The following is a 144,179-nucleotide window of genomic DNA, read 5'->3' on the forward strand; positions in this document are numbered from 1 at the left end:
AGACACAAAGAAATGGAAAAATGTTCCATGCTCCTGGATTGGAAGAATAAATATTGTGAAAATGTCTATGCTACCTAAAGCAATCTACACATTTAATGCAATTCCTATCAAAGTACCATCCATCTTTTTCAAAGAAATGGAACAAATAATTCTAAAATTTACATGGAACCAGAAAAGACCTCGAATAGCCAAAGGGATATTTAAAAAGAAAGCCAACGTTGGTGGCATCACAATTCCGGACTTCAAGCTCTATTACAAAGCTGTCATCATCAAGACAGCATGGTACTGGCACAAAAACAGACACATAGATCAATGGAACAGAATAGAGAGCCCAGAAATAGACCCTTAACTCTATGGTCAACTAATCTTCAACAAAGCAGGAAAGAATGTCCAATGGAAAAAAGACAGCCTCTTCAATAAATGGTGTTGGGAAAATTGGACAGCCACATGCAGAAAAATGAAATTGGGCCATTTCCTTACACCACACACGAAAATAGACTCAAAATGGATGAAGGACCTCTATGTGCGAAAGGAATCTATCAAAATCCTTGAGGAGAACAAAGGCAGCAACCTCTTCGACCTCACCCGCAGCAACATCTTCCTAGGAACATTGCCAAAGATAAGGGAAGCAAGGGCAAAATGAACTATTGGGATTTCATCAAGATCAAAAGCTTTTGCACAGCAAAGGAAACAGTTAACAAAATCAAAAGAAAACTGACAAAATGGGAGAAGATATTTGCAAACGACATATCAGATAAAGGACTAGTGTCCAGAATCTATAAAGAACTTAGCAAACTCAACACCCAAAGAACAAATAATCCAATCAATAAATGGGCAGAGGACATGAACAGACATTTCTGCAAAGAAGACATCCAGATGGCCAACAGACACATGAAAAAGTGCTCCATATCACTCGGCATCAGGGAAATACAAATCAAAACCACAATGAGATATCACCTCACACCAGTCAGAATGGCTAAAATCAACAAGTCAGGAAATGACAGGTGCTGGCGAGGATTCGGAGAAAGGGGAACCCTCCTACACTGTTGGTGGGAATGCAAGCTGATGTAGCCACTCTGGAAAACAGCATGGAGGTTCCTCAAAATGTTGAAAATAGAACTGCCCTATGACCCAGCAATTGTACTACTGGGTATTTACCCTAAAGATACAAACACAGTGATCCAAAGGGGCTCGTGCACCCGAATGTTTATAGCAGCAATGTCCACAATAGCCAAACTATGGAAAGAACCTAGATGTCCATCAACAGATGAATGGATCAAGAAGATGTGGTATATATACACAATGGAATACTATGCAGCCATCAAAAGAAATGAAATCTTGCCATTTGTGACAACATGGATGGAACTAGAGCGTATCATGCTTAGCGAAATAAGTCAAGCAGAGAAAGACAACTATCATATGATCTCCCTGATATGAGGAAGTGGTGATGCAACATGGGGGCTTAAGTGGGTAGGAGAAGAATCAATGAAACAAGATGGGTTTGGGAGGGAGACAAACCATCACTGACTCTTAATCTTACAAAACAAACTGAGGGTTGCTGGGGGGAGGGGGGTTGGGAGAAGGGGGGTTGGGGTTGGACACTGGGGAGGGTATGTGCTTTGGTGAGTGCTGTGAAGTGTGTAAACCTGGCGATTCACAGACCTGTACCCCTGGGGATAAAAATACATGTGTATAAAAAAATAAAAAATCTAAATAAATAAATAAATAAATAAATAAATAAAATCTGTGGGACACAACAAAGGCAGTCCTGAGAGGAAAATATATAGCGGTACAAGCCTTTCTCAAGAAACAAGAAAGGGCTCAGGTACACAACCTAACCCTACACCTAAAGGAGCTGGAGAAAGAACAAGAAAGAAACCCTAAGCCCAGCAGGAGAAGAGAAATCATAAAGATCAGAGCAGAAATCAATGAAATAGAAACCAAAAAAACAATAGAGCAAATCAACGAAACTAAGAGCTGGTTCTTTGAAAGAATTAAGAAAATTGATAAGCCCCTGGCCCGACTTACCAAAAAGAAAAGAGAAAGGACCCAAATAAATAAAATCATGAATAAAAGAGGAGAGATCACAACTAACACCAAAGAAATACAAACTATTATAAGAACATACTATGAGCAACACTACGCCAACAAATTTGACAATCTGGAAGAAATGGATGCATTCCTAGAAACATATAAACTACCACAACTGAACCAGGAAGAAATAGAAAGCCTGAACAGACCCATAACCAGTAAGGAGATTGAAACAGTCATTAAAAATCTCCAAACCAACAAAAGCCTAGGGCCAGACGGCTTCCCGGGGGAATTCTACCAAACATTTAAAGAAGAACTAATTCCTATTCTCCTGAAACTATTCCAAAAAATAGAAATGGAAGGAAAACTTCCAAACTCATTTTATGAGGCCAGCATCACCTTGATCCCAAAACCAGACAAGGATCCCATCAAAAAAGAGAGCTATAGACCAATATCCTTGATGAACACAGATGCGAAAATTCTCACCAAAATACTAGCCAATAGGATTCAACAGTACATTAAAAGGATTATTCACCACGACCAAGTGGGATTTATTCCAGGGCTGCAAGGTTGGTTCAACATCTGCAAATCAGTCAATGTGATACAACACATCAATAAAAGAAAGAACAAGAACCATATGATACTCTCAATAGATGCTGAAAAAGCATTTGACAAAGTACAGCATCCCTTCCTGATCAAAAATTAGGTCAAATCATGTTTTCTTTCATGAGGTGATTTCCTATCTCACCATGAAATCCAAACCCCTTATCGTGACTGTGACTACCCATTATCAACATGATCTGGCTGCCTCTTTCTAATCACATCCTCTTCTTGTCTTCTCTCCTTTGCTCAAGGTAGACGTGGTTCCCTGCAGTTCTGGTGATGGTCCCTTATTAAAACCTTTGTACTAGGTGTTCCCTACCTTAGAATTAACTCTTCTACCAGATTTCCACATGGCTCACCTCATCATTTCTTTCAAGGCTCTTTTCAAATATTTTCTTACCAGAAAGGGAGTCCTTTCCACCTTATTGTAAAGTGCCACAAAGCTTCCCTATTACTCTCATTATCTATCTGCCTTAGCTTGCTTCATTTTTTTCATTGAACTTATCATCACTTGTATATAGATTTTAAAAATTATTTTATTTTGGATGCCTGGGTGGCTCAGTGGGTTAGGAAGCTGCCTTCGGCTCAGGTCATGATCTCAGGGTCCTGGGCTCAAGCCCCACATCGGGCTCTCTGCTCAGCAGGGAGCCTGCTTCCCTCTCTTTCTCTCTCTCTCTCTCTCTCTCTCTGCCTGCCTCTCCATCTACTTGTGATCTCTCTCTATCAAATAAATAAATAAAATCTTTAAAAAAATTATTTTATTTTGTCTCCCTTCACTAGAAAACAAAAATAAGCAATATAATATCATGATTCAGAAATTGAATTTGTTTTGCTCATTAGTCTATGCCAGTGGTAAAACATATCCCTGGTACTCAAAAAATATTTGATGAGTAGAATTTTAATAGACCATATACAAAATGTATACTTATTTAATAAATTTCAAGTTACAAAAATGATATTTAACATTTAAGTGAGTTTATACTTAAACTCTGTTGATGCTTAATAATTTATATATAAAATAACATACAGGTTAAGAGTAGAAAAAATATGAACATCTGTTTTCAAACTGGAACAATCAGCGTTCAAATTTTGATTCTACCTTTTACTAGTCAACACTTTTTGCAAGTTCCTTATTTTCTTAGAACTTCAGTTTTCTAATGTGTTAAAACTGAGCAGAATATTAATCTTGGTTGTGAAGATTATTCACATCCGTTAGAAGTTTGTATAGAATAGATGGTATTAGCAGCAGCAATAGTAATGATAGTAATAGCTTTTCCATAACTCAAAGAGTATGCAAGTACTTCTTTAGAGACTAAGCATTACAAGGATTTCAAAAAGACATTTAAAATAGGCTTCCCCACAATCCCTGCCTGGACTGAGATCTAAAATAAATGGAAATGGTGTGAACAGGATGGTGCCAAGACTACTGAGGCCACTATAATCCTAAGAATCTCTGAAGACAAGAGCCTCATTCTGGAGTAGCCTAGGAGTTTCACTCTAGATCACCCCCATTCAAAGAACACTCAGGACATCAGCTCATTCTCATTCCAACAGCAATGCCAGAAATCTTTTACCATAGAGAAGATCTAAATCTCAGGGGAGAATGAGAACTGACCCAGTCCTCCAGTGCCTCTCAATAGCCAGGATTATACTCAGTGAACATGAACTGACTGATCAAGTAAATGGAATATAGTGTCTACACATGTGAAATAGTGTCTTTGACATCTACACTCAGGAAATGTTCCTTTCCAATAAACATATTAAAGCAAAAGATGCATGATTCTTCTTAAACTTAGTGCTTACTCCTTTATTTCATTTGTCATTATTTCTCCTTCTTGATCCCTCTTCCTCTCCCTTTAAATTCTCATTCCACCAATGAAAAGCAGAAGGGTACATCCCCATACATGGCCAATTCATATACCTTTAAGAATGTGTTTTTTTTTTCCTCTGTTAGAGAGGTAGGTGTACTGGAAGATAACATATCTTAAATGATGAAAAGTAAGAGATCTTAGCTGATAGTCAAAAAGAAAATGTCCCTTATTTCTGTTGACCTTTTCACTGGAACAAAGTACCAGCCATAGTCAACAAGTGTTGATGTGTTCTAAAGGAAAGTCCAGAGGAGTTCCAAGCAACCTTACAAAACTCCAACTGTTCACGGAAAGAAGGTAGAAACATAGGTGTTGTTGGTTTAGTTTGATTTTTGATGGGACTTGGGTGTATAGGTGGGGAACCAGTCACTGGGCAGAGCTCAAGGAACCATTTCATTGAGTATAAATAACCCTGGCAAGGATCACAATTACTCCCTGAAAGAGCTCACCATGGCTGCCTGCCACCCCAAAGCTAAATACTTTCTTTTTAAAATAAAAAACATATATACAACTGTGATTATAGAATTATGACTTGCATGGTGAGACTTCATCCAGTCATTTTACCTTACTGAGCCAGTCATTGGAAGGCCAAAAATGTTCCAACTCCAAGGCAATGTGTAATACTGCTGTAAGCTTCACAATACCGCCCAGGATTACCCTTGTCCAGGAGCCAGACCAAACTTTACCTGGCCAAAATCTCACAAGAATTAATGGTTTTTAAGAGAAGGTCACTGGCAGGACCTTAGGAAATGAGATCCCAAGACATGGAACTAATTGTCTAACAGAAGAGATTTCACATAGAGAAAGAGCTACTTCCTTGTTTGGCTAGTAGGATATGTGAAGGGAACAGAGCCCAGGAATGCTCAAACGTTTATGAAAGTCCTTTATGTGGTTTGAGTTAGGTGAAAGAGTTTTTGTCTCTGATCACTTAGGATTAAATAAATTTCTACATAAATGTTATTTATGAAATTTCATTCTTTTCTTTCTTCAAAGAGATTCTGTATGTTGACTGAAATCTTGTGCCATGAGAAAATGAACATATGGAAAACTCACTGCAATTTTTTGGATAAAAGGGAGAGCAGGAGCCTCTTTTGCTACTAGGTAACATGTGTGTTTCTTTACTTGTTCATACCATATTCTGTTAGGTACCTAGATTGCAAATAGACACCTGGTTTTTCAATTAGGACATCAAAGTTACTAATTAGATTGCAAGTTCCTTGAAGGCAGCGAACTCATCTTGTGGCTTTCTGTAACTCTTACTTTGCCTCTCAAGATGTATGAGCATACTAAACACCAAGGATATCTTCCATGAAGCAGATTGACCAGTAGGCACATTAGATTAATATATACAAAATCTGAAGTTCTTTTGACATACTGATATACAAAAGAAAGAAGAAAATCTCCTATTTTTTCCCCTCTTTTTCAAAAGAGTCATCTAGAATATGCTCTCTATGCCAGGGGTGGTGGTTGGCCTAGGAGATAGAATATACAAGGATGACACATTTTCTGCCTTGCATAGTGTAGTCTGATGGAGGGTGGAAGGTTGAGGTAGAGAAATAATATATAATTACCGAAATTATAATTAGTTATAAGAAGGACCAGCTTAGAGATATTAAGAAAATGCTGAGAACTTCAACAAGTTTTGCCTGAGGAAAATGAGAAAATCTTCAAAAAGAAGTTATCTTAGATCTTAAAAAATCATAGAGGGTGTGTGCATTCTTAGAAAATACCCTTTTGCCTACTGTTTCCTTTCTTACCAATTCCAGTTCCAATTTTTTAAATTAAAATTACTAAAGGAGAGCAAAGGAAGGCAGCATGTTGCAACATACTTAGGAATTTGTTGGGTCTATCTATAGACCACTAGACACCAAATAGCCCAGGATACTACCATTTTACTGAAACTTCCAATATATTAAAAACTTTAAAATATCAAAAAATGTTCTCAAAATTGTGGAACATTAAAAAAAATTATTAAAGTAATATTTTAATGCAAAAATACTATGTAATATAATTGTAATACTTAAAAGAAAATTGTAAGAGTTATTATAAATATTTTCCATAATATGCTCTTCAAAATTGAGGCTCAATAATGACCACAAGTACAACATTCAATGAAAAATATGTTTATAACCTTATTTGAAGATTATGTGAAAGTCTAAATTTCAAATACCTTCATGAATGTAAGGCATGGGTCACATAGCCCTCTTGATCCATTAATATGATAATTCCAAAATTCAGAGACCTGGTGTGCAGTTTGAAGAAAATTACTTTAAGACAAGGATTCAAGGATATGATACCAAAAAATTCCAGTAGAGAATGAAAATTTACAAAGTCTTGGGTATCCAATGTTATCAACTAATGACTTGGGCCAAGATTATGGTATAATATATATACTGGTAGAGGAGGTACACTGAATAGAGCATACAAGATTAATATATAGTTCACTAGATTGGTAGCACCACAACTTCTTAATATTAACAAAGAGAGTTCAAGTACACAAAAATAATAGGTAAAGTATCAACAATTTAAATATGGTGTCCTATTTGTATACTCAGTTGATTAAAACAATGGAGAAGGAGTGAAATAAATGACATAGTAGGTACTTTACCCAGTGATCCTATAAGACTTCTAATGATCGTATCTCTCCAAGAGTCAGAACAGACCTCATCAAATCTGAGATACCTAAAGACGTATCATCTACTCCTTAAGGAAAAAGGTCCCCATAACTAAACTTATGTCTCATTTGTGATAATCATTATGAATCCTTGCTCTTCTGAGGATAAACCATATGGTCTTAAATATTTGACTTAAAAAAATTTCTTTTTTTTTTCTTTACACCTTCTTCAGTGACTTTTCTAATTTTTTTTAAATTATGTTTTGTTAGTCTCCATACAGTACATTTATTAGTTTTTGATGTAGTGGTTCCATGATTCATTGTTTGTGTATAACACCCAGTGCTCCAAGCAGTACATGCCCTCCTTAATACCCATCACTGGACTAGCCCATCCCCTGCACACCCTCCCCTCTGAAAGCCTCAGTTTGTTTCTTGGAGTCCATAGCCCATCATAGTTTGTCTCCCCCTCCAATTTCCCCCCCTTCATTTTCCCCTTCCTTCTCCTAATGTACTCCATGTTATTTCTTATGTTCTGCAAGTAAATGAAACCATATGATAATTGACTATCTCTGCTTAACTTATTTCACTCAGCTTAATCTCCTCCAGTCCCATCCATATTGATGCAAGAATTGGGTATTCATCTTTTCTAATGGTTGATAATATTTCATTGTATATATGGACCACATCCTCTTTATTCATTCATCTTTTGAAGGGCATCTCGGCTCTTTCCACCGTTTGGCTGTTGTGGACATTGCTGCTATGAACATTGGGATGTATATGACCCTTCTTTTCACTGCATCTGTACCTTTGGGGTAAATACCCAGTAGTGTAATTACTGGGTAATAGAGTAGCTCTATTTTTAATTTTTTGAAGAACCTCCACACTGCTTTCCAAAGTAGCTGCACCAACTTGCACTTCCATCAACAATGTAAGAGCATTCCCCTTCCTCCACAATCTCTCCAACATTTGTTGTTTCTTGCCTTGTCAATTGTTGCCATTCTAACTAGTGTAAGGTGGTATCTTAATGTGGTTTTGATTTTAATTTCCCGGATGGCTAATGATGATGACCATTTTTTCATGTGTCTGTTAAGGATTTGTATATCTTCTTTTGAGAAGTGTCTGTTCATGACTTCTGCATATTTTTTTACTTGATTATTTCTTTTTGGGTGGCACAAAAACAGACACATAGATTAATGGAACAGAATAGAGATCCCAGCTATGGACCCTCAATTCTATGGTCAAATAGTCTTTGATGAAGCAGGAAAAAATATCCAATGGAAAAAAGACAGTCTCTTCAATAAATGGTGCTGGGAAAAATGGACAGCTATATTCAAAAGAATGAAACTCGACCATTCTCATACACCATACACAAAGATAAACTCAAAATGGATGAAAGACCTCAATATGAGAAAGGAATCTGTCAATATCTTGGAGGAGAACATAGGCAGTAACCTCTTCAACACTGGCCACAGCAACTTCTTTCCAGACATGTCTTCCAAAGCAAGGGAAACAAAAGCAAAAATGAACTTTTGGGACTTCATGATAAAAAGCTTCCACATGGTAAAGGAAACATTCAACAAAACAAAGAGGCAATCCATGGGATAGGAGAAGATATTTGCAAATGACTATATAGACAAAGGGCTAATATCCAAGTTCTATAAAGAACTTCTCAAACTCAAGAAAAAAAAAGTATTTCTAACTTACCATTGGTCAGTTCACCAGTCTTTTGCATTAAGAAAATATATGAGTTTTTTTTTCCCTGGGTAAAAATTACCCCAAAACTTGGTGATTTAAGAAAATACACATTTGCTATACTGCAGTTTCTGTGGACCAGGACTCTAGGCATGGTTGAACAAGGTGCCTCTAGCTCAACGCTTCTCACAAGGCTGAAATCAAGGTGTTAGTAGTGGTTGCCATCATTTCAGGGCTACTGGGGAGGATTCACTTCCAGTCTACTTCACTCAGCTGCTGGCAATCATTAGGTCCTCAAAGGTATCAAGTTTTCACCAACTAGGCCTATCCTTTGGACAACTCACAACATGGCAGCTGGTAGGGATGGAGGATGTGGGTGTGTGCCCAAAACTGAAATCACAGTCTTTTTGTAACCTAATCTTTGATAACTTTTGTGGCATTCTATTTATTAGATGTAGTAGCCAGCCTAAGCTTAAGAAGAAGGGATTATACAAGGTCATGAATATCAAGAGGTATGAATCACTGGAGACCATCTTAGAAGCTGTGTACCATAAAGAGGTAGAAGTAAAATTTGAATGGTATTGCAACCCATAAGATTAACACAGGAAGAGACCTTGTGAATCTCTCCATCTGGATGGACTGTCTCCTCCACTTCCCATCCAGAGTTATGTCGTAGTTTGAAATAGAGACTTGTTTCTCTATCATGCCATCTCTAAAAGAATGGAACTTTTCAAAGTCAATCCATGACTGACGCCCTGACCTAAAGGTGACTGACGTGACACCTTGACTGACACCTTCACTGACAAGTCAGTGACACCCTGACTGACACCCTGACATGTGTACAAACAAATTATACTTCTGCATAAAAATAAAGAAAGTAAAATAGGACTAGACTTGTGTTTATCATGTTTCATACCATTTTCTAAAAAGCATGATTTAGACTATTAAATTAGCTTCTGAGGAATGTGCACCACGGTGAAAAAGAAATTTCATTTTTCACAGTTCTTGGCCTGTCTGTATGTATGTCTGGAACCTAAACACTGAGCAATTTCAAATTGTTGCCTCTTATTTCCTCTTTAATAAACATTGAAGAGAATGAAAAGGAAGAATATATTTTCTCAGTTTTATCATGTTTCTCTCTTCACGTCCCTTCCATTACTCCCCTGTCTGCAGATCCATTCACCTCAGTAAAGTTCAAAGATATTGAGCTTCTATTGTTCCATGTAAGGCAGTTTTATGAAAATGACCTTGCTTTCTGTACAAGGTTGTTTTCAGTGGTAACAATGACTTTATTAAGTAATAAATTCCTCAGTGATAACTTGACACCTATGAAGTTTCAACTTTTAAACTTTCACCATAAGCCATCTACCAAAAGGAATTTAGATCCTTTAACAATAGTAAAAGACACTTTTTCACCTGCTTCTAAGTCAAACATAATTTACCACATTTGCAACTTTTTTTTCCGAAAAGAAATAGACTTTTGGATACAACCCAAGTGTAAACAATTTCTGCCAAAAGGATAGTTTTCCACAACATTTTGCTAAATTAAAATACGGTCTGAATGGTCTTGAATGCACATTAAATAGTCTACATTTCCATGTTTTCTAATTCCAAAATCTGAGTTTTATTTGTATGTTAGATATCTGATAGATATTCCACAAATATCTCAAACTCAAGATACCTCAGAATGAACTCCTTCTCCTCCCCCACCAAAATCAACTTGTAGAAGTGGATGTGTTAGTAGTAATTATTTAATCATCCCAACTCAATTTATAGAAGTTCAAAAGGATCCATACAATATAGATGACTTGACCAATGTATCTGGGCTTAGAGACCAGCTGGTGTCTCTACCTTCCTGGACCTTCATTCTTTTGATTCTTCTGTTTTTATCAATGTATCATTAAAGACTCTACTCACCTCAAACCATTAAAGTCAAATTTAACTCCTCCTTTTTCTCCTTACCCAATCGCCTGCCAAGTCTTACTATTAACACCTTGATGCTGCTTTCATTCCCTCTCTCACCATATTCATTTATGTCCTTATATCTTACCCAGAGCTGTTGAACCAGTCTTCTAATTAATTACCTTGACTTCAATCTTCATCCATTCTAGACTACTCCAGGTGACAATTAAAGTGATGTCTTCCTCACACACAGTTTTGGCCATGTTATGGAAGGGTTCTAAAGCCTTGAGTGTCTTTCCACTGTCAACTAGATAAAACATTTTAGTGTTGTGGGGTCTACATAGTCAAATTCCTATAAATATTCTCTACCATATTTTCTATAATTCAGTAACACTGTCTTCTCTAAAAACTATTTCCAGAAAATACCTCATACTCCTTCAATTGTGTTCACATCATTTCTTCTGCCTGGAATAACACTTATTTTCAATGTTGTGAAATCCTGCCCAATTATCCAACTAACATGAGCATTACTTTATCTGAAAATCCCTTGGAATTGTTTCTGCATTACTTGTGGCTCTTATTATATGCTTTCTAGCTTTAGAGGTCTATAACTCCTCCTTTAACCTTTGCTATATTATAAGTTTCCTATGGACAGTGACCACTTATTTTCCAGCTCTGTTCTCCCTATGTGTGGATGATGTGGTTCTTATCCCCAACAGGACTCAATAAAAGTTTATTGGATTAATAAACTTGACCTATCTGTGGAATGAAATCTAAAGTTTTTAAGATAGATGGATGTCCATTTTTTTTCCAAGCACTTCATTATGGATACAGTTATACCTTTAAGATATTACAAATTTGGTTCCAGACCACTGCAATGAACCAAATATCCTAATAATGCAAATGAACATTTTGGTTTCCCAGTGTATATAAAAGTTATGTTTTTGCTATACTAGAGCCTGTTACGTATATAATTGACTTATGTCTAAAAAAGGGGCATATACTTTAATTAAAAAATACTTTATTTCTAAAAAAACAAAAATGCTAGCCATTAGGGTGCCTTGGAGTCTAAGTTGGTTAAGCATCTTCCTTCAGCTTAAGACATGGTCCCAAGGTCCCAAAATTGGGTCCCACATTGGTCTCCCTGCACTGTAGGATGTCTGCCTCTGCCCTCCTCCCACTCATTCTCACAATATCTCTCTCCCTGTTTCTCTTAAATAAATAAAAAAAAATCTTAAAAACAAATGCTAACCATCATCTGAGCTTTCAACAAGTCATAATCTTTTTGCTAATGGAGGGTCTTGCCTTGATGTTGATGGCTGCTGACTCACCAGAGCAGTGGTTGCTGAAGACTGTAGTGGTAATTCTTAAAATAAGACAACAGTGAAGTTTGCCTCAACAGTTGCCTCTTCCTCCCATGGATGATTTCTCTGTAGCATGTGATGCTGTTCGATAGCATTTTTATCCACTGCTGAACTTCTTTCAAATTGGAGTCAAACCTTCCAAACCCTGCTTCTTCTTTATCACATCAGTTTATGAAATATCCTAAATCTTGTGTTTTCATTTCAACAGTCTCTACAGCATCTTCACCAGGAATAGTTTCTGAATCAAAAAACCGCTTTCTTTTCTTATCCATAAGAAGCAACTCTTTATGTGTTGAAATCTTATCATGAGATTGAATCAACTTAGTCACAACTTCAGGCTCCACTTCTAATTCTAGCTCTCTTGCTATTTCACTACAGGTGCAGCTACTTCTTCCACTGATGTCTTGAACCCCTATGCTTCATCCATGAGGGTAAGAATCAACTTCTTCCAAAATACTCTTCATATTGATATTTTGCTCTCTTTCCATGAATCACAGATGCTCTTAATGGCAGATAAAATGGTGAATCTTTTCCAGAAAGTTTTCAATTGACATTGCTCAGATCCCTCAGATGAATCACTGTGTATGGCAGCTTAAAAAACTGAAACAATTCCTTGATTCATGGACTATAGAATCAGTGTTGTGTTAGAAGACATGAAAACACATTAATCTCATAGCACATTTCCATCAGAGCTCCTGGGTGACCAGGTGCATTGAGTAGTAATATTCTGAAAGGAGTTTTTTTTGTTTGTTTGTTTGTTTTTCCTGAGCAGTAATCTCAACCATGGGCTTAAAATATTCAATAAATGATGATGTAATCAAATGGGATATTATTCAACCTTTGTTGTTCTATTTAGAGAGGATAGGCAGAGTAGATTTAGCATCATTCTTGAAGGCCCTAGGATTTTTGGAATGGTAAATGAGCTTTGGCTTCAACTTAAAGTCACCAACTGCATTAGCTCCTAACAAGAGTCTACCTGTCCTTTGAAACTGGCACCAGGCTTCTCCATTCTGGCTCTGACAGTCATTTTTCCAGGAAAAGGCCATTTTGTCTACATTGAAAATCTGTTGTCTAGTGTAGCCACCTTCATGAATTACCTCTGTGAGATCTGGATAACTTGCTACACAGTTTCTACATCAGCTCTTGCTGCTTTACCTGGCACTTTTATGTAATGGAGAAAGCTTCTTTTCTCAAACCTCATGAACCAACCTCTGCTAGATTCCAGCTTTTCTTCTGAAGCTTCTTCACTTCTCTCAGACTTCACAGAATTGAAGGGAATTAGGGTCTTGCTCTGGTTTAGGCTTTGGTCTAAGGGAGTGCTGTGGTTGATTTGATCTTCTCTCCAGACCACTAAAACTTTCTCCATATCTGGGATAATGATGTTTTGCTTTCTTATCATTCATGTGTTCTGAAAAATCACTTTTAATTTTCTTCAAGATTTTTGCTTTTTTTTTAAGATTTTATTTATTTATTTGACAGAGAGAGATTACAAGTAGGCAGAGAGACAGGCAAAGAGAGAGGGGGAGGCAGGCTCCCTGCCAAGCAGAGAGCCCAATGTGGGGCTCGATCCCAGGACCCTGAGATCATGACCTGAGCCAAAGCCAGAGGCTTAACTCACTGAGCTGTCGCCCTCGGCCCGCAAGAACGACAATCAGCCTGGTATGGTGTTAATGCTTCATCTGTTTATTTCGTCAACTTCCTTAGCTTATATGCAGCAGAGTGACCAATAAGGGGCCAAGCAATGGGGAGAGCCAATGAGAGTCCTGTTACTATGCTGATTAAATTTGAAACAGCCAATGACTATGTCCTCCTTTAGGTGGGCTTCACCAGAACATTCGTTGTTTATTTGCAGCGTATTTTGTTGGCAGTGAGCCAAGCGCCATCTTATAATGGCAGGGATTTTCCCAGCCAGAGGCGGTCCCCAACATCTCCCCCTTTTTTGTTTTATGGCAGAGATCGTGCCTGTCTTATGTCATCAGTAGCAGAAAACATCCTTACCCGTCATCAGACACAAGGTATCGATGATCTCTGTCCTGTCTTAGGTTGGTATGTTTCTCTACTGATCTTACCCGTCTTTGACTACCGATCTAGCATGCTTAGCCATATCTGGGGAGATGTCCCAGCCTCTATTGACATAAGGGCTTGTACTATAGCTCGGCTCTGCTCTCACTGCTGTGTTCTCCATTGGCGAACTTTTCTGAATAGAAGCAGAATGCCAATAGAAGGAGGACAAGAAGACCAATTGTGCCAGCCCATTGTTTGGTGAACTGGAACATATTGCTGAATGTTTGAAATAGCTCTGGGAAGGAAGCTGGTTGCCCACGCGTACTATTTACTCGCGTTATCTCAGCCAGAAGGATTCGTGTGAAATTTTGAAAATCATCAGACCAAGCACCCTGCAAATACTGGGAGAGCTGTTGGGAGGAATTCCTGGCCTTATTAAATTGAGAGAATTTTACAGGGGTAACACAAAGGGCGGGGTAGGGAACGAGGCAACCAACTCTCATAATATCTGCCAGGATGTCTACTTGTTCTTGCAGTAGGTCCACTCATTGATTGAGAATTAATAAACCAGCCTTAAGGTGGGCATTCAACTGCAACTGCGTTTGTAAGGCAGCTACAGTACCCTCAGTTAAAGTATTTAAGGCCTCTGCTGTTGGTACCACAGTGGCCAATGCCATGGCAGCAGCTGTAGCTGCCACAGCGGAGACTGCAACAGCGGCTATTATGGCAGCAGTGATTCCGAAGTCTCTTTTTTGTCGTGAGAGAAGAACTATGGATACATCATCTGTAATAGAAACAGTGACTGGAATGTTAGTGGGTATACGTATGACAACAGCAGAGCGAAAGTTGGTACCGTTCCAGCATTGGGATAAGGAGCAATTGTCATTTGAGCAATTGAGACGATCATCATCAAGATTGCTGCCATTAAAGAGGAGTAAAAGAAAAGGAGGGGCTATGCAAACAGGCGTTAATAGCTGACTCACAGCTCGGCTTATGTCCCCCAAGGCATCCTCTGACCAGAGTCCATATAGCTAATGTTCCGGGCGGCAATGGTTTGCTTTTATCTCTTTTCTTAAGATCCTCTCCTAAATGGTCCCATTGCAGAATATTTAACAAACCCTCATCCAAAAACCAAGGTGCAACAGTTTCCACTGTAGTTAGAAATGCTCTGGTGGTTTTTGATTTCAGAGGTGCACCGTTGGCTTTGACAAGGTCATTTAAAGAACCCTCCAATCTAGATTTTGATAATTCAGAACCCATCTGGCTGCTTAAGTTAATTTCACAAGTGATAAGAAAATCCCGGCTCTATGGCCACCCCACTTCTTGTTGTGGTCTTGTAAAATCCTGGCTCTATGGCCGCCTCGCTTCTTGTTGCGGTCTTGTACAAGATTCGCACCACTTTGATCGTGGTCCCTTCCTTGCTTACCTGTGGTTTTTCTCCTTGCAAGGTTTACTACTCGTTAACAATTCCCGGGTTTCAGCACCATTTGTCGCCCTCAGCCCGCAAGAACGACAATCAGCCTGGTATGGTGTTAATGCTTCATCTGTTTATTTCGTCAACTTCCTTAGCTTATATGCGGCAGGGTGACCAATAAGGGGCCAAGCAATGGGGAGAGCCAATGAGAGTCCTGTTACTATGTTGATTAAATTTGAAACAGCCAATGACTATGTCCTCCTTTAGGCAGGCTTCACCAGAACATTCATTGTTTACTTGCAGCGTATTTTGCTGGCAGTGAGCCAAGCGCTATCTTGTAATGGCGGGGACTTTCCCGGCCGGAGGCAGTCCCCAACACTGAGCTACCCAGGCACCCCAAGACTTTTGCTTTATATTCATGAGTTGGCTAGCTCTTTGGCACAGGGGCCTAGCTTTCTGCCTCTGAGCTTTCAACATGCCCTCCTCACCAAGCTCAATCATTTCTAGCTTTTGATTTAAAGTGAGAGATGTGCAAGTCTTCCTTTCACTTGAACACTTAGAGTCCATTATAGTGTTATTATTTTACCTAATTACAATATTATTGTATTTTAGGGAATAGGAAACCCTAGAAGAGAGAGAGAGAGAGAGAAGTGAATAGCACTTCTTTGGTGGGACAGTCAGGATGCACACATTTATCAATTTTGTCTTCTTATATGGGCATGATTCATGGCGCTACAAAACAATTACAATAGAAACATTAAACATCACAGATCACAAATCACCATAGCAAATATAATGAAAAATTTGAAATAATGAAAGAATTACCAAAATATGGCACAGAAACATGAAGTGAGCAAATGCTGTTGGAAAATGGTGCCAGTAGATAAGTTAGTTGCAGGTTTGCCACAAACCTTCAATTTGTTTTCTAAAAAAAAATGTAATATCTGTAATGCATAATAAAACCAAGTATGTCTTGCTAGAAACTTCCTTTATAGCTCTCTTAAAAGCCTCTTTTGAAGGCAGTTACTCTTCCATTTGCCTCTGTTTTATCCTTGGTTTTACTCAGAAGAAGGTGATAAGGCCAAGGCTTGCAACAGGTGAACAAGGCTGGTGGTATTACAGTCCTAGCATGGTATGTACTTTCCTCCCACTTAATACTGGGATGAAGGTCACATCAGGCATGGCACTGCAGGGAACTTGTTAAGCAATTACCTATTTATGTTCTCTAGATTTTGAAATTGGTTTTACTATCATCCGGCCTTCTACATTTAACAACCTCTAAGAATTTTCCCAGAGCTGTCAATCACAAGCACAGGGCCTCCTGGGTCTAGACTCAACCCTGCCATCCCATCCACTTTTTCAAAGGATTAATTAGTTCTGTTCTGTCCAACTGAATTGTCTCTTCTCACCTCTCAGTGTAAGTAGGGAGTACCCAATCACTAGGTTTTAAATCTCTTATGTTTTTGTCTTTAGTCCACAAATAACATTTCTTTTATCATTCTTTTTCATTTCCCAAACCTCTTAGAAACTTTGGAAGGTGAAACAATAGAAACTGTAACAGATGCATTTTTTAAGATTAAAAAAAATATTTTAAATATTCTTGTTGGAGGCCAAGAATTATATCTTGTCAATAGCATTTCATGGTTGAGTCATTCAGCCAAGCCACAGGCAAACCTTCCCTTATAGGTTTCACCTCATTACATTTGGATTTATTCAAAGTAGAGTAAGTGAGGTTGAACTGTCCAAAATGTTATATGAGCCTAAGAGAAGGAAAGAAAATGCATCTCAGATTAGCACAATTACCCAATTCAAGCATGACCTTTACTTCTATTTCAATGGTACATTATATTGTTAGTCACCTTATAATGCTAAATATATTTCATTGGTTTAAGCTATAAAGCATTACTGGAGATCATCCCACAATGATTATAATGATGCATTATAAATACATAGCTAACTTCAGCTGGGCCTTCAACACTGCTCAACATCTCCGTTCATTTTTAATTTACCACTGTATTGACTTACCTACATATGGCAACTGTTCCAAATGTTTCAGATTCTCTCAGAACACCCGTATTATCTCACTTCCTATATTCAGATGGTTACTTCACTATTTACTATGAGCCTCAAGACTACTTAATATACTCTTAACTATAACTTTACTAATCTCCTCAAATTTTCTTTTCACAGTTAATGCTTTTTCACAAATAGTCAGTTTCCTTTTCTTCTGCTTACCCTTAGGAGTACATTCCCCACTGCCCTGCTTTGAAGTTAGGCATGGCCATGTGAATTGCTTTGGCCAATGGAATGTAAATGGATCTTTTCCAGATGGAAGTTTTAAGTCAATAGTTAATTGACACATCCTCTTTCCCTCAGTCAGAGTTCTTGACACCACTGCAGATTCTGGCTGTTCTGTTTTGCAGATTCTTGATACCTAGGTGGGACAGATCCCCAGTCTATGCATGTGGACACGAATCATGAGCAAGAAATAAGTCTTTGTGGTATTGAGCCTCTGAAATTATTGTAACAAAAACCTGGTATAGGGGAAAATGGTAGAATAAGGATCTCCAAAAGCTTGTTCTTTTACAAAAGTAGTGAATAAACTAGCAAAGGCGATCAAAATCAGCTTTATCAGAACTCTGGCAACTGACCAATGAAGTAAATGCTTAACAACAACAACAACAACAAAATCTGGGTCTCAATAAGGAGGTTTGTGACATTTTTAACTCATCCTTTCCTCTTTCTCTGCTCTCGGCTCAGGGGTAGCCTTGGAGACAATAAGCCACATTTCTAGTACAGGTTTCTGGTACCAGAGGCAGCAGAACAAAACTCATTCTCAAAGAATTATGGCTATTTTGACCTGTCTAGTGGCTCCCTGAAGGACCACCTCAAGAGCTTAACTTTTAGTTTGCCTAACTCAGAAAAATCCCCAGCTGAGGTGACTACTCAGAGGGCATTTGTCAAAACTTTTAAGGGCAAATAAATTGGCAGCTGCCACCTGGGGCGAGGAATAACAAGACAAATAATAAACTGAAAAGCTTCGCAGAAAAGGCTGGATAATGAAATGATTGGTAGAAGAACTCTTAAATAAATGGAAAGCTATTCTGTATTTATGGAATGCAAGACTTAATATGGTTAAGTTAGCAGTGCTCTTCAAATTGATCTATAGATTCTATGCTACCAAATTCTAATTCCTTTTTTTGCTGAAATAGACAAGCTGATTCTAAAATTCATATTGAATTGGAAAGAACCTCAAATAGCCAAAGCAATCTTGAAATAAAAGTACAAATTTGGAGGACTCACACTTCTTGATTTCAAGACTTGATGCAGAGCTATGGTAATCAAAATAGTGTGGGATTGTAAATGGCAGACATATAGACCAATGGAATGGGACTGAGAATGCAGAAAAAAACTCATACATCTATAATCAATTAATTCTTGATAAGTGTGCCAAGACCATTTAATGGGGAAAGAATAATTTCTTCAACATATAGTTTTGGAACAACCGAATAACCACATGCAAAAGAATGATTTTGGACTCTTGCCTCATACAATATATATAGAAATCAACTGAAAATGGATCAAAGATTTAAATGTATTATCTAAAACATAACACTCTTAGAAGAAAACATTGGTGTAAATCTCAAGTTTCTTTAATTTAGCAATGTATTCTTAGATAGGATGCCAAAAGCACAAATGACAGAAGAAAAAACAAGTTGGATTTTGTCAAAATTCAAAGCTTATGTATCAAAGGACACATCCAATAAAGTGAAAAGATAACCCACAGAATGACTGAAAGCATTGCAGATCTCCTATTTGATAAGGGTCTAGTATCCATAAGATAAAGAATTCTTATAACTCAACAACAAAAGACAAACAATTAAAAATGGGTAGAGAGAGTGTGTTTTATCCATACAGTGCATTATTCAGCTATAGGAAGGAATGAAGTGATGATACAAGACATAACATGATGAACCTTGAATACATTATGCTAAGTGAAAGAAGTCCAACACAAAAGGTCACTTATTGCATGATTCCATTTATATGAAATGTCCAACATTAATGTCCAACATTAATCTGGATTAATGTTCTCCAGGAGTTGAGGAAAAGGAAGTTTGAGGAAGTGGTTTCACTTATTTGTGGAGCATAACAAATAGCATGGAGGAAAAGGGGAGTTAGAGAGGAGAAGGGAGTTGGGGGAAATTGGAAGGGGAGGTGAACCATGAGAGACTATGGACTTTGAAAAACAATCTGAGAGGTTTGAAGCGGTGAGGGGTGGGAGGTTGGGGGAACCAGGTGGTGGGTATTAGAGAGGGCACTTATTGCATGGAGCACTGGGTGTGGTGCAAAAACAATGAATACTGTTATGCTGAAAATAAATAAATAAATAAATAAATAAATAAAATTTTTAACAGAGAATCTGATGCTAAATAAATAAATAAATAAATAAATAAAATCTTTAAAAAAAATGGAGATAGGGACTTGAATAGACTTTTTTCAAAAGCAGATAATGTATGACCAATCAGGGCATGAACAAATATACAACATCAACATCATTAATCTTTAGGGAAATGCAAATCAAAATCACAGTGAAAGCTTCACACCCACTAGGAAGGTAATAATAGTAAAAATAATAAAATGGAGAAGAACAAATGTTCATGAGAATGGAGAGAAACTGGAACCCTCTTACACTGCTGGTGGGAATATAAACTTATCCAGCCACTGTGGGAAACAGTTTGGCAATTCTTTTAAACGTTCAACTTAGAATTACCATATGACTCAGCAATTTCACTTGGGTGGAATCCAAGAGAACTGAAAGTAAGAGTTCAAACAGAAACTTGTACATGAATGTTCCTAGCAGAATTTTCACAGTAGCCAAAAAGTGGAAACAATCTAAATATTAATCAACTGGCAAATGAATATACACAATGTGTTTTATCCATACAGTGCATTATTCAGCTATAGGAAGGAATGAAGTGATGATACAAGACATAACATGATGAACCTTGAATACATTATGCTAAGTGAAAGAAGTCCAACACAAAAGGTCACTTATTGCATGATTCCATTTATATGAAATGTCCAACATTAATGTCCAACATTAATCTGGATTAATGTTCTCCAGGAGTTGAGGAAAAGGAAGTTTGAGGAAGTGACTGCTTAGTAGGAATAGGGTTACTTTTTGGCATAATGAAAATGTTCTGGAATTAGACAGTTGTGATGCTTTTACAACATTGTGAATATACTAAGAGCCACTGATTTGTGCCCATTAAAATGGTTGAAATACGGGTTTTACCACAGGAGAAAAAAGCGGTTTAAAAAAACAATAATAATAAAAAACCTTAGGCTATCCTTATACTTTGCCTCTCTATTTTTATCATTCTCTCATCTCAGAAAATACATACACACACACACACACACACACACACACACACACACACGCAATCTTTCTTTCCTTACAGAGCTACTCCATCTGCCAGAACCTTTGTATCATACCTGTTTAATCTGTCCTCTTGTGCCATTAGTCATTACTCATTTCCAAATTCTTTCTTCAACTACTCCCCCTATACCATAAACAACAATGTCTAAGTCTTTTTTACCTTAAAAATAAGAAAAACAAAACAATTCCTTTAGTATTTTTCTCTCAAGTCATTCTTCCATTTGTGTTCCTTTGCTGCACCTAACAAAATATTTAAGGCCAACCCTATGCTCTCTCCTTCTAATTCATTGACTTTCCATTAGTCCTCAAAACTTATCTGGGCTCTAAACCTTTCACTAATCTAATGAAACATTATGAATATATTGGCAAAATCATCCTTCTTACTTTTCAGTCTCTACTGATATAACTGCAGTGTTTGAAACCATACCTCCCTCCTTTCAATTTTCTTTTCTTGGCCCCGGTGACACTATGCTCACCCGTCTCTTTCTTGTCTATCTAAACTGTTCTTCTTAGTCTCTTCTGCTGACCTCTCTTTCTCAACCTTGCTTTAGAGAAAACATTTAGCCAGGTTCTGTCTTTAGCCATGTTCATGGCCATCAACTGCCTTGTGTAAAGGTGATATCATTCTTTAAGGATTAATTAAATTTTACCTTCTCCACGAGGACTTTCCAAACCTCCCAAATTAAATTAATATATTTTTGTACTTCTATCATAGTACTTTTCATGGTATCTTGTCTTATGATAATTATGTCATATACCCCAGTGTATGGTTTTCGATGGGATTGAGTTCTTCATCTCTACATGTCAATTATCACCTAGTATAGTGCCTACAATCTAATAATGTTGGATAAATTGCATTTTTATTTTCCTCATCTCTAAGAAGTGAACAACTACAATGTTAAAGCAGTATCTGACTTAAGTCAATGAACCATATTAGATATATATAAAGGTAAATTTAAGGGATTCCTAATCACTCTTCCACAAAGTGCCTCTATGGATCCCCTGAAAATATAATTCATGCAGATACATACGATTTAGTATCTGATTGATCAACTATGGATTCTATTCCAGTAGTGCTCTTTGAAGATAGGATTATAGACATAATCAAATATGTCAGAAGGTATTTACATTCTCTAAATACTTTAAAACCACTAGCATAGAAGGCAAGGAAATATTTCTGAGAAATCTCATTCAGAGATCTGAACTTGCACAATGTGCCAGTCTTTTTTTTTTTAAGATTTTATTTATTTATTTGACAGAGAGAGAGAGAGATATCATAAGTAGGCAGAGCAGCAGACGGGGGGGGGGGGACAGGCTCCCCACTGCAGAGAGCCCACCACATGGCTCCATCCCAGGGCCCTGAGATCATGACCCAAGCTGAAGGCAGAAGCTTAACCCACTGAGCCAACCACCCAGGTGCCCCAATGTGCCAGTCTTTTAAAACTGTCTTCAGAATTACCTATGATTCATGACTTCAAGCAATATTACTGAGCACCTATTGAGGGAGTTGAAGAAAATAAATACATGAACAAAATCATTTCAGAAAGTGAGTATTGCTATGAAGAATACAAAGTTGAATGAAAGAATAGAAAGTGATAGAACAGAAGATGCATCATGTTTTGTGATGAGGAGATTGTGTGGATGTAACATTTAAACTGAGATTTGAAAGCCTTGGAAGCAAAGATCTAGCAATAGAGTTGTGTTAGTAGAGGGAGCAACAGCTGAAAAGCTTTAAGACAGAAATTTTGTCTTGTCTTGTGCCAGGCCAGGAGACATTATAGCTGGAATATGGTGGGTTTGCGGCACTTGGTGAGGTATAACCCCTAGATGGGGACAGGACTGTATTGTAGGTTACACTATCATGTTGGGCTTTTATTCTCTGAGTAAGAGAAAAGCACTGGAGGAATTTAAATGGGTGACAAATGTGATTTGGTCTGTCTTTTTAAAATTATATTTTGGCTTCTATGTAAATGTGGAATGAATAGATGTAGGGAAGCAGAACACAATGGCAGACCAGAAAGAGATAACGGTGCATTAGGCAATCATAGATGTAAATGCAAGGATTTGGTTGTAAGAAATTTGCACTTATTTTCTGATTTTCCTTTCCCCTACTTCCTCTTTCATTTCTTTCTTGTGTTTGTCTTTCATTAGGCTAAGTAAATAAGAACTTCTGCTCCTAACAAACGCACAGGGACTGCTCCTTTAAACACAAAGACCTAAGAAATTTAAACAAGGATGTAACAAGGGAGCGTGCATGTATTAGATTTCCTTTAGATCTGTCAATCTGTTTTCTTGAGAGAGTGGGCATATGGACTGGAGCTTATTTCCATGACTAGATTACAGCCTCATAGAACAAAGCCCACCTACATATACAATCTCTTTTTCAGTGATTGCATCTTGTTTATAACATACAATTTTTCTTTAATTATGTTAGCTGGATATTTGTCGTTTAGAACAGAAAAATTAAGCAACAAGAAGCATCTAATTTGTTTCAACAACTTTGCTATTTGGCAGATTTCTAAAATCCACATATGCTAATGTTTGTGTTAATTGCTTAATACCAGGATACTTGTCAGAACCAAATACTTTTATAATTAATTATTTAAAACCCATCTAACCCAACAGCATGAATGAAAGCATGAATGGTTTGAAATTTTTCCTGTGATATTTTCATTTTTTCTAATCGTATTTTAGTAATAATTAATTTGGAGAGAAACTGTATAATGACACATTTAAATAGCCTACCAATGTGTAAAATGCTTATTCACTATGATGAAGATAATTTATCAGATAATTAACAAATATATACTAAGCATTTAACATGCTCTAGGACATGTGTCTGAGACATTATAAGATAACTGGAAGAAAACATAACAAATACACATAAGCTTGTTAGCTCTAAAGTATATGATACTTATTATTTCCAGCAATAATATTTTTTCAATGTAAATGAAAATCCATTGTCTAGTTAAAATATACAAAAATTACAATGGGTAAAATTAAATCTGACATTCTTGTGCTCTTACATGCCCTCTACTCAAGTTCTTCTCAGCCAATTCAATAACTGCCTTCAATAAATCAGAACAGAAAGAAATCTTCTGTACTTGGCAATAGAAATGGTTCTGACACTGGCAGACATGATTTTTCTGGGTATGATCCTTCTTCTGCCTCATATTTTATCTGCTTCTTGAAGTTATACATAATATCCCTCTCCACTGTGGTAATAAAGTTGAACCTTTTACTATCAGGATCTTCATGAGGAAGTCTGTAAGCTCATGGTCTTCTAAATACAGAGGCAGGACCATGTTTCCCTTTTTGTTGGCTGCCCAAGATACCATGAAACACATGGGACTAAAGAACAGCATCATAGGTGATAAAGCTAAAAGCAAGAGATGAATCCTTACCCCAAAGTATCCCATTATAAATATCATTACCACCTAGGACAACCTAGAGAAAACCCAGCATGTACCTTTTAGAGAGAACCTTACTGAGGCTCCCCTAAACTCCATGGACAATAAAATGGAGAGGTTGTTTGAGACCTTCAGTAGAGTCTCCATATGCATTGCTTTATGGGCTGTACTGTACCTTTGGTCACACCACCATATTGTCATGCACTGTGGTGGCAGTGTCACTGACATAGTGTCCATATATGAAGCTTATGAATTCGCACATGCCTTGTTGTGTCTGGAATTGACTATCACTTGACAAGCCACCTCAAGCATAAAATAGTTATAGGTTCACTAATCTAGCTGAGAATAGAACTGACATGAGCCTGAAGAGATCCTGAAGAGAAGCTATACTGCTGTGGACTTTCATTAGGAGATGGCTACCATTACTTTTGACTCCTTCAAGAAGAGCTACAAGCTCCTTAATGATCAGTTGATCACTGCTGATAGTGAAAAGCTTGGGTTTCCAAAGGCTTTCTGTCGACCATCCTTTCTTGGTAAGAAATCCTGTGGCATTCATGAGGCTACTTTAAACTCAATAATGAAGTGTGTTGTTGATTTTTTTAAAAATGACCTATATGTCAGAAGAGTACTATCTGGTTATTAACTATGTGCTCTTGCATTGCTAACTGAATATAGAAAGAAATCACAGCCTTGTCCCTCACACAAGGAAAATGAAAATAATTGCTCCATCTTCCAGAAAATGGAAACTAATAAGAATGACTATGAATGAGTCTGGTCCATCCTTTTTCTATCACAGATGATTCTAAATGAACTGCTAACAGATGTGTAGCATTTACTCCATGTCCTTCCAAGTGTAAATATACCCTAGTAAATATATACATTTCATAACCATATGATATTTTTAATGAATTGGCTGCTTTTTGCCTTTAACTCTGTTTACCCCAGGTTTTCTATAATTAGTATTTGCCTATTATATTTTTTAACACATCTACTTTAAGTATTACTGCATCCTAATGCTTTTGTAAATACCATAAAGTTGGATGTTTCTTTATCCAATCTGACAGTCACTTTAACGTGGTGAGTATAAATCATTTATATTTGTTGTGCTTGCTGATATTTTTGGTCTTATTGCTGCTACTCTCTTCTTTTATACTTCAATTTGTTCCACCTTTTGTAGAATTCCTACTTTTATACCTTCTTCCTTCCTTTTTAAATTGTGACTTAAGAGCATCTATATGTTCCACCTTGTGTTCTTTTCATATTCCACCTACCTATTATCTTGTTAGTGTTATCTAGAATGTTAACTGAACTATTATAGAATATGTCTTCATTGTCTTGTGTTTTGCCTTAATTATTTTAAAAATATCTTCAGACTCTTCTAAGACTTATGAGTACTTCATACCTCAACTCCTCTAATATTCATTTCTCTTCCTATTTGAAAACTTCTACCCACAGGGTTTTCAATGTAAGTCATTCTGTTTCATATTTTTGAAACAATTTTTGCTAAAATATGTGTTTTAGACATTTACATGTAAAAAACAATTTTTATAAATATAAAACTATAAATTGAAAATTATTTTTCTTTAATAGTTATTAGATATTGCTCCATTGTCTTCTTACATTCAATGTTTTTATAGGACATTTGGCATCAGTCTGATTTCTTATTTCTTTGTAGGCGAGGCACTTGTTCATTCTACAGCCTTTTAGAATTTTTTTTAATTTTTTGGTCATCTTTTCTCTCTTTCTTTTTCTTTCTTTCTTTCTTTTTTTTTTTCTTTTTTACATTCTTAGATTTTTACCAATATTTGCCTAAGTGCAAGTTTTTCTTTTTTGGCATCTATGAAATTTTTTTATTCTAAATTTGTCTCTTTTCTTATTTTAGAAAATATTTGTACCACTCCATTTTTATTTCTTTCTTTTGATCTCTTATTACCCAGATATTGGTACTTCTGCTGTTGTCTACTATATCTCTTAACTTTTCTTTCTAATTCACAGTTACTTCCTTGTTCCCTACTTTAATCTCAGAGTTTCCCAGGCTTATTCCAATTTACTAATATAGTATTTAGTCACATATTATTCCATTATTTATCTCAATTATTGTGTTCTTATTTATCTATCATATTTTCATAACTAATTTTCCATATGGTTCTTTTTTTATTATTTTTAAATTTTTTTGTTTCATATTTTTAGTATCTCCCTCTATCTCTTTTAGTATGGTTACTATTTTTCTCCACAATTTGTGGTCTTTCCATTCTTCTGCTCCTGCTTTTTTTGGTTTATGTTTTTAAGTCTGGCATTTTCCTTTGAAGTAGTGGTCCTCTTTGGATGTTCTATTATTGTGTGAGCTTATATTCTCCCTGAGAATAAAGTCTCTCTGATATTCCTGATAATATCAGGCTCTTCTTATGGTAGAGCATCCCACAAGCAAAGAATCACATTTGTTACCATCTCACCAAACAACACTTTAGGTCAGGGTTTAATTTTTAAACTTTCAATGAGAAATAATATGGGGAGGAGAAAATACCATTAGATGAGAATTCATATGCCCTATGGACTTAAAAGAGGGGAAATAAAAGAGGCAAACGTCTGTCATTGCTCACCAGTTTATCCAACCACTGATCTTATCAAGGCTTCTGAGCTGCTCTTTGGATATTACAACAATTTAGACCATTGCCTCAGATTTTTGCAGAATGGGGGAAAACAATGATTCTATCAAGGCAGCAGAAGGGTAAAAAACTGAGAAGGCTGCTAACCACTTCTTAGTAACACAGACATTCTCTCCTAAAACAGCTGCCTTTTACCCCACACTGCAGCAATCTCTGCCACATCAGCCAAAATAGCCCTCATTCTCACAAGATTGTCTCATGTTTTTAAACAAATTGAGTTCATGTTTCTCTCTATAGTTTCTTCAGTTTTGATTTGTGAGAAAGTAACTATAACCCTATGATAATTACTATATTGCTAGGAACAGGAAGTTCATCCAAATAAAGATAAAAATGAAACACTATAAATATCCATGAATAGGGCAATGGTTAAATTAGTCATGATATATTTATATTATGGAATACTCTTAATGTGGTAAGAAAAAAAATCAGGTAGATTTAAATGCATTGATAGTGAAAAGAGGTCATGATTTTTAATATAAATGAAACAGAAAATATTTATTTATAATATGTTATTTAATAAAATTTTTGTGTATATATGTGTGCTTATAAGCATAGGAAAAGTCTGAATGGATATATACTTAATGAAAATTGTCAGAGTGAGGTAAAAAATCAGGAGAGACTTTCACTTTCTGCTTTACATATATTTCAAGTGTTTGAATGCTTTCTAAGTATTTATTATATAGCAAATGACAAATCTACAAATAGATGGAAAAGTTTTAACCAGATGGGGCAGAAGACTTACAGGCTGCAACTTTATTCTTCTTATGTGTTCTATATATTGTATATGTCTCCTTTCTGTCTCTTTTCCACAAAAGCAAATACTTCCTTTGTGCTATATCCTGGGAAACTTTCAGTTTTTGATAATATTTCTGAGTAAATAATATATTAATAAATTGTATATCAATAAAAGTATGAATGCCCAAAATAAAACTGGGGCTGTATTATGTAAGATCATAGTTTTCTTCTTCTTCTTTTTTTTTTTTTCAGTATCGTCATTCCAAACTGAAGCTCAGTCTCACTCAACTTTTACCTTCCACATAAGGTAGGGAAACTGTGCCTATCTTATCCATGCACTACTGTGCAAGAATCCCTCTTGATACAACCAGTTTCTTCTTCCTACTCACAACTGCCTTAGAACAAAGTTGGAAGTCCATAAAATTAGACTGTTGCATTTTATCTGGGTATCTTACTTCTGTAAAAAGTTTAGTTCTCTGAATTCCAGAAGGCCTGTGTTCACAGCTATTCATAGAAAAATAACTGCTTTCAGAAATAAAAGCAGAATAATGTTTTATAAAAACATAAATTTGGAAATGTAACAACCAGTTGTCCAAGCATCTACTGAAAGGTGGTCTGTTGTTTCTCCAGCAGTTTTAATGCAGGTGGTGTAGTATCATTTGAAGTTAATAAATTTGTTGGAACTGGGTATACTTATTATTGGTTGGTAATTTTTTCATGATTATAAACCAATGACAACCAATCAAATTTATGAAATCTGAAGGCTTCTTTATACCAGAATGGTGTTTTTAATGATCCATAAAAAATGTGCTGCTCGTTTGCCTAAGGAAAATGCCTATCGAATTCCATAACCTATTGAATTTAGAACACTTGGCAAGATACTATCTTATCATAGCACCCCAAATAGAGGGGAATCTTGTCAGGGATAGTCCTGGACACTGTACTACTCAAACCACATGTGACTGATTATTCTAGTTCATTTACTGTTATATTTTTCTGCTAAAACCTGCTTATTCATTTAAATGCAGTTGGCAATTGGCAATGAATTCAAACAAAAGGAAGCATAAATGAAAATACATCATGTGGAATGACTAAGGCAAAGAGCAGCATGGACTTTAGACTTAGATAGAACTGAGTTTATATCCTAGCTCCATCACCAACTAAACTAAAATTTACTTTACTTCTCTGAGCATCAGCTTCTCGTACGTAAACTGGAGATAACAACGCTTATTCTTTGGAGTGGCAAAAGAATAAATGAAATTATGTTTATAAATGCTTGGCATATCGTAGGCACTCCAAGCATGGGAGTAATTATTATTCTGTCTCTCGCCAACTTTGCCTTTCTTTATGCCTTGCCAACATGTACAAAGACTTAGCCAGCTTTTCCCATACACCCTCCTCTTTAAACCAACCCTCACTTTCCTAGGAGAGACACAGGATGCAAAATTGGTGAAATCAACAACTTGTTTGACATTTATTGGGATTTGACACCTGCAATTCCTAGTGACAGTCCTGATGTTCTGAGAACACTGACCACTGGACAAAGAACAAGCCACTTCCATCCGGCTTAACCTAAAAAGAAGGAAAGTGAGTTGAGACTGTTCTGTTTTTTTCCAGCTGGCTAGTCACCAGCAATTCTTACCTGTTGTGGTGTTAAGTAGGGAAAAGGTAAAATCTTTAAGGTCAACAGGGCTCAATTCCAAAGAAACACAGAAAAGCTAGTTTATTTCTTTCTTTCTTTTTCTTAATTATAGGAGGAAACTTATAAAATAAGGCTTTGTTTCTGCTTCAGTGAACGCAGGCTGATGTACTGCCTGGTTCCAGCTCTGTGATGTTGTGTTTTGTTCACAAGAGCCCTGAGGGAAAGCAGAACTCACGCTTCTTCCTGGGTATACCTTCCTACTCAAAGCAAAAACAACTAATAATTGTGAAATACAAAACTGAAAGATTAATTTAGGAAGGCAGTCTGTTTCTGTACTTAAATTCAGTCCCTGCTTGCTTGAATGTGTGCATGTGTGTATTTGTGTGTGTGTTTGACCACGTTGTTTTAAACAAGTTAAAAAAGAAAATGTAATTTTTCCATATTAATTCCTTTTGTTATTTTCTACAGAAAGATCGAAATAACTATTTCATTGCATGGGAAGTATTATGGAAAGCTTATTACAAAAGCTCTTTTTGCAAAAACAAGAGAATATATTTACTAAATTCGTGGCAAAAAAAAAATTAACTCTAGGGAAAAAAAGGGTTAAATAAATGCATATCCTAATTTTTTTTCATTCACCTACAAAGGAATTTGTAAGAGACAAAACTGTGAACAATTAATAATCAAAGGTCTACTTTCAGAGTTGACTTGGCCCTAAATCCTGGTCTACTTCACTCAGGAACCTCAGGATGCGACCCAACTTAGCTCTGGAATGATGAATGAAGAAGAGAAGTGAATATGTAACTTACCACATTATAAGAAAAGAAAATCATCAGCCTCAGAAAAATAAAATAAAATTCAATATCCATGTAGGATTGAAAACAAACAAACAAAAAACCTCCCAGCAAGCTATGTCCACACACATACAGAAAATTCACTGACAAAGAGTATCGGCAAAAAGCTTCTTACCAACATCACAATTTAATGGTTAAAAGTATGTCCTTGAATATCAGGTACAAACGAAGAATTCCCATTATCTTTTAACATTGTACAGAAGATCCTAACCAGCACAGCCAAACTAGAGAAATAAATAAAATATGGAAGGATTTGAAGGAAATAAAATATTCATTAGTAGATATGGTGGTTGATTTCACAGGAAGTCTCCCAAAAAACCCATGAACAAATTCTTCAAATTAATAAGACAATTTTTAAAAATACCAGATAAAAACAGGTATACAAAAGTCAAATCTATTTCTATATACCACAACCAAGCAGCTGAAAAATGTTTATAATTTTCATAAAGAATATAGCAATACCAAATGCTTACATACTATTTTATGTTAAGGATTGTTCTATGTACCCTATATATGTAATGGGTTTAAAATATGTATGAATTCATTGGCACACCCCCTTTTGTATTCACTTCCCTCAAATGCAAGCTGGCCAGAATGATTCATTCTTTTGAGTGGAATAAGGAAGAAGTAGTGTGATGATTCTGAAATTAGGTCATAAAGAGGATCGCCTCTGCCAAACTCTTCTTCTCTATCATTTGCCCTGGGGAAAGCCAGACACAGCCGTGAAATCCTAAGAACACTTCAGCATCTCTGGGAGAGGCCCACATACAGAGGAACTGAGGTCTCCTGTCAATAGCCTGCACTAACTTGCCAGCCAGTGAGTAATCCAATGTAGCCCCATCATCTTGGTTGCTACATCATCACAGACCTCAAGTCCCTTCTCTCCAGCTAAGCCTATGCACCTTTTTGTCCCATAGACATTATAGGAGATAATACATGCTTATCATTGTTTTAAGCCACTAAATTTTGCAGTAATTTGTACCAAAGCAATAGATAACAATACACATTGTGTGGTCTTCACATGTCTGTAAGAAAGATACTATTCCTATAGTCAATTTACAGATGAAGCAAGAGCCTGAGGTTAAGTAGCATGCTTTAGGTCACACAGTGGAGATGAATAACCAATAGAGAGGGGACTCAAGAACAGCCAATTGGCTCCCAGAGTTTGTTCTTATAATGATGATATTGCACTATATCATATTTTCCTCTCTGAACTCTCAAATATATTTTATATTTTATTTAATCCCCCTTTGCATTAAATACCTCTCGCCTGCAGACTTTCAACCTCCTGATTCAATAGGGCTTAGTTGGAACTTTTCTCTTGCTTGGATCTACTTTCCCATCATCTTTTAAGAATAAAATTTCTTCTTGTCCAAGATCAAGAAAATACTGATTGTTATTTTGCCACCAGATACTGACTTGTTATTCTTGACTAAAATCCAAATTATAAACAAGATACCTCAGAACATGTTTTATTTTATTTTATTTTTTTAAAGATTTTATTTATTTATTTGACAGAGAGAGATCCCAAGTAGGCAGAGAGGCAGGCAGAGAGAGAAAGGAAGAGAAGCAGGCTCCCTGCTGAGCAGAGAGCCTGATGCCGGACTCAATCCCAGGACCCGGAGATCATGACCTGAGCCAAAGGCAGCGGCTTAACCCACTGAGCCACCCAGGCACCCAGAACATGTTTTAAATGTATCCCCTTCAATAAGTAATAGTGTCACTTATGTGGCACTTATGTGGCCTCCCTTGATGGGTTGATCAGTTGCCTCACTCCAGATGCTTCTGAAAGTCAGCACAACTAACTAGCCTAACTCTACCTTCCTTGGGACAAAGATCTACTCTTTGTTCAGAGATTGCAATCTATACCCACAATTCTTATCTGTTTCACAAGTAATAAATTTGACTTATTGGCATCAGGTATATATAAAGAGTGGTCTTCTCATTTGATCCTTTTTTTCCAACTTCTTGATTTGCTGGAGAAAACCTTGAAATAAGTCTTTAAGTGAGAATATGTGGGAGATAAACTTTGAGTCATCACATGTCTGAAAATTCCTTCTTCCTGACTGATTTGATTGATAGTTGTTTGCCTGGGAATAGAATTTGAAGTCACCTATCACATTCTTACCCAAATTTTGAAGAGATTGCATCATTGTCTGCTGACATCCAGTGGTTGATGATGATAATTCTGATGCCAGTATGATTCATATGCCTTCAGAAGTGATTTTTTTCATCTCCGAAAAGTTTTGGAATTTTCTCTCTATTTTGATGTTCTGAAGTTTCAGAAGAATTTTTTAGATACCAGTCATCTCATTTTTTAATAACTGTGCTAGCCATTTTGTGCAATCTTAAGACTCACACTATTTGCTTTCATATATGCCATGTTTTTGCATTTTTGTTTACATTCTAGTAAATTTCCTAAACTTTATTTTCTAGTCCTTCTACTTAAAGTTTTAATGTTTATAATGATTAATGGTATGTGTCAACTTGGGTAAGCTATATTAACCAGATATTGGGTCAGAAACTAGTCTAGATGTTTCTGTGAAGTTACTGTTTTAGGTGAGATTAGCATTTAAATCAGTAGACTAGAATAAAGGAGATTTCCCTCTAAATATGGGCGGGGCTCATTCAATCAGTTGAAGACCTTATAAGAAAAAGACTGGGATCACCCAAGGAAAAGGAAATTCTGTCTCCATACTGTCTTTGGAGTCAACTAGTAAGAGCCCTTTTCCCCTGGGTCTCCAGGATGCTGGGCTATACTGAAGATCTTGGATTAGCCAAGTTCCTCCAATTGCGTGAGCCAGTTCTTTAGAATAAATCTTCTCTTGCTCTTTACCCACTCCATATCTCCTCCACTGATGTTTTTCTTTTAGGTTGTATTCTTCTAATATTTCTGTGATAGTTGCCCATTGTATTTATGAAGAGAAAATGAAATTAATTGATACTCATTAATTTTGTATATAAAATACCAAATGTTAATGTACATAATATTTCTGTTGTATTCCCCAAGAGTGCTTAGCTCTCCTTCTCAGAGACAACAGGTATTTAACACAATATCCCCGCCCCCCACATTCTCCCTTTTTCTTCCACAGTACAATCCTGTATAGTTCTCTAAAATGAGGAAGAAAACAGACCCTCCAACTGATCATGGTCATGTACCCTTGAAGTCTTTTGACCCCCTTCTCATGGATTTTGACTTCTTGCAGTTAAAAAGTTGAGAGCAGATTTTAAATTATCAAATGTGTTGTGGCATTTCTTTGAGGCAATGGATACCTCATGGTCTATTTTGTGTGTTAGGAGATACAAGGCCAAAATAAAAGTATTACTGGGACCAAGAGTAAACAATATCCACTTGGTTATTAAATCAAGATAATCACCTCATCCACAGCACTTACACACCATAACATAGAGATAGTCCAGTCCTCTGCTTCACTTTTTTGCCTTGCAATTTTCCCAATGCTGCTCTTTAAAAGATGCCTACTTTCAAATTTTGCCATTGTAATCTTACTGTTTGTCATTATCTGGTCAGACTTAAGGTGACAGAAACTATAAATCAAACTTTATATTTTCTTACTGAAAACACAAGAGCATCATCCAGTGGCAAATCTGTAACTGCGAAATTTTCAATTATATAGAGTAAATGCCAATTCAACATAGATAACTACATATATATGTGTGTATATATATATATATATATATATACATATTATAAATATATATAATATATATTTCCCTGTTTTATTTTCCTAATAAGATTTCTAGGCAAAATTTCAGGGAAATTAGATGGTTGCTTATTTCTCAGCTTCCCTTGAAACTTCCAGGCTCAGTGCTTCTAATATGTCCTACACCTGCTTCCTGAAGACTCATGTCTTCAAAACTTAGGAGATGACAGAGTTAGTGTTTCTTGGTTCTGTTTCTTATAACTAAATTCTTAGAACGAGGTCTCTAAGGGAACCAGGACATGAAGATATGAACTCCTCTAAAGAAGTATTCTTTCTCTAAAAAACCAACTTCTTAGGGGTGTCTGGGTGGCTCAGTCAGTTAAGTTTCTGTCTTCAGCTCAGCACATGTTCTCAGGGTCCTGGGGTCAAGCCCAGAGTTTGGCTCCCTGCTCAGTGGGGAGTCTCTTTGTCCCTTTCCCTCTGCTGTTTCCCCTGCTTCTGGTACTCTCTTTCTCTCAAATAAAGAAATGCAATCTTTATTTAAAAAAAAAAAAGAAAAACTTCTTAGATTTTTCTCTCATTTCCCCAGCCATCAGTACACTTGAAGTCAAACACAAATCTCTTTTTAAACAATATGGTTAGTTTTAAACAGTTAGTGGTCCCAAGCCCTTAGAGTGGTTAAGTATGACTTCCAATCTATTAAAGCATGTGTGTGCACATGAACATTTTAAAATTCTCTATTGTTGAGATATTTGGTATTTTATTTATTTATTTTTAAAAGATTTACTTATGAATTTATTTGACAGAGAGGTTGAGAGTACAAGCAGGGGGGAGCAGGAAAGGGAGAAGCAGGCTACAGGCTGATCAGGGAGCCTGATGCAAGGCTTCATCCCAGGACCCTGGGATCATGACCTGAGTTGAAGGGAGACGCTTAACCATCTGAGCCACCCAGGTCCCCTGAGATAATTGGCATTTTAAAGATTTATCTTGGTATATTTAACACAATTGTAAACAATGTTTTGTAAGTGTTCAACAGTAGATTCTTTTGGAGAACTTAACTTAGCCTGGAAATTATAACATGCTGAAAAATCACCAAACCTTGTAAAAATGTGTACTTCTTCCCCAAATGTTCACTAACCTAAATATAATCTAACAATTTTACTTAAATTCTCTGACTTAAAAGGGAAAAAAAATATGCCAAACCATTTGAAATGCATACAGTTTTCTAAGCCTCACCATCAGATTCCAGTATGCTGGAATGTTTAAAGTCAGTGTACGCAGTGTGGCCCCTTTGGAAGAAGTTTAAAAACTGGGAGCAAGATATTTTTGGCAGTCATTCTGTCTCTTTGAGACTTGCCTTCTGGTTTTCCTTAGTAACTTGGGTGTAGCCTGAAAGAAATGTTAGAACTGTTGAGGATGAAGAGTACAACTGTCTATTCTAGCCATCTAATTAGCTTAACATTTTTTGGAAACAAAAATGGGGCACTGTTTGTAATTTCATGTTTTTAAAAGTTAGTGCACTTATCCAAAGGATTCTAGAACAACAGATTCTTGAGAAGATTTGATGCTTGATCTTCTCTTTCAGTACCCTGATCTTCATCTCTTTAACTATCCTCTGATATATGGTCCAAGAATCAACAATGCCCATGTTTCAGTGAATGTTTGTTTAAAAATATGCCTATGAACTTTGCACAAATCCTTCTCTACAGGCCCATGATACTGGAAAAATCCCGGGTAATTAAATTCATGGATGACATAGGAACCCCATCAACTTCATCTAGATCTTAAGTAATTCTAGTCTTTCCTTGCCTTTCCATTTTCGTTCTTTTGAAAAGCATTTGAGACATTTATTTGCACATACACAAAAATGATACTTCAGCATTTAAGCTGGTGTTCACAATTGCAACGGCAATCTCCCATATGATCCCTATTGCTAATGAAACCCTTGTGTCTCTTAAAGTTACTGGCATGTCATTTCTTTCTGTTGGAGAGTCTAAGAGGTTCAGGCCAGAATAGATATTGTGTGCTATGGAGAGAATATATACTTTCTTCTTCCTAGTTTCCAAGTAAGGAAGAAAAAAACATTAAATAATTTTGACTTTACTAGTTACCGAAAATAAGATAGGATTAATACAATCCCCACATTATCCCCTATGATGCCATTTGGTGCCAAACAGTCATCCTGCCAAGCAGGATGAAGAAGTAGAGGGCTCATGGAATTTCACACGGCTCTGATCCACATCACCATGTACAGGCTCCCTTCCCTCAGAGACATTACTTTTGTAGTTAACCTGACTTGTCCCATTTTCATGGAGTCTCCTGTCTCAATTACTTTGTTATTTTCCCCTCTGTAACAAGCATAACCAAGTATATACTTGTTTATACACTGTGAACTTTGTGCTCTTTTCTAGAAAATTTTGTTCCTTACCACCAGAAATTCAAGAGACTATTTGGGTGCAGTAAAAAGAAGCTAACATATTACTAAGACTTATATAACCCTTTTATGAAGATTCATGAGTTATTTCTTCCACAGTAACAATCACAGCATGTGGCATTAAATATTTTGATTCTTTTCTTCACCATCACGTAAATTATTTTAACACTAATAGCACTTATTTACTTATAATCAGAAACCAATAGAGATTAGTTTAGGAAATGATTCTCTTTAGAAGAAAGTAATAAAAATACTTTAAATGGCAGTATTTTATATTCTTGCATTGTGATCTCCTGTACCTGAGGAAATAGCCCTGCTGGTCACTTCACTAGTATCCACAGACTTACTTTCTCAGTTATTTGCTGGACACCTATTATGTGCTATGCACTATTTTAAAACAGGTACTTTCCTCTATTTCATGAAGTAATTAGCTGAGAAATTGAAAACTGAATAATCAATCCTATGCAAGATAAAAAAGATACATGTAGTCGGTCTTGTATAAGACAAAAGAGATACATAAGGAAGTTCTGAATAAAAAGCTGTACAATGAAGGCCAATATAGTTAATGGAGCTTACTGGTATACATTTTTATACTGAAAATATTTTAATAAAAATATTGGTCTAAAAGAAAATAATTGTTTTCTAAAATTGTTCCAAGCCTATTATTACTAAGGCTACCTAACAAAATTAGAATTCTCCCCCACCTTTTTGGAAATTTGATAAAATGCAGACTTCAGTGAAATATTTCTGGTAATGAAAATGACATGGGCAGTTTTTCAAGTTGCAATGAAGATGATTCAGATTGAAAATAAATATAAGATTTGGGCCAAGATACCCAGGCCAGACTACCCTTTTCCATGTGGGAACAATAGGACATACATGGTAGATTTCAGCTTTCAAAAGACCTCACTAGCTATGTTCTGTTAAGAAAAATATATTTGAGGACACAAAAAAATATGGCAATTGAGCAAGGGTAAAAAGGCCTAAATAAAGGCCCACATGCTTCTGTACTACCACATTCGGATACAGAAATATGAATATAAAGGTGTATAACTGGATGATACCTAATTTTAGTGAATCTTAGTTTAGATTTCTCGGCTTTGGGTGAAATGTCCTGGCCATCTGCAGAACTTGTACTAAAAATTATAGCCAATGTGTACATACTTAATAGCTTTTTAATTTAGGTATTTTACTGACATTTATCATTATATTTTACACATTCTCTGTCAATTATTTCCTTGATTATTTATATTAATGTCTCCTACACATTTATTGGAGGAAGTAAAATTTAAGCTAAAACCTGAACAATGAGTGAAAGGTGGAAAATAGCCAAAGAAAGTAGAAAACGATATCTAGACAAGGGAATGGAATATACGGAAGCCCAGATGAAATAGACCATATTAGACCAAGAACCTGAGATTAGTTCAGTAATGCTGGACTATAGAGTTCAAAAATATGAGAGTGTGACCCTGGATACAACTGGGCATTAAGGGCCAGTATGTAGAGAGATTTATAAGCCAAGTTTCCGTTTTGGCTTTGTTATTATTGTTATTATTATTAAAGTATAGTTGACACACATTGTTACATTAATTTTAGGTGTACATTATAGTGATTCAACAACTTTATATGTTGTGTTGTACTCACCACAAGTGTAGCTGCCATATGTCACCATAAAATAGCATTACAGTACCACTGATTATATTCCCTATGCTGTGCCTTTCATCTCTGTGATTTATCCACTCCATAACTGGAAGCCTGTACCTTCCATGCTCCTTTACTCATTTAGCCCATCTCTCCACCCACCTCCCTTATGGCAACCACCAGTTTGTTCTTTATATTTGTGGATCTGTTTCTGCTTTTCACTTTTGTGCGTGCTTGTTGGTTTGTTTTGATTTTTAGATTCCACATGTAAGTGAAATTAAGTGATTCTTGTCTTTGACTCATTTCACTTAGCATAATATCCTCTAAGTCCATCCACATTGTCTCAAATGACAAGATCTCATTCTTTTGTTATGACTGAGTAGTATTTTGCTGCATACATATACCATATTTTCTTTACCATTCATTTATGGATGGACACTTGGGCTGTTTCCATAACTTGGCTATTGAAAATAATCTTTCCCGCAATAAACATAGAAGCACATATATCTTTTTAAATTAATGTTTCATTTTCTTTGGGTAAATACTCAGTAGCAGAATTACTGCATCATATGACATTTCTATTTTTAATTTTTTGAGGACTCTCCATACTGTTTCCACAGTGACACACCAACTTATATTCCCCTCAACAGTGCATGAGAGTTCCCTTTTTTCCATGTTCTTACCAACACTTATTATTTCTCATCTTTGTGATTCTAGCCCTTCTAACAGGTGTAATGTGATATTTCATTCTGGTTTTGATTTGCATTTCCCTGATGATTAGTGATGTTGAACATCTTTTCAAGTGTCTATTGGCCATCTGTATGTCATCTTTAAAAAATGTCTATTCGTGTTATCTGTGCATTTTAATCAGATAATTGTGTGTGTGTGTGTATGCTCACATATGTGTGTATATGCATATGTGTGTATGTGTGTGTGTGTTGAGTTGTATAAGTTCTTTATATATTTTGGACGTTAACATCTTATCAGATACATCATTTGCAAACATTTTCGCCCACTCAGTAGGTTGCCTCTTCATTTTGTTGATGGTTTCCTTCAGATACATAAATTTTTTTATTTCAGTGTAGTATATATATATATATATATATATATATTTGCTTTTGTTTCCCTTGCCCAAGGAGACATATCTAGAGAAATGTTACTAAGGCTGATATCAAAGAGATGATTGCCTATGTTTTCTTTTAGGATTGTTATGGTTTCAAGTCTTACATTTAGGTCTTTAATCCATTTTGAGTTTATTTTTGTATATAATCTAAGAAAGTGATTCAGTTTCACTTCTGTACCTGTCCAATTTCCCCAGTACAATTTATTGAAAGAGCTTTTTCCTATTGTATATCCTCACCTCCTTTGTCATAGACTGACTATATAAGTATGGGTTTATTTCTGCGCTCTCTTCTGTTTCATTGATCTATGTGTCTGTTTTTGTGTTATTATCATATTATTTTGATGATTATAACTTTGTAGTATATCTTAAAATTTGGGAATGTAATACCTCCAGGTTTTTTCTTCCTCAAGATTTCTTTAGCTATTTGGGGTCTTCTGTGGTTCCATACAAATTTTAGGATTACTTGTTATAGTTCTGTGAAAAATACTATTGGTATCTTGATAGGGATTACAGTGAATCTGTAGATTGCTTTAGGTGTTATGGACATTTTAACATTATTCTTCTGACCCTTGAGCATGGAATGTTTTTCTATTTATTTGTATCACCTTTAATTTTTTTCATTGGTGTTTTATAGTTTTCAGAGTAAATGTAAAAATCAGTTATGAATTTCTTTTTTGAGTGATGTTGGAATGAGGAATACTGAACCTTACTTCACCTTATAAACAATTCGAAACTGGCCAAATATATGAAACGCCTGATTTTAAACTTTGGGTATCAAAGAGCACATGATTTTGAAGACACAAAGAAGGAAAACAAAGAAGATGTACCCTACAAATACTCCAATTTTCTGCCTAGAGGCAATTTCCCCACCACAAATATGGGGGCGGGGAGACAAAAAGAACACAGTAGCCTCGATGAACTGAAGAGATGAATATCACAGTTCAGAAATACTGAGATATTTGGAAACTGTAGAACAGTTTCATAAAGAAGTGAGCTATACATTAAAAAAGCTTGAGAAATGTACATAATAGTTCCCCTTGTGTCTTTTCAGAGTATTAGGCTGGATATAATTATACTAAACTCCACAAAGCCAGGCAAAGAACAACTGAGAATTATAAGCTGAACAATTTCCAGAGTTTAAACAAGGAGAAATTGAACTCTGACATCTGAGTGAAGAGCCCTTGGAGATAAGCTAGGTGTTCAGTGAAGACCCCAGAAGTATGATTTATTGAAAGTAGAGCTGAATTAGCCCTGGAGTCTAAAGTGGGGTCTGAAGTGAATTTTTAAATCCTTAAAAAAATAAAATACTATTCACAGTAGCTTCAGAAATATAAAATATGTCAAGAAATTTTTAACAAATTATATATGTCTTATACACTGGAAACTACAAAGTCTTGTTGAAATTTAAATATCTAAATAAATGAAATATACTATGTTCAAGTATTAGAACATTCAATAATATTAAGATGAGAATCTTCCCAAATTGATATACAGATTCTATGCTATCCCAATTATATCACCAGGGTTTTTTTTAATTAAAAAACTGTTTGTAAATTTATATGAAAATGGAAAGAACTTCATTTTTTTTTTTAAAGTAGCCTCCGTGCCCAACATGGGGCTTGAACTCACAATCCAGAGATCAAGGGACATATACTCTATTGACTGAGCCAGTCACCGTGGGCACCCTGAAAGAAACTTCAGTAGTCAAAACTATTCCAAAACTGTGGAGCTACAATATTCAAGACATTGTGGCATTGGTATAAGATTAGACATATAGATCAATGGAATAGTATAGTAACTTCAAAAATAGATCTAAATTTTTGTGATCACTTATTTTCAACAAAAGTGCCAAAGCAATTCATGGAGAAGCATAGTCTTCTCAATAAGGGACAATCTTCTTAGTATATTGTTTGAACTGTTGGATACTAAAATGATAATCCTTATCTCATACTATCTACAAAAATTAACTCATACTGAATCAGAGATGTAATTGTAGAAAGTAAATCTATAACACTTTTGGAAGAAATGAGAAGAAAATCTTTACAGCACTGAGATAGGCAAAGATTTCAATTGGGGCACAAAAAACACAAACTATAAAAGAAAGTGATAAATTGGGCTTCATCAAATTAAAATTCTACTAATTTTTGCAATACATTGTTGAGGTAGTTAAAGGGAAAGCCACAGCCTTGAGGATCTTATTACATTATATAGAGAGAGTGATGTAGCTATATAGATTAAATATATTCACATTTATATGAATGAATGAATCACATATATATGAATATATATATACACATATGTGTGTGCATATATATATATATATATATATATATATGAAGTAGTTCCCCCTCAAAAGCATTGAAACAATTCAACAACAATTTATGATTGAAAGTTCTCAGCAAACCATGATTTTTTTCCTTAACCTGATGAAAGGCAGTTATAAAAACCCATAGCTACTGTCATACTTACATACTTAATGGTAAAAAACTGAATGCTTTCTCCATAAGATTGGAAATATATACATATCAAAAGCCAGACAAAGAACAGACAAAATTTTATATAGGTATTTCACAAAAGATATGAATATTAGCAACAAGCCCATGAAAATATGTTCAACATAATCATCAGGAAAATTCAAATTAAAAGCACAACAGCATTCCACAGTACACCCATTTTATTATTTAAAAAAGACTAACTATAGCAAGCATTATCAAGGATGTGGAGCAATTAGAACTTTCCTATATTGTTAATGGGAATCTAAAATAGCACAAACACTTTGCAAAACTGTTTTTAAGTTTTTTAATACTATACTTACATAATGATGTACTGTATGGTAACTAACATAATATAATGAAAAAATAAATATTAAAAAATACTATACATACCTTTACTATACACCACAGCAATTCTGCCAGTGATGTTGACTTTCAAATTGAAAATGCACATCTGCACACACTCATACAAAAAAGAGCAGTTTTATTAAACCTCAAAATGAGCACAACACATATGTTCATCATGTAAGAGCACTGATAGAGAAACCACTGATAGATATACACAACAATGTGGATGAAGCTTTAAAACTTAGGCTGAAAAAGGAAAGTAGACACAAAAGCATTATACCATAGAATGAATTTATTTGTGAGAAAGATCTAATCCACGCTCAGGAAGCAGATCAGTTGTTGCCAGAGGTTGGAAGTGGGGGATATTTTCTTGGAAGAGACTCAAGAGAACTAGTCAGGATGGTGGAAATATTCTATATCCTCATTGTTGTGGTAGCTACATAGGTATATATGTTTGTCAGAGTTCACTGAAATGTGTACTTCTAAATGGGTGCCTTTTATTATATGCAAATTATAATTCATGGACTATTTTCTTACACCACACATGAAAATAGATTCAAAATGGATGAAGGACCTCAATGTGAGAAAGGAATCCATCAAAATCCTTGAGGAGAACACAGGCAGCAACCTCTTTGACCTCAACCGAAGCAACTTCTTCCTAGGAACATCGCCAAAGGCAACAGAAGCAAGGGCAAAAATGAACTATTGGGACTTCATCAAGATCAAAAGCTTTTGCAAAGCAAAGAAAACAGTTAACAAAACCAAAAGACAACTGACAGAATGGGAGAAGATATTTTCAAATGACATGTCAGATAAAGGGCTAGTATCCAAAATCTATAAAGAACTTATCAAACTCAACACCCAAAGAACAAATAGTCCAATCAAGAAATGGGCAGAGGACATGAACAGACATTTCTGCAAAGAAGAAATCCAGATGGCCAACAGACATATGAAAAAATGCTCCACTTCACTCAGCATGAGGGAAATACAAATCAAAACCATAATGAGATACCACCTCACACCAGTCAGAATGGCTAAAATTAACAAGTCAAGAAATGACAGATGCTGGCAAGGATGTGGAGAGAGGGGAACCCTCCTACACTGTTGGTGGGAATGCAAGCTGGTGCAACCACTCTGGAAAACAGTGTGGAGGTTCCTCAAAAAACTGAAAATAGAGCTACCCTATGACCCAGCAATTGCACTACTGGGTATATCCTAAAGATACAAATGTGGTGCTCCAAAGGGGCACATGCACCCGAATGTTTATGGTAGCAATGTCCACAATACCCAAACTATGGAAAGAACCTAGATGTCCATCAATAGATGAATGAATAAAGAAGAGGTGGTATATATATAAATACAATGGAATACTATGCAGCCATCAAAAGAAATGAAATCTTGCCATTTGCGATGATGTGGATGGGGTATTATGCTTAGCAAAATAAGTCAATCGTAGAAAGACAACTATCATATAATCTCCCTGATATGAGGAAGTGGAGATGCAACATGGGGAGGTTAAGGGGGTAGGAGAAGAATAAATGAAACAGGACAGGATTGCGAGGGAGACAAACCATAAGTGACTCTTAATCTCACAAAACAGACTGAGGGTTGCTGGGGGGAGGGGGATGGGGTTATGGACATTGGGGAGGGTATGTGCTTTAGTGAGTGCTGTGAAGTGTGTAAAACTGGCGATTCACAGACCTGTACCCCTGGGGATAAAAATATATGTTTATAAAAAATAAAAAATTAAAAAAAAATACATTATATGTTTGTAAAAAAATTAAAAATTAAAAAATAAAGATAAAATTTTTAAAAAAGGGAGGATCCCAAGATGAAGTCATAACTAACAAGAGAAAAGAACAGGTAAAAAAGTGGATAAATTATTTTTAAGATTTGTTTTTATTTATTCATTTGAGAGAGAGAGAGAGCATGTGAGAGCCTGAGCTGGAGGTAGGGTCAGAAAAAAAAAAATAAAATAAAATAAAAAATTTAAAAATTAAAAAATTATAATTCAATAATTTAAATTTCATTTAAATTCAATAAATAAATTTAGTAAATTTAAATAAAAGTAAGTTTAATTCAATAATTAAAGTTGATTAAACAAATCAGTGTGTCATGTTTCCAAACTTACAAGGCATAAAGGTAGAGTATTTCTGCTATTAACTATAATACCTCCATACTAAAAATTGGACAGATTTATATACAAATAAAGTAGAATAAGATTCTCTATTTTGTCCTTGGTATATTTTCTCTTTCTCTGTCATTGTGCTAGAACTTTATTGTTGTGCTAGTACTGTCTTCTGATTTGCTTTGTCTATGTCTTAAGTTAGCCCATTGGAGCAAAGCACAATTTCAACTACACAGATTTCACTAACTCATAGCTATTTCAGCTTGTAACCATCACCAAGAAAAATAAAATAGTTTGGGAACATCAGGAGGAGCAATTTCCTTCATTCTATTGAATGTCTTTGATTAGGACCATGAGATCAAAGAATTATAGCTTACATGGCAGAGTCCATCTTTAGCTTACTTTGAGAAAGACTTTAGTTATTTATTTTTATTTTTTTAAGATTTCATTTATTTATTTATTTATTTGACAGAGAGAAGCCCAGCTAGAGAGGGAACACAAGCGGGGGGAGAGAGAGAAGCAGGCTCAGGGGCCAGATCCCAGGATCCCAGGACCCTGGAATCAATATCTGAGTGAAGGCAGACACTTAATGACTGAGCCACCCAGGTGCCCCAAGACTTTAGTGATTTAAAAGAAAAGGTGGAGGTGCCAGGGTGACTCAGTCTTTAAGTGTCTGCCTTCGGCTCAGGTCATGATCCCAGGGTCCTGGGATCGAGGCCCACATTGGTCTCCCTGCTCAGTGGGAAGCCTGCTTCTCCCTCTCTCACTCCACCTGCTCATGTTTCCTTTCTCTCTTTATTTATTAATCCTTATTATTTATTTATTTATTTATTTATTTATGCTTTTTATTAATAAGTAAATAAAATCTTTAAAAAATTAAAAAATTAAAGAAAAATTAGAACTCTGTCAATCATTTTCTTTTTGCTTCAGTGATATAAAAGTTATTATATTATAATTTATGTAATCATGTCAATAGTTACTTCTCTTTAATCCCAGTGAATGTCACAGTGTTGCCAAGAATGTTTTTGCAATCAGTATATTATGAGATTCATGTGGCTGAGCATGAGCTCCCTCAACACATATATATTGCATATATTATAAATATTTATAATAGCCACTTATACTATCTCTTCTGCTAGCCCTTAATATCATTATACTAAAGTTGGTAAATTCTTCATTTGATCTAGCCTGTATTTCTCTTATTGCTATTTAATTTATTTCTTTAACATTTTATTTATTTATTTGATAGAGAAAGAGAGAGTGGGAACAGAAGCAGGGAGAGAGGTAGAAGTAAAGGGAGAAACAGACTCCCCACTAAACAGGGAGCCCGACACGGGGCTCTATCCCAGGATCCTAGGATCATGACCTGAGCCCAAGGCAGATTCTTACCCAATTGAGCCACCCAGACACCCCTCTTGTTGCTATTTTAAATAATTTTCTTATGTGTATGACCTACTGCAGCTGGAGAACAGCTGGTCAACATCCACCAAGTAATAATGTCATGTTGAGAGACTCATGGTCAGGCCCTTTCTAATTATGCTTTCTCTAAACCAATAATCCTAATTCTTTTAATCTTTTTAATCATGCATCCAATTGCCTACAACTTTTTTAGCCCCAACAACTAGGTGATTGTTCCAACCATGTGTTTAGATCACAGGCTTCCTATCTCCTTTAGCTTTGATTACAGCAAGTTTCTCCAGAGCATATAAATATATTTCCCATGTCTCATGATATAAGATAAAATTCTTCTGAAGTGCACAGAGGGATGCTCTGTCATGCACTCAGCTGTTTCCCTTTTTATTACCTAGAGTCTAACCAATTAATGAATTAAATGAAACACTGTCTACTATATGTTATCTATGGAAACATTCTTTAGTGAGAATGGATATAAACCAATTCCAATTCAAGCTTTTCCCTGAATAGCATTCCTAATATTAAATTACCAGGAGGAGGAATCATCTGTGAAGCATATTATTAAGGAATATAATTTCCTTTAAGAATATATATAAATGTAGTGATCCGAAGGGGCACGTGCACCCGAATGTTTATAGCAGCAATGTCCACAATAGCCAAACTATGGAAAGAACCTAGATGTCCATTAACAGATGAATGGATCAAGAAGATGTGGTATATATACACAATGGAATACTATGCAGCCATCAAAAGAAATGAAATCTTGCCATTTGCGACAACATGGATGGAACTAGAGCGTATCATGCTTAGCGAAATAAGTCAAGTGGAGAAAGACAACTATCATATGATCTCCCTGATATGAGGAAGTGGTGATGCAACATGGGGGCTTAAGTGGGTAGGAGAAGAATAAATGAAACAAGATGGGATTGGGAGGGAGACAAACCATAAGTGACTCTTAATCTCACAAAACAAACTGAGGGTTGCTGGGGGGAGGGGGTTTGGGAGAAGGGGGTGGGATTATGGACATTGGGGAGGGTATGTGCTTTGGTGAGTGCTGTGAAGTGTGTAAACCTGGTGATTCACAGACCTGTACCCCTGGGGATAAAAATATATGTTTATAAAAAATTAAAAATTAAAAAAAATAATTAAAAAAAAAGAATATATTTAACAAAAATAGTTTTTTCATTCACATCCTTAATGGAGATGAGCATCTTTTGAGACACACAAGATCTAATCGGTATTATTAGCTCTTTACCTGAAGTCAGTCACTGTTAAAATGAGTTGGTAAATACTAATTTGCAAAGATGATACTTGTACTGTATAGTCTGTGTTCTCCTATAAGAAAATTCTCCAGGTTCTCTTCAATCCAATAGATATCATACTCTCTCAAGCCTGGATAAAGTCAGCTGTGAGGTTGGGCAATGGGTTCTTTGGAAATCCTTCCCTCTTTTTTGAAAGAGATTCTCCTTTATGAAAATTTTTGAAAAATTTTTTAACATTCTCAGTACTAACTAAATACATAAGCATTAATTTGAATTAAAAATATATTTTGCTTTCCACATGAATTTCACTCATTTGTTAGGTAACTCTGGTTCTAAAAACAGTAAGAGTTGATATTTTGATAACAATTAGAACAAAATGATTCTTAGTAATATAAATATATAATGAAGTTTTAAAACCTAATTAGAACCAGTAATTACATAACTCGTATAGTCTAGACAATGGGATCTTGACTAAGCATGAACAAGTAGGTATTGAAACAGCTCTACAGCTAGAAAACAGTGTTCAAAAATTTTCAGCTGAAGTGATTGCTTAGAATACTTAATGACTAGAGTGAGAATACTACATAAGTGAATGCTTTATAAGTGGTATAGGCTTCATAATTTTGTCATAATAACTTTAGGACAAAAGCAATGCTTTTATTATATGTACTACTAATAATTGAAATCAGTCTCTACATAACTAGGGTAATTTTTAGGACTTAAGACACCCCCTTGGCATTATGGAGGCAAGTTATATAACTGAATAAACCTCTTTCAGTAAAAGTCAGTGGTGTCAGTCTTTATAGTAGACATTAGTGTTAATAATCAATTACCACGACTTTCCATTTTTGACAGGTAATATTTTCCTCTTAGTTTTATAACAGTATAGAATTATACCTGTTTGTAACTCAGGTGTGTGGAAGCCTTATGTATTATAAATGAAATGAATTAAAAAGGAAGTTCTTCTAACTATTGTCTACTAACATTCAGAGACCTTGTGAAATAAAAGGCCAGTATTGTTTCTTTTTTATTTGAAAAGTTTAAACAATAGAGAAAATTAAAGATATCACTAAAATAAACACTCACAAATTCTCAAGCCAGAATTTTCAGTGTTCATACTTCGTCCTTCATATAGTTATTATGACGAATAAAACTTGACTAATAAAATTTAAATTTCTTTCGTTCCCTCTGCCAGTCCCCTTCCCTTTCTCTCTGCTCAGAAGCAAACATTGTCATTAATTTTGTGATTATTCTAAGTTCTGCTTTGATAGTTTGCTATCTTCCATTCACAGAAATTTTCTAAAAACATTTTATTAGTCCATTGTTGTTGGAATTTTGTTGTAAACTATTTTAATTTATGCATTAGCTTGGATAAAATTGACATCTTTATTAAATTTTTCAGTTTATAAATAATAATTCTCCCTCTATGTATTCAGCTTTCCTTTTTATATATATTTTTTTATTTTATTTATTTATTTGTCAGAGACAGAGGGAGAGAGAGCGAGTGAGCACAGGCAGACAGAGAGGCAGGCAGAGGCAGAGGGAGAAACAGGCTCCCCGCCGAGCAAGGAGCCCGATGTGGGACTCGATTCCAGAACCCTAGGATCATGACCTGAGCCGAAGGCAGCTGCTTAACCAACTGAGCCACCCAGGCATCCGTCCTACATAACATTTTATAAATCTTTTGTTAGATTTGTTCATAGTGGTTTTTAGATTTAGTAGGGGTTTTTTTTTTAGATTTTATGGCCAGTAAATATAAGATTATGTTATTGCTACATTTTCTAGATAATTTTAAACTAATACATATGAACACTATTGTGGTATGAGATATCAAAAAATAAATAATAAGTCTAACAAATAGTCATTGTAATAAATCTTGAATCTAAATAGATGGTTGGAACTATCACTATTGATTTTTGTACTTGACCTTGTATGAGCAGTCCTGTAAGTTTTTCCTTAATTTTTAGATTTTCTGAAATTATCATCTGAAAATAATAATTTCACTTTTATTTTTTACAATTCTTAAGCTTTTTACTTTCTTTGTCTTCTTCATTGGTTATAATATCTAGTACTATGTTGAATAGTAGTGAATTTAGTGAGGGCTTAGTGGGGGTTGAAGGTATTTTTCATAAAGATTTGTATCATTAAATGTGATGTTTGATAAAGGTGTTTGGTAGATATCCTTTATGAATTTAAGAAAGTTCTCTTTAATTCCTACTTTATAAGTCACTTTTTAAGTTATGGAGTATTCATTTTTTCTAATTTTATTGCTTTTATTAAAATTACATAAGTTTTCTTCAGTTGATTGTTGTGATAAGTCACATATTTTTTATGTTGTTTTGGTCTCAAATTTCTGGCAGGAGCTTAAATTAGTCAAAATGTGTTTTTTAAACACAATAAAAAATTTTTGACATAGAGTCATCTTTGACATCAGCTTTTTTTCTGTTTTCCCAATTTACCATCTTTAAATCTGCTACTTTTAAATCTTCATGTTCTTTTTCACTTACATGTATTTCTTATAAATAACTTAGTGAATATTATAGTTTCAACCAGTCTTACAGTCTCTGTATATCATTAGGTTCACTGAATCAATAAAAATTTGTTGTGATTAGTGATGTTTGAATTTATTTTGGCCATTTTATTGTTTATTAGGAGCCATTTTTTTAAATCTCTCTTTCTGATTTGTTGACTTGATAAGGTTTTCTCTTTGTTTTTTTTCTGCTGATTTAGAAGTTACAACTTTATTTTTATCATATTAACCTTAAAATTTTAAAACATAATTAGCTTCATTTTTTTTGAAAAAGTAAGAAATTAGTTAATATCGTTATTCTCCTCCTAAATAACACAAAAACAATAACTTTCTGTTTAAGGGCCTCCAAAAACTCTGTCTGAATCTTTTATTCCACATTCCTAAATGCATTTTTAGGTTAATAATGTTTTTAAGCTTGCTTGCCATCTCTTCTTGTAACTCGCTCTTGCAACTCAACCAATTTCTTGTAGCTCTGGGTTAACTCTTTCTTGCTGAAATCATTTTTTTCTTTTTTAGTAATTTTTTTTTTAACAAAGAGACTGTGCATGTAAAAACAATTAGTAGATTTATTTTTAACGGATGTATTATTACATATTAAATTTGTACATTCTAAATGTATAGTTAGATGAGTTTTAGCAGATGTGTAACAAACTCCCCAAAGTAAAAAACATTGCCAGTACCATCACAGAAACTTCCATCACTGCTTTCCATTTCAGTCCTCCCACTGCCTTCCAGAGACGATCGCTAATCTATTTCAATCCTCACAGATTAGTTTTGCTCATTTTTCAATAGCTTTGCCTATTCTTTAATGCCTATTCTTCATACAAATGAAATTATACTATGTATTTGTTTGTGTCTGGCTGCTTTCACCACACATAATGTCCTAAACATTTATCCATGTTTTGTTGCAGGGGAATGAATATACTAACATTTTATATCTGTTCTATTGATGAATATTGGATTGTTTCCAAGTTTTTGCTATAATTAAGAAACCATTTTTGTTGATATATGTTTTCAGTTTTTCTGGATAAATATGTAGTAGGATTGTTATATCTAAAATGTGTGTATGCTTAATTTTACTTTGAAAACTGTTGGAAGTTTTCTAGGAAGGTTATATCACCAGTAAGATTTGAGAGTTGTTCTTCATCTCAAATATATGGCGTTACTAGTTTTTTTTTTTAAGATTTTATTTTTATTATTAATTTGACAGCACAAGCAGGGAGAGTGGCAGGCAGAGGGTGAGGGAGAAGCAGGCTACCTGCTGAGCAAGGAGCCCGATGTGGAAATTGATCCCAGAATCCTGCGATCATGACCTGAGCCAAAAGCAGACACAACAGACTGAGCCACCCAGGTGCCACAACTAGTTTTTTGTTTTTTTTTTTTTTTAATTTGACCATTCTAGTAGGTATTCTAGTGTTATTATGTTTTTAATTTTTACTTCGTGAGTATGAAAAATCTTTTCATGTTCTTACTGGCCGCTTATAAAACATATTTTGTGACATATCTGTCCAAGTCATTTGCCCATATTTTAATTAGGCTTTCTATTTTGGGTTTGTAGGAATTCTTTACATATTCCAGAGTCAAGTCTTTTTTTTTTTTTTTTGACACATGTGTTAAGAATATTTTCTCTCATTCTTGGTTTCATTTCTTATGAGGTACTTTTTGAAGAGCAAGTATTTGTAATCTTGATGTTTAGTTTTTTTCAGTTGTTTCTCTCATCGTTGTTGCTTTTTGCAATCCGCTTAAGAAATCTTTACAAAAAAAAAAAAAAGAAAGAAAGAAATCTTTACCCTAGGGGGCGCCTAGGTGGCTCAGTGGGTTAAGCATCCCACTCTTGATTTCTGCTCAGGTCTTGATCTCAGGGTCCTAAGATGGAGCTCCGCAGCTGGCTCCACACTCGGCAAAGACTCTGCTTGAGATTTCCTCTCTCCCCCTCCCTCTGCCCTTACTCCGCCCCCAATAAATAAATAAATCTTACCAAAAAAATCTTTACCCTATATCAGTTTCCTGTGGCTACTGTAACAAATTTCTATAAATGTGATAGCTTAAAACAACAGAAATGTGTTGTCTCACAGTTCTACATGCCAGAAGTTGGGAATCAAGATATTAGCAGAGCTACAATATATCCAGAGACTCTAGGGAACACTCTTTCTTGTCCCTTACAGCTTCCAGAAGTTCATTTGTCCTATTGCTCCAATCTCTCTACTTTTGAGTCATATTGCCACCTACTTTCCTGTCTCAAAATTCTATTTCTCTCTTATAAAGATAGAGGTAATTGCATTTCCTGCCCACCTGTATAATCCAAGCTAAGCTTCCCCTATTAAGATTCTTAGTCATACAATTTTCCATACTAGGTCATATACACAGGTTCAAGTAATTAGGATATTGCCATAACTATTGGGGACCACCATTCAGCTCAGTGCCTATCCCAAGGTCACAAAAATGAGCTTTTTTTTTTTCCCTTCTAGAAACTCTGTAGCTTTAGCAGTGACATTAGGGTCTGCAAAACATCTTGACTTATTTTTATTGTAAGAAGTGGGGTCATGGTCCACTTTTTTTCTATTTAGTATATAATTGATCCAGACTTTGGGTTGAAAACATTTTCCTTTTCACATTGAATTCAGTTAGCATATTTTAACAATTTTTTTGACCAAAATGAGTGGATCTATTTCTGGACTCTCTATTTATCTTTATATACATTCTACATTGTATTATTACTTACTGTAGCTGTATGGAAGTCTTAAAGGCAAGAGTGTGTGTCTTCCAGCTTTGCTTTTTCTTTTAAAGATACTTAAGCCATTTTGAGTCCTTCATATTTCCATGTAGATTTTACTGTCAGATTGTAGATTTTTACCAAAAATAACAAAATGTGATGAAATTTAGACTGCCATTGATCTATAGATCAATTTCAATCAATGAATTTATAGACAAATTTAAAGAAAATTAACATCTGTAAGTATTGAATCTTCCACTTAATAAACATGATATATCTCTCTATATCAATATTTGAAAATTTCTCTCAGCAATGCATTTATGGTTTTCAAATGCAAGATCTTTGATTTCTTTTTAGAAATTTATTCTTGGGGCACCTGGGTGGCTCAGTGGGTTAAGCATCTATCTTCGGCTCAGGTCATGGTCTCAGGGTCCTGGGATTAATCCCCATATCGGGCTTTCTACTCAGCAGGGAGCCTGCTTCTCCTCTCTCTCTCTGCCCGCTTCTCTGCCTACTTGTGATCTCTCTCACTATCAAAGAAATAAATAAAATCTTTTAAAAAATAAATAAAAATTTATTTTCAAGTATTGTGTATTTTTGATGTCATTATAAATGGCATCATTTTAAAAATTTCACTTTCTATTTTGTTGTTGCTGACATGTAGAAATATAATTTTTTTATATTCACCTTAGACCCTGCTGAATTTACTTATTAGATCTAGCAGAATTTTTTATAGAACCCTTTAGCTTTCTATATAGATAATCATGTTTTCTAAAAGTAAAGTTTTACTTCTTTTTCCCTCAATCTTTATACAGTCTGTCACATTTCCTTGCCTACATTGGCTAAGACCTTCAGTAAAATCTTGAATAGAAATGGTAAGAACAGACTACATTCAGTATTTTAACATAAAGTTAAATTAGGTCTAGATCTTTTTAGATGCTTTTATCAAATTGGAGAATTTTTTCTAATTTGCCTTGAGTTTTTGTTTGTCATAAATGGATGTTGAATAAGGTCTAATGATTTTTTCCTACTTATTGTGATGACCACATGATTTTTCTTTATTCTGATAATGTGATGAATAATAAACCAAACATGCATTCCCAGAATAATCCTTAGTCATTTTTTATTTTCTTATTTATAGATTGCTGAATTAAATTTGTTAATATTTGGATAAGGAATTTTGTGTCTATGTTCAGGAGCGGTTTTAATTTATCATTGTTTTGGGGTTTTTGTTTGTTTGTATGGTGGCTTTGTCATGATTTGATATCAGGGTTATATTAATGTCATAAAATAAGCTGGGAAATGTTCTCTTAATTTCTGCAAGAGTTTGAGTAACACTAATAGTAAGGTTGGTGGGGTGTGGGGTATTTTTATTTTTAAAATCAATTTCTTTACCAGATCATCAGTTTAGTAAGGTATGTTATCAAAGAATTTGTATATATATTATCTGTATCATCAGGTTGGTGGGCTCAATTTTTTTTCACAATAGTTCCTTACAATCTTTCTGATTATTGTAGAGTTTATGATCACATTTCCTGTTTTATTATTGATATTTGTACTGTGTGTTTTTTCCTTATCAGTGTTTTTAGGGTACATCAATTTTAATAATCATTTCAAGAACCTACCTAGCTTTGGGCGCCTGGGTGGCTCAGTGGGTTAAGCCTCTGCCTTTGGCTCAGGTCATGATCTCAAGGTCCTGGTCTCTTGTCTCTGCTTGGCGGGGAGCCTGCTTCCCACCTCTCTCTGCCTGCCTCTCTGCCTACTTGTGATTTCTCTCTGTCAAATAAATACATAAAATCTTTAAAAAAAAAAAAAAAGAAAGAAAGAAAGAAACTACCTAGCTTTAAGGATTTTCTCTTTGTTGTCATATAAATAATTTATACTCTCTATTATTTTTTCCTTCTATTGATATTCTATTTACTTTGCTTAGCTCTTGTCTTTCTAAATATATTATGGATATCACAATATTTGCTGTTGATTCTACTTCAGTCAAATGTTTTTCAAAAAAGTTAGCAAAATTTAAGATAAACACACACATACACCTTTCTTAACCATTTTCAATCCTTTCAAACTTCAGGTTTCCAACTGGCATCATTTCTCTTCAGACTGAAACCTTCTTTTAATATTCCTCGTGATACAGTTGTACTGACATAACAGCAATATTCTGTTTTGTTTATCTGAAAATGCCTTTATTTCCCTTTGAGTTTTGAAGAATTTTTTTGGCTGTATATAGGATTCTGGATTTTTTTTCTTAGCACTTTAAAAATATCATTCCATTATGTCCTATATCACATTGTTTCTACCAAAAAGTGAGTCTTCATAGTTATTGTGGTCGTACTGATATCATACATCATTTTTTTCTTTGATTACTTTTAAGATTTTCTCTACTTTTTTGGTTTATACAGTTTATGATATGCCTTGGTTAGATTGTCTATTAATTTATCCTTTTTGAGATTTTTTTGAGTTTCTTGAATTTGAGCTTATATTTATTATATATTAAAAATAATTGGCTTTTTTTAATTCAAATTCTCTTGGGGTCCTTTCTCTTCTTTTTGTACTTATGGAATTTTGAATAGACATATTTTAGACTATTTGATACTGTCCCATAGGTCACCAATATTTACTTTTTGTCAGTTATTTTCTTTCCTCTGGTTTTATTTTGGTGATAATGTCTACTCACCTGTCTTCAACTTCAGTGATCCATTCTTATGTCATATTAATTCTGATACTAATCACATTTAATGTATTTTCATTTATTATATTATGTTTTTATAATTCTAAAATATCTTGGTACTTTTTTATGGTTTCCATGTCTTTGAGATTTACCATGTGTTCGTTTATTTTATTTTATTTTTTTGGCAAAACCTTGGACATATTTATATCAGCTATTTTAAAGTCCTTGAATACTACTTCTTCAATTTCTGCCATCTGTGGTTCATCTCTGTTGTTGCTTTTACTTTCTTGATTGTGGACTCCATTTTACATTTTATTGCTTTTCCACATGTCTCATAATTTTTTTTTTATTGTAGACAAGGATTATGTTTCCTACAACTAAATCTCTCACAGTTTAATTTTTTTTTCCAATTATATCCTCTCAAGTTGACACCCTATATCTCTCTTATGGTTATTAATTTTATGAATAATCTGTATTTACTGCATTAATTATCTCACCACATCTCTCATTTTACTATCTAGGTTTGACTCTTACCATTTTGATGAATGTTTTCTCATCCTTGGGGTTTCTGTTTCTATAAATGCACCATCATCTTTCTACCACCTGCACTTTAATAACCCCTGGAATCACCTCTGACTCTTCTCTCCCTCTCTTATCTGTCAATTTTACTATATAATCTCCTAAAACTGTCTGTCCTTTCCCATTTCTCAATTAATTTTATTAAAATTAATTTCTCACTAATTTCTTTTAAAGTATTCCTTAAGATTTCCTGAGTGTTTTTCTACTTTTGAATCAATTTTATTCATGGATACCAATTCAGTGTTACTGAAATTCAGTTCTGTTCATCCCATTTACAATGATTTCCTTCTATCTGCAAAAAAATTATAAACTCTGTAGCTATATTTCACATCACCACTTATTCTGGCCAAAGATCATCTATACCAATTTACCACTATTTTAAAACACTGTATACCAAACAAACTGAATTTCTAACTGTTCCCTTACTTCCTGTTTCGGATTTTAGGTATATTTGTTGCTTTGAAGGGAAGTATTTCTATCACCTTGAATCTTAGCTTAAAGAGACTTCTGTGAAATTCTTTTCCCTCTGAAATTCCCTTGACATATACATCCAATTGCTTAATTTTATTTATCACTTATTAATGTGTATTAGAATAATTTCCATGCTTATTTACCTCTCCTACTAGATTGCAACACATAAATACATCTTAAGATCACACTTTGTCTCAATCATATCTCCTAGCATATTGTTTTCATAGGTGCTCAATAAATATATATTGAGTAGAATTACATTATCGAATAAAAATTCCAAAATATATTTTGGGTAGAATCTTTAAAAAGAAGGAAATTGTCATATATTTTTGGAAGTTTTTCACCCAAATAGTAATTAACAAAGTTAAGGTTCTTAAAGGAAGAAACTCTCAGCTAAGTGAAAAACCTGGCTATCTAGAATTTAGTTTAGTGTAACCAAAGTTTTATCCCTGTTTTTAGTTAAATTTGAAATATGCTATTAGATAAAGAATCTCTGGCTCACTAGCAAAGCTATTGTAATCTTATAATACCCAAAACAAAACAAAACAAACAAACAAAAACAAAGCTGTATCTCTGAAAGCTTCCTCTTTGCTTTGCCCTTGTGCCTGGAGTTTTCAAAGAAATACAGATTAAGAGACATAAAATGCTTTGACAACTAAACATAAATCCTGACATGCTTTTTAGCCATTGGGGACTTACTGAAGCAAAACTGATCCACAAAGGACAATGGAAGTGCTTTAGAGATGATCCAGAAGATAATTAAAGGACTGGAAATGAAAACTGGTATTGAGAGATAAATAGAGCTAGAACCATACAACTTGATGGGAAAGGTTCCAAAAGTCATTCCATGCTAGTCTTTTTTTTTTTTTAAGATTTTTTTTTCTTTTTAATTCAAGAGACAGAAAGTGTGAGTGTGAACAGTGGAGAGGGGCAAAGTTAGAGTGAGAAGTAGATCCCCGCTGAGCAGGGTGCCTGATACAGGGCTCAGTCCCAGGACCCCAGATCATGACCTAAGCCAAAGGTAGATGCTTAACCAACTGAGCCACCCAAGCACCCCCATGCCAATCTTTAAATACACTTTACTCAGGGAGGATGGCCGGCACTGTTTTTAAAATCTGACGTGTATAGGACAAGATAAAATGACTTTAAACTAAATTACAGGGGACATAATTTTGTTTGGAATAATTTCTTGTAAGCAATGAGTTTAAGTTATTGAATAAATCTCCTCCTGAAAAAGAAATGAGAACTTCTCCATATTTAGGGGGCTGTATATGCTGCTGCTGGAAGAAACACACTGTGTATTTTGAGAGTTTTCTCAATTATATATTGTCAAAACTTTGAAAGACAGGACTACCTTAGCAAATTCTTCTCTTGGTCATTTCTCATTTACCCTGCCTAAAAAAGCCATCTTTTTTTTTTCACCCCAAAATTCTTTCATTCTTCCTTTTTTGTTTACTTTCCTTTTCTTTCCTTTCCTTCCTTTCTTGTCTTTCTTTCTTTTTATTGGAGTATGATTCACATACAATATTATTATGTTTCAGGTGAAGAGTAAAATGCTAGAACAATTCTGTACATTAGTACTCATCAAGATAGCATACTCTTAATCCCCTTTATCTATTACATCCATCTCCCTACCCACATCCTCTCTGGTAACCACCAATTTGTTGTCTGCATTTGTCTAGGTTCTTTATTTGTTCGTTTGTTCATTTGTTTCCGAAATTCTATGTATGGATGGGATTATTGGTATTTGTCTTTCTCTGACTTACTTCACTTAGCATTATATCCTAGGTCCATCCATATTGTTCCAAATGACAGGAACTTATTCTTTTTTGTATGAGTAATATTCCATAGCATACATCTATACCACTTCTCTATTCATCCATCTACTGATGGATGCTTGGACTGTTTCCATACCTTGGCTATTGTAAATAATGTTGCAGTAAACCTAAGAGTGCATATATAGTTTCAAATTACTGTTTTCATTTTCTTTGGGTAGATAACCAGTAATGGAATTACTGGTTCATATGGTAATTCTCTTTTTAATTTTTTGAGGATCCTCCACATTGTTTTCCATAGTGGCTCCTCCAGTTTGCATTCCCACCAACGGTGCCCGAGGGTTCTTCTTCCTCTACATCCTCAGCAACAGGTTATTTTTTGTCTTTTCAGTAACAGTCATTCTGATAGGTGTAGGGTGATATATCATTGTGGTTTGGATTTGCATTTCCTTGATGATTAGTGATATTAAACATCATTTCATGTGTCTGTTGGCCATCTGTATGTTTTTTTGGGATAATGTCTATTCAGATCCTCTGCCCACTTTTTAGTAGAATTATTTGGGGTTTGTCAGTGTTGAGTTGTAGAAATTCTTTATATAACCTCTCATCAGATATATCATTTCCAAATATCTCCTCCCATTCAGTAGGTTTCCATTTCATTTTGTTGATAATTTTCTTCACTGTGAAAAAGGTTTTTATTTTGATGTAGTCCCAATGGCTTATTTTTGCTTTTGTTTCCTCTACCTGAGGAGACATATCTAGAAAAATTTTTCTATGGCTGATGTCAAAGAAATTACTGCCTATATTTTCTTCTACGAGTTTTATGATTTCAGGTCTCACATTTAGATCTTTAACCATTTTTAGTTTATTTTTGCTTATGGTGTAAGAAAACGATTCAGTTTCCTTCTTTTGCCTGTAGCTGTCCAGTTTTCCCAGCATCATTTATTGAAGAGACCATCTTTTCTCCCATTGTATGTTCCTGCCTCCTTTGTTGTAAATTAATTGACCATATAAACATGGGTTTATTTCTGAAGTCTCTTGTTTTCCATTGATTTATGGGTTCATTTTTGGGCCAGTACCATACTGTTTGGTTACTATAGCTTTGTAGTATATCTTGAAATAAGAGATTGTGGCACCTCCAGCTGTGTTCTTCTTTTTCAAGATTGCTTTGGCTCTTAGGGCTCTTTTGGAGTTGCATACAAATTTTAGTATTTCTTCTAGTCTGTGAAAAATTTTTTTGGTATACTGATAGGGATTGCATTAAATCTATAGATTTCTTTGGGTAGTATGGACATTTTAACAATATCCATTCTCCCAGTCCATTAGCATGAGTTATCTTTTCATTTATTTTTGTCATCTTCAATTGGTTAACTTTGGTTAACTTTATTCCTTGGTTAACTTTATTCCTATGTACTTTATTATTTTTGGTGCAATTAAAAATAGGATTGTTTTCCCAATTTCTCTCTGCTACTTGATTACTAATGTATAATAATGTAACAGATTCATGAATATTAATTTTATATCTTGGGACTTTACTGAATTCATGTATCAGTTACAGTAGATTTTTTTAAATTTAATTTTATTTATTTATTTGACAGACAGAGATCACAAGTAGGCAGAGAGGCAGGCAGAGAGAGAGGAAGGGAAACAGGGTCCCTGCTGAGCAGAGAGCCCGATTCGGGGCTTGATCCCAGGACCCTGGGATCGTGACCTGAGCCAAAGGCAGAGGCTTTTACCCACTGAGCCACCCAGGTGCCCTCTAGTAGATTTTTGATGGAGTCCTTGGGTTTTCTATATATAGTAACATGTCATCTGCAAATAGTTAATATTACTTCTTCCTTACCATTTTAGATGCATTTTATGTATCTTTTCTGAGTGCGGCTAGTACATTCTAATTTTCTGTGATAAAATTTTAATATAGCAATGGAAGACTTCTATAAACTAGGTTTGCCATTAAGGCAGATGAGATTCTAATTTCTGGACAGCCAATCAAAGAAAAAAGATTATCAGCACATAAAGCAATTGGTATAAACTATCACTATTGACTTTTTAATTATTTTTACAAAATCTTTCCTTAAAAATTAATCTTCAATTACTTTTTTGTAAAGAGTTTCATTTAAATGCACATTTTGGGGGAGAGGAGTCAAGATGGCGGAGAAGTAGCAGGCTGAGACTACATCAGCTAGCCGGAGATCAGCTAGATAGCTTATCTAAAGATTGCAAACACCTGAAAATCCATGGGCAGATCGAAGAGAAGAAGAACAGCAATTCTGGAAACAGAAAAACAACCACTTTCTGAAAGGTAGGACCGGCGGAGAAGTGAATCCAAAGCGACGGGAAGATAGACCCCGGGGGGAGGGGCCGGCTCCCGGCAAGCGGCAGAGCAACGGCGCACAAAATCAGGACTTTTAAAAGTCTGTTCCGCTGAGGGACATCGCTCCAGAGGCTAAACCGGGGCGAAGCCCACGCGGGGTCAGCGTGGCCTCAGGTCCGACAGGGTCACAGAAGGATCGGGGGTGTCTGAGTGTCGCAGAGCTTGCGGGTATTGGAACAGGAAAGCCGGCTACAGAGACAGAGCCGACAGTAAGCTCACAGCTCGGTGTTACCTTGAACCAGTCGCAGGCTCGGTGAGCTCAGAGCGTGGCCGGAGGTCAGGCAGACGGGAAATACTGGGCACTGTTCTCTGAGGGCGCACTGAGGAGTGGGGCCCTGGGCTCTCGGATCCTCCGGGCTGGAGACCAGGAGGCCGCCATTTGTATTTCCCGTCCTACGGAACTATACCGGAAAGCGCTCAGGGAACAAAAACTCCTGAAAGCAAACCCGAGGGGATTCTCACCCCGGCCCCTGATAAGGGCGGTGCAATTCCGCTTGGGGCAAAGACACTTGAGAATCACTACAACAGGCCCCTCCCCGAGAAGATCATCAAGAAATCCAGCCTAGACCAAGTTCACCTACCAAGGAGAACAGTTTCAATACCAAGGAGAGCAGCAGAATTCCAAAGGAGGAGAAAGCAAAGCACGGAACTCATGGCTTTTTCCCTGTGATTTTTTTTTAGTCTTGCAGTTAATTTAAATTTTTTCTTTTTCATTTTTTGTTTTTTTTCTCGCCTTCTGGTAAAAATTTTTTTTTAACTTTTACCTTTTTCTTTTTTAACGTTTTTTAACCAGTTATCTAATATATATATTTTTTCTTTTTTATATTTTTCTTATTTGTTTTTTTTTAATTCTTTTCATTTTTTTTTGTTTTTTCTTTTTTTTTTTCTTTCTTCCTTTTTGAACCTCTTTTTATCCCCTTTCTAACCCCTCACGATTTGGGATCTCTTCTAATTTGGTTAAATCATATTTTCCTGGGGTTGTTGCCACCCTTTTAGTATTTTACTTGCTCCTTCATATACTCTTATCTGGACAAAATGACAAGAAGGAAAAATTCAACGCAAAAAAAAGAGTAAGAGGCAGTACCGAAGACTAGGGACCTAATCAATACAGACATTGGTAATATGTCAGAGCTAGAGTTCAGAATGACAATTCTCAAGGTTCTAGCCGGGCTCGAAAAAGGCATGGAAGATATTAGAGAAACCCTCTCGGGAGATATAAAAGCCCTTTCTGGAGAAATAAAAGAACTAAAATCTAACCAAGTTGAAATCAAAAAAGCTATTAATGAGGTGCAATCAAAAATGGAGGCTCTCACTGCTAGGATAAGTGAGGCAGAAGAAAGAATTAGTGATATAGAAGACCAAATGACAGAGAATAAAGAAGCTGAGCAAAAGAGGGACAAATAGCTACTGGAACATGAAGGGAGAATTCGAGAGATAAGTGACACCATAAGACGAAACAACATTAGAATAATTGGGATTCCAGAAGAAGAAGAAAGAGAGAGGGGAGCAGAAGGTATACTGGAGAGAATTATTGGGGAGAATTTCCCCAATATGGCAAAGGGAATGAGCATCAAAATTCAGGAGGTTCAGAGAACACCCCTCAAAATCAATAAGAATAGGCCCACACCCTGTCACCTAATAGTAAAATTTAAAAGTCTCAGTGACAAAGAGAAAATCCTGAAAGCAGCCCGGAAAAAGAAGTCTGTAACATACAATGGTAAAAATATTAGATTGGCAGCTGACTTATCCACAGAGACCTGGCAGGCCAGAAAGAGCTGGCATGATATTTTCAGAGCACTAAACGAGAAAAACATGCAGCCAAGAATACTATATCCAGCTAGGCTATCATTGAAAATAGAAGGAGAGATTAAAAGCTTCCAGGACAAACAAAACCTGAAAGAATTTGCAAACACCAAACCAGCTCTACAGGAAATATTGAAAGGTGTCCTCTAAGCAAAGAGAGAGCCTACAAGTGGTAGATCAGAAAGGAACAGAGACCATATACAGTAACAGTCACCTTACAGGCAATACAACGGCACTAAATTCATATCTCTCAATAGTTACCCTGAATGTTAATGGGCTAAATGCCCCTGTCAAAAGACACAGGGTATCAGAATGGATAAAAAAACAAAACCCATCTATATGTTGCCTCCAAGAAACTCATTTTAAGCCCGAAGACACCTCCAGATTTAAAGTGAGGGGGTGGGAAAGAATTTACCATGCTAATGGACATCAGAAGAAAGCAGGAGTGGCAATCCTTATATCAGATCAATTAGATTTTAAGCCAAAGACTATAATAAGAGATGAGGAAGGGCACTATATCATACTCAAAGGGTCTGTCCAACAAGAAGATCTAACAATTTTAAATATCTATGCCCCCAACGTGGGAGCAGCCAGCTATATAAACCAATTAATAACAAAATCAAAGAAACACATAAACAATAATACAATAATAGTAGGGGACTTTAACACTTCCCTCACTGAAATGGACAGGTCATCCAAGCAAAAGATCAACAAGGAAATAAAGGCCTTAAACGACACGCTGGACCAGATGGACATCACAGATATATTCAGAACATTTCATCCCAAAGCAACAGAATACACATTCTTCTCTAGTGCACATGGAACATTCTCCAGAATAGATCACATCCTCGGTCCTAAATCAGGACTCAACCGGTACCAAAAGATTGGGATCATTCCCTGCATATTTTCAGACCACAATGCTCTAAAGCTAGAACTCAACCACAAAAGGAAATTTGAAAAGAACCCAAATACATGGAGACTAAACAGCATACTTCTAAAGAATGAATGGGTCAACCGGGAAATTAAAGAAGAATTGAAAAAAATCATGGAAACAAATGATAATGAAAATACAACGGTTCAAAATCTGTGGGACACAACAAAGGCACTCCTGAGAGGAAAATATATAGCGGTTCAAGCCTTTCTCAAGAAACAAGAAATGTCTCAGGTACACAACCTAACCCTACACCTAAAGGAGCTGGAGAAAGAACAAGAAAGAAACCCTAAGCCCAGCAGGAGAAGAGAAATCATAAAGATCAGAGCAGAAATCAATGCAATAGAAACAAACAAACAAACAAACAAAAAAGCCACAATAGAACAAATCAACGAAACTAGGAGCTGGTTCTTTGAAAGAATTAATAAAATTGATAAACCCCTGGCCCGACTTATCAAAAAGAAAAGAGAAAGGACCCAAATAAATAAAATCATGAATGAAAGAGGAGAGATCACAGCTAACACCAAAGAAATACAAACTATTATAAGAACATACTATGAGCAACTCTACGCCAATAAATTTGACAATCTGGAAGAAATGGATGCATTCCTAGAAACATATAAACTACCACAACTGAACCAGGAAGAAATAGAAAGCCTGAACAGACCCATAACCAGTAAGGAGATTGAAACAGTCATTAAAAATCTCCAAACAAACAAAAGCCCAGGGCCAGACGGCTTCCCGGGGGAATTCTACCAAACATTTAAAGAAGAACTAATTCCTATTCTCCTGAAACTGTTCCAAAAAATAGAAATGGAAGGAAAACTTCCAAACTCATTTTATGAGGCCAGCATCACCTTGATCCCAAAACCAGACAAGGATCCCATCAAAAAAGAGAGCTATAGACCAATATCCTTGATGAATACAGATGCGAAAATACTCAACAAAATACTAGCCAATAGGATTCAACAGTACATTAAAAGGATTATTCACCACGACCAAGTGGGATTTATTCCAGGGCTGCAAGGTTGGTTCAACATCCGCAAATCAGTCAATGTGATACAACACATCAATAAAAGAAAGAACAAGAACCATATGATACTCTCAATAGATGCTGAAAAAGCATTTGACAAAGTACAGCATCCCTTCCTGATCAAAACTCTTCAAAGTGTAGGGATAGAGGGCACATACCTCAATATCATCAAAGCCATCTATGAAAAACCCACCGCAAATATCATTCTCAATGGAGAAAAACTGAAAGCTTTTCCACTAAGGTCAGGAACACGGCAGGGATGTCCATTATCACCACTGCTATTCAACATAGTACTAGAGGTCCTAGCCTCAGCAATCAGACAACAAAAGGAAATTAAAGGCATCCAAATCGACAAAGAAGAAGTCAAATTATCACTCTTCGCAGATGATATGATACTATATGTGGAAAACCCAAAAGACTCCACTTCAAAACTGCTAGAACTTATACAGGAATTCAGTAAAGTGTCAGGATATAAAATCAATGCACAGAAATCAGTTGCATTTCTCTACACCAACAGCAAGACAGAAGAAAGAGAAATTAAGGAGTCCATCCCATTTACAATTGCACCCAAAACCATAAGATACCTAGGAATAAACCTAACCAAAGAGACACAGAATCTATACTCAGAAAACTATAAAGTACTCATGAAAGAAATTGAGGAAGACACAAAGAAATGGAAAAATGTTCCATGCTCCTGGATTGGAAGAATAAATATTGTGAAAATGTCTATGCTACCTAAAGCAATCTACACATTTCATGCAATTCCTATCAAAGTACCATCCATCTTTTTCAAAGAAATGGAACAAATAATGCTAAAATTTATATGGAACCAGAAAAGACCTCGAATAGCCAAAGGGATATTGAAAAAGAAAGCCAACGTTGGTGGCATCACAATTCCGGACTTCAAGCTCTATTACAAAGCTGTCGTCATCAAGAAAGCATGGTACTGGCACAAAAACAGACACATTGATCAATGGAACAGAATAGAGAGCCCAGAAATAGACCCTCAACTCTATGGTCAACTAATCTTCGACAAAGCAGGAAAGAATGTCCAATGGCAAAAAGACAGCCTCTTCAATAAATGGTGCTGGGAAAATTGGACAGCCACATGCAGAAAAATGAAATTGGACCATTTCCTTACACCACACACAAAAATAGACTCAAAATGGATGAAGGACCTCAATGTGCGAAAGGAATCCATCAAAATCCTTGAGGAGAACACAGGCAGCAACCTCTTCGACCTCAGCCGCAGCAACATCTTCCTAGGAACAACGCCAAAGGCAAGGGAAGCAAGGGCAAAAATGAACTATTGGGATTTCATCAAGATCAAAAGCTTTTGCACAGCAAAGGAAACAGTTAACAAAATCAAAAGACAACTGACAGAATGGGAGAAGATATTTGCAAGCGACATATCAGATAAAGGACTAGAATCTATAAAGAACTTAGCAAACTCAACACCCAAAGAACAAATAATCCAATCAAGAAATGGGCAGAGGACATGAACAGACATTTCTGCAAAGAAGACATCCAGATGGCCAACAGACACATGAGAAAGTGCTCCACATCACTCGGCATCAGGGAAATACAAATCAAAACCACAATGAGATATCACCTCACACCAGTCAGAATGGCTAAAATTAACAAGTCAGGAAATGACAGATGCTGGCGAGGATGCGGAGAAAGGGGAACTCTCCTACACTGTTGGTGGGAATGCAAGCTGGTGCAGCCACTCTGGAAAACAGCATGGAGGTTCCTCAAAATGTTGAAAATAGAACAGCCCTATGACCCAGCAATTGCAGTATTGGGTATTTACCCTAAAGATACAAACGTAGTGATCCAAAGGGGCCCGTGCACCCGAATGTTTATAGCAGCAATGTCCACAATAGCCAAACTATGGAAAGAACCTAGATGTCCATCAACAGATGAATGGATCAAGAAGATGTGGTATATATACACAATGGAATACTATTCAGCCATCAAAAGAAATGAAATCTTGCCATTTGCGACAACATGGATGGAACTAGAGCGTATCATGCTTAGCAAAATAAGTCAAGCAGAGAAGACAACTATCATATGATCTCCCTGATATGAGGAAGTGGTGATGCAACATGGGGGCTTAAGTGGGTAGGAGAAGAATAAATGAAACAAGATGGGATTGGGAGGGAGACAAACCATAAGTGACTCTTAATCTCACAAAACAAACTGAGGGTTGTTGGGGGAAGGGGGTTTGGGAGAAGGGGGTGGGATTATGGACATTGGGGAGGGTATGTGCTTTGGTGAGTGCTGTGAAGTGTGTAAACCTGGTGATTCACAGACCTGTACCCCTGGGGATAAAAATATATGTTTATAAAGAATAAAAAAATTAAATAAATTATAATTTTTAAGAAATAAAAATAAATAAATAAATAAATGCACATTTTGTTCAATCCTGTATAATTTTGAATTATAGAAAAAAGTAGATTTATTAAGTGACTGATTTGTTTTAGAAATCTTTTTCTGAGGTTCAAGGAACAGATTTATTGAATAGCTTTGTAAATAGGTTTAACATTTTGAATTTCTATGCCATCTCAGCTCTCCTTCCACAAATAACAGTAATCTAACTAGATCTCTTAAATAAATTATGCAAACTTATCCATGCCAAACCACACTTATATTGTCCATGACATAGAGAATCTTAGTCTGGCAATATTAGACAGGTTTATATTATAAATAGACATCTAAGTTAATTCTTTTGCCTAGTGTTACTCACTGAATCAGTACAGTGGAGGCCTGATTAGATCCCAGGCCTTTGATTCCCAAGTGAGTATAATGTCTGCTAAATCAAGCTGCCTATAACCTATGAGTATGTCTCTTACAAGTAATTCAACAACATTGAATAAAATCACATAAATGATTATGTAACTAAAACAATCTGAAGGAAACTTCCCTAGGAAGGTTTCAGTTACTTGCCTTTTAACATGTATTGTTCATTCTGAATCAAAACCATGTTAGCTGGAAAAAAAAAAAAAAAAACATGTTATTTGGGCACCTGGCTGGCTCAGTCAATTAAGGATCTGCCTTTGGCTCAGGTCATGATATCAGGATCCTGGGATCCAGCATAGCATCTGCATTGGTTCCCTGCTGGGGGAGCTTCTGCCTCTCCTTCTTTCACTCCCGCTGCTTGTACTCTCCCTTGCTCACTCTCTCTCATTAATAAATAAATAAAATCTTAAAAAAAAAAAAAAAAAAACAGGCTTGCTGTGAAAGTATTATTCCTACAGTTACTGATTTTCAAACATGTCTATTTTGAAATTAGTATTTGTTTAGTAGCAGAAAAAATGTTCATAATAAATTGTGGGGAAAATATATTATACAGCAAAATGTAAATACATTCACACATACATACACATGCACACACACTTTTTGAAAAGTAAGCAAACAAAATGTTAACTATGCCCATCTCTGAGTAGTCACATTTTGAATAGTTTTATCTTTTCTTTTTCTATATCCTTGCCCATTTATATATATATTTTTTAATTCAGACAATAAACATGCATTGCTTTTATGGGGAGGAAAAACCAAAAGTCTTTCAGGTCAATTTTCTTGTGATTTTGATTGGGCACATAAGTTGAAGCAAGTAGTTGAGAACTCCTTAACATTTTATTGATCAAATCTAGGAAAACAATGAGCAGCTAGCATTTGATGTTATTTATGTAGCCTATCTAATTATGAGCATGATCCTAAATATAATTTTACAATGAAATAATGTTTTTAATTTTAAAAATAGTTTGATTCTTAATACCGATCAAATACTCTTGCATACCATGTAAGATCTGCAAAAAACCTTTTTTAGTCAGTGATGTTTTTCTCCCATTTCCTAAGGGGGAACTATGCAATTGGTGCTCTCTTTAATTCCCTTGTTTTGTTTCTGTAAGCTTTTCTGCTGGTATCGTGGAAAGGATTTCTTCAACTCTACATTGTGGGTGGCTATATCCAAAGTATAAATAATTGGCCAGAGGTATGGAGTAGCCTTTCCTGCATTCATGCAAGGGAGGGACTCCTGACCACAACAGAACTTCTTATGTAAAAGACTGCATGCAGAGGAAGAATTAATTTTACAAAAATCAAAGTTTGATATTATCATCTAGCCACAAATTGAGCACCAAAGTCTAATTTGATTATAAAACGAAGGTTCACATATAGCCCAACATCTAACAGAATATACTCAGATTTGAAGCTTGCTTATTGTGTATCTTCATGACCCCCTCTCTGGGGCTGAATTGGATTTGAATTCTTGGTGACAGTCCTCAGTATCTCTCCTGGGGCTGGTCTGGGCCAGTAAATAGTTGTCTGAAGTGTTTATGTATTATTATGGTCAGTAGTTTAATGAAATTTGTACATTTCCAGTAACATTGGCATACATACCCCTCTAGGTCCTTTTCTGTTTGTTAGTTTGTGACTCCAGAATTTCCATTGGGACACCTGGATGGCTCAGTTCTTTAAGCGTCTGCCTTTGGCACTTTGCCCAGGCCTTGGGATCTAGCTCCATGTCAGGATCCCTGTCTGTGGGGAGCCTGCTTCTCTCACTCCTTCTGCCTTCCTCTCCCCCTCCTTGGGCTCTCTCTCTCACTCTCTCATAAATAAATAAATAAATAAATAAATAAATAAATAAATAAAATCTTTTAAAATAAAACAAAAATAAAATAAAATCCCCACTGTTATGTGTGTTAATTTATGGAAATAAATTTTCTGCTTGGAAAAAAATACTCCTGGGAATTAACATCTTAGTGGCTAAAAAACTACCCAAATTTAATATTCAGTGTGTTAGGTAATCTAATTAAAACTACTACAGTTTGGGGGCACCTGGGTGGCTCAATGGGTTAAGCCTCTGCCTTCGGCTCAGGTCATGATCTCAGGGTCCTGGGATCAAGCCCCACATCAGGCTCTCTGCTTGGTGGGGAGCCTGCTTCCTCCTCTCTCTCTTCCTCCCTCTCTGCCTACTTGTGATCTCTCTCTGTGTGTCAAATAAATAAATAAAATCTTTTAAAAAAAAACTACTACAATTTGAAAGAAAGTTTAATTTATGCTAGCACAAAAGCAGCCTACTAGAAAGTGTACAGTCTTGGTTTCCACTCTATAATTACAATTTTTGCTGTATACATGTCATTATTTTGCCTACCAGATGTATAAATAGTGAGTAACTACTCACTATTTCATGAACTATTCAAATGGTTCAGTCAACAATCTTTCAGTAAGAAAAGTTAAATGATGGAACTAACTATAAAAGGAACATAAAACATTTTTTGTTTGTATTATAGTGCTGCTTGAACATATTTTAGGAATAGATGTCTTTCCAAACTCTTTTGGCCTCTAAGTGTATAATCAGTCACCATTAGAATCAAGGCCATCTTCTGTAAATCTAACTAAACTTCCTAATCACTGGTGTTAAGTCCACTTATTGGTACTTGGTTTTCAGTATAAACAATGTCCCACAATTTTATTTAAAGCAGCTTTTCATATTCTTGAAGCAGAGCATCAGTACAGCTCTATTTGAATGGCCCCTACTTTGCCTAAAATCACTGAGGCTGGACAGAAGGATTCTTTGTAACAATTTGTTTAAGAACTCTGACAATTATTAATAATCAATTAGTAAATCAACCCTAGGACTTGTTTTCTCTGGCACCACTTTTATCCTATCACTCTTATTTATCTGATTCAATTGTCATCTCATTAATCATTCTTACTGTTATTTCCTGGATTGTTCTTTGTATCTTTTCCAATTGAGTTCTTCTGAAATTATTATTCTGCTAAGCCACTGTAGCTCAGCTGTGGAGAGATCTTCATATGACAGCAATTTGTAGGTGTCTTGGGTCTTGCTAAGGAAGGCCTAAAATCCCACTGCTCCAAATTCAATTCCATTCTCTTTGAATGTTTCTGAATCGTTCCCTTTGTACGTTGGAAGTGTTGGAGACAGGGGAGGTAAGGGATATATATTTTCCCAATGGATTAGAAATAATAAGGACTGAGTTTGAGGAATTCAGTCTCCCAAGATAACATTGATATGGGCTCTGGTGTCAAGGTTACATCTAGGAATATGAACATCTGGGCCTAACAAGATAGCAGCATGCATTTGGATCATGAATAAACAATGTTTTTCCAACGTGGTTATTGCTGGCTACATCAATAAAGGGCCTGTCAATGATTAGAAAAATCATTCTCTGACACCTATTTGTCATCTATCTGCTCTAGAGATAGCAGATTTAATCCCTTTGGAAAACAATCCCATTTAGGAGTTTTAGTAAAAATGAGGTAAGAAAGCCAATTTCAAGTTGTTCTTCCCAAGACAGTGACGTGTGTGTGCGCACACACACATACCCCTACATCTTTTGTGTAGAGTGCTAGCCTGCTTCTTGGCCTACCCATGAGCCTTGTAGAAGTTGTGAGGAAGGGCTTGATATATATCTGACTGGGCTTGTCATTGTTAGTGCAAATTCCTTCAATTTAAGGTATTCATCTCTCTTCAGGCAGCTTATAAAAACAAATGTTATTCTACATTTATATTAGAAATATATTCTGCTTTTGCAAGGCATTTTCTTCCTTAACTCTGGTCACTTCTGGGAGAGCTCAGAGGACACATATCTTTTTTAAATTTAAATTCAATTAATTAACATACCGTATTATTAGTTTCAGAGGTAGCATTCAGTGCTTCATCTGTCTTATATAATAACCAGTTCTCTTTTTTTTCATGTGCCCTCCTTAATGTCTGTCACCCAGTTATGCCATCTCCCCATGCTCTACCACTCCAACAACCATCACTTTGCTTCCTATGATTAAGAGCCTCTCATGCTTTGATTCCCTCTCTGATTTTGTCTTGTTTTATTATTCCCCTCTCTTCTCCTATGATCCTCTGTTTTATTTCTTAAATTCCACATATAAGTGACATTATATGATAATTGTCTTTCTCTTATTGACCTATTTCATTTACCCTAATACCCTCTACTTCCATTCACATCATTGCAAATGGCAAGATTTCAAATTTTGATGGCTGAGTACTATTCCAGTATATATATATATATATATATATATATATATATATATATATATATACACACACACACACATACCACTTTTCCTTATCTGTTCATCTGCTGATGGACATCAGGGCTCTTTACATAGTTTGGCTATTGTGGACATTGCTGCTATAAATATTGGGTTGCAGGTGCCCCTTGAGGTCACTACACATGTATCTTTGGTGGTGGATACCTAGTAATACAATGCCTGGGTCTTAGGGTAGCTCTATTTTCAACTTTTGAGGAACCTTCATACTGTTTTCCAGAGCAGCTACACCAGCTTGCTTTCCCACCAGAAGTTCAGAGGGTTCCCCTTTCTCAATATCTCCATCAACATCTGTCCTTTTCCAACTTGCTAATTTTAGCCTTTCTGACTGGTGTGAGGTGATTTCTCTTCGTGGTTTTCATTTGTATTTCCCTCATGCCGAGTGATGTTGAATATTTTTTCATGTGTCTGTTGGCCATCTGTATGTCTTCTTTGGAGAAATGTCTGCTCAAGTCTTCTGTTCACTTCTTGATTGGATTATTTGTTCTTTGGGTGTTTAGTTTGATGAGTTCTTTATGGACTTTGGATAGTAGCCTTTTATCTGCTATGTCATTTGCAAATATCTTCTCCCATTCTGTCAGTTGTCTTTTGGTTTTCTCAACTATTTCCTTTGTTGTGCAAAAGCTTTTTATCTTGATGAAGTCCCAATAGTTCATTTTTGCTTTTTTTCCCCTTGCCTTTGAAGACATGTCTAGCCAGAAGTTGCTATGCTGATATCACAGAGGCTGCTGCCTGTGTTCTCTTTAGGATTTTGATGGATTCCTGTCTCACATTTAGGTCTTTCATCTATTTTGAGTCTATTTTTTATATATGGTGTAAGAAAATGATCCATTTTTGTTCTTCTGCATGTGGCTGTCCAATTTTCCCAACACCATTTTTTGAAGACACTGTCTTATTTCCATTGGATGTTCCTTCCTGCTTTATTGAAGACTAGCTGACCATAGAGTTGTGGTTCTCTATTCTGTTCCCTTGATCTAAGTGCCTGTTTTTGTGCCAGCACGATACTGTCTTAATGATTACAACTTTGTAATAGATCTTGAAGTCTGGAATTGTGATGCTACCAGCTTTAGTTTTCTTTTTCAATACTCCTTTGTCTATTTGGGGTCTTTTCTGGTTCCATACACATTTTAGGATTTTTTGTTCCAGCTCTATGGAAAAAAAAAATGATGGTACTTTGATAGAGATTGCACTGAATGTATAGATTGTTCCATAGTTAGCATAGACATTTTAACAATATTTCTTCCACAGTTAGCATAGACATTTTAGCAATATTTGTTCTTCCAATCCATCAGCAGGGAACATTTTCCCATTTCTTTGTGTCTTCCTCAATTTCTTTCATGACTATTCTATAGTTTTCTGAGTACAGCAGATCCTTTGCCTTTTTGGTTACATTTATTCCTAGGTATTCTATGTTTTGTATACAACTGTAAGTGGGATAGATTCCTTAATTTCTCTTTCTGCTATCTCATTACTGTATAGAAATGCAACTGATTTCTGTGCATTGATTTTATATCCTGCCACATTACTAAATTCCTGTATGAGGTCTAGCAATTTTGGAGTAAAGTCTTTTAGGTTTTCCACAGAGAGTATCATGTCATCTGTGAACAGTGAGAGTTTGACTTCTTCCTTGACAATTCAGATGCATTTTATTTCTTTTGTTGTCTGATTGTTGAGGCTAGGACTTCTAATAGTATGTTGAAAAACAGTGGTGAGAGTTGACATCCCTGTTTTGTTCCTGACCTTAGGAAAAAGCTCTCACTTCTTCCCCACTGAGAATGGTATTCACTATGGGCTTTTTGTAATATGGCTTTTATGATATTGAGGTATATTTTCTCTATCCCTACACTGGAAGAGTTTTAATCAAAAAAGGGTGTGGTACTTTGTCAAGCACTTTTTCTGCATCTATTGAGAGGGTCATATGCTTCTTGTCCTTTCTTTTATTAATATAGGGTATTACATTGATTGATCTGCAGACGCTCAACCAACCTTGCAGCCCAGGAATAAATCCCAAATGGTCATGGTGAATAATCCTTTTAATGTACTGTTGGATTCTACTGGCTAGTGTCTTGGTGAGAATTTTGACATCCATGTTCATCATGGATATTTGTCTCTAATTTCCCTTTTTGGTGGGGTCCTTTTTCTGGTTTTGGTATCAAAGTAATGCCGACCTCATAGAAAGAGTTTGGAAGTTTTCCTTCCACTTTCATTTTTTGAAACAGCTCGAGAAGAATAGGTATTAATTCTTCTTTAAATGTTTGTTAGAATTCCTATGGAAAGCTGTTAAGTCTTGGACTCTTGCTTGTTGGGAGATTACTGCTTCAGTTTCTTTGCTGGTTATGGGTCTGTTCAGGTTTCCTATTTCTTCCTCTTTCAGTTTTGGTAGTTTATACATCTCTGGGAATCCATCCATTTCTTCCAGATTGCCTAATTTGTTGGCATACTGTTGCTCATAATATATTTTTATAAATGCTTGTATTTCTGCAGTGTTAGCTATGATTACTCTTCTTTCATTCATGATTTTATCTATTTGTGTCCTTTCTCTTTTCTTTTTGGTAAGTGGCCAGCAGTTCACCGATTTTATTAATTCTTTCAAAAGACCAGCTCCTAGTTTCATTGATCTGTTTCACTGTTCTTTTGCTTTCTATTTCATTGATTTCTGTTCTAATCTTTATTAATCTCTTCTCTTGTTGGAGTTAGGCTTTATTTGCTGTTCTTTCTCCAGCTCCTTTAGGTGTAAGGTTAGGTTGTGTATTTGAGAACTTTCTTGTTTCTTGACAAGGGCTTGCATTGTTATATACTTCCCTCTTAGGACTGTCTTTGATGCATCACAAAGGTTTTGAACAGTTGTGTTTATATATTCCTTTGTTTCCATTAGTTTTTTAATTCTTGAATTTCCTGTTGACCCATTCATTCTTTGTAGGTTGCACATTTGCCTCTGTGTATTTCAGTTCTTTCCAAATTTCCTTTCTGATTGAGTTCAAGTTTCAAAGTATTGTGGCCTGAAAATGTGTAGGAAATGATTCCAGTCTTTTGGTACTGGTTGAGACCTGACTTGTGACCCAGTATGTGATCTATTCTGGAGAGTTCCATGTATACTTGAGAAGAATGTGCATCCCACTGCTTTAGGATGGAATGTTCTGAATATATCTGTGTCATCCATCTGGTCTAGTGTGTTATACAAAGCCCTTGTTTTCTTTTTGATACAAAAACTAAAGTAGTTTTTGATCACTAAACCAGTCCTGCAAGAAATATTAAAGGGTATCCTTTAAGTGAAGAGAGCCCAAAATTAGCATAGACCAGAAAGGAACAGAGAAAAAAAAAAAAAAAAAAAAAAAAAAAAAATATATATATATATATATATATATATATATATATATATATATAGTGGCCTTACAGGCATTACAATGGCACTAAATTAATATCTTTCATAGTTTCTCTGAATGTAAATGAGCCAAATTCCCTAATCAAAAGACACAGGATATCAGCAAAAAAGCAAGATCCATCAGTATGCTATCTGCAAAGGATTCATTTTAGACCTCAAAACACTTCCAGAGTGAAAGTGAGGAGGTGGAATACAATTTATCATGCTAACGGACATCAAAAAAACATCTGGGGTGGCAAACCTTATATGAGACAAATTAGATTTTAAACCAAAGAGCATAATAATAGATGAGGAGGGATACTATTTCACAATGAAAGGGTCTATCCAACAAGAAGGTCTAACAATTGCAGATGTTTATGTCTCTAACTTGGGAGAAGCCAGTTAGATAAACCAATTAATAACAAAATTAAAGAAACACATCAATAACAATACTAGCAGGGAACTTTTACACCCCACTCACTGCAATGGACAGGTAATCTATGACACATATCTTTTAAAGACAAGAAGAGGGGAGGCTAGGTCAGACTTACAGGGCAGAGATTGGAGGCTACTCTAGGAGCTAAGGAAGGGGTACAGGAGGGATTCATCTTAAGTTTCTTCCAAGACCAAGTCCTAACTGATGTAAACGTATCTGGTAGTAGACTCATGATTTCTGTGCTTTCTGTTAACAACTTTGTATATACGAATATGAAGGTGAATTCTCCCTTTCCTTTGCTCTTAGTAAATCACTTGAGAGAAAAAAAAAAATCTATCCTTTGTTTCATTTATTTATTTATTTTTAGCCTTTATTTTAAGTGTTGTTTTAGGAATATCAGGAAAATCATTTGAACAAGATATGCTAAAATGTTTCCATATTCAAATGATACAGGCATGGAAGTCAGAGGATAAGTAAAAGATTAAAAGAATTAAAAATTATTCGGCATCAGGTAAAGTCTGGATTGAGGTGCTACAGTCTCTTCTAGTTCCAAGATTTGAAAGCTTTATCACCTATATTTGTACGGCATATCAGATTTACAAAGTACTTTCACATATATTCCCTGGCTTTTACAACCTTAAGTCAAAACACATGAGCCCCACAGATAAAGAAACTGAGGCTCCTTTTCATGGTTGGATTTGGATTAAGATCAAGGATACCTGACTCTCTAACCAATGTTTTATAACCTTTAATTTATATAGTACCACATGCAAAAATATAAGATAAGTTATATCAACATATTGGAAAGCCTCTCTGCTAAAATAGAGCACTAAATGGGCAAATTTGTGCTGACAAATTCATTGTAGCTCTTTTTATTCTGATGTCTTACTAGCATGCCAAAATGTGGTAGACATATAGACCCTGTCTTTAAGAATGTTCTGTTAAAGAGAAAAATTATAAATTAGTTCCCTCTCCACTTACATTTGTTAGGCTCTTTCAGAATGCAAGGAGCACAGTGTGCTCTGGTTTCAGATGGGGTTCATTTTTGGGTTACAAGGAGAAGTAAGGAAGAACAGAACATGTTTTCCTGAGGCCTTGAGGAAAAGTCAGACATTCATGTTTACCAGAATCCACAGAAGCTGGAGAAGCTGAAGGGCATCTCTGAAAAGCTGTTATAGATGTTCATCTCCTGCACCTAGGACCCCACACTTACCACCCTCCTACTTTGTCCATATATTTCGTGATTCCATGTAAACTAACCAGTATCTACACTCCTTTTCTCTGTCTCATGTTTTTTTATTTATTTGAGCTGCTATTATTAACTTATTGGGTAATATTAACACCTTCTTTGGGATGCCTGAGTGGTTCAATTAGTTGTGTTTGCCTTTGGCTCAGGTTATGATCCCAGAGTCCTGGGACCAAGTTCTGTATCAAGCTCCTTGCTCACCAGGGAGTGTGCTTCTCCCTCTACCCGACTTCCCCTGCTTGTGCTCTCTCTTTCTCTCTTTCTGACAAATATGTAAAATATTTTTTAAAATATATATTATCACCTTCTATTTTTCTGAACTCTTCTACTCTTGATTTCATCTCTTCTCATAGGATCAGTTTGAGTGTGCTAGTCACCAGAACAGGATTTTTCTGGAGCTTCAACTACCTGTATAGGTCTATTGCATGTCTTTGGGTCATGTTTCCCAACCACAGCCATGAACTAATCAGCTTTCCCAAGAGTGGTGGGTCATGTGATATAAACCAAGGCGATCACAAGCAAAGACTGTCCCAGGGGTAGATGCAAACTGATTAGTAGTCTGAGTTCTCGTATGGCATCCTGAATGCACTATGTTATGTAACATTCTTTGTTTTATTTTTTATCTTAATCTACTATATAATTTTTTAAATATTTTATTTTGAGAAGATTTACTGATCCTTGTCTATTTTCTTGTACCACTTTTCAAATAAATATAAATATAAACATTTTACTGATACTCAAGACAGTAAAAAAGTGGATTATAATAACAATGAAATCAAATGAATTAAAACTCATCATATGTACTTAGGACTAGTAATTCGTTAATCAAAATGTCACTTAATGTGAGAAATATTTATTTATGTATTTCTTTTTAAAGATTTTATTTACTTATTTGGGAGAGAGAGTAGAAGGCGAGGGCAAAGAGAAAGGGAGAAACAAACTCCCTGCCAAGCAAGGAACCTTACATGGGGTTCTATCCTAGGATTCAAAGATCATGACCAGAGTCAAAGGCCTAAAGAACATTTTTTAAATGATATATTGTTTAAAGATAGTATTTTAACTTAAAATACATAATTATTCTTTGATCAGAATGCTGCACAGTAGTTGTATAAAGAATATTTTTTTCTAATGTGAAGTCTCTAATTTCCAACTTTAGCTTCTTTAAAGTGAAAATGTAAATGTATTTGCAAACTAATGTTGGTGCATAAGTCTTAAGATTTTGAGAATGTGTCCCCAGTCATTTATAATTTTCTTATCTACACTTAGTTTTAAAAGAAAATTTCATTTAGAAACATAAAATTATTTTTCCTTAATCAGAGAACTGAGTTTAGTTTTGATTGAAAAACTTTATTTTTCACTCGTATTTCTTTGAGTTCTATTTTAATAAATTAAATAATTAAAAAATAAAATAAAATAAAATAATTTAAAATAACATTAAATAAAATAAGTAACAAGGGTGCCTGGGGGTGGCTCAGTGGGTTAAAACGCTGCCTTCGGCTCAGGTCATGATCTCAGAGTCCTGGGATAGAGTCCCGCATCGGGCTCTCTGTTCAGCAGGGAGCCTGCTTCCCTCTCTCTCTTTCTCTCTCAATCTGCCTGCCTCTCTGTTTACTTGTGATCTCACTCTGTCAAATAAATAAAATCTTTAAAAAAAATAAAATAAGTAACAAAAGGCAACCAAAAACCTGACTCTTCCTATCTCTACAAAACAACTTATAGGAAAAGGAATATCAGTGTGGCTTGGAGAAGAAAACAGTCTTCTGGTCATCTGTGTTTGCTGTGTCGTGAGCATCAGTCACTGTGATTTATAGAGGAAAAACAAAGAATCCATTCATCTAGTCAGTGACCAAAGGGGTTTTCCTATACATATATTCAACCTGACTCAAAATTTCTCTTAGATTATAGTAACATGTAAGCTTTAAAAAGATTTATAATGGAGAGAAAATTTCCTTGGTGAATTTAATTAGCAATAATTGCGCCTCGGATAAACCTCATTGGCTACGATACTGCCACTGCGCAAAGCTCCTTGGTGAATTTAAATAAAAGTAATATCAGTTAGAAAATATAAAAGAACATAGAATTAAAACTGGCTAGTATAGGTAAATAAGCAACAAGAAACAGAAATAGGCACTTCCTCAGAATGTGCACAAAAATTAAGTCCAAGTGAGTGAAGTAGGGGTAGACTTCTGTTTCCTAAGAATACAAGGAGCAGAGAACATGAGAACGTCTCTTTTAACAGACATTCCTTAAATGCATTGGGAAACCAGAAATGACAGGGAACAAAAAAAAAAAAAAAAAAAGAAAGAAAATTAAGTGGCAAGCTCATGAGCTGAGGCATGTCTGTTCTTGGGGATGTGCTAATCATGGGTTTTAACACAGACTGAACCGGGAGCAGAAACTGTGGGGTTCAGAAAAGCAAGGATTCGGAACTGAGATCACGAGTATAAAGTTGGGACCTGACTGGCCTGTGCTCAATTAAAAGGTTAAAAGGAAAAGGGAAAGGAAAAGTGCACTGACATAGGAGACTATAAGGATGTTTACTTTAGCCTGAATTTTGAGTGGCTTAAAAAAAAATATTTCTCAGTTGGGCCTGTACCAAACATTGTCTGGTTTGGAAAAGAAATTGCTATAAAACTTGCTCTTGTAACACAAAAATTCCTTGATAGGACATGTTTTCAACCTAGGCTGCACAGGATTCCTGTAAGAATAAAAATGAGTTTACAATACAATTGTAAAATAAAAGGAAACAATCCTCCATGAATAAGATAACACACATACCAGGAGATTTTTAATTTTAATAATGGCATAAAATAGAACAATCTAATAGAGATTCTGAAATAAGTATAATTAAGATGATTAAAGAGAAAAAAACGCCAAAGATACAACAAAAGGACACAAAATCATTAAAAAAAAAAAAATAAGACAAAATTAGAGAGGGAGACAAACCATAAGAGACTCTTAACCATAGGAAACAAACTGAGGGTTGTTGGAGGGGAGGGAAGTGGGATGATGGGGTAACTGAGTGATGGGCATTAAGGAGGGCACTTGTAATAAGCCTTCGGTGTTATATGGAACTGATGAATAACTGAACTCTATCTCTGAAACTAATGATACACTAAATGTTAATTAATTGAATTTAAATAAAATTTTAAAAGTGATTAAAGAGTTTATGTTATTTAAAAAAATGATGTACCTGGGATGCCTGGGTGGCTCAGTCGGTTAAGCAGCTGTCTTCCGCTCAGGTCATGATCCCAGCATCCTGGGATCAAGTCCCACATCAGGCTCCTTGCTTGGCAGGGAGCCTGCTTCTCCTTCTGCCTCTGCCTACCGCTCTGCCTGTGCTCGCTCACTCGCTCTCTCTCTCTAACAAATAAATAAATAAAATCTTAAAAAAAAATGTGCTGATACAAAGAGATGGATAAATAGAAAAACATGTATGTCAAGCAGAGTAAAATGTTTATAGTAGAATATAAGTAGTGGGTATATAGTTGTTCAATGTCAAATTATTTCAATGTTTATAAATTTCCATAGCAAAATATTAGGAGAAATACACTATGAACAAAGGATAGTTAATATAAAAAGAATCAGCTAGAGAAAATTATAAACACTGGACAGATATTTATAAAACTATTTGCAGGCATTAGCCATAAACAAATGACCTCAATACCAAAAGATCACAATAAAAACTGGAATAAACAAGTTTGGTCCCAAATAAAAATCATCTTACCATCAGAATACATCTCAAATTTTAAGGACAGATTTTTTCAGTATAACATAGAGTAGTGGCAATGGTATTCAGTGTGGTCCCTTGACTAGCAGCCTTACCAAGAAATGTACTACTAAAACAAATTGGGGGGCTCCTCCACAGAGTATTAGAGCAGAAACTTTAGGACTAGATTCAGCATGCTCTTCTAAAAAGCTCTCCAAATGCTCTCTTGATCATCACAGAATCACTGGTTATAAGGAAATAGAGCTTCTGATAAAAGTTAGCTAAGAAAAAATTAGTAATAAAAGTCAACAGTAACTTAATCATTATAGAATTCCCTTTCAAGTCCAAAATGAAAAGTATAACCACCTCTGTTCAATAAAGTACTTGCTAACAATTTTACTACCTACATTTAAAAATTAGGGTGATTTTTCTTGTCAAATAATTAAAGCTGATGAGAAAGCTCAGCAAAACCATGCTGGATATAGGATTAGTGTACAAAATTATATAAAATTATTTAAAACTTAAATGTATTTTTACAAGACAGAAACGTGATGTAATTTTTACAAGATACACTTGCAATAAACATAAGGTCCTTATAATCAAGACAATGAAATGTGTAAAAACTTTATAAAGGGATATATAGTCTTACTGCAAAACATAGAAATAGCTGTGAGAGATAGTTTACTGGATAAGATTCAATATCACAACAATGCAGTGCTCCCAGAATGTGTGTGTATGTGTGTACATTTTAAAATTTTTTTTTCAAAAAAATTTTTTAAAAATTGAAGAATAGCTTCATGACATGCAGTAGTGAAGGAATATTTAATCAAGACACATAAAAGCCAAAACGGTAAAGGAAAAGATGGAAACATTTAACTACCAAGTTTAATTTTTTATTTGACAAAAGACACTACAAATGAAGTGAAATGTGGGACTATGGATTAGGATGAAATATTGATAACACCTAGAACCAACAATTAGTACCTAAAATACACAAATAGCTCTTAAAAATCAATAAAAGACAAATTTAAGAATGGATGGAGGTTAAGAACAGGCAATTCACACAAGTGTAAACCTGAATGATCTAAAATATGTGAACGAGACATGTTTTTATAAGCTTCCTGTCCTTGCTGTTGACTGTTGGTAGTGTACAGAGGACAGTAAAGGGGTATTGTCAGTCTTCCACTTTAACTTCTATTGCTTTGCAATAATAATTTGTAGTTATTTTTGCAAAGATATGACCACAGTACTGTTAATTTATCCAATTTTTATTTGAAGGCCAAAAAGGAGAATTTCAGACCAATATCACTGATGAATACGGATGCTAAGATTCTCAACAAGATCTTAGCAAACAGGATCCAACAGCACATTACAAAGATTATCCACCATGACCAGGTGGGATTCATCCCTGGGCTACAAGGATGGTTCAACATTCGCAAATCAATCAATGTGATACAACAAATTAATATGAGAAGAGAGAAGAACCACATGGTCCTCTCAATTGATGCAGAAAAAGCATTTGACAAAATCCAGCATCTGTTCCTGATTAAAACGCTTCAAAGTATAGGGATAGAGGGAACATTCCTGAACTTCATCAAATCTATCTATGAAAGACCACAGCAAATATCATCCTCAATGGGAAAAGCTTGCAGCCTTCCCGTTGAGATCAGGAACAAGACAAGGATGCCCACTTTCACCACTCTTGTTCAACATAGTATTAGAAGTCCTAGCAACAGCAATCTGACAACAAAGAGAAATAAAAGGTATCCAAATTGGCAATGAAGAAGTCAAACTCTCTCTCTTGGCAGATGACATGATTCTTTATATGGAAAACCCAAAAGACTCCATCCCCAAACTACTAGAACTCATACAGCAATTCAGCAACATGGCAGGATACAAAGTCAATGTGCAGAAATCAGTGGCTTTCTTATACACTAACAATGAAAATACAGAAAGGGAAATTAGAGAATCGATTCCATTCACTATAGCACCAAGAACCATAAGATATCTGGGAATAAACCTAACCAAAGAGGTAAAGGATCTGTACTTGAGGAACTACAGAACACTCATGAAAGACATTGAAGAAGACACAAAAAGATGGAAGATTATTCCATGCTCTTGGATCAGAAGAATAAACATTGTTAAAATGTCTATACTGCCTAGAGCAATCTATACTTTTAATGCCATTCTGATCAAAATTCCACCAGTATTCTTCAAAGAGCTGTAGCAAATAATCCAGAAATTTGTTTGGAATCAGAAGAGACCCCAAATCGCTAAGGAAATGTTGAAAAACAAAAATAAAACTGGGGGCATCACGTTACCTGATTTCAAGCTTTATTATAAAGCTGTGGTCACCAAGACAGCATGGTACTGGAATAAAAACAGACACATAGACCAGTGGAACAGAGTAGAGAGCCCAGATATGGACCCTCAACTCTATGGGCAATTAATCTTTGACAAAACAGGAAAAAATATACAGTGGAAAAAAGACAGTCTCTTCAATAAACGATGCTGGGAAAACTGGACAGCTATATGTAGAAGAATGAAACTCGACCATTCTCTTACACCATACACAAAGATAAACTCAAAATGGATAAAAGACCTCAACGTGAGACAGGAATCCATCAGAATCCTAGAGGAGAACATAGGCAGTAATCTCTTCGATATCAGCCACAGCAACTTCTTTCAAGATATGTCTCCAAAGGCAAAGGAAACAAAAGCGAAAATAAACTTTTGGGACTTCATCAAAATCAAAAGCTTCTGCACAGCAAAGGAAACAGTCAAAAAAAAAAAAAAAAACCAAAAAACAAAGAGGCAACCCACGGAAAGGGAGAAGATATTTGGAAATGACAGTACAGACAAAAGGTTGATATCCAGGATCTATAATGAACTCCTCAAACTCAACACACACAAAACAGACAATCATATAAAAAAATGGGCAGAAGATATGAACAGACACTTCTACAATAAAGACATACAAATGGCTATCAGACACATGAAAAAATGTTCATCATCACTAGCCCTCAGGGAGATTCAAATTAAAACCACATTGAGATACCACCTTACACCAGTTAGAGTGGCCAAAATTAACAAGACAGGAAACAACATGTGTTGGAGGGGATGTGGAGAAAGGGGAACCCTCTTACACTGTTGGTGGGAATTGGTGTGAATAGGTACTCAAGTTGCTTTTACTTTTCACCTAGACCTATTGATTTAACAACTTAATTTCTGTAGAACTCATTGATATTAGAGTGTTTCTCTTCTCACCAGCTAAGAGTGGGAAAATGTCAGAAAGAAAATGTTTTTGTTTTGTTTGTTTTGTTTTGTTAATTGTCTCCTCGCATGTCACACAATTAAGAGTCATTTCCTGATAACATTAAAAACTTCAGGAACAGGGGGGGAAAGTGCAAAAATTTATATCTGGAGAAGCCCTGAAAACACTGGAGCTGGGAACATTCTAAATTTAGGAGATTAGGTTATACCCATAAGAATTCAGTGGCAACCAGGATCAAATCTGAAAATTAAGTAGAGATTGATAACAGCTAAGAATTAGGAGAGTAACTTGCTGAAACACTGTTGTCACAAACTGGCTTTTTAAGACTAATTTACTTCTTATTATGTATGCCAATTTAATTTTTAAAAATTCTATTTTAAAATCCATCAGAGTGGAAAGTGGTCCACATTTCTATGTTAAAAAAGTGGTTAGTGAGTTCATTTTGGAATCAGATTATATGGATTCAAATGCTGGTCTCTTGTATGCCTTTGAGCAAATTTCATGCTTCTCCACCTCAGTTCCCTTATCTGTAAGATGAAATGGTTAATATTATCTACCTCATAAGACCATTATAAGGATTGGAAGAGATAATACCAGTAAATAATACAGCCTCTGAAAAATACTAAACACTGGATAAAATTTAGCTCTGGCTATCCTACCACATCTAAGGAAAACCTGTCTGTTTGGATCTCAAAGCATATAACATATATATATATTACATATAATGTACTATAGCTCACCTACTGCCAATTTTTGTACCTGGAAAATGCTAATTCCTCTCTTTTTAACTGGCCTCTTTTTTAAGGGCTGAAATTAAAAACTTAATGTTAAGGAAAGACAGGATATGTCAATGAAGATAATGTTTTTTACCATCTAATTTCTAGTTAATTTAGCTGAAAGTGGAGTACATGTGTATTTCTGAAGGAATACACAGTTTAGATCCGACCACTGGTAACACACACACATACATACACACACACACACACACACACACACACACACACCCCAAATATGTAGGTCAGCCAAAACCTGGATACATATAATTTGCATTCCTAAATACCATGGAACAAAATCATTGCTATGCTGAAATTGACATTCCATATCTTCTTTGCTGATAACCAGAAGTAAAATATTTTCCAGAATAATTGAAGCATGATTAGAATTACAAAATATGAAGTATGCATTTTAAAACCATTTTGAGCCCAAACCATTAAAACCAAACTTTTTAATTTGCAAACGAGGAACCTAGTATCACAGGTATTACACAGGGCTAGAACATAGATCTGTTAACTCTCTGTCCAATATTCCCAGACCAAAGTTCAGTGATGAGTTTTCCAGTTGTGTATATAAATTTATAATGGCTTAAGTATGACTGGTTGTAAGGAAAGGTATGTACTGAACATAAGCTTTGTGCCCAACATTCAACTAGACACCATGGGAAGATGTGTAGTATTTATGTGTGGCAGTGTTAATAAACAAAGCCAGAACATGTTTTTTTGCAAAACATGACCAAATAAAAAGTAATGTATGATATTTTCTCTTTCAAATAGAGTGTTGTGGTTAAAAGTGAAGTATCTTAATTTAAGCTAGCGTGGTTCCAATATAGGTTTTACTAACTCCTACTTATGAAACTTCGGACAAGTTATTTAACCTTCCTAAACCCCAATTTTCTCATCTTGTAGGACAGGATTTGTGGACCTTCGGGGCATTATGCTAAGTTAAATAAGTCAGACAGAGATAGACAAATACAGTACGATTTCAATTATATGTGGAATCTAAAAAACAAAGCAAATCTGATGTAATCCTGGGATGTAATGTGCTGCATGGTGACTGTAGTTAGTAATAATGTACTGGATATTTGAAAGTTACTAAGAGAGTAGATCTGAAAAAGTCTCATCACAAGAAAATAATTTGTAACTACGTGTGGTGATTGATGTTAACTACATAATGATGTTATAGTGGTGGTCACTTCACAATGTATACAAATACTGAATCATGTTGCACACCTAAAACTAATATGTCAATTATGTCTCAATTAAAAGTAAAACAGGGTTTACACCTTCCTCAAAGAATTGTTGTGAAAATAAATGGCATTAATAGGGAAAAAAAAAAAACTTGTGGACCAGAAATTAGTGTATAGAGTAAGTAGCCCAAAATGTGAACTCATCTTCATTACTATTTTTATTCAAATTATTACTAAAGTTCAGCTGTCCTTCTTGGAATGGAAAGAACTCCAGAGTTCCTTGCTTCTTGGCTATTAGTGCATAATCACAAAATCTTTGGTTTATCTCTGTTTTGTTCATAAACTTAGGCAGGAATACATTGGAGGGTTACTGTTAGATTCGAAAAGGATCATCAGTGTAGAATGCCTAGCCAAATGTCCAGTGTTTGATGAAAGCCAGACTCCTATCTCTTGTCTTCCTCCATTACAAAGAGTAGCTTATAGCTATTTCTGTTGATGGGCAACGCTAGGAATATTTTACCCAAATAAAGTGCCCAAAACAGATCCCTAAAACTTCTCTTAGATATGGTGAAAATGAAAGACAAGTCAAAGTAGCAAATTATAGTGACTACTGAGAAGTGGGAATTTGGAGATGAAGTGAAAGATTTTAAGAGGCCTCTGGTTCTTTTTTCTCAAACAAAGAAATAAAACTGATTCCAGAAATGAAAATATGGCTAAAATGGTAATTGTGTTGATAAAGAGGTAAAGAATTCAGTTTAGATGAAGGATGTAAAGTGACAAAAATAGATTATTTAAAATCTAATATCTTGTTATTCTATAAGCATGTCAGATAAAGCTGCCGGATAACCTAAACAAGATTCCAAAATTCTGTAATGATTAACAGAGATGTTCCCTAAAGCAACAAATGCTATGGCACAAATTTAGTATTATGAATTATATGTGCATTCTGAAAGGCAAGAACATGAAAGGACTAAAACTGGAGGGGGCCCCTCGGGGCAAAAAGACCCAGAAGAAAGTAGCAGAATAACAGAAAGCAAACTCATTTTCTTCATAATTTAGTCAAGAGCCTTCCCAAGGAATTCATTATTAATGCAACTGAACCCTAGTACAAAATTCAAAATCAATGCTGTTATGGGATTCTCCCTATACTAAGCATATTGGAAACCATATATTATAGGTTGAATTGTGTCTGCCTAAAACACGTATGTAAAGTCTTAACTCCCAGTACCACATAACATGACCTCATTTTGAAATAAGGTTGTTGAGGGCACCTAGGTGGCTCAGTCTATTAAGCATCTGACTCTTCTTTTGGCTCAGGTCGTGCTCTCCAGGTCATGAGATTCAGCCTCTCCCATCGGGCTCTGCACTTAACTCAAGTCTGCTGGAGATTGTCTCCCTCCCCCTTTCCATCCTTTTCTGTTCCTCCCACTGCTCACTCTCTCTTGATCTCTCTAAAATAAATAAATCTTCAAAAAATGAGAAAAGAAATATGGTTGTTGCAGATGTAATTAAGATGATGTCATACTAGAGTAAGGGTCTCCCTAACCCAATATGACTGGTGTCTTTATAAAAGGGGAAATTTGGACACTGGCACAGATATGTAGAGAATGACCTATGGAGATGAAAGTAGAGATCAAGGTGATAATTCTGTAAGCCAAACATATCAGAAGCTAGAACATATTCCCCCTCTTAGCCCTCAGAAAGAATCAGTCTTGCTGACACCTTGGTCTCAGACTTCTAGCCTCTCGGACTGTGAGACAATAAATTTTTATTGTTTATGCCACCTAGTTTGTGTTGCAGGGTCACAACAGTGACCCAATGGGTATTTTGTTTTATCTGGCAGTATTCCAGTGCTGACTAGCATTGCTACTTGGTGCAGAGAACTTTGTGTCTTCTTAAAAAGAATGAATTCTTTGATGTAGCCAGAGGAATTCAAAGACTACTTAAGACCAGGTATTTTTCTGTGTTTAAGGGAGCCCTAATAAGTCTGGGAAGCAAGTGAAGCACACAGGAATTGCTTATACCCAGTGGGTATGACTTAAAAGAACAGGAGAGATCCAAAGACATCACACTGATTAATTTCATACAAGTAAAAAATACTGTCAGCTTGTTGTACATCATAATAAAAGTTAATACATTTAATTAATTTGAGAATGAGTACACAGTTCAGGAGGAGTGGACTATTTTGTTGTATCCTAGGGCCTCAATGGTCTATAACTGATAGAATATCAGAAAAGTAATAACACAGCCCCTCATCTTATAAATGGGGAAGTGAAAACAAGAAAGACTAGGTAGCCTGTACAGCCATTAGGCTGACCCAGACCAGAGCCCTTTTCTCAAGAGACTGAGAAGAGATTGGAGTCCTTGAATTGAATAAGAATCTCTGTCCCTGGACCTGGTTTCACGTCAAAAGCTTACTTATTCAAAGAATGGTCCCTGAAGTTAATCATGCCAAAATGTTTATAAAACTAGCTATTTCTGTAGCCATTTTAATCTGGCCTCAGAAGCTACTGAATTATTATGATTCTAGGATTAGCTAGTTTGTGCCTTTTTTTTTTTTTTTTTTGGATCCTGACTTAATTCCTAATTATGGGAATACTGAACTTGAACAAAGTACTTCTAAAGCTGATGAAGAAAGCTCCATAGAAATGGCACTTGGGAAAGAAAAAATCTGGGAAGTTGTCTCATTATTAATCATATTTGCACCCTTTCTGTTCTCTTCTCATTCTTGAAGATCAAGAACTTTGAAGTGGAAAAACAACAACAACAAGAGAAACCAATGATGTGCGGTGTATCTTAAAGAGAGTCAAATCCCCTTGATTTACAAAACTGAGAAGGAGACCCAGAGTAATTGTGCCTTGACTGTGGTTATATGGTGTGTTTGTAGAACTGGATGAGACCAAATTTAGCTCTCTTTAAATAACACTACACTGCTGTCCCAGGGAGGGCTCTATTTTGTATATGTTTTTGTTCTATGTGAAGTGAAGCAAACTTCCTTGCCTTGCTACTGATCAATTTAGAAATGGATGACTCTACACATAAAGTATATAGATGGTAAGCAATGCACATTCTACAAGCTTGGCCAACCCCTTTGCCCTGTATGCATTTCATAGCCTCAGTTTACGGAGCAAATGGATTATCTTCCAGTCACTTCCATTCAAGGGTATTATGTTTCTGTATAAAAGCTTAGACATACTGATAGACACCATGAAAATGTACAAATGAATACAGCCAATAAATCAGTGCCAAACACACACTTGGCCTTACTCTGTGACTCAGTGTTTTTTTTTTTCAAAGTACTCTAAGAGTGAGTTAATTCTTTGGGGACAAGCCAGAGCATATTTTTACGCCCTCTGAGCCAAGATCTCTGAAGTTCAGCTACTAACTGACAATGGTTGGCAGTCCTGAATTTGTTTGATCCAAGTGTACAAGGTCCCCACTTTCAGTATAATGGTGTAGAGCTAGCAAGCATTCCACTAAAATTAATAGGTTATACTCCTCTCATTGTGGAGGGGAAAAGCAAAACCAACAGCCAGAGTCTACTGAACTCTTCAACTGTTCCTAATTTATTTTTCCGGTGACTCTAGTCTAAATTACTCAATGTGTAGATCATAGGTTTTGAGTCATAAGGAGCACTCTTAGAATTTTATTAACCTCTTTTACTCTAATTGCTCTTCTGCCACAGGTCTGCATTTCAATTATATTGTCAGGAATTAATTGATAGCCTCATCAGGTATAGACTTCAAAAGGAGAAAAGGACACTGCATCAAGGATGGCTGTTTAGGCTAGAATATAATCAGGTTAGCAGTTCTATCGTTTGTAAAATCTAATCCTGGTTTAAATGAAACAGACAAATTGTCAGGAATAACAAACGCTTTTCCTAGCATCTTTTCTCCCATGTGCCAATCAAGGGAAATTTTGGTTAAGACATTGCATTTGCAGCTCTTGCAAGAGTTTAGGCCTATTTCTACTTCATTTTTAGATTTCTCATCTATTTTCAGTTGCCTAAAAATTCATAGAAAGAAAAAACTTTGCACTCCATAAGTAGGGATTAAGACTTAAAATACATGTGAATATACTAGGCTACTCAATAAATGTTAAATGAATGAGTGATGTCTCTAAGGGAAATACTTTCACATAAATGACTCACAACTCATTTACTAAAACAGATTTTATAGAATTTGAGTTCAACTGTAACCATTTGAATATTTCTTCCTAAAAAGTCTGAAAACATATATTGTCACCATTTTTAAAGAATGGTGAGTGGCCCCTTACACGTGTTGGAACAGGATGTAACAGTATGGTATTTGCCATACAGGGAAGCATCCAACTATAGTGGAAACAGAACACATAGAAATAAAGTTCATAAATTCACCTGACAAATAGCAGAAGAGCCGTAAAGCCATATCCAGAAAGAACAACTTCTATTTCCAATATTAACAATATTTGAGTTGAATTACCCTCTACCACATTTAAATAAGACATTTCCTCATTTAATGGGTTTGAATAGAGGAGCAATAGTAAACCTAGAAGAAAGAATATATTTGAAAATTATTCTGACCTCTTATAAAAATAAAATCCCTTTCCTTTAAAACACCTTATATAACAACACTCAAAAATGTTCATGACATTTCTTTTTGTTTTATTTTGCTACACACATTCTTTTTTAACTTGGTCTTGCCTTCTAGAAGGCAGACCCTGTCTAAAATGAAGAGTTTAAATCTCAGCAGGATTCTCTTTCCTGAGAGAAAAAATATTCCTTGTCATTCTTGTCTCAGGTTGTGAGGAAGTAGCCAGGAATTTTCAGAGGTAGACTCCTTTGGTCAGCTTGCTAATTTTCTGGAATCAAAATGTGCCCTCACTGGACTAGGTTGCAAAAGTGATATTTGCTCAATTCCCACACTTGGGGGTTAGTGGGTACCCCCAAATAGGAAATGTGACTGTCTGTCCAAGAGGTGTGGGACTGTCTGCCACAATTTCCTTTCCAGAGTATTGCTCTCACTGGGCTGGTGCATCTGGAATTCCTCAGCTTCCTTATGAAAATGTTGATGTTTATTCAGACTTTCTGAATCTTGACAATGGTGGTCAAATGCCTGTGGCCACCTATGCCTTTGGATGAGAGGCTGGCAGTCTTCAGGACCACTTATTCTTTTGTGTGTCACGTATCACCAGAGATTTAAAAACACACTGGTCAAAGTCAAGTCCAGATAGACAATGTGTAAATGTTTAGTCTGAGGTATTTTTTATCTGCTTCTCTCTTTTGACAACTTAAACTCGCCCTCCTGGTTTTGTTGATCTAGCTTCATCCTGACCAAAATGAAGCATAGACTATTTTCTTATCTTGGCTCTACAAAAAGACTCCTTTCTGATATGAATATGAAAAAAATTTGTGAGGAACTTAAGATAGCTGAAATTAGTAGAATAATTGTACCTTTTAGTAAGATATGCAATTCATTCCAATTATATTGTCTAAGACATGACTATGATTAAATATGCATCGCATTTACACATTTTATTGTTTTATCCCAGTGCACTCAAATTCCAGGCTTCTCCTCATTGTCCCCTGAACAACATGGGACATCTGTGTAATAAAGGATAAATGGAGAAAGAAATATCTGCAATTGATCTGAGGATTTCCATGGCTTTTCCCACTGTGCACGGAATAAATTTCTCTTTAAACTATAGTTTATTCCATAATTAGTTAATGTCAAAAAGGTAGCTAGTATTTGTATTTCTAGCTCTGCTTTTACAGCTACATCAGAATTGGAAAATATAAAAATGTAGGTGTTTTTGATACAGTGGTTCAATATGACCCTCTAAGAGCATCAGACCAGCCAGACAGATTAGTTTAGTTTTTCAAGGCACAGGTAAAGGACAATCCTAAAAAGGGCAATGCTCCCATAGGGATAAATTTGTAATTCAGGGGCTATCTGAGAAACCAAAGACTTAAACGAAGTACTTGAACTTAATCAACCTTTTGGCATTCCATGATTCCAGTCTAACTGGATAGATGTCTTCGAGTTAAAAGATGAAGCATAAAATCTGTTTGCTGACAGACAGGCATTTCTAACTTACCACGTCAGCACATCAAGGAAGAAAATGACTGGAACCTCTTAGAATTGCTTACATTGGCCAGCAGCCAAAACAAAATAATCATTTTTATGGGGTAAGCCTTTGAGAATCTAAGCAGACTGATTTTCAGATAGGATACATGTATATGCTCAACATCTGGAAAACTTCTAATAATCTTCAAAATCTTGTTTCAGTTTTTAATGGTAGACTATTGAAATGCTTGGACTGCACTTTCACACAGGATGTTTTGGGTAAAATAAGGCTAGCATCGTTGGGACTTTACTTTAGGCCTGGCAGTGTCTTCTCTCAGCTAGCAGGTGTTAGAACTAACAGAATCAAGGGGGTAATGATCAGTAGAACATTGAAAAATGGGGTCAGCATACCTCTACTATTCTCATTGGTGTGCTTGGTGAAAAGCACAGTCCCTGGACACAGATATTTCTTCCCATGTTTCATTTCCCACTATGTACTTGGTAAGAAAACACTTGGTATGTGAATACATGTGTTTACCAGGTTTTATTCATTCTCAAAATAAAGCTAGGAAGCCCCTGGGTGACTCAGTCAGTTAAGCATCTGCCTTTGGCTCAGGTTATGATCCTGGGGTCCTGAGGTCGAGCCCCCCATCGGGCTCCTTGCTCAGCAAAGAGTCTGATCCTCCCTTTCTCTCTGCCCCACCCATAGCTCATGCTTTCTCCCTCTCGCTCTCCCAAAAAATAAATTAAATCTTTTTTAAAAATGCCAACATAACTAATTCAACTAATTTGAGAAGAAAAAAATCTATCAGTTGAGTTTTTTGTTTATATTTCTATATTATATTTTTATAGACAAATTATAATATATATGTTATATATTAAATTATATAGATATATAAATTATATTGAGAGATTTTTTTAAGATTTTTATTTATTTATTTGACATATTTTAGATATTTATTTGAGATCACAGGTAGGCAGGGAGGCAGGCAGAGAGAGAGGAAGGGAAGCAGGCTCCCTGCTGAGCAGAGAGCCTAGTGCGGGGTTCAATCCCAGGACCCTGGGATCGTGACCTGAGCTGAAGGCAGAGGCTTTAACCCACTGAGCCACCCAGGCGCCCCTTGAGAGAGATTTTAAAGGAATATGTTTATGCTACTATGGACACTGGAAAGTCTAAAATCTGCAGGGCAGATGGGCCTTTGGAAATTCCAACAAAAGTTGATGTTGCAGTCTTAAATACAAGGTAATCTGGAAGCAGAATTTCTTCATCTTCCAGGAACTTCAGTCTTTTCTGCCTTTTTAAAGCCTTCAACTGATTGGATGAGGCCCATCCATGTTATTAATATATTCAAAGTCTACTCACTGATTTAAATGTTAATCACATCTAAAATATACCTTTGCTGCATCTTAACTGACATTTGGCCAAACAACTGAGTACCATGGCCTAGCCAAATTTACTCATAAACTAACCATCACATTATGTTATATATATTCCAATTTTTATCACTTAAAAATGCTCAGAAGAGTGTTTAGCAAACTAGAAACTTACAAATATATAAAGAATGAGATATAGCTTTTTCATAAATTGCTTCTGTTTCATACTTGTAGTTGTCACTTAGCCTCTAATTTAGACTTTGCACTGGAAAGATAGTATTTGGAAACTATTATACAGAGGCCTATAGATGTACCAAAATAGGGCAAAGCTGAAATCTAAATCAACACTATAAATAAGTTTTACAATAATACAGTAAGGAAATAAATAATTCAAATTTCCATTACAACTAAATGCAGTGTGAATATGATGCCAGCAGAAAAAGCTTAATCATAGGTTTAGGGCTTAGATTTGTCAGACATTGATTTAGGGAAATTTCTGGAAATACTAATCATGTCTGTAAAGGCTGACATTCTCTGGTTGACAGAATCTGCCAGTTTAACTCTGAAACTTTATGATAGGCAAATACTCCAACTAGGTGGTGATTTGTCTGTCCATTAACAGAGAATCTGCTGAGTCATAGAGCCCCTAGGAGATTTCTAATGAGAAAGAAATTCATGTTATGCTGTTGTTCATATACACAGATTCTAAAAGATGATATAAATGCAAAACTTCTTTTTTTAACCTTTCTTGCTGTCTCATCCTTAATTCACTTATTATCGACTTTGGATGACCAACTGCAGATTACCTAGGCTCTGGTTTTCCTTTGTGATTTCTACTTACTCTTTACTTTCATCCCAATTCTCTTGATCATTTCTCCCCAGCCCACCCCTTTCCCAGGATCTTGGCTCTAACTCTATCAAGGAGCATCTATAGAATGGGCCTTCCCTTATTAATAATTTATACTTCTTATACATGCCATCATGTCAAAAATATCTCTGTCTACTTACCTTTTTATTAAATATTTCTACTCTCATCCCATGTGGGAAACAAAAGATAAAATTCTGCCCTTTCATATGAAGGGTAAATTCTGTTTTGTAGGGGTCTAAAGATGTACAACACATGAAGCCATATCTGTTGCTACTGAATTAATCAATTTTTATTGTAATCTATAGCAAGACCGAGGGTTTTTCAATGTTTAAAACAAGATTTGTTTGTTTGTTTGTTTATTTTTTGTCTCCAGCATTATTTCCCTATTTCAAATGTGAAGGGAAAAAAAGAGAAATTGCCTTAACTTTAACAATCTGAAAGGCATTCCTTATTTTTTCCATGACAGGTAGCAATAAGTCATTGGGATGCCTGAAAATCACCGAGTTTAAAAAAAAAAAAAAAAAAAAAAGCAAAGTAGATTCTTTTGGTTCTTGCTTTATAGAAATGTTTTATTTTATACCTGATATTTTTTAGTTTGCTGTGATCAGGCAATGATTACTGAGTCTTTGGTCTGGAAAGTAATGAAATAAAAAATACTTGAGTTTTACTCTATTCCCAATTTCATAAAGCTCACCTCATTAAGAAAGAAGTAAGGATTTCAAGAAAGCACAAAACGAAAAGGATAAAAATGTAAAATTTCTCTATAATTAGGACGAACCTGTTTCTATTATCTTTTTTAAAGATTTTATTTCTTTATTTTAGAGGAGGTGGGGAGAGAGGCAGAGAAAGAATCCCAAGGAAGACTCTGGCCTTGGGGCTCAATCTCACAACACTGAGACCATGACCTGACCAAAATCAAGAGTCAGGTGCTTGGGGCGCCTGGGTGGCTCAGTGGGTTAAGCCTCTGCCTTCGGCTCAGGTCATGATCCCAGGGTCCTGGGATCGAGCCCCGCATCGGGCTCTCCGCTCCGCGGAGGGCCTGCTTCCTCCTCTCTCTCTCTGCCTGCCTGCCTCTCTGCCTACTTGTGATCTCTGTCTGTCAAATAAATAAATAAAATCTTTAAAAAAAAAAAAAAGAGAGTCAGGCGCTTAACTGACTGAGCCACCCAATTGCCGCATATCATTTTATTTTTACTTTGCCAAAGCATTTTCCTTCCTATTGTTACCTCTATGATGTCTATTACAAATTGGCTTTTAGGAGGATAAACATCTCGCTCCTTTGACACTTCAGTGTTATGGCCTCAAACTTTTTTGATCATTTACCCCATCAGTAAAACTATTGACCATATACCTACAATGTATATATAGTTATTTATGTTATACAACTTTACCATTTTTATATTATTTACATTATAAAAGTACATACAAATAATTTAAAGTGAGAAAAAATATTTAAAAGTTCTAAAATTTCTTCCTGAACCCTAGTGAATGATTTTGCACTTTTATACACAGTATCCCATACCCTCCACTTCACAGATCATTATTTTAGCAAAGACTCTTTTATTGGTCCTTTCAGGAAATTTCCCTTTTAAAGTCTGTCCCTTCTTTCTCCCCTAAAGAGCCAGGCTGCCTCCATTTCATTCTCCCAACTACCACAATACTTCGAATAGGCCCATCCCTTAGCAAGGCCAATCCCTTATTTCTTCACCAGGTGGATGAATAAATTTCAGACTACATCCTTAACTTATATCCTTAACTTTGCTGTCTTTATGTTATTAACTAAAATCTCCTCATACTGCTTTCCTCCCTTAATTTCTGCCTCCATCTGGGATCAATGGCTGTCAGGAACCTAAACCACTCAAGGTAGCCTAGGGACCAGAATATACAAGGGGATACTCCTCTGGACCTCTGAGCAACTGAAACCAGAAAGTGATAACCTATAACCTAAGTTTCTTGATGATAGACATAAAACATGTATTAGGTGATATCTCATTAAAGTTTTAAATTTCATCTCCCTAATGATTAGTGCTGCTAAATATCTTTTCATGTACATGTTTGCCATTGTATTCCTTTGTTTTTTTAATTTTTATTTAAACTTTAGTTAATTAACATACGGTGCAATATTGGTTTCAGAAGTAGAATTCAGTGATTTGTCACTTACATACAATACCCAGTGCTCATCACAAGTGTTTCTTTAATACCCACCACCCATCTAGCCCATCCCCCATTTCCCTTCCTCCATCAACTCTGAATTTTTTCTCTATTGTTGAGAGTCTCTTATGGTTTATTTCCCTCCCTCCTTTTTCTCTGCCTTCCCATATGTTTACCTGTTTTGTTTCTTAAATTACACATATGAATGAAATCATATGCTATTTATAATTGACTAACTTATTTTGCTTAACATAATACATTCTAGCTCTATCCACATCATTGCAAATGGCAAGATTTCATTGTTTTTGATGGCTGAGTAATATTCCATTATATATATATATATATCCTCTCTCTCTCTATATATATATATCTTCTTTATCCATTCATCAGCTGATTGACATTTGGGTTCTTTCCATAGTTTGGCTTTGTTGAAAATGTTGATATAAATATCAGAGTGCATGTGTCCTTTCAAATCTGTATTTTTGTTCCTTTTGTGTAAATACCTAACAATGCAAATGTTGGGTCATAGGATAGCTCTTTTTAGTTTTTTCAGGAAACTCCACACTGTTCTCCAAATCTGCTGTACAAGGTTGCATTCTGAAAACAGTTCAAGAGGGTTCACGGTCCTCCAAATCCTCACCAACACCTATTATTTATTGTGTTGCTAATTTTAATTATTTTGATAGGTGCAAGTTATCTTATCATGTTTTGATATGTATTTCCCTGATGATGAGAGACATAGAGCATCTTTTCATGTGTTTATTAACCATCTGGATGTTTTCTTTGGAAAAATGTCTATTTGTGTCTTCTGCCCATTTCTTAACTGTGTTATTTGTTTTGGGGGTGCTGAGTTTGATAAGTTCTTTATGGATTTTTGATACTAACCCTTTATCAGGTCATTTGCAAATACCTTTTCCTGTATACCTATTTTGGAAAAATGTCTTTCTAATTCCTCTGCCCATTTTTAAATTGGATTATGTATTTTCTGTTATCTAGTTGTATGAGATTTTATACAATTTGGATATTAACCCCTTATAGGATATATGGCTTACAAATATTTTCTCACATTCTGTGGGTTGCCTTTTGCTGATTTTTTTTTTCTGTGAAGATGCATTTAAGTTTGTAGTGCTACTGGTTTATTTTTGTTGTTGTTGTTGTGTTTTTGGTGTCATACCCAAAAAATCATTGCCAAGATCAATTTTAAGGGACTTCCTCTGTATATTTGTTTAGGAATTTTATGGTTTCTGGTCTTATATTTAAGCCTTTGATCCATTTTTGTGAGTGGTGTAAGATAAGGGCCCAAGTTCATTTTTCTGCATGTGGTTCTTCAGTATTCCCATCACCAATTGTAGAAAAGACTGTCTTTTCCCCACCTCGGCTCTTGTTGAATACTGTTTAATTCTAGGTACTCTATTTTGTTCTATTAGTTTATGTGTTTATTTCTGTACCAGTAGCATATTGTTTCAATTATTATAGCTTTGTAGTGTAGTTTGGAATCAATAAGTGTGATGCCTCTGACTTTGTTTCTATTTCTCAGGATTGCTTGGCTATATGAGTTGGCTTTTGTTTGTTTGTTTTGTTTTGTTTGTAATTCCATGCAAATGTCAGAATTATTTTTTCTCTATTTTTTGTGAAAAAAAAAAAAAGCCATGGAATGTTGATAGGGATTGCCTTGAATCTATATACAACTTTGGACAGTATGGACATTTTAACAATATTAATTTTTCTAAACCAAGAACATGGGATATCTTCCTTTTTTATGTGTATCTTCTTTGATTTCTTTCAATGAAGTATTATAGTTTTTAGTGTAGAAATCTTTCACTTCCTAGCTAAATTTATTCCTACATATTTTATTGCTTTTGCTACTATTGTGAATGAGATAATATCCTTTATTTCTTTTTCAGATGTTTCATTGTTAAATATATAGAAATACAACTAGTTTCTCTGCATTGATTTTATATCATGCAACCTTACTGAACTTGTTCTTTGGTTATGTCTTGGGGATTTATTATATATAAGATAATATTATCTGCATTTTACTTCCTCCTTTCCAATTTGGATAACTCATTTTTTGTTGCCTCATTGCTGGCATTATAACTAGGACTTCCAAGCACTATATTGAATGAAAGTGGTGAGAGTACAAAGAACAACCCTCAAATATCAATAAAATTGGTCAACACCACAACATATAACAGTGAAGCTTGCAAATTTCAAAGACAAAGAAAAAATCCTGAATCAACTAGGGACAAAAGGTTCCTAACCTACAAGGGCCGAAACATACTGGCAGCAGACCTATTCACAGAGACCTGGCAGACCAGAAAGAACTGGCATGTTATATTCAGGGTGCTCTGTGAGAAAAATAGGCAGCCAAGAATACATTATCCAAAAGGCTGTCATTCAAAATAAAAGCAGAGATAGAAAGTTTCCAGGAAAAACATGTAATAAAAGAATTTGTTATCACTAAACAAGTCTTGCAAAAAATATTAAAGTGGGAACTTTAAGTGAAGAGAGAGCCCAAAAGTAACAGAGACTAGAAAGGAACAGAGACAATATGCAAAAACAGTGACCTTACTGTTTTTAATTCAGTGGCACTAAATTCATATCTTTCAATAGTAACTCTGAATAGAAATGGCCTAAACGCCCCCAATCAAAAGACATAGGATATCAGATTTGATGAAAAAGCAGAAACTATTGATATTCTGTCTGCAAGAGACTCACTTTAGGTCAAAAAACACTTCCAGATTGAAAGTTGAGGGAGTGGAAAACGGTTTCTCATCCTAATGGACATCAAAGAAAGCTGGAGTAGCAATTCTTATATCAGAAAAATTAGATTTTAAACCAAAGAATGTAATAATAGATGAGGAAGGTCATAATCTCATAATTAAAGGGTCTATCCAAAAAGATCAAAATATTCTAAGTATTTATATACCTAACATGGAAGCAATCAATTAGATACATCAATTAATTACAAAACTAAAGAAATACATTGGTAATAATTCAATAATAGTAGGGAACTTTAACACCCTACTTGCTGCAAAAGACAGATCATCTAAGCAGAATTTTAACAAGGAAAGAAGGGTTTTGATGGACATTAAGGAGTGCAGGTGATGTAATGGGCACTGGGTATTATATAAGACTGATGAATCACTGAATGCTACCTCTGAAACTAATAATACACTATATGTTGATTAATTGAATTTAAATTAAAAGAATGGTGAGGGTTGGTGCCATTGTTTTGTACTTGATCTTAGAGCAAAAGCTTTCATTTATTCTCTACTGAGTAAAATGTTAGCTGTGGGTTTGTCATATATGGTCTTTATTATCTTGTGATATGTTTTCTGAAAAACAATCTATTGAGTGTTTTTATCATGATAGGATGTTGTATTTTGCCAAATGTTTTTTTCTTCATCTATTGAGAAGATCATATGATTTGCATTATTTATTCTATTCATGTGGTATCATCACATTCATTAGTTTTCATAGATTGAATCATCTTGTGTCCCAAGGATAAATCCTACCTGATCATGGTATATTGTGCTTTTAATGTGTTCTTCATTTGGTTTGCTAATATTCTGCTGATAATTTTTGTATCTATATTCATCAAAATGATTATCATCATTTTGTATCTATATTCATTGATCTCTACTTTTGTTTTCCTGTCCTTATCTGGCTTTGGTATCAGGATAATGCTGGAAATATTTCCTCTTCTTCAATTTTTAGAAGTGTTTGAAAAGGATTAGCATTTCTTTGTTAAATGTTTGGTAGAACTTGCAGGAAAACTCTGGTCCTGAGGTTTCTGTATTGGAAGGTTTTTGATTACTGTTTTGGTTTCCTTACTTCTGTTATTGATCTATTCTGATTTTTTATTTCTCCCTGATTCAGTGTTTGTAGGCTGTATATTTCTAGAAATTTGTCTATTTCTTCTAGGTTATATAATTTCTTAACATGTATTTATTCATAATGGTCTCTTATAGTCCTATGTATTTCTGTAGTAGTAGTTTCCTTTTTCATTTCTGATTCCATTTTATTTGAGTCTTCTCTTTTCTTCTTAGTTTAACTACAGGTTTGTCAATTTTGTTTATCTTTTTTAAAAAGCAGCTTACTTTCATTGATTTTTTTTAATGTTTGTTTTTTCTCTATCATTTATTTCTGCCCTGATTTTATTATTTCCTTTCTTCTGCTGGCTTTGGTAGATGAAATCTGATGAGTACAGTATAATCAAATTTTCTGAAGTAATAGATCCAAGATTTATTTTCATATTTGAATATCTACTTGATATTCTCCTTGCTGGGAGAAAAAGAAAATATCCTATCAAACCTCTTCTAGGAATATAGTGAAATATTATGTTGCCCAACCCTTTCTCAAAGGTATTTAAAATAGCTCGTATTTAAGCTTTTTTATTGTCTTTGTCCTTGACTCTGGTACCCAAGTTACAACTCATTTTACAAATTTAGTGTAGCTAAAGTGGCCACCCCATTCAGCCAGGACACAAATTCTCTTTCCAACAGCCAGAACTGTCAAGATAGACCCTGTGGCAGGGACTGCTAAATAACAACCTAATATCCATTTTCCCCATCTTCTTCACAAACAAAACCCTGATTTCACTCAAAGGTACAATGAGCTCAGCTTAAAAATTATGTTTTCTTTAAAAAAAAATTATGTTTTCTTGTCTCACTTGAAGCCAAGGATGTCAGAGGTTTCTAACTGAATGTTTAGAAAATTTAAAGGAGTACTGACAGCTAGGAGAGAAAATTTCTTGCCTTTTTTCCTTTTCTCCCTTTTTCCTTCCCTTTATCTAGAACTCACCAGACATAATCCTTAGTGCTTCAGCAGCCACCTTATTCCAGAAGAAAATCCAGAGGGTTAGTGTTTTAGTTAAATTGAGTTGCCATAACAAATATCAATACCATAGACTGGGTCATTTAAACAATAGATATTTATTTTTTTACAGTTCTGGAGCCTGGAAAGTCCAAAATCAAGGTATCAGCATGGTCAGTTTCTGTTGAGACCTCTCTTGTATGCTTGTAGGCAGCAGCCATCTTGCTGTGTTCTCATATGACCTATTCTTTGTGTGCATGAAACCCTGGGGTTGGAGAGGGTGGAGAGAGGGAAGAGTGCTCTGGTATTTCTTCTTATAAATTTATTAATCCTATCTTATGTGGGCCCTACTTTTATGCCTTCATTTAACCTTAATTACCTCTTTATAGGCCCTATATCTAAATACAGATGCATTGGTGCTTAGAACTTTAACATTAATTTGAAGTGCAGAGGTATACAATTGAGCCCATTGCAGAGCAGTAGCATAATTTTAAGAGACTCTTGTAATGCGGATGTCAGCATAAAGCCACCATACAGCCCTGGACTATTGTCTCTGAATTTTTTTTACATGAGTAAAATATCACTATCTCATATGAATGATATATTTTGAATTTTCTATTGTGTTGAATCAAATCTAATCCCAAATGATGTATATTAATTTATTCTTTCAACAAAAAGAAATGTAAAGATGCTCTGTGTACTGGGCATTACACTAAGAGTTAAGAACTCGGGATAACAAGACAAATCAGAGATTCCCTGCCTCTGATGAGCTCACATATTTATGGAGGAGACAAACATAAATAATGCAATTCAAAATTGTAGGTTATATAGAAAGGTCAAAAAGAGAAGTTGAACAAATTATTCAAAGAAAGCTTAGCTTGGAAGTTTGCACAAAACTACCCAGAGATAAACCTGTCTTTGATAGATGTCTGGAATTTCAGTAGTTTAGAGGTTGAAGTATTCCAGACACAGAAAACAGTAAGAGCCAAAGAATGCAGACCTGGAACAGCATGGAATGCACAATGGGCAGTGGGCAGTTTTCTGTTTAGGAAAAGGAAGGGTAAGGAAAATAGCCAGGGAAAAAGATAGAAAAAAAGTAGGGGCAAGCACCTTATGCATAATATTAAGATTTTTTTGGATTGACCTCATGGTAATGGGACGCACTGAAGGTTTTAAACAGTGATATTAAGAAGTGACGCTATTAGGATTCTGTTTTAGGAAGATTACCATGGAGGTGGAGTGAAGGCAGGGGAACTGGGTATAGGACGATTATAATAATACTAATAAGAGATGAAGAGAATATGAACAAAGCTAAGAGTCAACATGTTAATTCCCATCCAATTTAATTCCAGTCTTGCTTGACAAATGAAATTCTAACCATCTGCTGTGTGGACAAACAAATTCTAACATAGCACTATAGCAAAACTTCTTACCCCATTAAATCATATCTTCTGAAAAATGATCCTGCCTACTGTCTTTAGGCATATGTAGAGGAAATTTGAAGTTATTAGTTGGCAGGCCTTCTGAACATCCTTGCATTGAAGACAGGCCTCCTACTTGCTGCCTGCTATCCCTGAGGCCTTGAGTTTTTTCCATACTGATATCTCCCTACCTAGACCAGAGGCCCTCAGAAGCCTTGCTCCATAAACTTGTCTGTTAACTTGGATCTAGTCTTCCATTTCCTGACTGCTCATCACACTTTCTTATTTTCAAATAGATCTTCTTGGACATGATATCATTCAAAATAATGTTATCATCATGTCAGTGTCAAACTTCTGAAGCTATGTGTGAATTATCCTGTGTTCCTAGAATAGAGTTCTAATTAGATATTAATAACACATTGATTCTGAACTATGAAAAATTTACTGTTAAAGATGATACTTACTAAAGCACATACGGATTGCATGGAGCACGGGGTGTGGTGCAAAAATAATGAATACTGTTATGCTGGAAATAAAAAAAAAAATAGACATGGACATGAGACTTGGAAAACTAAAACAATAGAAGTAACCAATTAGAACTTAAAAAAAAAAAAAAAAGATGATACTTACTGCGAGTGCTGTTTCTATTCTTATTTTTTCCCTCACTATAATCTCCCTTCCTTGTCCAGATGGACTTTACTCCAGCATTGGATGGAGTCATCTATTAGTCTCTTCCTAGGAAATGAACTTGATTGATGGGACTTATTAAAGACAGAATGATGAATTGGTGTCTAGCTAGTTAGAATGTCAAATTGCAACAAAAACACACACACACAAAAAAATAGCTTTCCTTTGATGTCAATAAGGTTATAGTTTATGATATTGCACTGAAAATAACAAAGGACAGAGTACAAATACGATGCATTGATGGCTCTTTCCCTTTCTTCATTCATTAAATAAGCAAGCAACTCTTTTTCTTAAATTTAAAATTTGCTAATTACTTTTATAGACTTATTTTATCTGAACATCTCTATAATGTCTAAATAGACACTCCATTTTTACTCACAAACACACCACATATGATTTTGTTCAAAGTCAGACCATATAAAAAATAAAAATGGGAGACTCCAAAGAAAATGTGATTTCTTTCCAAGAAGTCCACGTGTTCTGATTTCAAATATTGACTTTTTTTTCTGGAAATATCCTGTTGTTTAAATTGTCTACACACCAAGCTGGATTCTCAGTTGGAACACTCAAAATCAGGGACATGTTTCTATACATATTTTTAAAGTTCATTCACATTTCTCTTGAAAGTTGCAATAAATCATCTTAATTTGAATTGCTCCACTAGCTCATGTGCCTTTCTAAACTTTCCCTTTGAATATAAACTGTAAGGGTATACTTTTGCTTTAACCATTTTTTTTCTGCTTTGATACTGTTTCAAAAGTTCAGTGTGTGCTTATTTGCATTGTTGATCTATTTGCTTATTCACCCATCTAGCAAAGGTATTGGACATCTACTACCTGGCAAAACCTACATTGGGAAGTGTAGAGATGCAAAGATTAATAAGATTCATATAAAGATTGATATTAGATTAATATTTAAAAAGATTAATAATTCTCTACACTCAAAGGGCTCTCAGATAGGAGAGCTAATGTTATCATGCATTCTTATAGGACTTTGTAGCTTACAAAACATTTTCAAATACATTATTACATTCAAATGTCTTTATAACAACCTGATGAACCAAGTAGATGTTATTAGCTCTGTTTTACAGATGGACAAACTGCACCACCTCTCAGGAAGTCTTGCTTCACAGTTGATTACCATGACAGGGGGTTCAATTGGAATGCAACAAAAATCACCTGAGAAGATTAAAAAGTAACTGCAGCCTGGGATCCCCCTCAAGAAATGCAGATTTTATTGGTCTGAGGTAGAGTCTGAGCACTGGGTATTTTTTTTAACATTCATGAGTGGATTCTACTATGCAGCCTTGGTTGAAAATCACTGCTATGCTTTTCTTAAAGTGTTGTCATTCTCCTTAGATATAATACTGTTTCCCATCTCTGTGTCTTTGCTCCTTTGACCTTGCACTTTCTATTTTACATTGAAATCCCACACGTGTCTTATTCACATCCTATTCGTAAGGACTATATCTTGCTCATCTTTTAAGGCCCAAATCTTAGCATAGTACTCTGTGCACAGTAGGAGATGAGTGTTTCTGGAACTAACTTGAATTTGATCACAAAATATGCTAGTTTGTGTTCTTGTTTCTACCTCAGCATCATCCCTCATTGTGGTCTCCCTCACCAGGTTAAAAAAAACCTTTCCTTTTATTAGATCAACTCCATTTTTGTCTCCTTCTAACTGAAATCCTAGGTTAATTTTCCTCGGGCAAGTCAGGAAAACAAATTAAGTGGTACTGTGATGTTCTATACTCAAAATCATCCCTCACTAATTCTTAGCATATCGAACCCCAACTCTCTCTTCCAATGCTTCATTTCCCAGGAGAAGAAAGAATGTGGCCCTTGACTTCCACTGCCCAGCTAATCCAACCACGGTTGCCATCAGGAACATCACAAGATCTTTATTAAAACAGTTTGTTCCCCTGATGCTTACAGACACACCCAGCTGGGTCAGAATTCAAAATGAACATCTAGTTTAGGCCTCACCTCTGGAATCTACAGCATCCAGTTTATACTCAGAAAATTTATGTCTGAACAGTAGGCCATTAAAGTCTGATTAATAGAGTCATTAGAGTGTATTTTTCTGATATGATTAATGTTCTTGCTCAGAAATACAAATAATTGTATTCTGCAAATAAACTACCAGTATCTCTAAAATAATTTCTAAAAATTAATACTGTAATAGAAATAATTTACATCAGTTCAACATTATGATGTTCAAAAACTTTATACTATTGTTTATAAAACTGACATATAGTGCATATATATGCAGTACATCTCAATGTGTGTGTATATCTATATATGTATGTGCATGTGTAGGTGTGTATATATACACAAAATATAAAATATATTATATACACTGACAGTAAATATAAGATCTCTGGATTATAGAAGAGATTATTAACACAGAGCTTCTTAACTCCAGTTCCCCATAGGGCACCAGGATAAGAATCATTATTCACCTGGGCATGCCTGAGTGGGATTTGTATCAGAGGAGTAAAACCCTGAAATTAGGACTCAGAGTTAAGCTAGAGCAGCTGTTACATCTGTACCTCTATCTTGCTCTTCAGAGAGAACTTTACTCTGGAATGCAATCAAATTTTCTCTGGGGAATAGAGGAAAGGCTCTACCCTAGATGTGAGCAAATGGCTCTGTGGAGATAAGTCTCAGTAAATCTCTCTGGAGTGTTGCACAATCTCTATTTTTCAGCAGGATTGCTATAAAATCACAAATCCCAAACTACGCAAAAATATGAAAATATTCATGGAGAGCTGTCTCCCAAAATTGTAGATATTTTCTGCATATAATTTGGAACAATAAGCCAGCATTCTTACTTCTTTGATGGAGCTAATATTTCATGAGTTTCCACAAATCCTAGAAGCTAAGCTAAAAGTAGTCATATTCTATACTAAATAATGACATATATCATCATCTGCAACAAGTTCAGTTTCCCCACACTTGAGATTCTGGACAAAGTCATTAGAATAACCTACCATATGTCTGCCAGGTTGTTAAACATTCTAGATTTAGTGGGACACAGAAGTGAAATGGTTTTCTACCATGCTGATGCTACTTTCACTATGCCAGGAAGAATCCCCATTTCTTTTCTCTTGTGAAATCTCAGTTGCCATAATCACTTTCAGTTTTCCAGTTATCTACAGTCAAAAAGCCCATTCAAATTTAATCATTTCAAACTTTAACCTCATATCTGCCCATGGGCCAAGTTTAGCTTTGCTTTAAAGAATCCAGAATGAGCAAGGGGAACAGTGTGTTCCTTATAACATCATCTTGTCCCTTTTCTGGATTCCTTTCTCTTTTGGCATGTTGGGAGGAGAAATGGAAGTTCATAAGCAAATGTTTCTGACCTGTCTTTTGCTACAGTAATCTTCCCTGTGAAATGATCTTGATTTGATGCTTCCCTAATGGTCATGTAAGTGGGTTCTTTAAAGGACCCTTATGGGGACTTCTGCATGGTAGATGTGTTCCAGCTTGAAGTTTTGAATCTATCAGTTTCTTTCCATAATGATCTTGCCTCTGGGTTGCCCCTCCTGGAAGACCTTTGATCCACAGGTGTTGCAGCCATCTTGCAATGACAAATAATAGGAGTGAACTGCACCCCTCCTCCACTGTTGTTCCCTCCCTCAGTCCTTTCCCCACCTCTCCAATCTATGTCTCTCCAATTCCCTTTCCTCTGCTCCAATCAACACTAAGGGCTTTCAGCAAATCTGTCCTGGCATATATCCCACCAAATAATGAGATGCCAGGCTCCCATTATGACTTATTCTTCTAGTCTCTAGAAGTGAATCTTATGGATCCCTTGATCTGGGAACCAAAAAGAATCACCATTCCATGAAGGGGAAGAAAAAAGTCCAGCTTTCTTTTCTTAGAATCCAATCATTCTCAAATTTCCCTAGTTCACTCACACAGATTAATAGGCAGGGTACACTGATGTCTGAAGCAAAGGAGAGAATCTGGTCACCTTTCAATAGGACCTGAAGAAATCTGGCCTTTTCAAGACTCACTAAATAAACTTATTAGAAAATTAGGCTGACTAACCCATTGTTTTCTTCTTGTTCACCTAATTATTCTACATATTGAAATTTCTAATCCTATACTTTGCTTCTGATACATACAAATGCTCTCTTTTTACTTAGGTCACTGAGTATTCTGTCTTCTGCCATTCAGAACTTTCTCAAAACACATTGCTCTTCCAAGACTAATTAATTTTTTACTATATAATACTAAAAGTGATTGGCACTAAATAATGTTCCAACTGGAAAGGACCGTCATGAACCCAGTCCAATTTTCTCCAATAACTGGCAAGAATAGTTGATTTCAAAAGGTGAAGTGGTTTATCCAAGGTTATTGAGTTAATCAGTGGCAAAGGTGGAACCAGCATTCTGGCCTCTTGACTTCTGAGAGGGGAGATTTCCCAATACATCATGTTTCTTTGCTCATATCAGCATGATCTAAAAATGAAATTCACATGATCTGAAAAGATGCAGCTAATTATACTTATGAGATGATATATCCACTTAAAAGGGCATGAAAAATCATGTCATGTCACAAATGATCAAATAGTCCCTTTCTATATTTTATAACTGGTCATCCATGTGTTCCTATGGATTTAGGCAAGTTAAATACTCATGCTGAGTCATACTTTAAAATTGGCACAATGTATTTGGGAGGTACTTGGGAAACAAATCATTGTACAAAAGTGTATATTCAGAAGAGATAGCAAGTTTGGCTTAAGACCATGTAAAACAAGTTTTCAAGCAAAGTATGTCATTTTGCAGCTGTTTCCTGCATCTAAAACAACGCCACTACAGTTAGCCAGTTTAAGCTGGAGGTATCAGGATGTAACCTGGGAATATGCCTGTTGATGACTCCTTTGGGTTCTGGGGAATTCAAGTATAAGCAATTACTAAAATATCTATAATAGGTAAGGTATACTTAAGATCAGTAAATGAAAAGATCTATAACCCAGAACCAGCTTTTCTACAAGCTTCAGTTTGAACTAAATTTGCCAAAACATTTGTGGGAAATAATTTTTTTTTTTAGGAAAATCAAGGTGTGCATATCTTTCAGGAATGTCTTTGGAAATATTTATGGGAGAATAATCCTGACACCAGGGATAAGGAGTACAGTCCAAGAAAACTAATTTAGTTCCATAAAGTGGACATTCCAAAGTCCAGAGCAGGAAGACAGAGAACAGAGCAAGGGAACTGTATATATGGACTGAGAGATTTATAGAGTGTTTATATATGTAGTGATATGGCTCCTCAGCCCAGCTTCCCTATTTGGGCTTATTCATATAACTACCCTTTATTGAGCTCCTAACTTCTGCCAGTAGTGGGAATCTAAGAATATTATACAAGACATGGTCTCTGCCATTTAGGAATTTATTACTTCTTTGGGAAATGAAGGAATATACCAAGTCTTACATTACAGATGACATTAATAATAATGCTTCCTGCATCTTGCTATGCATTTCTCTTATTCCTCAGGTATGCTCATATCTTTCTTACTAGAGGTTAACCACTCGGAGAATACTGATTGTGTCTTATTTATCTTTGAGGTCCTTACAGTACATGGAAAAAGGCAACTATTTCATAAATGAAAGGGATAACTGTGAATGAACTTTTGCAGGTTATGTAGAGCTTGTAAGTTCATGGGGCCACTTGGCTAAGAGTCACCCTAACTCTATGATATGAGTAGAGCTTATTTGGTTACTTCCAATTCACAATGAAAATGGGGTCCAGGGGATTTAAATTGATTTCCAACTTAACAAGTGACAAAAGTGTGGGTATAGCCTTTCTTCCTATTCCTGCCATTTCTACATCACTATGCTACCTCCTTGGTATGTGATAAGAGATCTGTAAGTATAATGAATGTTTACAAAAGGGAAAGATCATGTGAGTAAGCAAAAAAGACTCCATGAAAAAGTTGACATTGACTTTAAAGTTTTACTTCAGGACTTTATTTTAACTTTATTTCATCTAAAATTTTTTATTTGTTATTTTATTTTTATTCTGCATCATATTAAAGATGGTATTTTAAGCTTGAAAGTTCCTAGAGAAGAATGTGGAGTACTTTGTATATGGAGAATATTATTCTGATTGCCTATTGGTAATAAGTATTTGATTTTCAACTCCCAGGTAATTGCTCATCTTAAATTTTAGGACTCAGATGCAAACAATTACAGAGCTGGAAGTGGACTGTGGAAATAATGTGGTAAAGTGGTCTCTAACATTTTTGCCACCCACTGGTCTTTCATAAGCACTCCCCACCTCCAATAGTCCTCCTGATTTCTAAATATTTTGCACATCTTATTTAGTCCGAAGTCAAAGAAGACATGGTACCAGTCATCAAGAAACTCACGAACTAGTAGAAATCTCTAAGTAAATAATAAGCATGTTATCCTCTCCCTGGCCTTTTAATCTTCATTGCAATAAATGGTGTCACTGTTCATCTAAATGCCCATATCTGAAACCTAGATTTTATGTTAGCCCATACCCAATTCATTAGACGTTTACCAGCATGATGCCAGCACTTAATTCAGGTCTGTACTCAACTATCACTTCCTTAGAAAGACCTTCCTTAATATAGCCACTCTCCCCAACCTCTGTCACCTTCCAGCCTCTCAAACTGCTTTATTTTTTAAATAATTTTTAAAGACTTTATTTATTTATTTATTTATTTGACAAGAGAAATCACAAGTAGGCAGAGAGGCAGACAGAGAGAAAGGGGGAAGCAGACTCCCTGCCAAGCAGAGAGCCCGATGCAGGGCTCCATCCCAGGACACTGACATCATGACCTAAGCTGAAGGCAGAGGCTTAACCCACTGAACCACCCAAGCACCATTCAAACTGCTTTATGTCTATTCCTGGCACCTGCTTTATATTACTTCCATCTTTATTTATTTGTTATTTATTTCATACTAAACTGTATGAAAAATTCATAAAGTAAGGACTTGGCATTATTCTCTGCTATAACTTAAGCTACTAAAGTACACAGAAGACAATAAATATTTGTATAGATTAATAGATTAATTAAGATATAAACAAATGGGGTCACCTGGATGGCTCAGTTGTTAAGCGTCTCCCTTCAGCTCAGGTCATGATCCGTGGGTCCTGACATTGGGCCCCACATCAAGCTCCCTGCTTGGTGGGAAGCCTGTTCTCCCTCTTCCACTTCCCTTGCTTGCATTCCCTCTCACACTCTGTCTCTCTCTGTCAAATAAATAAATAAAATCTTTAAAATATGTATGTATATATATATATAAATATATATATAAGCTATATATATTTATATATATACATATATAAACAAACAGATAATAAAAGGGATGAGCACGTGAAGAAAATGGTAACAGTGGGGGGTACAAAGAAAATGGTAACAGTGGGGGGTACAATGAAAAGGAAGATAGGCTAAAGATTCATGGCAATGAGCTGGGCTTTAAAGAAATTAGTTGAGGCTAACAAGACAGATTAGGTAGGGAGAAGAAGTGTTGGCTAAGATAATGACAAAAAAGTGAAAGTGGGCATGGATGTTTCAGTGAATGATTGGAATACAAGATGTGCATGAGAAATAGTAGGTGATGAGGCACTTTGTTAGACTAAAGGCATATATTGAAAGGTCTTGTATGCTTACTAAGGAGTTTGGACTTGTTCTCTGGGTAATACAGACAGATTTTAAAAACAGAAATACCATGAGTAGATCTGTGGTGGCTATGGGTTAGGTGTACTTTGCAAAGGAGGGAAGAGTCAAAGACACAATTTAGGACATTTTTACAACACTACCAACTGTGAGTCAAGTACCTAGACCAAGGGTGTACCCTTGGACATGGAGAGGGAAAGACATAGATGAGCAATATTTCAGAAGTAAAATGAAAATACAGAATTAAATGGCTACTTTTGGAAAGAGATGTAGAAACTGAGTGATTTTATAATGCCTTACTTAAGAAATGTGCAGAGTGATGGCTTCATGAAAATAGAAACCAGAAGAAGGGTCGGGGAAAACAAGGAGAGATATTAGTTTAGTTTAAAGCAACGGTAAAACATGTGGTAGTTGATATTATCAGGTAGTTGATATTTAATTTTTGAGTCTTACTGAAAAATTGAGTTGAGAGAGATTAACCTGAAAAATACATGGTTTGTGGCCATAAGATCATAAATGGTAGTTGAATTCATGGAACGAATTTCCTGTATTAATAATTACTTTTGCAACTTTAGCATGTAAAACAAAACTTCTAATCAGAGCTACTTATTAGGAGCCAATACCAACACAACTGTTGATGGTATAAAAAAAAGAAACTTGAATTTTCAGTTATCCTTTGATGAATATATTATTTCTTAAAATTTTTTAAAGATTTTATGTATTCGAGAGAGAGAATGAGTAAGTGGGAGGGAAAGGGAGAAAAAATCTGAAGCAGACTCCACACTGAGTGCACAGCTCAATGCAAGGCTTAATAGCACAACCTGGAGATTGTGACCTGAGCTGAAACCAAAACACACACACACACACACACACACACACACACCCCTTCTTTATCCATTCATCAATGGACATTTGGGCTCTCTTCATAATTTGACTATTGCTGATAATGTTGCTATAAACATAAGAATGCATGTATCTCTTTGAATCAATATTTTTGTATCCTTTGGGTAAATTCCTAGTAGGGTATTTGCTATATCATAGGGTAGTTTTATTTTTAACTTTTTAAGGAACCTGCATGCTATTTTAGAGTGGCTGCACTAGTTTGCATTCTCACCAACAGTGTGAGAGGATTCCCCATTCTCTACATTCTCTCCAACATCTCTTGTTTCCTGTGTTAATTTTAGTCATTTAGACAGGTATGAGGTGATATCTTATTGTAGTTGTGACTTGTATTTCCCTGATGATGAAGAGATGTTGAACATCTTTCCTTGTGTTTCTTAGCCATCTGGAGGTCTTCTTTGGAAAAATGTCCATTCATGTCTTCTGCCCATTTCTTTTTTCTTTTTTTTTTTTAAATTTATTTGACAGACAGAGACCACAAGTAGGCAGAGAGGCAGGCAGAGAGAGAGGAAGAAGCAGGCTCCCTGCTGAGCAGAGAGCCCAATGCGGGGCTTGATCTCAGGACCCTGAGATCATGACCTGAGCTGAAGGCAGAGGCTTTAACCCACTGAGCCACCCAGGCACCCCTCTTCTGCCCATCTCTTAACTGAATTATTTGGGTTTGGGGTGTTGGGTTTTATAAACTCTTTATAGATTTTGGATACTAACCCTTTATCAGATATGTTGTTTTCAAATATCTTCTGCCATTCCATAGGCTGCCTTTTAGTTTTGTTGGTTGTTCCTTTGCTGTGCAGGAGCTTTTTGTCTTGATGAAGTGCCAATAATTCATTTGTGCTTTTGTTTCCCTTGTTTCTGGAGACATACCTGGTAAGAAGTTCCTATGACTGATGTCAAAGAGGTTGCTGCCTGTGTTCTCCTCTAGGATTTTGATGGTTTCCTGTCTCATATTTAGGTTTTTCATCCATTTTGAATTTATTTTTGTCTGTGTTGTAAGAAAGTGATATAGTTTCATTCTTCTGCATGTTGCTGTTCAGTTTTCCCAAAACCATTTGTTGAAGAGACTTTTCCATTGGATATTTTTTCCTGCTTTGGTGAAGATTAGTTGACCATATAGTTGTGGGTCCACTAAAGGGTTTTCTATTCTGTTCCATTCATCTATGTGTAGTGTTTTTGTGCCAGTACTATACTGTCTTGATGACTACAGCTTTGTAATAGAGCTTGAAGTCTGGAATTGTGATGCCTCCAGTTTTGTTTTTCTTTTTCATGATTGCTTTGGCTATATGGGGTCTTTTGTGGTTTAATGCAAATTTTAGGATTGTACTAGCTCTGTAAAAAAATGTTGGTGATATTTTGATAAGAATCGCATTAAATGTATAGATTGCTTATAGTAGTATAGACACTTTAGACACTATAGACACTATATAACAATATTTGTTCTTCTAATCCATGAGCATTGAATGTTTTTCCATTTCGTTGCATCTTTTTCAGTTTCCTTCATGAGTGTTCTATAGTTTTCAGAGTACAGATCCTTTACCTCTTTGGTTAGGTTTATTCCTAGGTATCTAATGGTTTTTGGTGCAGTTGTAAATGGTACCAATTCCTTGATTTCTCTTTCTGCCACTTCATTATTAGTATGTTGAAATGCAACAGATTTCTTCACATTGATTTTATATCCTGCAACTTTGCTGAATTCATGTATTTGTTCTAGCTATTTTTTAGTGCAACTTTAGGATGGAATGTTCTGAATATATTAAATCCATCTGGTCCAGTGTGTCATGTAAAGTCATTGTTTCCCTGTTGGTTTTCTGCTTAGATGATCTGTGCATTGCTGTAAGTGGGGTGTTAAAGTCTCCTCCTATTATTGTGTTATTATTGATATCATGTTTCCTATTAAGTGCTTTATATATTTGAATGCTCCCAAATTGGGGGAATAAATATTTACAATTCTTAGCTTTTCTTGTTGGATAGATCACTTTTTTAATGATGTAGTGTTCTTCTTCATCTCTTGTTACAGTCCTTGGTTTAAAAATCTAGTTTATCTGATATAACTATTGTTACTCCAACATTTTGGGAGGTCCATTTGCATGATAAGTTGTTCTCCACCCCTCACTTTCCATCTACTGGTGTTAAGTCTAAAATTATTCTTGTTCTTGTTCTTTCTTTTGGGGTGAATTTCATCTTGGCATTTTGTCTAGCTCTCTGTCTTGTCTGTATTAAGAAAGCTCACTATTTTTCCTACTCCTGAAAGTAATGGCTTCATAAAGAAGAAGTCATATATTGTCCAGGGCCTGGCAATTCAGGAAGTGTCTCTGCCGGATGCTGTGTGCACTCTTTTGCTGTGTTTTGGCTATTCTTTCCCACAAGTCAGTTTTCTGAAGAGTTTCTCCTTGCCTGTCATGGGAAGTGTTTGGACTTTGGCCAGAGTATGGTGAGTGTTAACTGGGTGTACTCTGGTCTGCTTGTTAAAAGAGACAAAGGAGACCAGATGATATTTCTACTAAAGCTTCATGAAGCTTTTCAGAACTCTGTGGTCAGTAGATGTGGTGCTGGTCTTCTGGTGAAGGAGCCCACTGCACTGGTTCCCAGGCACACTTTCCTGAGAAGAGCAGCACCACAGAGTGCAGAGGGACAGGGCTTGGTGTAAGTGATTTAGGCTGCCAGCATTGGTGCTGTGTTGCTCACTGAAATTTGTATATACTGAGGGGAAGGGAGGGAATTGGTGCCCACCAAGCTCTTTTGTCCCTAGAAGGGCAATGCTACCTCTCCCAGAGGCACCCCAAGAAGGGGGAACAATCTCTCCCAGTGTATCTCAGGGGATCCTCAGATCATGTTGTCTGCTCCTGGACTCTGCCCTCCTATAGGAACACTGTAGCACAGGGGATCCCAGTGTATCTCAGGGGATCCTCAGATCATGTTGTCTGCTCCTGGACTCTCTGCCCTCCTATAGGAACACTGTAGCACACAAGGATCTCCACATTGGCCATACCACAGACCTCTAAAATTCCCATCTTTGAGCCCCATTTGTAAAAATTCATACATTTCAGCCCCTGTTATTTTCCCAGCCAATGACTTTAGGAAAGTGTTTTCCTTGTGCAATCTCCTATACACTCCTTTCTCTCTCTTCCTCTCTCCCTCTTCTCTTTGTGACCAGTGCTTCCTCTTCTCTACAACATCTGTGATCTATTTCTCCCCCAAATCACATCTCCACACCTCTTACCTTCCATGATATGGCCTCTTCTCTCCCTCCACTTGTACAGTTTGTTCTGTCCTTGGATCGATTTCTTGGATATTCAGAATGACTTGATATTTATCTAGCTGAGTTAAAGGGACCAGGCAAGCCTAGGGTTCTCCTACTACTCTGCCATCTTAGCCCCTGTGATCTAGTCTATCTTAAAAGATTAAAAAGTATTTAAGGGTTATTAGAAAAATTAATATTTACCTTTATATAATGCATATCTGCAATTTTAAAAATATGCTTTGGTGAGTGCTGTGAAGTGTGTAAACCTGGTGATTCACAGACCTGTACCCCTGGGGATAAAAATATATGTTTATAAAAAATAAAAAATTAATTAAAAAAAAATTTCCTGTTAAATTATTATTATTCCTTATCATTTAATATCACTAGTCCTCTTAAACTTCCAGTAACATTAAACATGATCTCCACACCATGAGGCTTACCATGGGAAAGATTACTTTGGTGCCATGTGATATGTAGGTAACATTAGTAACCAGTTACCCAAGGTATTTGTAATTTCATTTTCTGACTTTTAATTTTACTTTCCTTCTCACACCCCAGTAATTTTTTATTCCTTTCGTTTAATTACCATAGGCTAGTTTTTTGAGAAGAGATGAAACCCAGACTGGTCCGTTCTGGCACTCCCGAGCTATGTGAATGATGTTGGACTAGGTACAGAACCTCTACAAGACTCATTTTCATCATCTGTACACTGTGAGCTTGTTTTGGCATACTGTAAGCTTGTTTTGAGGTTTGGATGAGATACTATAAGGAAGGTCCTTATCTTCATAATTGACTTATAGGCTTTCAAAATTTACAGTGTTTAAGATACTTCAACTGACTGATCAGCTTCAAACTTTAAGGCTATACTTGCACATTAAAATTGGAATCTAAAGGCTCCTTTTTTCTTATAGATGTAATAAATAACAACAAACATTTACATGTGATTATTATGATTTACCTGTAATGTCTTATTTAAACTTTAAACAATTCTATGAGGGAAGTTACAATAATAGGCCAATCTTACAGATAAGGAAATTGAGGCACAGACTGGTTAAGTAACTGGCCCAAGGTTATACTTCTGACAAGTACCAGAGTTTGGATTCAAAGGCAAGCCATCAAACTGAGAATTTTCCCATTTTAAAAAAAGTTTTTCTCTATTATCCAAAGTTTGGGGGGAAAAAATGGAGCAGCAATTTTCTACTTTATAATCAGTAATAGGTTGAGTTAAAAAAAAAAAAAAAAAAAAGAAAAGGCCTTAGAGAGGAAGAACAAAGGTAAAATTGAGGAAATATTGACATAAAAGGAAACAAAAAAGGAAGAGGCGATGAAGAAAGACAAGAGCTCCCAGTATTTATCCAAATTCTCAGTTTGGAGAGTTCTTCATTGCAATTAAGAAGATAATGAAAACTGAAGACAGAAGAAAGTCATTCACTTCAAAACTGAAAACATACAACAACAACAAATTGGATTTAAACTTTCAACAATAGATTTTTTAGCTAGATAAATCAATATCAGAGTAATAGTCCCAACTTGCCCATAAAGCTTCATCATTGAATTGGGAGCAAAGTCACCAGATTCTTGTTCCTGCTCAGTAGCTTATCACACAGGTGCAATCAATTGTTCCAAGAAGCAAGGTGGCAGAAACTATCTAAGGGAAGATCATACCAGTGGGAGAGAAACAATAGTGCAAAGAACCTCAAGGCCTAGAGGATAGGAGTGCTAACATGCAAATGAGCTCAGAACAGTGCTTACTAGATATACCAGCAGTCTCCAGCATGGTTTTCATCCTGAATGGGTTGCTATGGACAATCACCTGAGAGATGTCCTTTTTATAACTGCAGGATACCTAACTCCCCACTTCTGCTTCCTTTACGGCATAGATATAATCATCTTAAAGAGAAACCAAGCAAGAAAGGAAAGAAAAATATGTTCTTAAAATTTTCATAGCATTCTGCCATTTCCTTTATAGAGTGAGCAAGGTAGCTGAGATAATTTCTAAGGTTCTTTAAAGTTCTGTTGCTCAATGAAAACTTGAAGAATGAGTGACATTCTAGGTATCTCTCATAAGGGAAAAAAAAATTTTTAGGAAATATATTTAAACAACAAAGATGTTTTTGTGATCTGTACCATTGAGAATTTGGAAACCATTAAGGTAACAATGAATAAATGTTGAATAGTCTGTAAGATAGCCATATTATAAAGTGTTATGTAGCCATTATTTAAAATTCAACAATGATTATGAAGAGGTTATATAACACAAACAAAGGCTTGAATTAAAATAAATGGCACAATATATACATATATCAAATGATCACTTACAGTGTAAATTTATACAATGTTTTGTGTCAATTACATCTCAATTAAGCTAGGGAAAATTAATGAGAAAAGATTTAAAATTTTATGTACAATATCATCACAATCATGATTGAAAATGTATAGCAAAAATGATTGGCTAGAAATACACAAACTGTTACAACTGTTTTTCAGTGGGTGATAGAAATATGCATGCTTTTTTTCCCCTGTTCTTCTAATTTCTGATTTTATATGAGTGTTATTTTCATAGAAGTTAAAAATAAAATAAATTTTATTATCAGCTATATATATTGGGGATTTTTTTTCTTCCAAATATTTTACCTATTTTATATTGCAGCCAGTACTGGGTTACAGAGAACAAGCAGATTTTGGTCTTGGTGACCACAAGTTACACATACTAGAAGCCTTATCTAGGAAATGATCTTGTGGATAATCACGTTACCCAGTGGGACACAAAGCTACTTATTGTGATGGAGTCCCCAGAGGTCACCCCCAATCTGCTTCTCTCACTCTGTGAAAAATTATTCATTTGTTAATTGCAAGATTCCTATTGATGCAATCTGAAATCATTTTACCAGACATTACACATCCTTCGTGACAGTAAACTATTCTGAGGATATTTTTTCTCTCACTATAATGTAAGCTGTATCAATTTTTAGCCAGTAACACTATACAAATTCATTAGTGCCACATTTTGCCTTTATGTAAGCAAATATGCAAATATACAAAGCAATGTTTTTTGTTTTCCCATAAACTTGTTTTCATTTTTGAAAAGCTACTTCTAGCCTCATGAGAGAAAGGCACTAAGCAAAACCTAAATTTTGTCACCATTCAGTCCTTTGAAGAACTTTCAAACCATCAACTTTCCAATGGTTTGAGAAATACTAATGAATTTCAATAGAAGGAAAATACCATCAATCACTAATTTGCTAGTTTTGTTAGCCAACTCCTTTTGCCCTCTAGAGAGCAAGAAAAATGACTCCAAGAGGAATAGGGAGATGTGAATACATAACTTCCAGTCTCAAAACCACATTCTCTGGCAGCCATTGTGGGGTTTGTTCTAAATCCTATGCACCACCAATCTCTATCTTGGAAAATCCTGCCTGGCATCAGTCAAGCAACAGGAGATGGTCTCTGTTTGCCTTTGCAGAGCTTTGAGAAAGATCAAGCATCCTAACAGTGCACTGCTTCTGCCCACATTGAGGGGCCTTCTCAGACTTAGTGAAGGCTGAAATCATTTGCCAAGAAAAGCCTTCAGGGTTCAATTAAGAGCAATGTTGGAAAATACTTAACAAAAACCAATCTCCCAAACCAGCACAGAATGTGAAAATTTTGGACACTGTGGGCAATATAATTTGCCAGATCCTTGTGATTATGTTTGGTATATAATTGGGACTTCTTCACCAAAAAGTCTGGCCCTCTGTTGAAGTAGGAAGGTGTACAAGACTCTAAGGTCCACCCCAAATAACCCAGGTTACAAAAGGACAAGAATACTTTTAAAAAGAAATAAATTCCTACTGAACCAATATTCCCAAACCCTCAACTTTCAGACAAAAGTTCAGGAATATTTACCTTTGGGATAATCTTTTTTAATATATATTTTAAAAAACCAGGCTTGGATTAACTAAAAAGCAAGCATCTTGAAATCATAAAATATTAGAACTGGAAGTAGTCTTAAATATTATTTAATCCAACTTCTTTATTTTCTTTATTTTCTTATGAAGCCACTGAGACCTAATGAGACCTAATGAGTTTTAATGACTTATTTAATACAATACAGCTTATCAGGGTCTGAGCCATGGAAATAATATCACATATACAAATATAACTTTAGGATTTTCAGGCACTTTTTCATCAAATGGCTCATTTTATCCTTAGCTATCTCAAAGCAAGGTGGCAGTGAATAATCAGTGGGTCAGTTTCTGTATTTCTGACACTCTTTCAAGAAAAATGACATGTCACATTAGAGGAGAAAAGAGTTCAAAACTGAAAAATGTTCCTCTCAATTCAATTTTGTTAGTGCATTTATAATGTCAAGAGATCCTATTTCTTATTTGTGTTCTGTATCATAATTATACCAGGTTGGATAACCACTTAACAGTGAACTCAGCTAAAGTAGGAGAGATTCAAATTTTGAAAGGGAAAAACCTTATAATTTTTATTAATTGAAGAACAAGAGAATTCATTCCTTAATTTTTTTAAAGATTTTATTTATTTACTTGACAGAGAGAGATGCAGTACACAAGCATGGGGAGGAACAGGCAGAGGGAGAGGGAGAAGCAGGCTCCCCACTGAGCAGGGAGACAGATCAGGACCCTGGGATCATGACCTGAACTGAAGGCAGACACTTAACCAACTGAGCCATCCAGGCACCCCTAAAATTCTTTCCTGTTTTAGAGTTAGGCAGACACTCACCTCTTGCATAGTCTTTTCTGACATTGGGGATAAGAACTACTTGAACTTGAACATCCCTCAGTTCCTGGAAGTTCAGATCCATTGGCTGTCTGGGGCACCTGGGTGGCTCAGTGGGTTAAGCCTCTGCCTTTGGCTCAGGTCATGATCTCAGGGTCCTGGGATTGAGCCCCACATCTGGCTCTCTGCTCAGCAGGGAGCCTGCTTCCCCCTCTCTGCCTGCCTCTCTGCCTACTTGTGATCTCTCTCTCTCTCTGTCAAATAAATAAATAAAATCTTAAAAAAAAAAAGATTCATTGGCTGTATTTTCTTCAGTGCAATAGGAAAGTCTTTATTTTCAGCCTTTATACTTCTCAGAAATATTTTGATTCTGAAATTCATTAAAATCTCAATTCACCCAAAAGTTGACTAGAGTATTCATGCTATTATTCATGAAGTGCAGAAATTAAATTAGGCCTACCCTGAGACTCGTTCTTTTTTTTTTTTTTTAAGATTTTTATTTATTTGATAGAGATCACAAGCAGGCAGAGAGGCAGGCAGAGAGAGATGGGGAAGCAGGTTCCCTGCTGAGCAGAGAGCCCCACACAGGGCTCTATCCCAGGACCCTGGAATCATGACCTGAGCTGAAGGCAGAGGCTTAACACACTGAGCCATCCAGGCACCCCTAGCCTGAGACTCATTCTAAGTACAATTAATGTGACTTCCATTCCTTTCCCATTTCCTCTCTAAGGACTGCTGTGGAAAGCAAGACTACATTAATGCCTAAATAAACAGAAGCTTTCTTCATTCATTCCACTTTAAAACATCATGGTTTTAGAATGTATTGATTAAAAACATGTTTTAATCATACTTAAAGTGATGTCCTTAACTCTTTCCCAAATAAAATAATAACATTCTCCAATGCCTGGTTAAACTCTTTTCTTCCAAAAGCTACTACCTAAACAGTCAGACTTGCATAAACCAACAATTCTGTGCTTTACATAGAAGGAGAACAGAATGTACACTGAGTCAAACTTGAATAACCAGAGAAGTTTAATGAAATTAAATACAGATGTGAGATTGCAAACATTCATGTTGCTCAAATCAGTCATGATGTACTGTGTGGCATTCAACCTCCCTAATTTGGACAGTTTTGCTATCATCAATCATTATTAAATTGTGTGAGGTATAACTGGTCCATGGATCACAGTACTATCAGTTGTCTCATTTGGCCTCTGTGCCTTCAAATATACTTCACAAGAGATAATGATATAGGGTATATAGGCTGAGGGGCACTAAACAAAAGCTTTACTTTTCACGCCAAGATCACCAGTCATGAAAGCTTTTCAATTTGATTTTAATGTCCAGTAGATAAACAGAGAATTTTTTGTTTTGGGTTTTTTATAGTCTTTAAACTTTTTTAGGAAAATAATGGGCCTTTATTACACTTCTAAATTGCAATGTCTGTACTTCTATGTAAGCTAGATAAGTCTTTCCACATCCAAATAATAATAATAATCCATAGAAAATACCAAAATCTATGTTTTTCTCCTCTCAAATATATACCTGGGCCAAACTAAAGTATTGAATCCTGAGTCAATTTATCTAGAAAAGTATCTCTAAAAGTATATCAACTGCATTCCCATTTCATTCTTCCAGTCAAGCTTGACTCAAGGCATTTTGAACAGTCTAGCTGATTACCATTTCCACATTACAGATGTGGTATCATTCTCTTCTCTGCATTTCTTCCTTCCACATTTCATAGTCTGTGACTATTCTTTTAAATATTCCTAATACATAGTATTGTCAAGGACAAAAAAAAAAAGAGTACAAAGAGTCTCATGGTTGTGTTTTTACACTCTTACCCGATCTTCATTTTTTTATATAAGTAGTCCTCTAGACTTCAATTACAGTCAGCATTACATGTCCTGACCCCTCTATTAATAATATACTGCCTAACATTAGAAATATTTTCAATTAAAAAATTTAGCATTGGATAAAAATTAATGAAGAAAGATAAATTTCCTGTTGCATTGACTTGGACTATAAAGATTTCCAAATTCAAAATCTAATATTGAAGAAAAATTAATGAAAGGAGAGATTTAAACTCGTCCTGAATATGAAGCTAGAATGTTAGGTGAACTGTGCAACTTGCTCAAGAACAAGTCTTAACTACTATCACTTTTAATCTATATAAGTACTTGAACACTCCATTTTTAAAGGAGTCTAACTTTAAAAATAAAGTGAGGGGCAATTAAAAGCAACTTAAGAGTTTACTTAAGTTTCTCCAAGTGTTTCCAAAGAGAATTCCACTCATCATATACAGCAAAAATATCTCTAAAAGTTTTCTTCATCCCCTTTCTCTCAATGTTCCACATTGAACAAATTCCTGCCCCAATTTTCTTTATTCCTTCTATGAAATATCCACAACCACAAACTCTCCTTCAAAATGCAACAGTCCACACTTTTTCCTTTTGGCTTTTACACCTCTATTCTTTTCTCTGATAAACAAGATGCTATACACAGTAGAGGAAGGGCTGGTACAAGTTTAACTTCTAAATATCTTGTAAGACAATGCCTGAATTCCTTACCAAGTCAGTCCAAAGAAGACATTCTACTGCCTTTTGAGACAAACTCTCATTCAACTTTTCTACTTGGGTCCCCACAATTCTATGGAAATTCAAACCAAGCAATTTCAACTCACACTACTGGCACTGACTGTCTAAGGCTTGGGTTTCAGGGTTTCAAAAACAAGGTTTTGGTGCCAGCTTGTCCCATGGCCGGAAGAAAAGCAAATGAAGCCACAGAGACGTGCCAGTTTTAATTCAATTTCCGGCTCAGCAACCCAACCCTGGTATGAAAATAAAACCCAAAACCCAATTCTCTCCTGTAGTAACCAACAAAAAATGTCCTCTCCCACATTCCCCCACCCCAAAAAAAGAAGCCTTCAGAATTCTTTCAAACTCAACTGGTCAATGTAATCAACTTCTCAGAAGGAGTGCTGTGAATCACTTGTGTCTTTTCAGGGGTAGACAGCATGGCAGGGACACATAACCTCAGTGGCAAAGTTATGTGTGGGTATAGAAGAGAACAAAGGTAACTGAGCTTTGGCTTGGAATATAAAACTCTAATCCCAAAGACAGAGTTTGTACCTAATTGAATCTAACAGCTTTAGCAGGGCCTTTTGGGTAGAAAGCATGCACTGCTACCCTGTGCCTCCATAATTGATTTAACATGCATTGGGATGGGCTCTAAAGTCCTGAATGCTGAACTTAGTCTGGTTAACCAAAACAGAAACACCAACACAGGATGCAACGCAATACTGTCAAGTCCAAAATATACAGGATATAGGAAAAATTAAGAAAACACAATAAAGGATTTATCATGCCTTTGGGGCAGGATAAAAGATGTGTGCTAATTTCCAAATAACAGGGTCTTTTCATTTTATGTGCAAATATTTTCTTAACAAAAATTCCAAGAACTAAACTAACTTTGCATTACAGTGACTTCTTATGTGAAGTGTGTTTACAGGAGGAAACAAGGAGATAGCCATATCCTTTTAATTTCAGATACACATTTCAGAATATTCCTTACTTAACTCTCATTAACTCCTGTTTTAACTCATTTTTACCCCTAGGACAGGGCTTTAAGGTGTTCCTCATAGTTACAGTTCTCATTTGGAGAGAACAGGTGGTTGATACAGAGTTGGGGGGATAACTAAAGAATGCTTAAAGAACTATCCACCCAACTAATAAGCATTATACAGGCAAAGTGCTAGAATTTCCCAAGAACCTAACTTATAACTATTTTTATTCTGTGCTCATCAAAAAATGAGCCAGCTGACTTTTTTGAATGATATAAGCAAATTAATGGAAACTTTTAGAAACTCAGAATCAGTGCAAAAGAATATATGCCAATTAATCTCCTTAGTTAATCTATCATTCTTTTTTGTGCTCATCAAAGTATCCTTGTCCCAAAAGCTTTAAGATAATGTATCATCCTTCATTTAAAAATATGTATGTATGTGCAAACTTATTATCTATACATAACATATACTTGTGCAACATTTGTACTAATCCCTTTATTTTCTTATTAATGCTAAGGTATTTTAAAGAATCCCAGATGTGTCATTTCATCCCAATATATTTCAGTCTTCATCTCTATAATGTAAGAAAGATGGTGACAACACTCTCTCTCTTAAAAATTTTAACAATAAAATATTTTAAACAAATAGAAAAAAATAACAGACACTGATGTAGCCAACAGGAAGATAACATAGATGTCAATAATTGAGCTTGTTAGCTTCAGTTAGCTTTTTTCCCAAAAGTAAATTATTGCAAATACAGTCAAATTCCCCATTTTTTTCATCAGTTTTCCAAGTGAATACTGAGTCTTAACCAAAATATTTAAATCCGCACCAAACTTTCATGTAACTTCTACAGTTGTTTTTACTTTAATTAGACTTTCAAAACCTCTCCTACTTATGATCTTTGCTATTGGGTCACTTCCAGAAATATTGTGTGAAAAAAAATAGACTGTCCCATCAGGCTTAGTTTTAATTTATTAACATTTTGCCTAAATGTTTTAGGTTAAGCTTTGTGGTTTATCCCAAGATTGAAAAAACCATAATCTTTCTGCTAGAGATAAGTGATGACCTTAATTAATCATAGCATTAATCTACAGAGACTATCACCATAATTTTTTTTTCCCATAAAATATTAAGATAAATGTGGGGCACCTGGGTGATTCAGTTAAATGAATTTCTGACTCTTGGTTTCAGCTCAGGTCATGAACTTGGGGTTGTGGGATCCAGTCCCCAGTGGAACTCTGTGCTCAGTGGGGAATCTGCTTGAGATTCTCTCTTTGCCCTTCCTCCTGCTCAAATGTTCTCTCTCTTTCGCTCTCTTTCTTTTCTCCCCCCCATCAAATAAATAATTTTTTTTAAAAAACTTGATAAATGGAATTGATCTTGCAGGAACTGAATGTAAACTGAGGCAAACTAAATACATCTAATTTATATAATGAGGGGATATACACCAAAACTGGAAGACTTACCTAGAATATGGAAATGGATTTAAATAAACCTACTTCAAGCTAATAAATGGGATAAGATTGTTTCCTCATCTATATTTTCTTCTACCTAGTGTATCTCCTAGTATATATAATTTTTAATCTATAAGTCCTCAATTATTGTATAAGGAATAGTGAGAGGGGAATGGGATGAGAAAAGAGAAAAAGAGAAATACATCTTGAGATGCAAGTTACCTAGGAATTTAAGTTTTTTCAACTTAAATACCAATTTTTCTCTATGACTGTGGCATGATATTTGCATTTAATTTTCTCAAAGTTGAGTGAAAAGCAACCAAGTATGAATCTATAATCTCTCAAAATGATGAGCAGGTGGTTGACCAAAAAAGTCTTTTGACAGCAAAGAATACAGCCAAATGATAAAATCATCAATAATTTAGAATTTTGTTTTTGTTTTGTTTTCCTTTTTCCTTTTCTTTTCACCTAGCTGCCATTTGTCTGCTTAATTGTCATTTCTTTGTTTTTAGTACTGTATAAGCTATATATTCTCTCGCTGTTGTTGAAGTATAGTTGATAGTCAATATTATGTTAGTTTCAGGTATACAACACAGTAATTTAACAATCATATACATTACAAAATGATCATCGCAGTAAGTCTAGTTACCATCTGTCACCATGAAAAGCTGACTCTATTCCCCATGCTATACTTTACATCATCCCTGTGACTTATTTATTTTATAACTGAAGTTTGTACCTCTTAATCCCCTTCACCTATTTCTCCCATCCATCTCTTTCCCTCTAGCAACCACCAATTCACCAATTTGTTCTCTGTATTTATGAGTCTGTTTCTGTTTTGATTTGTTTGTTTATTTGGGTTTGGTTTTTTTTTTTTTTTAGATTCTACATATAACTGAAATAGTATGGTATTTGTCTTTCTCTGATTTATTTCACCTATTCTAATACCCTCTAGGTTCAACTATATTGTTACAAATAGCAAGATTTCATTTTTTTTATGACTGAATAACATTCCATTATACATCTTCATTATCTATTCTTCTATTTAGGTGGTTTCCATGTCTTGGCTGTTGTAAATAATGCTGCAGTAAACATAGGGGTGTATGTATTTTTTTCAAATTAGTGTTTTCATTTCTTTGGATAGATATGCAAAAGTATAATTGCTGGATCATATGGTATTTGTATTTTTTTTGTTTTTGGGGAACCTCTATACTGTTTTCCCTAGTAGCTGTACCAATTTGCATTCCCACTAACAGTGCACAAGGTTTCCCTTTTCTCCACATTCTTGCTAAAACTTGTTAATTTTTCTTTTTGATAACAGCCATTCTGATAGCTATGAGGTGATATCTCATGGTATTTTTGATTTGCATTTCCCTGATGATTAGTGATGGTCAGTATCTTTTCATGTGTCTGTTGGCCATCTATATATCTTTGGGAAAAAGTCTATTCAGATTCTCTGCACTTTTTAATCAAGTTGTTTGTTTCTTTGGCATTTAATTATATGAGTTCTTTATATATTTTGAGTATTAACACTTTATCAGGTATATCATTCACAAGTACATTCTCCCATTCAGTAGATTGTCTTTTCATTTTGAAGTTTCTTTTACTGTACAAAAGCTTTTTAGCTTGATATAGTCTCAGTTGCTTATTTTGTTTTTGTTGCCCTTGCCTGAGGAGACAGATCCAAAAAAAGTATTGCTAAGACCAGTGTCCAAGAGTTTACTGCTTATCTTTTTTTTTTTAGATTTTTATTTATTTATTTGATAGACAGAGAGAGATCACAAGTAGGCAGAGAGGCAGGCAGAGAGAGAGGGGGAAGCAGGCTCCCCGATGAGCAGAGAGCCCGATGCGGGGCTCGATCCCAGGACCCTGAGATCATGACCTGAGCTGAAGGCAGAGGCTTAAACCACTGAGCCACCCAGGCACCCCACTGCTTATCTTTTTTTTTAAGAGTTTTATGGTTTCAGATTTTATATTCAGGTATTTAAGCCATTTTATTTTTGCATATGGTGTAAGAAAGTGTTTTATATAACTGTCCAGTTTTCCCAATAGCATTTTTTTGAAGAGACTGTCTTTTCCCCATTGTACATTTTTGCTTTCTTTGTTATAGATTAACTTACCATATTCCTGTGGGTTTATTTCTGGAATCTTTATTCTGTTCTATTGATCTTTATGTCTGTTTTTGTGCCAATACCATACTGTTTTTATTACTATAGCTTTGCAGTATAGTTTGAAGTCTGGGAGAGCGATACTTCCAGTTTTGTTCTTCTTTCTCAAGATTTCTTTGGCTATTCAGGATTTTTGTGGTTCCATACAAGTTTTAAGATTATTTGTTCTAGCTCTGTGAAAAATGTTAAAAATATTAATTCTTCTAAACCCTGAGCATGGTATATGTATCTTTATATTTGTTTATGTCATCTTTAATTTCTTTTCTCAGGGTTTTATGGTTTTCAGAGTACAAGTCTGTTACATTTTTGGTTAATTTTATTATTTTTGTTATAGTTGTAAATAGAATTGTTATATGAATTTTTCTTTCTGGTTCTTTATTGTTAGTGTATAGAAATGTAATAGATTTCAATATATTAATTTTGTAAATAGCCCCTTTACTAAATTTATTTATCTAACTCATTTTTTTATGACAGGAACAAATTGTACCTGGTCTACGTACATCCTAAGTGAAAGGTAGAGATTAGTCCAGTTAAATCAGTCACTCATAGAAAAACAGAGTGTTGTGATAGAGCAGGCAGACATTGGTAGATTAAAAAAACAATATGACCCCTTACTTGAAAACTCTATGCTCTGAAATTTTCACATGATGTTACAGGCCAGTGGAAGGAGACAGTTATTTTTGAAGAGTGAGGAAAATCTGCAAACCAACTTCTACTTAGCCAGTTAGCCCAGGAAGGATATAGCCTCAACTCTGATATGGCACTCACTATATCTACTATCACCACATCAGCTACTTCCCCAATGATTTTATCCCATAGTTTAACTTCAGTTACCAGAAGGAGGGAGAACCCAAAGATAACCACAGTTCCAGTAAGGGAGGCAACTCTTTCTAATTGCCTGAGCTTTCTCTCTACCTAGTCATATATTCTGCTAATTCGGGCACTACATTGCAAAAAAGGCTAGAGTTCTGCATGTGTAGCCCACTAAATGTTCTTTTCTTGGTATGCAGAAGCTAAGCTGAGGGCATACTTTGCTATTCTAAGTCATCTAAATATTCCTAAGTCTGGTCTCCTTCCTCCACATAATAAACCCCACACTTTTTTTTTTAATCTTCAACCAGTCATCTTGATGAAACAGTATTCAGGATAAACAGATTTCATCAGATTTTACCTGATACTATAATGAGCTTTATTTTTAGAATTTTAAAATGTACCCAATTAAAAATTGATGAATGCTTCATAATTTTATTTTTACAATTTGCAATATTCTACAGGAAAAAAAGTAACTAAAGAGGAAATCAGAATGGGTGTTTTGATAATAAGTCCCCCACTAATTAGTCTTTGCATCTCAAGTTTTAAGGCTTATTTGCAAAATGAAAGGACTGGAACTACATGACCTACAAATTATTTTTATTATCTTTTGATATGAAAGAGTTATATTCATACTTCATGATGCAATCTTCATGTCCCTTTTCATATGTATACTACAGTCTTTTTACCTAACAAGTGTTTGTCCACTTCAGTACCTCTCCACTTCCGCCCTCCTACTCCAACATCATCTCTGATCTGCTTTCTAGTGGTTCTTTATCCCTTAATTCTTTTCTCCTCCCAATCCAACCCATATAAGCAAGTGATAATAAAGCAGAGTTTTGATTATGTTAAACTTCAGCTTAAATGCCTTCAATGACTTCCAACTGCATTTAGAATAAAATGCCCTACAAGACAACCTGCAAGGCCTTATATGACAACCCCAGGCCACCACTCCAGCCTCACTTCTCCCTGCCATTCTTTCCTCCTACCACAGCACTCCAAACACATGGGTTTCATTTGATTTCAAGAATTCACTGAACTCTTTCTTATTTACAGAATACTGCCTATGCCCTTTCCTCTGCCCAACTCACTTTTTCCATAGTCTCCATGTGATCATCTTTTTATTCCTTGAGTTTCAGCTAAAATATTTTCTCAAACATCACTCCCATAGACAAACCTCCCCAAATGTTTCTACAAATATCATTGCTCCTTTCTACTATTGATTTCTGTCTCAGCACTATGTTTATCTCCTTCATTGACCTAATCAAAATTGATTGATTGATTGATTGATTGGATTTTAGTTTGGCCTTCCCATCCCCAGATTGTCTTTCTGTGTATGTCTGTCCTGTCCAGGATGATATCCCTCAATGCCTAACATTGTGTCTAGTACATAGAAGACATTCAGTAAGTATTTACTGAATGAGCAACTAAAACCAGGGTTGAGTTGGAACCTCTTCTCTGTTTCACTCCATGTATTATCTGTGCAGTGTGTATCATGACCTAGATTCCTTAATACACAGAAGAAGGATAGTAATCCAAGCTGAGTTAGTGGGAGACATAAAGGAATGTTGATCCTAATGTGGTTGAGGAGCATTGCTTTCCATGCACAAGTGTGGGGCAACTCTGTTCCATGTGTGAGAGCCCAGTCCCATCTGAGCACTCTTCTATGTCTACCACTATGTATCCTGATTTCAGTCTCCTGGAAGAGCCTCAATCTTCAACTAACAACGTGAAAGAAACAATTACTTCCAAGTCTTCTCTAGCATCTGTCTTTATCTTCTTCAGAAGGGAGAAGATATAGGGGTGGGTTAGATGACTCTCCTCTTTCATAAAGTGCTTTGTAAATGCCTATTACCTAATACAAAAGTTAAGTGAAACAGATTTGACATAAAACAGTGATGACATGAATCCCACCTTCTGCATCCTATGAAGTTTCCTAGAAACAAGACGACAGCATCTCCCTCCATATTCCTTCATAAAAACAAATCTCAAGCATCAGGCAATCACTTGTCTGGGACAACGTTTGCCCACAACTCCCAAACTCAACACTTTTGATTCTGTCTCAGGGAATCGCTTTTCTTTTTATCATCAGAGTCATTTTTTTTTTCATCATCAGGGTCAATTAGGGAGTGAAAATAATTAGCTACTTTAAAAATTGAAACGTGAATATTTTCTTTTATTAACTGTTATTGAACAGACAACTGCCATCTCATGGCATCCTGTGTCCCTGAAACATTTTTTCATGTGTTTAATTATCAATTGTGTAAAATTATGTTTATTTGAAATGGATTCATTATTCCTTGTGGTAGCTTCCTGCAGTTTAAACTCATAATTTCACTTTGTTCAGATGTGACTTCAACAGTGATCTTTCATTCACACTGTTGAAGGAGAAAGTTCTCAATTATCTCAGTGACCTGAATACAATCTTCCCACTCTCATTTAATGGAAGTTGCTCATTAAATATTTGATAAATGAATGAATTAATGAATCACATAAAATATGAACAATCACATTGATAATAAGAACATTCCTGTAGGATGCCTGGGTGGCTCAGTGGGTTAGGCCGCTGCCTTCGGCTCAGGTCATGATCTCAGGGTCCTGGGATCGAGTCCTGCATCAGGCTCTCTGCTCAGCAGGGAGCCTGCTTCCTCCTCTCTCTCTCTCTGCCTGCCTCTTTGCCTACTTGTGCTCTCTCTCTGTCAAATAAATAAATAAAATCTTTAAAAAAAAAAGAACATTCCTATAGAGGATATGGAATTAAAATTATAAAATATTTTTATTAAAAATTCTAGGGTCATAGAGATCACCTATTTTAAATCTACTATTTTTTACAGGAAAAAAATAAGGACAAAATTATTAAAGAATTTGACTATTTGATTCCACTTTTACTAGCTAGAATTAGAATCCCAGTTGCTAAGACCCTTTTAGTCATACTATACTTTGGGCTTAAGTAGCAGTGGTTCAAGTTAGGTTCTTATTACTAATGCAAAAATTTGATTCTAATGCAAAGATGTAAATGTAAAAGAAGTTGCATCAAGTAGAACAAACCTAAAGAAATCAATGACTCTTTTGAACATTAGTTTAGAATGCTAACTTACAAAATATTCAAAATTTTTAGCTATCAATAATTTTTAAAGCTTTCAGACACTTACTGACAGCTAAGGAACAGTAGTATGCATCAGTCACTGAGTAGAACCATAGAGATAAAGAATTGAATCTCTTTCAATAACTGTAAGATATAAAGCATTTAATATTTTTGTATGATTATCTCCAATAACCAAAAGCATACTAATACATGTGCCTTGGGGTATCTTATGTATAAGTTATACAAATCATGTAACAGATTCAAACAAACTGTCAGTTGTTTAGTTTTAACTTAATCGACTTTTCTACTGATAAACAATATTCTTTGGGTTCCCACCATCACAAAAACTCATGTTTTTTAAATTACATTTTTATTTAAGTTCAGTTAGTTGTATATGGTAAAATTGATTTCAGGTATAGAACTTAGTGTTTCATCACTTACACATAACACCCAGTGTTCAACTCAACTTTGTTTTGTGTGCTCTTGTTAATTAATTTAGTAACAGTTTGTGGCATACATTGCAATTCTTTACTGATCACCAGTTTCCCCTTTCTTTGAAGTACCTGGAAGGATTCTTTAGAAGGTAAGATTATGAGCAGAAGAGATGAGTGTCACTTCCACACAGAAGAATTCCACTAATAGAGTTCAGCTGTTAACCCACAGTCTTCAGCTGTTAACAGCAGTTATGGGCTCCTTGGTCAAAACAATTTGACAAATGCCTCTTCCTTAGAGATGGACATTATAGCATATTAAGCATATTCTCTGCAGAGAATATCTCCTCTGCAGAGGGGAAAATACTCTAACATAGCACTGACTAATTAATTTTCTTGCCTAAAAATTCTTCTTCCTTGGGACTCTCTTTGGCAATCACAGGGTCATGTTGTAGATATTGAAAATTAATTTAGTAATTAACTAACTATTTAGTAATTAACTAACCATTACTAAATGGTTAGTTAACCGCCATATATACAAAAGCATACGTGTTCAGAGGGTAGGTTGTAGGTTGAGCACTAGCCATTGAATGCTTCTGTATGGAAATGACACACATCACTTCCAGTCATATGCTTAATTTCAAGAGTATCCTTCCAGGTACCTCCATGTAGAGGGAAATTTGATATCAGTGCCTGACACAAACTGCTGCCAAAGTCTATTTTTAAAGCATGGTGGGGCAGGGCACATCACTAGTAATTTGAAAAGGGAGAATTTAATGTAATGAATTATTAACCAATAGAAAGTGGTTAGCTACTATAAAAGTAGAGGGGATGAAAGAATGCAGGAAGAACAAATACAAAATGGCTTCTAAGGCTGAGGGAGAGTACCCAAAAACAGAAATAAACATCTGGAGGAGAGGGGCACCTGGGTGGCTCGGTCAGTTAAGCAGCTGCCTTTGGCTCAGTCATGATCCCAGAGTCCTGGGATCAAGCCCCACGTCAGGTTCCCTAATCAGCGGGGAGCCTGCTTCTTCCTCTTCTTCCTCTGCTTCTCTCTGTCTCTCTCTCATTAATAAATAAATAGAATTTTTGAAAAAAACATCTGGAGAAGGATATCAACCTTTTGTCTGTACTGTCATTTGCAAATATCTTCTCCCATTCATAGGTTACCTCTTTGTTTTGTTGACTGTTTCCTTTGCTGAGCAGAAGCTCTTGATTTTGATGAAGTCCCATAAGTTCATTTTCTCTCTTGCTTCCTTTACCTTTGGAGGCATATCTTGAAAGAAGTTGCTGTGACTGATATTGAAGAGATTACTGCCTATGTTCTCCTCTAGGATTCTGATGGATTCCTGTCTCACATTTTGAGTTTATCTTTCTGTACGATGTAAGAGAATGGTCGAGTTTCATTCTTCTACATATAGCTGTCCAGTTTTCCCAGCACCATTTATTGAAGAGACTATCTTTTTTCCACTGTATATTTTCCTGTTTTGTCCAAGATTATTTGCCCATAGAGTTGAGGGTCCATATCTGGGCTTTCTATTCTGTTCCACTGGTCTATGTGTATGTTTTTATGCCAGTACCATGCTGTCTTGGTGATCACAGCTTTGTAGTAAAGCTTGAAATCAGGTAACATGATGTCCCCAGTTTTATTTTTGTTGATATCCAGGATCTATAAAGAACTCCTCAAATTCAACACACACAAAACAGATAATCATATAAAAAAATAGACAGAAGATATGAACAGACACTTCTCCAATGAAGACATACAAATGGCTATCAGACACTTGAAAAAATGTTCATCATCACTAGCCATCAGGGAGATTCAAATTAAAACCACATTGAGATATCAACTTACACCTGTTAGAATGGCCAAAATTAGCAAGACAGGAAACAACATGTGTTGGAGGGGATGTGGAGAAAGGGGAACCCTCTTACACTGTTGGTGGGAATGCAAGTTGGTGCAGTCACTCTGGAGAACAGTGTGGAGATTCCTCAAGAAATTAAAAATAGAGCTTCCCTATGACCCTGCAATTGCACTCCTAGGTATTTACCCCAAAGATACAGATGTAGTGAAAAGAAGGGCCATCTGTACCCCAATGTTTATAGCAGCAATGGCCACGGTCGCCAAACTGTGGAAAGAACCAAGATGCCCTTCAACGGACAAATGGGTAAGGAAGATGTGGTCCATATTCACTATGGAGTATTATGCCTCCATCAGAAAGGATGAATACCCAACTTTTGTATCAACGTGGACAGGACTGGCAGAGATTATGCTGAGTGAAATAAGTCAAGCAGAGAGAGTCAATTATCATATGGTTTCACTTATTTGTGGAGCATAACAAATAGCATGGAGGACAAGGGGAGTTAGAGAGGAGAAGGGAGTTGAGGGAAATTGGAAGGGGAGGTGAACCATGAGAGACTATGGACTCTGAAAAACAATCTGAGGGTTTTGAAGGGGTGGGGGGTGGGAGGTTGGGGGAACCAGGTGGTGGGTATTAGAGAGAGCATGGATTGCATGGAGCACTGGGTGTGGTGCAAAAACAATGAATACTGTTACGCTGAAAATAAATTAAAAAAAAATTTTTTTTTTTAATTTGGAGAAGGACCACTACCCCACTACAAGACTATAAATCTGACCTTGTTGAAAAAGGTACAACTGTAACCTGTTAGAGAGAGAGTGACAGTTTTCTAGGATGTTAGTAGGCTGAATTTGGTCTTCAGGAAACTATCTGCTAAGGGGCCAGAATGATTTGCTGAAGATTGAATCTCACTGGATCTCCCACTGTCAGTCATACCATGAGATCTAAAACTAAACACCTCAAAAGGAGAAAGAGAATTCTCTTCCTCTATGCTTTGAAGTGTTTCTCCAGCCTGCTCTACTAATAAAACTTAACATTGAGCCAACTAGCAATGCAAAAATTTGAGCCCAGCTATAAAAGGACAAAGAGGAGGAAAGAAGTGTGAAATTGAGGGGCAATGAATTGATAAGTGGCACAGATAAGGAATGCTTAGAGAGAAAAAAGAGTCTGCTGATACAGTAACCATGAAGGCACTACAAAAATACAACACATTTCTCAACTCTCTTCTCATCAGAAATACAAGCTTTGCAGAGGGAATAGGAAAAAAACAATGCCCACCTTCTAGTTACTTCCTGGAAATTGCCTATTACATATTTGTCCAGCTTTTGCCTGATGGTACAGATTTCAATTGGCCTGCATCCATGTGTGGAACTTGCCTCCTCCTTTTTGGGACATGATGGGTCTTGGCATGCCCTCAGCTACATGAAGCACTAAAAATAAATAAGGCATCTTGGACAAGCATGGAGTTTGTGAGGCAATCAAGAGTATGGGCCAGGCTACTTGACAAGGTTTATCTCCTACATGAGACCATTCCATCAAGATTAGAAAGGTGGTGGTTTTGTGTAATACATAGAGTGTCAAGGAAAATGAGGAAACAGAGGAATATATTAAAATAAACGAACAAGATAAAACTCCAGAAACAGAACTTAATGAAACAGAGATAAGTGATTTACCTGATAAGAAATTCAAAACACTAGTCATAAAGATGCTCTCAGATCAGAAAACCTTGCATTAACTAAGTGAGAAATTCAACAAAAAGGTAAGTACCAAACAAATCACAGAGATAAAGAATATAAGAACAAATGTAAAAATTCAATAGAAGTGTTCAATAGCAGACCACATCAAGTAGAAGAAAGGACCAGTGAGCTGGAAGAAAGGACAGTGGAATTCACTCATTCAGAGGAGCAAAAAGAAGAAAGAATGAAAAAGAGTGAAGACTATTTAAGGGACTTATGGGATACATAAAGCAATCAATGTTTGCATTATAGAAATCCCAGAAGAAGAAAGAGAAATAGGGACAGAGAACTTTTATGAAATAATAATGACGGAAAATCTCCCTACCCTGGAAAAACAGAGATCCAGATCAGGAAAGCCCAGGGAGCTTAAAATAACATGAATCAAAAGGGAACCACACCAAGAGAAATATTAAAATTCAGTAGCCAAAAATTAATGACAAGAAGATAATATTGAAAATAGCAAGAGGAAAAAAAGACTTGTTATATACAGGGAAATCTCTATAAGACTATAAATAGATTTTTTTCAGGAGAATCTTTGCAGGCCAGAATGGAGTGGCATGATATATTCCAAGTGCTAAAAGAGAAAGAAAAAAAAAACTGCTATTCCCAAATACTCTATCTGACATAATTCTACTTCAGAATTGAAGGAGAAGTAAAGAGTTTTACAGTTAAAGAGAAGATACAGTTTATCACTACTAAACCAGCTTTACAAGAAATGTTAAAGGGAGGGGCGCCTGGGTGGCTCAGTGGGTTAAGCCGCTGCCTTTGGCTCGGGTCATGATCTCAGGGTCCTGGGATCAAGTACCGCATCAGACTCTCTGCTCAGCAGGGAGTCTGCTTTCCCTTCTCTCTCTGCCTACTTGTGATCTCTCTCTCTGTAAAATAAATAAAATCTTTAAAAAAAAAAAAAAAGAAATGCTAAAGGGACTTCTTCAAACTGAAGCAAAAGGATGCTGATTAGTAACAGGAAATTTGAAAGTAAACTCTAGTGTTAAAGGTAAATATACTATAAACAGAATAGTCTAACATTATAATGGTGGTAGGAAAATCACTTATAACTGCTATAATGGCTGAAAGATAAAAGTATTAATAAAAAATCATAATGGTAATAACTTGTTGATGGATACACAATGCAAAAAGATGTATATTGTGACATCAAAAACAAAATCCAAGGGTTGTAAAAATGTACAGCTTTCTTATGTGTTCAAAGTTAAGTTATTTTCCACTTAAAATAGTCTATTATAGGGGCACCTGGGTGGCTCAGTGGGTTAAAGCCTCTGTCTTTGGCTCAGGTCATGATCCCAGAGTCCTGGGATCGAGCCCTGCATCAGGCTCTCTGCTCAGCGGGGAGCCTGCCTCCTCCTTTTCTCTGTCTGCCTCTCTGCCTACTTGTGATCTCTGTCTGTCAAATAAATAAATTTTAAAAAATAGTCTATTATAAATATGGTTTTTGTAAGTCTCATGGTAGTAAAACAAAAACCTATAGTATATACACAAAAGACAAAGAATAACAAATCAAAGCATACCACTCTGGGAAATTATCAAATCACAGAAAAAGAAGGAGAGGAAGAAAGGAATTAAGGAATTAAAAATAATCAGAAACCAATTAGTCTGTTAATTTAAGTGACAATAGTAAGTCCACAATTACCAATAATTACTTTAAATATAATTGTACTAAATTCTTCAATAAAAAGATGTAGAGTGGCTGAATGAATTTAAAAAAAAATAAGACCTGGGGCGCCTGGGTGGCTCAGTGGATTAAGCCGCTGCCTTCGGCTCAGGTCATGATCTCAGGGTCCTGGGATCGAGTCCCGCATCGGGTTCTCTGCTCCGCGGGGAACCTGCTTCCTCCTCTCTCTCTCTCTGCCTGCCTCTCTGCCTACTTGTGATCTCTCTGTGTCAAATGAATAAATAAAATCTTTAAAAAAAAAATAAAAAAAAATAAGACCTGACAATAAGCCACCTATGTGAGACTCACCTCAATTTTGCAGACACAGGTAGACTGAAAGTGAACCTTTCAGTCTTTCACTGAAAGTGAATCTTTCAGTCTTTCACTGAAAGTGAATCTTTCAAAGTAAATGGAAAAAGATATTCCATGCAAATCGAAACCCAAAAAAAGCAAAGGTAGCTATACTTCTATAAGACAAAATAGATTTTAAGCCAAAAACTCTATATAACAAGAGACAGAGAAGGCCATTGTATAATTATAAAGGACTCATCAACTCATCAAGAGCCTATAATATTTGTTAATATTTATGCACCAAACATAGGAGCTCCTGAATATAAAAAGCAAATATTAACAAATCTGAAGGGAGAAACAGACAACAATACAATAGTGTAGGGGACTGCAGTACTCCACTTTCAGCAACAGATAAATCATCGAGACAGAAATTTAGTTAAGTAAACCTTAGACTTAAATTATATATTGGACCAGATGGACTTAATGGACATCTTGCGAACATTTCATTCAACAGCAGAATGCACATTCTTATTAGATACATGTTAACATTCTCTAGGTTAGATCATATGTTAGGCCACCAAACCAGACTTAATGAATTTAAAAAGAATGAAATCATATAAAGCATCTTTTCCCACAACAGTGGTATAAAACTAGAAAGCAATTGCATGAAGAAAATGTAAATATTCACAAGTTTCTGGAGATCAAACATTTACTGAACAACATATGTCAAAGGAGAAATTAAAAGAGAAATTTAAAAAAAATGTTCAGACAAATGAAAATATAGCATACCAAAACATGTGATGGAACCAAAGGCATTCTAAGAGGGAAGTTTACAATGATAAATGCCTACATCAAGAAACAAGAAAGATTTCAAATAAGCAATTTAACTTTACACCTCAATAAATAACAAACTAGACATAAATGAAGTAGAGACTAAAAAGAAAGCAGAAAAGTTCAGTGAAACTAATAGCTGGTTTTTGAAAGAAAAAATATAGATGAAACTTTAGCTAGACTTGCAGGTTCCCTTTTCTCCACATCTTTGCTAACATTTGTTATTTCTTGTCCTTTGATACTAGCCCTTCTATTATTATTATTATTATTATTATTATTAACATATAATGCATTTTTTGCCCCAGGAGTACAGGTCTGTGAATCATCAGGCTTACACAATTCACAGCACTCACCATAGCACATACCCTTTCAATGTCCATAACCCAGCTACCCTCTCCCTACCCCCCTCACCCCCAGGAACCCCCAGTTTGTTTTGTGAGATGAGGAGTCTGTTATGGTTTATCTCCCTCCCAATCCCATCCTGTTTCATTTTTTCCCTTCTTACTCCCCACAACCCCCTGCCCTGCCTTCTAATAGATGTGATGTGGAATGTGGTTTTGATTTGCACTTCCTTGATGATTAGTGATATTGAGCATCTTTTCATATGTCTGTTGGTCACCTATATGTCTTCCTTGTAAAAATGTATATTCAGGTTCTCCACCAATTTTTTAAAAGGCTTTATTTATTTATTTGAAAGGGAGAGCGAGCAGTGGGGAGGGGCAGAGTGAGAGGAAGAGAGTCTCAGGCAGACTCCACGCTGAATATGGAGCCTGATGCAAGGCTCAAACTCATAACCTGAGATCATGACCTAAACTGAAACTAAGAGTCAGATGCCTAACCTATTGCAACACCTAGGCACCCCCTCCACCATTTTCTTAAAACAGATTTTTTTTGCTGTTGAGTTGTAGGAGCTCTTTATATACTTTAAATATTAACCCCTTAATGGATATATGATTTGTAAATATCTTCTCCCATTCAGCAAGTTGCTTTTTCATTTTGTTGATGATTTCCTTTGTCATGCAAAAGCTTTTTAGTTTAATGTAGCCCTAGTTGGCTGTTTCTGTTTTTGTTTACTTTGCTTTAGGAGTCAGATCCAAAAATTCATCACCAATTCTTGTGTCAAGGAGCTTTCCATTTATGTTCTTTTCTAGGAGTTTTATGGTTTTAGGTCTTGCATTCAAGTCTTTAATCCATTTTGAATTAATTCTTGTGTATGGTGTAGGATAGTATTCTAATTACATTCTTTTACATGTGGCTGTCCAGTTTTCTCAATACTATTTATTGAAGTCACTCTTCTTTCATCATTGTATATTCTTGGCTACACTGTTGCAAATGAATTGACCCTACATTCATGGGCTTATTTCTGGATTATCTACTCTATTTCATTCCTCTATATGTCTGTTTTTATGCTAATATCATATCATTTACATTACTGTAAGTTTGTAATATAGGTGGGAATGTAAACCGGTATAGCCAGTATGGAAAACAGTTATGGAGGTTCCTCAAAAAATTAAAACTAGAACTACTATGTGATCCAGCAATTCCATTTCCAGCTATTTATCTGAAAAAAGCAAAAACACTAATTTGAAAAGATATATCCACTTCCATGTTCATTGAAGCATTATTTACAATAGCCAATATATGGAAACAACCAGAGTGTCCATGGATGGATGAAGAGATAAAGAATAAAATATCTCTCTCTCTCTCTTTCTTTCACACACACACACACACACACACACACTTGAAAACTACTCCATCACAAGAAAGAATGGAATATTGTCATTTGTGACAACATGGGTGGATTTTACTTGAGGGCATTACATTAAATGAAGTAAGTCAGACAGAGAAAAACAAATGTGATATGATTTTACTTATATGTGGAACCTAAAAAAATTAAAACAAAACAATATAAAACAAAAACCAAGCTCATGGATACACATAACAGATTGGTGGTTGTCAGAGGGGAGGGGGGTAAGTGTTGGTAAGGTTGGTTAAAAGGTACAATTTACAGTTATAGAATAAATAAGTCATGAGAATGTAATGTGCTATGGTGACTATGTACAGTCAGTATATAGTTGTGTGTTTGTATATATATATAATATATGTGTATATATATATATATATAGGTGTGTGTATATATATACATATATATGTATAATACTGTATTGCATATTTGAAAGTTACTAAGACAATAAATCTTAAAAGATCTTACCAGAAGAAAAAAAGATAACTATACTATGATCTCTCTGATATGAGGAATTCGAGAGGCAAGGCAGCTGGCTGTGGAGGATAGGGAGGGAAAAAATGAAACAATCTCAGGAAACAAACTGAGGGTTTCTGGGGGGTGGGTGGGTAGAGATAGGGTGGCTGGTTACGGAAATTGGGATGAGTATGTGCTATGGTGAGTGCTGTGAATTGTGTAAGACTGATGACTCACAGACCTGTAGCCCTGAAGCAAATAATACATTATATGTTAATTTTTAAAAAATGTAACTATGTATGGTAACTGATGGTAACTAAACTTGTCATCATTTCAGTGTACACAAATATTGAATCACTATTTTACATTTGAAACTAATATACAGCCTTCCATTTAGAATAATTTGTCTTAAGATTTTTTAATTTTGTGATGGTGTGAAGGCAATACACATTCAATAGATACTAAACTTCAAATTTTGAATTTTGTCCTCTTCTCAGGCTAGTGATATGTGTTACAATACTGCCTCATGATGCTGGGCTGCTCCCAGTCAGCATATAATCATAAGGGCAAACAATGGATACATTTACAACCATTCTCTTCCCATTCAATCATTTGGTTTCTTGATTTTAGTATTCAATATATTACATGAGGTATTACATATTTTATTATAAAATATGCCTTGGATGAATTTGCCCAGTCTGGGCTAATACTAAATGTTCTGAGCACATTTTAAGTATGCTCAGCTAAGCTGTGATGTTGGGTAGGTTAGGTGTATCGAATGTATGTTTAATTTATTACATTTTCCACTTTTGATGAGCTTATCAGGATGTAACCTTATCATAAGTCATAGAAAATCTGTGATGTTATATGACGATTACTTAGTTTATTAAGAGAACTATGAAAATAGAAAATGCAGGGAGTTTAAAACAAATAAACAAACAAATAAACCTTAAGTAGACTTACCAAGAAACAAGAAGAAAGGATTCAAATAAAATCAGAAATGAAAGAGGTGACATTATAACTGATATCACACAAATATAAGAAATCATAAAATACTACTTTGAATAACTATATGCCCACAAATTAGACAACCTAGAATAAATTGATAAATTCTGAGAAATACAGAACCTACCAAAACTGAATCAGGAAGAAGTAGAAAATCTGAATAGAGCATTTATTAGTAAGGGGATTAAATCAGTAATCAAAAATCTCTTCCCACAAAAAAAAAAAATAAATGTCCAGGACCAGAAAGTTTCACTGGTGAATTCCACCAAACATTTATAGATGATTTAATACCAATCCTGTCAAACTCTTTTAAAAAAATAGAAGATAAAGGAATACTTCCAAATTAATTTATAAGGCCAATGTTATCCTAATATCAAAATTAGACAAAGACAGTACTAAAAAAGAAAACTACAAGCCAATAGTCCTGATTACCATAGATGCAAGAATGCTAAGCAAAATATTAGTAAGTTGAATTTAGCAACACCCTAAGAGGATTATACATCATGATCAAGACAGATTTACTCTAGGGATGCAAGGATGTCTGCAAATCAGTCAAAGAGCACTAGCAAAATGAAGGATAAAAATCATAAAATCATTTCGATAAATACAGAAAGTGCATTTGACAAAATTCAATATCCTTTCATGATAACAATTCTCCACAAAGTGGGTATAGATAGAACATATCTCAACATAATAAAGTCCATCTAACATCTTACTAAATGATAAAACATCTAACATCTTACTAAATGATAAAAGGCTGAAAGCTTTCCTTCTAAGATCAGGAACAAGACAAGGATAACCATTCTCACCTTTTACTCAACATAATACTGATAGTCGTAGTCAGAACAATTAGACAAGAAAAAAAGAAAATAATAATGAAAAGAAAAGTCAAATCAGGAAGAAGTAAATTTGTCTCTATTTGCAGATGTCATATAGCATATATAGAAATATCTAAGAACTCCATCATAAAACTGTTAGAATATACAAATTTAGTAAAGTTGCCCAATACAAAATCAATATATAAAAATCAGCTGTGTTTGTATACACTAACAATGAACTGTTTGAAAGAGAAATTAAGAAAACAATCCCATTTACAAGCACCAAAAACAATAAAATGCCTAAAAATAAATTTAACCAAAGAAATGAAAGTTCTGCACACTGAAAGTTTTAAGATATTGAAGAAGACACAAATAAGTGAAAAGATATTCCATGATCATGAATTGGAAGAATTATTATTGTTAAAATATCCATTCTACCCAAAGCCATCTATAGATTCATTGCAGTTCCCATGAAACTTCCAATGATATTTCTCACAGAAATAGAAAAAAGAATCCCAAAATTTGTATGGAATCACAAAATCCCTAAATAGCAAAGCAATCCTGCATAAGAAGAACAAAGCTGGAACATTACACTTCCTTGCAAACTAACAAACAAAACAAAAACCAAACAACCACACATAATGTGGTACTGGCATAAAAGACTCACAGACTGATCAATAGAACACTACAGAGAGCCCAGAAATAAACCACTGCTTATAGAGTCAACTAACATTTGAGAAGGAAGCCAAAGACAGCTGGTCTCTCTGGATTTTTCAATTTTTTTGAGGGAGGCTTGGATGGCTATGTATTTCCCCTTAGGACTGCCTTTGTTGTATCCCATAGGTTTTGGACCGAAGTGTCTTCATTCTCATTGGTTTCCATGAATTGTTTAAGTTCTTCTTTGATTTCCTGGCTGATCCAAACATTCTTAGGCAAGGTGGTCTTTAGCTTCCAGGTGTTTGATTTCCTTCCGAACTTTTTCTTGTGTTGAGTTCCAGATTCAAAGCATTGTGATCTGAGAATATGCAGGGAATAAACTCAATCTTCTGATATCAGTTGAGTCCTGATTTGTGACCCAGTATGTGGTCTGTTCTGGAGAAAGTTCTATGTGTGCTCGAGAAGAATGAGTATACTGTTGTTTAAGGGTGCAATGTTCTGTATATATATATATGAGGTCCATCTTATCCAATGCATCATTCAATGCTCTTGTTTCTTTATTGATTTTCTGCTTGGATGATATGTCTATTACTGAGAGTGGCATGTTAAGATCCCCTACTATTAATGTATTCTTATCAATATGACTGTTTATTTTGATTAACAGTTGTCTTATGTAGTTGGCTGCTCCCATATTGGGGGCATAAATATTTACAAACATTAGATCTTCATGGTGGATAGACCCTTTAAGAATGATGTACTATCCTTCTGTATCTCTGACTACAGTCTTTAGTTTAAAATCTAATTTATCTGATATGAGAATCACTACCCCAGACTTCTTTTGAGGCCCATTGGCATGAAAGATGCTTATCCATCCCTTCACTTTCAGTCTGGATATATCCTTAGGTTCAAAATGGGTCTCTTATAGACAACATGTAGATGGGTCCTGTCATTTTATCCAATCTGCAACCCTGTGCCATTTTATGGGAGCATTTAGGCCATTCACATTGAGAATGATTATTGAGAGATACGTTTTTATTGAAATCATGTTTCCTGTGAAGTCCTTGTTTCTATAGATTGTCTCCATAAATTTCTTTTCAATGACACTCTTGGGTTCTTTCTTTTACAGAACCCCCCTTAATATTTCTTGTAGTGGAGGCTTGGTGGTCACATAGTCTTTTAATCCTTGCTGGTCTTGGAAGCTCTTAATCTCTCCTACCATTTTGAATGTCCATCTTGCTGACACCTTAAAAAACTGGAGAATCAACAACATATTAAGACTAACCTACACACAAGAAGGGAAATAATCAATATTAGAGCAGAGATCAATGGGATAGAAACTAGAGATACAGTAGAACTCATCAACGAAACTAGAAGCTGGTTTTTTGAAATAATCAATAAGATTGATAAACCATTGGCCAAACTAATTCAAAAGAAAAGAAAGAAGATCCAAATTAGTAAAATTATCAATGAAAAGGGAGAGACTATGACTAACACCAAGGAAATAGAAACAATCATCAGAAATTATTATCAACAGTTATATGCCAATATGTTAAGCAACCTAGATGAAACGGATACATTCCTGGAAACCTATAAACTCTCAAAACTGAATCAGAAAGAAACTGATAACCTGAATAGACCAATTATCTAGTAACGAGATTGAAGCAGTGATCAAAAACCTCCCAAAAAGCAAGAACCCAGGACCTGATGGATTCCCTGGGGGAATTCTACCAAACTTTCAAAGAAGAAATAATACCTATTCTCCTGAAGCTGTTTCAAGAAATAGAAACAAAAGGAAAACTTCCAGACATTTTAAGAATTACCCAGAATTACCCTGATCCCCAAACCAGGCAAAGACCCCACCAAAAAGGAGAATTTCAGACCAATATCTCTGATGAATATGGATGATAAGATCCTCAACAAGATCCTAGCTAATAGGCTCCAACAGTACATTAAAAAGATTATCCACCATGATCAGGTGGGTTTTATCCCTGGGTTGCAAGGGTGGCTCAACATTTACAAATTAATCAGTGTGATAGAACAAATTGATAAGAGAAGAGAGAAGAACCACATGGTCCTCTCAATTGATGCAGAAAAAGCATTTGACAAGATACAGCATCTATTCCTGATTAAAACGATTTAAAGTAAGGGATAGAGGAAACATCCCACAACTTCATAAAATCTACCTATCAAAAAGCCACAGCAAATATCATCCTCAATGGGGAAAAGCTGACAGCCTTCCCACTGAGATCAGGAACATGACAAGGATGCCCAGTCTCACCACTCTTGTTCAACATAGTGTTAGAAGTCCTAGAAACAGCAATCAGAGAACAAAGAGAAATAAAAGGTGTTCATATTGGCAATGAAGAAGTCAAACTCTCTCTCTTTGCAGATGACATGATACTTTATATGAAAAACCCAAAAGACTCCACCCCCAAACTACTAAACTCATACAGCAATTCAGTAATGCGACAGGATACAAAATCAATGTTCAGAAACAAGTTGCTTTCTTATGCACTAACAATGAAAATATAGAAAGGGAAATTAGAGAATGGATTCCATTTACTATAGCACCAAGAACCACAAGATATCTGGGAATAAACCTAACCCAAGAGGTAAATGATCTGTACTCAAGGAATTACAGAACACTCATGAAAGAAATTGAAGAAGACACAAAAAGATGGAAGACCATTCCATGCTCATAGATCAGAAGAATAAACACTGTTAAAATGTCTGTACTACCTAGTGCAATCTATACTTTCAATGCCATTCTGATCAAAATTCCACTGGAAGTTTTCAAAGAGCTGGAGCAAACAAACCTAAAATTTGTATGGAATCAGAAGAAACACTGAATAGCTAAGGAAATTTTGAAAAAGAAAAAGAAAACTGGGGGCATCAGGTTGGCTGATTTCAAGCTTTACTACAAAGCTGTGATCACCAAGACAGCATGGTATTGGTCAAAAGAGACACATAGACCAGTGGAACAGAGTAGAGAGCTCTCAGGTAT

The 144,179-nt window shown here is 35.5% G+C and overlaps 1 pseudogene; it reads right to left on the reverse strand.

The window, feature by feature from the left end:
• Positions 1 to 77,616: 77,616 nt before the first annotated feature.
• On the reverse strand, positions 77,617 to 77,787 carry LOC116581097 (annotated as a pseudogene).
• Positions 77,788 to 144,179: the final 66,392 nt, after the last annotated feature.

Source organism: Mustela erminea, chromosome 1 (genome assembly GCF_009829155.1).
Source record: "Mustela erminea isolate mMusErm1 chromosome 1, mMusErm1.Pri, whole genome shotgun sequence".
NCBI lineage: Eukaryota > Metazoa > Chordata > Mammalia > Carnivora > Mustelidae > Mustela > Mustela erminea.